This window comes from Crotalus tigris, unplaced genomic scaffold, assembly GCF_016545835.1.
Source record: "Crotalus tigris isolate CLP2741 ecotype Arizona unplaced genomic scaffold, ASM1654583v1 scf7180000017863.408763, whole genome shotgun sequence".
Lineage (NCBI taxonomy): Eukaryota > Metazoa > Chordata > Lepidosauria > Squamata > Viperidae > Crotalus > Crotalus tigris.
Window position 1 is genome coordinate 268,729 of NW_024096684.1, and position 140,035 is coordinate 408,763.

A 140,035-nucleotide genomic window follows, 5' to 3' on the forward strand; every position below is an offset into this window, starting at 1 on the left:
TCCAGCCCCCTGCCTATACCAGGGTTAGGCAACCTTGGCTCTTTTATGACTCGTGGACTTCAACTCCCAGAATTCCTGAGCCAGCCATGCTGGCACAGGAATTCTGGGAGTTGAAGTCCACGAGTCATAAAAGAGCCAAGGTTGCCTACCCCTGACCTATACCATCTCATTCAAATAACTGTCTTAGCCTCTTCTTAAAAATCTCCAACGATGGAACGCCCACGATTTCTGGAGGCAAGCTGTTCCACTGGTTAATTGTCCTCACTGTCAGGAAGTTTCTCCTTAATTCCAGGTTGCTTCTCTCTTTGATCAGTTTCCAACCATTGTTTCTTGTCCTGCCCTCTGGTGCTTTGGTGAATAACATGACCCCCTCGTGTTTGTGACAGCCCCTCAAATACTGGAATACTGCCATCGTGTCTATTTCTGCTTTTCTTTAGACTATTAGCCAAACCCAAGCCCTGCAGCCGTTCTTCATATGTTTTAGTCTCCAGGCCTTTGATCACCTTAGTTGCTCTTCTCTGAAATTTTTTCCAAACTCTTAACATAATTTTTGTAATATGGTGATCAAAATTGGCTGCAGAATTCCAGATGTGGTCTTACTAGGGTTTTATAAAATGGTTACTAATACTTCCCGTGATCTTGATTCTATGCCTCTGTTTATATAACCCAGGATTGTATTGGCTTTTTTGCCTGCTGGTGCTGCACACTGCTGGCTCATGGTTAAGTGATGGAAGCTTTGGGTCCTCATTCCCAGCCTGCCAGAGATCTGCAGCACTGGTGGATTATGGAAGTTGTGTTTGAACGCATCCAGAGGAACCTGGATGGAACCTCAGTGAAAAGCAAATTACTTTCTTCCAAGGAGTTGCACGGGTGGGCAACCTTTGCACCCCACCCAGATTGGAGTGGCAGTGTACAAACTAGTTGAGAACCATCTGAGCTTCGCCCATTTGCTGTGATAAAGGCATGACTGAAAACTGATTTCAGCCATGACTAATTAGCCACTCATGTGCCGTGAACACAACCAAATAAAACCAGATTAAGTGGGCTAAAGTGACTATCATATGCTTCTTCAGAGATTCTATGTCTGGATTCTTACACCACCTAAAGCTATGCTTTACAAACCATTTGGGCTGGATTCGCGAAACAGGCTGTGAATCCAAATGGGGTTTCGCTTAAGCTGTTGCTGAGTTTCTCCCCTGAATTCCGGGGAACTTTGAGCTAAGACAATGAGGAACCAGTCTGTTGGGGGTTATTTAAGAAGATTGTTAAGTCTCTCCTCAAAACTGTTGAGGAATTACCCACCTCCCACTCTTTCATCCTACGTGAAAAGAATTCTTGGGAAAAGACTGTGATGGGGGAGGAGGACACCGGAAGAAGGGAGATGGCTAACCATGCCTAGGGCTGTTACAGTGTGAAACCCCCCTCTCCGGGATTTTTTTTTTAGTTTTAATCTGGTTCATATTGATCCTACCAGTCACTAACTACGATTTGCCTTTGCTAGAAAAATTTTGGACGGTCCCAGTTTGTCCTGTGGGGGAGATTGAGAGCGTGCCAACTTTGAGGCCCTGCAAGAGAAATGCAGAAGTGCTGCCGTATCAAGCGTGAAGTGCAGCTTACAGTGGCATCTGGCAAAACAATCGCCAAGTCTTTTTGAAGATAAATTTGGGTGGGAATCATTTACCTATCTTCTTTAGGAACAGGTCCCTCCTGAAATCTAACAGAGTTTACGTCAGAGTAGACCCGTCTAGACTTCTGTTGTTCGCCGGGATGGGGGCTAGATAAGAAACTCCTTAGCGCTCCCCTTGGCATAAACATCGTGACGCGCATCTCTACGGTATTTTAAACAAGAGCAACAAACACGCAGCTGGTCTGAAACGAGGTTGGCGGGACGTCCGAAGCCAGGGCTCGCGGACTCTGGGTTTATTCAAGCCAGTCGTTTGACACACGGACTGTTTCGCCCTCGTCTTTTAGCCCCCACGAGCGAGGCTAAAAGGTGAACGTGGGAACAGGGTGGGCTGATGTTGTGCATCGCGCGAGCTCGGGTTTACAACCGAAAAGCAACCCCTTGGGCTTATTTCTCAAAATAATAATAATAATAATAATAATAATAATAATAATAATAATAGGAACTGCGACAATATCTGTAATACCATCAAACATCCACATCTGTCTATCCCAGGTCCCGGGTAAGGACTCGATAGGTAGACAAAATGCCAAATCCAGTCTGAACATCTGGCTGACTGTGCGATGATCCATAATAATAATAATAATAATAATAATAATAATAATAATAATAATAATAATAATAATAATAATAAAAAGGCCAGCTGCTAGAGATTGGGCGCTCCCCGAAGCCGAGGCTTCGTTTCAGCTGTGCAGCAGCCCCAAAAGAGGAATCCGGGTGGAACTGTCGGATCGCCGCCGCCGCCGCCGCCGTTTCGGTTCTTAGCAGGGGCGACTTTATTACCTTGCGGTGGGAACCTCTGACCAGAAGGAGGATGAGGCCGAGCGGGGGGGGGGAGTTGGGAGCGAGAGGTGACAATGGGCAGGAAATGGTTTGCTTGGGCTTCTGGAAGAACAATAAAGATCTCGTTAAACGGGAGCAGCGTCGGATCAAAACAGAAGCGACTCCCAGTTCAGCCGCTGCGCAATATTGGTCGGCCTTCTCAGCATCTTCGGAAATGATTATCCCGAGGACCATGGATCGCTCTTACTATGCGACCAGCCTTCTGGCACAGAGTCCGCTTCATTCCAGAGAGGCGACCTGCTTAGGACTGCAACCTTGCTATTTCTCCCATCTACGTTCGTTCCGAAGTTAAGTTCCACGGAGGACAGGATTTTCCCAGTAAATACATATGCCCAGGACCCTATCCTGGGCATATATATATCCTCCTATCCTATACAGCTCATTCTTCTTTCGACCGTTTGAACTCTTAAACAAAAAAAGTGATGTACAAAAGCTCAATTCTTTCTTTCTGGGATGATCGGTTTTACCGAAAAGATCTTTATGACATTGTTTTGAGGGTTGTTTTTTTTTTCAAAATAACTAGCAATGGGTAATAAGGAATATCAAGGTATAATACATACAGCCAATGGAAAAACCAGACTATTTAAAATTCTGATCACTTAGAGAACCACATAAAAGATACCATCATTTACATAAGCCTAAGAGTTAAAAACATTCTGAAACTAAACAAAATAAAAATAAAATAACACCTAATCAAATGTGGAAAGAAGCATTTATGAAACTGCAGCACTATCAGCAATGTCTAGACATAACTCTCAGTTCCAAATAGTGGCCCATCTCTAATAAATTCCTTTTTCACACCCCACCAGCTTGAATATACCTACTGATCAGTCCCATGAAAGCTTAAATGTGTGTGAGCAATTATGAGATTTTAAATTGTCATTCCTTTAAAAAGACAAAAAAACAGGCATGGAACAAATATGTAGGTTGCACAATTGATATAATACCAGCGTGACACATCTTGATGCTTAGCACCCATAAGCATTTGGGAAACCACACTTAGCACTAGCCGAAGTTTCTGAATCATCTTCAAAGGGACCCATTCCGATCACTCCATTTTCACACCTGGGCATCTCCATTTTACTTGGATGAAACTGCAACTTGTTTGCTCTCATCCATCCCAATTTGCTTCTGGACATCTGTTCAGAAAGCCCACGGCCTCCCTGGGATTACGCAAAGCATAGATGACCCGTGGAATTTGCTGTCATCAGATGTACTGATGGCCACCAATTAGGAGAGTTTTAAAAAGGAACTGGACAACTGCAAAGGAAGCATTGATGTCTGTTTCCTAGCCCTTGGATTCACAGGCAGACAACCTTGAACACCAGCTGCTAGGGAGCAAAAGTGGAGAAGAAATATCAATCTTCCCCCACCCCAAGTCTTTCTGTTTCCTTAATGCATCTTGTTTACAACAGTAGGACATAGAAAGTTGGCTAGATTACCAATTTGTTTCTTATGTTCTTAAGTAGATTGGAATTAAAAGTTTCTAGCTACCTTTTTCTATGGCAGTAGTTAAAAGCATATGAAATGAGATGGAAACATATGATACCTCAAAAGAGACTTCCCAAACCCTACTGATTCTATTTTCCTTGAAAAGGACTGGAATTACCATAACATTATATTCCCCCAGGCAATTAGAGTAAAGTCATCTATTAAGATCTGTAAGACTGTCCCTATCTTTTATCTTAGTTAGCTGATGAAATGTCTCTATCTAAACAGCTTGGATTTCAGCTTCACTGACTTCAGATTTATGCTGGGTTCCTTACCTTTTCCAGCATAGGTTAAATTATATGCAGTAAGAGCACATTTACAAGCTATTTTTTGAAATAATTAAAAAAATATTGAAATATTTCTTTGATCCCAGGCCTCTGTCAACTTTCTTGCCCTGTTGCCTGTCATACAGACTTGAAGTTCAGAGCACACTTCAAAGTTATTCAACTTACAGCAATTATTTATTCCAGTTGTGGAGGGCACACATATCTTAGTTGTTTCCCAATCTGTTTCAGAGTATAAAATAACAGAATGTTGGAGGAAGTAACTTTAATCTTGATTAAGTTCCCCATAAAAACTAGAAAGTGCTGAGATGTAGGGCCTATCCAATATCCACATCCATAAAGCTGCAAAACTGTGCTTCACTGGAACGTATCACTTAACTATATATTTACAGAGATTGATACCTAGTTTTTCTTTCAGAATTGGATCCTGCTGTATCATCTCTCTCTCTTATATATTTGTACTTGGTTTTGAAAACCAAGTTTTAATTGGTTTTTATTTATAATTATAGCTCTTTGGAAGAGAGAGGGTTTTTTTTTATTATGGAAAGAGAATATTTACCCTTTTAGTTAGTTTTAATTCCATTAGGGTTTTAGCACTAAAGAGACCAAAAAACCTTCACTCTTTCACATTTAAAATATGTGAGAATTCCTGCTAATGTATCATTACAAGGCTCTCTAAAACTGGGCACAAATATAAAGTATCCATGATTCCGTCTCCTTTGGTAAATGGACAGCAAGTTTAAAATGGATTCTTGACAGTAAATAACCATTTTTCCTCATGCCACAGTTGTGGCTCATTTTACATCAAAGTCCCACTGATCTGAACAACCTTGATATGCAAATAGGTGTGCTTATAAGATCCGGTCACTGGAGACCAAAGCTTGGGGTGATGGACCCATCGCTATTCACATTCTCATGGTATACTCCTACCCACAAGGATTTCATCCAGACCGTCCTGCTCTTTGCAGGAGTAGTAAGACACATCTTTGGATGGGTAAATGGTGCTACTGGAATAAGCAATGTGAATGTAGAGTCTCTACTGACCTGGGCCATTTCCTCCTTTGGCTGTTGAAACTTTAGCCTGGCAGCTTTGATAGAGGTGCAAACATTTGGGGGCAGATTTACATAAAATAGCTGCGTTTAATCCCACTGGCTGCAATTAACATCACAGGCTTTCCCTGGGCTTCGTTCTGATATGGCCGCAGGGAGCCAATCAGGTAGGCGGGACAGATACATCAAAGAGACTGTCCTCCAATCAGGTGAGCCCCCTACTGGCATTGTGATGTCACAAGGATATTTATACCAGGGGCTTAATTGCTCCCCCGTTTAACTAGTTTAGTTTGTTTCAAGTGGCGTGGACCAGAGAGGTCAAGTGGAATTAACCCTTCTGCCCCCAAACTGCAAACCTGTCCCACGCCCACCACCTACTTTTAGGGTGCTTTTAACTTCCCTCACTACAGCTTGTTGTGCGGCTTCCTCTGACAATTTCTCCAAGGCAGAGCGCTCCCGGGTACCAAAAAGCTGGAGAAGGATCTTGGTATTAAAGGGGGTTTGGTGGGTGGCCAGTAAGATGGGTTCTCCAACCACGGACAGCTCAGGAAAGAGTCTGCAGTATCAAGTGGATCATCTGCTAAGCGCCGTGGAGAATGAACTACAAGCTGGCAGAGAAAAGGGGGATCCTACCGAGAGGGAGCTGCGAGTCACTCTGGAGGACAGTGAACTGTGGTTGCGCTTCAAAGAACTCACCAATGAGATGATTGTCACCAAAAATGGCAGGTAGGAGGAAAGAGAAAGACAGAGAAATGTATTGATGTTTTCAGGTTGTTTCCGAGGGCTACTTCCTCCTTTCCCACTTTGCTTTCTCTTATGTTCATTTAATTGTTGCCCCGGATTTCAGAAAATCAGTCACCCAAGCATCTGAAGCCTTCTGCTCCCAATTGCTTTTAGTAGCTAACGAGGAAATTCCCTCAGTTATCTTTCCCAAGTCCTATTCTTTTTTTGGGACATACCCTCTTAATGTCTCTTTTGCCCCTTGACCACTAACACCTCTTCTTGGTCTCTTCCAGTCATCCTGTAGCCTCCCAGTCTTTATTCCCTTCCCCTTCCTCTGCTCTTGCAGTCCTTAACCTAAGCAATCCTGTCCAGTCTATTTGTAAAGGAGGTTTCCACTCAGGATATGAGATCCTCCCTCATGGAAATGCAGAAAGTTATTTTTCAAAGGCAGCCATCTGGCTGCTTGCAGTGATGTTTTTTCAAATTAGATTTTTCATATGCCTTTTGAAGAAACTCCCTGGCAATAAATTGCATATATAAAGATTAGCTTTCCCAGGAGAGGAAAAGAAAAGTTTTCCTAGTGGGGTACAGGATTTTATTGTGATATCAGTAGAATTTCAGTTCTAAATAAACATCTTTCGCATCACTCTTTCCTGAAAATTAACTTCCATTCCATGACTAATTTGAACTGCCATGATGTCTCCATTTAAAAAGGTTTTGTGGGCCTTCTAGCCTGTTTATGAAAGCTTGCAATGACAACAAATGGAAGACTACTTAAAAAAAGGAAGCTGTAACCCAGACTCTCCCTTTTTGTAATCCAAAGCTGTAAGTCTGCGAACCTGTGTCTCTAACATGCAAGTGAATTTCCCCAAAGCAGAGAGAACTCTCCCAAATCAAAGAAATTAAAAAGGGAGGATCAAAGTGCATCCCTCAAAACGACCAAATCAGAAGAATTTACTTCCACAACCTGAGAACAAAGAATGGCTTTGGTTGGCCATACCCTACAGGGGTACCTTTTAAAGCATTTGCATCTGATCTCTAAAATTGCTTATTCCTAAGAGACAAAAAGATAGAATCCACGTAAGATGTCATTTGGCCAGGGAGGAGCCTCCTTCCAAATTATTGCTAGTCACTAGTTATGGCTCACCGATTTCAAAGGCCTCCTTTCGAGGGGGTGAGATGAGAATCCCCTCCCCGGTTTAGAAATACAACTAACCGCCAGGTCCTCCCAGTGCATGTTTATTTGGGAATCCAACCCAAGGAGTTCATCGCCTGCGCTCCAATGAAATGTTAGCGTGAAAGCAGCCGCAAAGCGGGCTGCAAACTGAAGCGGGTTTTCCTTTAGGTTGGGTTCTAGACAGCATCCAGGCATGGCGAGGCTTCCTCGACTCGGGGCGGAGGAGGGTCTGTCTTTTGGGCAGAAAGGGCTTCGACGTCAGCCGCCTAGGCCTGGCCGGAGAGGCCGCGCCGCCCGTGTCTCCTCCCGCCTCTCCTCGCTCCTTGCGTCTCCTCCCTGCAGGCGAATGTTCCCGGTGTTGAAGGCCAGCGTGTCCGGACTCGACCCCAACGCCATGTACTCCTTCTTGCTGGACTTTGTGGCTGCAGACAATCACCGCTGGAAGTACGTCAATGGCGAATGGGTGCCGGGAGGCAAGCCTGAGCCGCAGGCCCCGAGCTGCGTCTACATCCACCCGGATTCGCCCAATTTTGGCGCCCACTGGATGAAGGCGCCCGTGTCCTTCAGTAAGGTCAAGCTCACCAATAAGCTCAACGGGGGAGGCCAGGTGAGGAGGGTGCGCGTGGAGATGGGAAAAAAAGTATTCCTGCAGACAGGAGTGGGCATCCAGAAATAACGGGCTGGGGGCAGAGAAGGAGCAAGGCCGCAGGTACAGTTCACTCCATAGGATTCTGCAGAAAAAATGAAGGTCGAATGTATAGTAAGTAGCCTGTACCGTTGTACGCGCCTTCTGAAAACATCTTTGATGTCAGTGGGTTCCAGAGAGTTGCCTCTTCAATAGGCATTCTTAGGGCTTCAGCCGCTTTTTATTTTTCAGTTTAGGAATCTGGAAAATATTTTACAGAGATGCCATCTCCTTGCCGTTAACCCTTTTGGCTGCTTTTTGAGTATCCTCTTCCCTGCCTTGCACAGGAAAGCAACTTAGGAAACCCAGTTTAGCTGCTTTATTCTGTGTAATGAAATGTGCGGCCTGGAGGAGATTCCAAAAAATGTGTTTTGTTCTTGTGTCCTGGGCTCTGTAGTCTGGATTTTTATAGACACTCTGGTAATTTTTTCATATTTGGGTAGTTGCCTGCAAGGCCAGTTGCTTTGCACACAGTCCTAGGGATCTGAAATTGATTGCAATATTTTCATCTGGAGCTCCAAGATAGATTCATGCTTACAAATATGTACATGCACAATTTGCAAGAAGGTAATAATGTCTTTAAGCAGAAAAAGAAATCCAAAACTAGTATTCCTTGAAGCATTGGACATATTTTAGTGTGGCATAAACATCTGTATGTCCATCAGAGGTATTAAGTATTATTCATCGGCCAGTATAGGACATTGCATTGACTGTTGAAGTGAACTGTCATCTAAGATAGCTTTAAATGTTCTGAAGCTTCTGTCTGTGTTACTTAAACTGTAATCATTAATTTCTGACATAACCTATAATTTTAAGAACATTTAAAACCCAGATTCTGATGTGTTAGGAACTGAAACAGCATGCAGCAACAAATACATAATAAGAATTTGGAGGTGGGTCAAAAGATAATGTACTGGCAATGTGTGTTTGTATCCATCTCTTAGAATGAAACACAGTCTCAGCTATTTGTATATTTGGGACCCAGAGAATTGGCATCTACAAACTCACTTTTGTAGATACACTTGTGTATTAAAAAAACTTATCATTTATCCCAAAACAACAGGAACAGTGATTTGTAAGGTAAATTGGAGTATATCCTGATTTAACCTATTTGGAGGCAGGTACCTAGTTCTAGTCCTATAATTAAGAAGAGTGAAATAGCCTGTCCTCAGCAATTAATTTTATTTAAACGCAATGATTTATAATTATTTTGTTTATTATTTTTCATGGAAATTTAGACTTTTTTTTTCAAGCACCAGATACCTTGTGTCAATCCTGAATGCTGGAACTGTTAATATCTGCTACTAAATTAAATTTTGGATTAGAGTCTTGTGAAGTCTGTGTGGCAGTGTAATGCACAGCAGCTGTAACTCATATAGCACAAATTTTCTTGGGAACTCCATAAGAATAAAAGGCATGGATGTAAAATATTTTAATAAAATTTGTCTTCTGTTCTGGATTGGAGGGATATTCTATTCAAATTGTATTTTTATAGGACAAAATCAGTCACAGAGGAATCCTCTGTAGTTTCCTACAGAGTTTTTTTTTAAAATATTAATGCAGAAAATGGATGCAATGGTTGGGTACAAAATCTAGCACTGCATATTATTGTCAACATTCTGGAACAGTCAACATGCTTAGACCTAGGGTGTTATCTCAAGACAATTTGGAGAAAGTGATGTGTGACATGCACCATTCTTAGCATATTTACAAGCTACATAAAGACTAACCAAAGTAATAATCTAGGGCCAGTTTGCTAAGAGCTTGGGGGTAATATAGTGATATGTAATAATGGCAGCAACAGAATATATGACTGTTGAGCAAATCTTAAATGTTAATTTTATTCATAAATTTCTCTTTGTGCACAGAAAAAAGTGAATTGTAGGACCATCAGCTAGTGAAATTTTGGAAATGTCAAAGTATATTTTCATTGCCCAATTCATATTCATTTATTGTTGTGATGATAGGGCATGTTAATAGCTATTATTCTGTTCATTGCCTTCTCTCGACAGAGATATGCCAGGCATGGAAAGTTATTCATGTGAAACTCTTATGTAAATATTTCAGTGGCTAATAACTGGATTTTTTTAGGAAGAAAAATGACAGGTTAGCATCCAATCTGGCAGCATGAAAGTTTCAATAAATTTGCAGATACATTTTTCAAGTCACTTATTATAATGAATAATGTGATAATCTGTACCACGATTGCTTTAGCTTCTGTAATTTATGTAAACTAGTTATAAAGAAAGTTTTTTATGTAAACCATTCTATATATCTGAAATGGGCACGAAATATAGTTAAATAGCATGCTGATCACTAATTTTAGAAATGTTTATAGCTGTATATTGTAGTACAAATGTATATTTTTTTCAGCATGGTTTTCTATTTTTGATAGCATAATATATATTAGCAAAATTTTTAATCTGACAGTAAAATGAGATACCTAATGGGTAACCTGTATAGTTTGATTGATGTTTGTTCCAGTATTGGGCATAAATATGCCATGTACTGTGCTAGTTAAACAAAGTTAGAAGTTAAAGTTTTAATTACAGAGGAACCATTGTCTTCCCTTTAACCAAGATTACCGATTACTGTTGTTCTCCAATTATTATTATTTTTAGCATCATCTAACAATGCATTTTCAGTATTTTAAGTTTCGTATAAAAGAAAAAAAAATGAAACCTTTAAGTTAACACACTAGGCTATTAACTAGGAGACTGTGAGTTCTAATTCTGCCTGAGGCATGAAAGCCAGCTGGTCTTTCTTATCACTTTCTCTCAGCCCAGCTCTCTTCACAGGGTTGTTATGGGGAAAATAGGAGGAGAAAAGAGTATTAGGTATGTTTGGCACCTTGCGTTACTTATAAAAATAATGTTGGATAAAAAAAATCTTTAAAAAGAATCCTATATGGTGGTATATGTACCAAAAGGGCCTTGGTTGGTTATATTTTGTTGTTATTAACATATCTTTGGTTCTGATGAGATTCCAAAAGCTAATATTTCCTTTATTGAATGAATGTTTTTGCAATTATGATATGACAGTCATTAAGGAACCCAGTAAAAAAGGAGTTTCCCTTATTTTTACTAGGAAAACATGGATCAGTTTTGTGGGTATTTTGTACTCTGGTCAGTTTATAAAATCTTGCAGTGGTAGTTTTTATTGGGTAATATTGATTATGTCTAGATAATAATAACTTGCTTTCTGAGAAATGAATAAAGCTCTGCATGGAACCCTTTCATTCCTCCCTTAATAACGAAAGATGAAAATCAAGTTATAAACATTTAATTAGAGTTTGGCAAAATGTAGTTATCAGTTTTGAAATAATCCAAGCTAATAAATCAATTTTTAATGATTTAATGTCTTAGTTCATTTCAAAGCTAGTAACGTTACTTTCCTACCTTGGATAAAATTGAAAAGTAAGTGTAAATAAAATGCTCCTGCTTTGATTGTTCATCTGGAAAGACAAAAGGTAAAATGGCCACTGAGGTCTGGACTCTTACCTTTGCTTTTTGTTTTAGATTTAAGTTAGCAAATTTCTTCTCTTCTTATTAAAAATTACTGCTATAGTTGGTGTTGCAGTCTCAGAATAGGGTTTATCACTCTTTCAGTGCTTGTTTCTATTGTTCTTACACCAACAGATCATGTTGAACTCCTTGCACAAGTATGAGCCTAGGATTCACATAGTGAGAGTTGGCGGCCCTCAGCGAATGATCACCAGCCATTCCTTCCCGGAGACACAGTTTATAGCTGTGACAGCTTACCAGAACGAAGAGGTAGGCATAAAGTGTGGAAGAGCCTGCATGGATTGCTCTCCTTCAAAGTAGTAAAGGGACTTGGAGTGAGAAAGGGGGATGTTAAAATTAGGGGTATGCTGTTTACAAGAATTTTAAAAGATGCTACAAAGGAGATGTAGTAATTGTTCACTTCCAGTGAATACTTAAAAAAAGAAAGGAAATGGAATTTCTAGAAAGTAGGAGAAAATGTCTTAAGCATAAAAAGTTCTTAGCAATGAAATAAGGTAGATACAATTCTATGTTAACTGGTTTATTTTGGCCATTTTAAAAAAAAACTACTTTTGTTATACTTTCAGGAGAATATTAAGTGATTTTTTTTTCAACTAGAAGCATCTCGCTCTTTGAGTTAAAAAAAAAAGAAGAGGTTGTCTGATATTTTTGCTTGTGTGGAAAATGTTTCAATTAACGTCAAGACTTTATCAGTAATCACCTCTTTATTTTGTTTATATTACTGAGCACTCTTTAATTGCAACTTAACACCATTGGATTATATGGAGTTGATTTCCAAGAAGATTTATACAGGACCAGGATCTGAGCTTACTCAATGAGTCTGATGAAAAGTTAATGAAGGTGTATTGATTTTTAGTACATGTTGTCATTATTTAATGTAGAAAATAGCTGTATTATGCAAATCATTTTTAAAAAACTACTTTGAATCCAAACAGCCTTGATTATTGACAGCACTAAGCAATTTATCATAATATACAAATTGAAAGATTGTTTAAAATCTACATTTTAAGCATATACTTGAATTGTCCTAATCAGTTGATATATAAATATCAGTGAAGTAATAGGAGTACTGCGTAGATATACCTATCTGAACTTATTCTTTGTCATGTTGTGACTTTCCTATAAAAATAATAACCATTATTTTTTTTGTAAAACTCTTTTTTCTATCTGCTATTTTATGTCTGTGTTAGCTTCTAATGTTTATTACTGCTCACTTTGAGTCTGTCAAAACATGTAAAGGGCTAAGCATTATACCTCATTATGCTTTAATAAATTCTGAATAAATGTTTAGGTCCTCCAGAGAGAGAAATAAATTTCCTTCAACTTTCAAGTTGAAGCCTACATGATGAATTGTAATGAGGTTAAGTGTTTATGCTAAATTAGCTAAGTGCTAATGATTACTAATTAATTTTTAAAAATCATATTAATGTATAGCAAGCTAAAGTCCAGCAAGTAGTTAAGTAGTTTATACATCATTGTTTCAAAGTTTTTAGGATGTCTCTATTTCATTGAACAATGGGTAGAACTATGATATAAATCTTTCGTATTTAAATTCTCCATGCTGAAACAATAGCTCATTTCTTAATAAAATAATCATTTGTTCTTCCAATATATTATCCCCTCTTTTTACCCGGAACCTGACACTTTTTATAACTGTTTTTAGTGTATCCTCCCTCCACCCTACGTCCCTTTTATGTACTTCCTTAATAGGATAATAAAACCAGGCATCTTAGCAAGGCAAAGAGGGGACATTGTAGAGGATTTCAAAGCATGCTCTTGCAGTCTTAGTAGTTTTAATAATTTTATTCTGGGCTTTTCCCCACCAGAATCAATTGCAAAAACCTTAATGGAATTAGCAAGTAATGCTGCTGAATTATCTTTTCAATTAACAACAAAATAATTAAAATTACATTTGAATTTGAAATATTTTCTTCCATTTTTTGTAGATAACAGCATTAAAGATAAAATATAACCCCTTTGCAAAAGCTTTCCTGGATGCAAAAGAAAGGTGAGAGCTGTTGTTTGCTTTTAATTGCATTTAAGATTGCATTTCATTAGGCGGTTTAATATTTTTGCTAATGAATTGTGTTTCTTTGACAGAAGTGATCACAAAGACATGATGGATGAAGTGGGAGACGGTCAGCAATCACAATATTCACAATGTATGTCTAAACTCTCTTCTGAAAGTTATGTTATATTTTTGTTACACCATTGCCATATGAAAAAAAATCTCAAAGCAGTTTTGTTCCACTATCACTTCTATTTTGTTATGTAGTTAAAAACATTATTTGTGAATATAAAATGCATGAATGTATATTTCATAAAATATAATCTTCACCAACAGTTTAGAAGGCTTTCTTTCTTTTTCTTTTTTTTAAAATGTGTACTGCAATATACTGACAACTGGTATTATAATTTTACAGTCCTGATGCCAAAGACTGTAAACACTATTAAAGTTCTTGACCTGTTTCTGTTACTGAACATTGAGAATGAAGAAGAACCTGCATTGAACAAACAGAAGAAAAAAATGATCAGAGGCGAAAGAATGTGCTCTACCTTGGAAGATTCCACATTCCTGGATTTCTAGATATTTTAGGGCAGCGCTTCTCAACCTTGGCAACGTTAAACTGGGTAGACTTCAATTCCCAGAATTCCTCAGTCAGCACCTCACTTAAAATTGCCAAGGTTGAGAAGCACTGTTGTAGGGTATCTGATAATTAAGCAGCGAAATGTACTCTGCTTTTAATGGGCTCAGAGCACAGCAGTTGAATATATATTTTGAGTGCAGCAGGACCCTGGTTCAGTTACGGTCATTTCCAAGTAGAATTCAAAAGATTCCTGCTAACTTGGGGAAAACCACCACTAATCAGGGTTGAAAATACCACGTGATGTGGACTAAAGGTGTGACCTGGAATTGTAGAAACTCACCTTCTACAGTTTTCCTCATGTGCATAGTACAGGTAGTCCTTGACTTACAACCATTCATTTATGGACTGTTTGGCACTAAAAAGTAATTTATGACCGTTTTTCACACTTCATGGCCATTGCAGCAACCCCCCCCCCGTCACATGATCAACATTTGAACTCTTGGCAACTGGTTCATACTTATGATGGCTGCAGTGTCCCGAGGTCATGTGATCTCCTTTTGCGACCTTCTGACAAGCAAAGTCAAAGGGGAAGCCAGGTTCACTTCACAACCGTGTTACTAACTTAGCAACTGTGGCAAGAAAGGTCGTAAAATGGAGCAAAACTTACTGAACAAATGTTTCACTTAGCAACAGAAATTTTGGACTCAATTCTGGTCGTATGTTGAGGACTACCTGTGTCTCATTTCAAAAACAGGATTTCACACTTAAAAATGTAGAAAAGCTATTTGCTTAAAGCACCTAAAATATTAGCCATCTTTTTTTTGTGTGTCTCTAGTATTGAAATTAAGTGGAATAAGAAAAAACCCTGGGTAATTTGGTATTTATAATCTATTTCATTTGTTCAAGTATATCAATCAATTGGTCAAATGTATCAATCCATGCAAAGTCTGGAATATCCCTGCTGAAATCTCACTGTTGTTTTTCAGACAGAGTTCAATAATCTTTGAGACAGGGATTGCTGGAAACAGCACAAAGTTTTGAAGAAGATCAGAAGCTTGATTAGGTTAATTAGAAATATTAGCAGAACCCTTCCCTTTATCTGAGTTTCACAGTTTGAGTATTACTGTGCTGCTGTCTGAATAGCTCCCCTGTAATCACAATGATATAAAAAAATGACAGAAGATAAAGTCTAACCTGACAGGCTCATTTCCCCATCTTTCATACCAATATAGTAAAGTTCAATGCAGAGTATAACTAAGATGGTTTATATCATGACACAGATTTTGTCATTCTCCCACTCTTTTCTCCACAGAGATCTATGACTACCACTTATTCAAATATATGTTTACTTGGATATTTTGCTGTTCTCACATTGCTTCTTCAAAGCTATTAGATGCAAAAGATTACCTCCCAGATTATGATATAGCAAATAAGAGATATGAGGTTATAAAAATCTTATGTTCATGATTTGAGAGTATTCCTGATGGTGCTCCTGTTTTCTTGCTTTAATGTGTAGGAATGTTGTTGTCACAATGTTTCATTTATGGCACACCATTGGTCAGCACTGATGGGTAAATGTGCCATAATTGTGCCAGAACAAAGCTATTTATAGCCATAAGTTACTGGGAGAGACAAGAAGAGCTTGCAATCTATTTTTATTGTTTAAGTGTGAGTTAAAAATAGATTTTACATTCTAGGGTTGATTTGTGCAAACAAGCTGCTGTCATCTTGGACAAATAATCCTGCTGTATATTGCCAAAATGATATTATTCATCTTTTTACAGTAGGTGGTTGGCTAATTCCTGGAACAGGGACTCTTTGTCCTCCTGCCAGTCCTCATTCCCAGTTTGGCACATCTCTTTCACTGTCTCCTGCTCACAGTTGTGAAAGGTATTCGTCGTTAAGAAATCACCGACCTGCCCCTTATCCAAATCCATATACACATAGAACCAATTCTCCAAGTAAGTACTTTATACTGTACTACAGTTGTTTGATATCATACGATACTAATAGATATCAATGTGAATATATAGCAGAAGTGTGGAATCTGTGACAACCCCCCCCCCAAGTCTTAAACTACAAATCTGTCCCCCACTGTAGATTATTATATCTGGAGCCTTAGAAGTTGTAATTCAGCAACATCTGTAGGACCATTAGTTTAGTCCTGGGTGGTAAAGGCTAGATCAAAATCTGATTTAATGTGGTATAGCAGTTAAAATGCTAAATTAGCAGCAGAAGACTTAGGTTCTAATGCTCATGAAAGCTGTCTGGCTACTTTGGGCCAGTCATCCTCTTTTAGCTTTAGATTGAGAGGTTGGAAAACATTTATACAAACTGCTTTTGACCAGCATATAGATTATAGTGCATATGCAATCTTCAATCCTGCAATGGATTAATTCAAGCTGAGGTAGATAGATGAAGCTGAGGTAGATAGATGATGATAATAGATGATGATGATAGATGGATGGATGGATTGATGGATGAATGGATGGACAGACGGATGGATGGATGGATTGGAAGGAGGGAGGGAGGGATAGATTATTTATCTTAATCAACTGTAGGAATTGTAACATCTCTTGAGAATGACAGAAATGAGATTTCATTAACCATCTGACTCATGGCATTTTTACTCAGAAAAGTAAAAGTAAAGTTTTGTTTTTTTAAAATACCTTCTTCAAATAATTGTTAAATGTTTTGAATAGTCTACAAAAGAGTGCACTATTAATAATGGATAGATCATTTTATTGAGAGTCTTTGCAGTAAAAGACTTCAATCTTATTTAAAATCAGATTTTTTTGAGAACCTGGCCTGTTATGATGATTCAGTTGATTTCATCTTTATGGCACTGGGATTTAATAAAAAGAGGCAAACCTCTTGATTTTCACACACAATTCATCATTCCATAAAGACTATATAATGTTTTCAATTACAGTATGCAGTCAGTTTCATTAGCAGTTTTAGAGAGCCTAGCTGCCTAATAAATCTTAAAATTTCCAGCTAGGTGATTGTAAGAAAGGTGAATCTGAGGTAAATCTAAAACTACATACTTGGTTTTGAGCTACTTAGCAATAGCAATAGCACTTAGACTTCATAGTGCTTTACAGTCCTCTCTTAAGTGGTTTGCAGAGTCAGCATATTACCCTGAACAATCTGAGTCAATCTTGAGCCAGTCAGGATCAAACTGCTGGCAGTTGGCAGAGTTAGCCTGCAATACTGCATTCTAACCACTGCACCATCATGGCTCTCTGAAAGAGCTCTAAGAGAGCAATTTCTTCTTATTTCAGATGCCTGCAACAGATCGTTTATTTTTTAAAGACATTTTTATCTTATAATCTATTTCTGTTTATAAAAAGAACTTGGATTTTGGTGGTGTGAAAATGATATTTTGCTCATTTCTTTCAAACCTGATATATAGAGTAATGACTCAAAAAAAGGCTAAGAAGGTTACATGTTTCTTTTGAAAAGTTGATATGTCCCTGCTTCATTGAAACTTTGTAGGCTAAATATACAGAATTTATCCCTGCTATGGGTCTATACTCATATGATTGCAAAATGATTGGATATTTATATAGAACAAAATGCAGTATTTTTAAATATCCTTATATCATTGCTGAAAATGCAAATACATTCTAACAGTTCCTAATGAATTCAGTTATACTGATGAAGGTCATATTTAGGTATTGTACTTGAAAGTATGTAATGTTCTTACACAAAATGCTTGCTTTTGCAGCACCCTATGGAGATAGTTCTTCAGCATGCCTTTCTATGCTCCAAAGCCACGATAATTGGTCCAGCTTAGGAGTTCCAACTCCAACAAGTATGTTGCCTATGAATCACAGTAGCGGTCCACCAACCAGCTCCAGGTAAGCCCTCTTCTATGAACGAGGAAGTCCTCTTGTGAAAAAGTAGATCTATTTCTACACGGGTCCCACGGAGGAGACTCCCTCACCCCCAATATAACTATACTTTGTGCACAAATACTGTTTGTATAGTATGTTTTATGCAGGGGTGGTTCTGTTCTTTATCTGCAAGAATAGGATAACAGCTAGCGTGTGACATACTAGCCACTTTGCTATAAAGGTAAAGGAGTCCTGTGGATTTTACTCTGCTAATCATTGCCAATTATAAAGGGCAGTCCTCATCTCTGTTTCAAGGGCATTGAGCTAGTGCTGACCGAAAACATTTCCGTGGTCATGTGGCCAGCATGATACCACTGAATGCTGTTAGCTTCCCACCAAAGTGGTACCTATTTATCTACTTATATGCTTTCAAACTGCTAGGTTGGCAAGTACTGGGGCAAAGAAGAGAGCTCACCCCATCGCGTGGAGCTTGGGTCTCAAATCTGGGCTGCCGGCTTTCCAGCCAACAAGCCCAGTGTCTTAGCCACTGTGCCGCCCCTCTTTGTTGCTATAGGTGAAAATTATTTTTCACTTCGTCTGTTATTTCCTTTTATATGCGTATTGGAGGAGATCAGTGACTTAACAACATTATTGAAAACCAAAGTTTTGAGTCTCTTAACTCCCTCCCTTTGGAGAGTATGAGCCAACACACTTTCCACTGAAAAATAGTGTAAAATTATATCACTAGTTCCATCTACAGCCATCCCTGACTTAAAGGGGGGGGGGAGAAGAGATTGGTATATATAAAAAAGGCTAGTAAGATGCAAATGTACACCTCCTTAGCATCCATAACAGAGGTCAGTAAAGACAAGATTCTGGATGCCAATTCTACTTCTTGCAAATCCAAGGAAATAGGGTTTGCACTAGGCTTGCTATCTTGCTTTTTTAATTTCTCTGTCTCCTGATGCTGATGGCCATTTTTTTTAAAAAAAAAAATTGCTTAAGAAGCTTGGATGTAATAGGTCTTTTATTATGGAGTTTATGAAATGTTGCCCCGATTCAGTGAGATGGGTGGCCATATAAATTTACTAAATAAATAAATACTAGGATAGTAAAAAAATATTATTAGGGAAAGACTCCACCTAACAGCAGCAGGCATTTGCATGCTATGGCAATTCACAGGATTCTGAAGAAATTTTATGTAAACAAACCTGTCTTATATGGTAACACATCTTTAATCTGCAGGAAATCACCAAGTGCAAAGTTCCCTAAAATACTTTCTTCCTTTTACAAACTAAAGTTTCTGCCATTGTGTAAGAACGTTGCTTCATGCTAGTCATTGAAGTGAGGAATCATTAACAAGTATTTATAATCTGCTAGTTTATGACCACAGTAAAAAAAATGGATTTGATATAATTTTCCAATTCCTATACTGGTGAGGGTTTTTTTTTTTTTTTTAAATCCTGCTGGATTTTGGGCTTAACTTTATAAATAGTTCCATTTTAGTAGCTGGTGAATGGAAGTTAAGTAAATAGGCTGCTTAAGGGCATCTTGTGCATCTGAGATTGGAGAGAGACTCATGAACCTATATTGAGACCAGTCCGACTCAGTATTAAATAACAAATTGCGACATGCCTTCCAAAAACCTTAATACTTCTCCTAATGAGGGATTTGCCATATCTTTTCCTCTGAAGCCAAAAAGGTGATTTGGAGTCAGGTGGCAGCATTTATGTCAGTGTTTCTCAACCTTGACAATTTTAAGGCATGTGGACTTCAACTCCCAGAATTCCACAGCCAGCAATGCTGGCTGTGGAATTCTGGGAGTTGAAGTCCACATGCCTTAAAATTGTCAAGGTTGAGAAACACTGATTTATGTGCATTATAAATTTGCATGTTTGAAGGTTGACACAGTCTTCCATCCTTCTGGGGTCGATAAAATAAGGACCCAGATTGTCGGGGGCAATTTGCTGACCTTGTAAACTGCTATAAAGCACTCTGAAGCGGTATATAAGTTAAGTAATATTGCTATATACTAACTGCATGATCCAGGTAAATACACACTTGAACTAAGGAGGTTTATCTCTCTTGTTTCCATCCTGTCAGTGCCTGACTCGAATGCATATATTACTTCCTCCCCTACTCCCAAATAGGTTGATGTTGATAAATTCTATCTTTAGAATAGTGTGTCTAATGAGGTGAGCCATAGTTTGCAAAAGTATATGATATGTTAAGTTACTTAGCCTTTCGCTAATGAGGCTACCTTTCTACAAATGGAAAACCTGTGGTTTTTTTTTTTCCTCTTGTAGCCAATATCCCAATTTGTGGTCTGTGAGCAACAGCACCATCTCACCCGTTTCACAGTCAGGCGGAATGTCCAGTGGGATAGGACCCCAGTTTTTGCGAGGCTCTACAACGCACTACCCCACACTTCCTCATTCCGTCGCTACGACTTCTTCGGGCTCTCCCCTCTATGACAATGGGACACCCACAGATATTGCTGACAGTCAGTATGATGCCTCAGTGCATGCTAGACTTGCCTCCACGTGGACTCCCGTCACAACTCCTTCTATGTAGACCTTTTCTGATGGCCAAAGACTTTCTAGTTGCTCTAAACTGGGAATCCGCTGAGAAAGTTCCAGGAGTTAGAGGAATAAGTCTTGACGTATATTAACGGTAAAGTATCTGCACTAATCGCTTGATGCTCCTTTCAGTATTAGAATGTATTAGTAAATAGTACAGACACCTTATGAAAGCTCTAGGAATTTGTCTGGTGGTCCAGACCCCAAAGGACATGATTACCACCCTCTTTTCTACCTCTGCAGCCTTGAGGACTAGAATTGTTGCCAAACTTCTGTTAATGAGTGTTCAAAGCATCATGAACAGATTCTTAAGCCATTTTTGACTTTTTTTAAAAAAAAATTAACATCAGATTAGGGATTTGCCAATACCAGATTAGGGACCTCATGATTTCTTTTTTGTTCTGTTCAGTTTTTTAAAGGAAAAAAAACAGTATTAAGGGCTGATTTCTACCAAGCATCATACTTGACAGGTTTTCATAGATGAATGTATAAATTGCTTCTGTTGAAAACAATGATGTGTATATTTCTGTTTTATTTGATTTTTGCTGGCAGTTTCAGAAATATAACTGTGACTTGGATTTTTATTTGTTGAAGGGTGAGATTATGCATACACTTTCCCTAAGTAATACTTTATTATTTACCCAGTTAAAGGAAAGGACAATCAATGGCTCCAGGCCTGGTTTTGTGGCCCCCAAAGTTTGTTTTCATAAGTGTTGCTAAAAATCAGCAGCATTTTCCCAGGATTCTAAATAAGAAACACTCAAATTGAAAATTTAACTGCATAATATGCCTAACCTAGTTTAACAAGGAAATCACCCAATATCTTCCAGCAATTTTCTTTCAGCCACTTGCTTACGGATGTCCCAGTTGGGATAGTTCATTACCTGTTCTTTGATCATTCTATAATGCTTTGAAGATGCATACAATGGATGCAACAGTATAGAAACTTCTAAAACATTTCTAAAAAGAAATGCCAATTCTTTTAAAATACCTCTATATAATTAGCCTTAAAGAATAGTTAAAAATTGTGCACTAATAAAATATGTGCCTTAAACTTTGCAGTTTACAGATTTAGGCACAACTGTGTGCTTATTTCCTTGTGCTAACTTGACCTGACAATCTAAAAAGTTCTTTTCTGTAAAATGAATAAGTTTTCAAAATATTACTCATTTCTTTTTTTTCTTACTATGTGTCTATATAAAGTTTTATATAGTGCAATTGTGCTTTGAGTGAAAATACGTTTGATTGTGTTTTGTGGGACTTACTCCCAGGCAACAATTGTAGCTTTACTACTAATTCAGTGTGATTGTATAGATAACTATTTTACCATATTTACATACTGTAGAAGCCTTTGCCAACAAGCCAGTTTGAAACAATATTATCTTATCTTTCTATAACAGTGGTTCTCAACCTTTTTAATGCCGTGACCCCCAACCAGTCGTAAGTCGAGGACTACTCAACTGGTGCAGCACCGTTTGCAGATGGGACTTTTGGCGGGCTCAGCAGGGCAGAGACAGCCTGAACAATTCCTATTGGCTTTTGAAAGCCAATAGAATTAGACTCTATTCAAGAGAGTCTATTCTATTGGCTTTCAAAAGCCAATAGAATAAAAGGGAGTAGCACAGCTAAGGAAAAGGGGGGGGGGAATGGCAGACTGCGTTGTTTGGTGACCCCCGTGAAATGGTCGTTTGACCCAAATGGGGTCCCGACCCACAGGTTGAGAACCACTGTTCTATAAGCAAATGGCGAAACTATCAAAGATGCATTTATTTCCTTGCTGTTATGCAAGAACCATATGGAGCTTGTAGTTTTCCTGTATGTAGGAAGCTGTCATGTGTGAAGCCTTCTTTAATTAGTAGTTTGTAAATACTGTAATTTTCAGATCACTCAAGTGACTGTTACATAATAAAAAATATTTTTAAAGACATTTGATTTTAATAAGCTTGAAGCCTAGTCATAAGTAGGAAGTGCACATTTCCCCCTCCCCTAATTTATTTTAGTGGTGACTTTTAACAAGTTGTATTTATTTGTTAGCAGATGTCTTTATATGTGTGTATATGCTCTGTTTACTGTAAAATGTAAGACTATCATCTAGGGCAGGGGTATCAAACTGTCAGCCCGCGGGCCGGATGCGTCACATGGAAGCCACACCCACTCCAGCACCAAGGGGAAAAAGTCATGATACGTTGCGACATGTCACGTGATGCGGCGAGTTTGACACCCGTGATCTTGGGCATCTGTTTTTAGGAACAGAATTCTTGAGTGTCAAAATTGTATTTAAAGTTACCATCCTCAGAAGTCTGAGATCAAGCTCCAGATTAGATTGAGATGATCATGATGAAAGAGTTTAGTACTTATAAACCAGTAGTAGCAAAACCATTATCAAAATTATTGCCTTTCCTTGATATGTCCCTTGTCAATATGTAAATAAAGTCTTCTGTTTTATTGTGCAAGTTGAATCTTGTAAATTAAGTATGTGCATTACATTGTGCTTTCTGTTGGGCATTAACAAAAATGTATTTTTGCTTGTGTGTCTCCATTTTAGCTATGCCCAGTTCAGTTGTGAAGTAAAGTGGTACTGTTTCTTTTGTAAATCAACAATTTAGTGGTTATTTGGTAACAATATTTAAATAAGACCACATTGTACTACAGCAGGCATGTCAAATTGCCAGCCCACAGGCCGAATGCGTCATGCCGAAACTGCGCCCACCCTATTGCCGGCAATGGGGGAAAAGTCGCAATACGTCATGCGACGTCATGTGACGTTGCAAGTTTGACATGCCTGCACTACAGCATGGTGACTTTTAAATGGAATAGTCAAATCACACATGTAATGAGTCAAGACAGAGACTTGATAGCTGGTGTTCTTTAACTATAGTTTATCAGAAAAGAAGTTTACAAGCACAGTGTAACTGAGACTCAAAGAATTGTATATTAATCCCAATTTTTCAGGTTAATTTCTGTTGCATAAATCTGTTGATTTGCATACAATAGTCCTCAACTCACAACTATTTGTTTAGTGACTGTTCCAAGTTACAGTGGCATTGAAAAAGGCGACTTATGGCAGGTCCTCACACTTACGACTATTGTAGCATCTCCACAGCCAAATGATTAAAATTCAGATGCTTGGTTATCAGGATGTATTTACAATAATTGCAGCATTCAGGGGTCATGTGATCACCATCTGCGACCTTCCCAGCCAGCTTCTGAGAATCACAGTCAATGGGGCAAGACAGATTTGCTTAACAAGTCAATGAACATGAATCATTAACAACTGCAGTAATTCTCTTAACAACTGGGGCAAAAAGGTTGTAAAATTTGGCTTGAGTCACTTAACAACCAACTTGCTTAGCAACTGAAATTCTGGTCCCGGTTGTGTTTATAAATTGAGAACCACCTGTAATTGAGCTGGAGATGATGTATACAGACTGTTGCAGAGGGAAATCAAAGCAAGACCTTCCACCCGATTGTTTAGTATTTAACGTTGAAGCCAACTGTTTTTTAACTGAAGGAGTTATTTTTCTGATGATAGTCACAGGAATTAATGCAACTCACACAAAGGTGTATTTGTGCAAACTCTCCTCCAGACTACAGTTGCTACCTGCTCCTTGTGTTTCCTGGAGGAGCAGGTGGATGCTTTTTTGAGGTGTTATAAATGCATCTTGTGCACTAGTTGCACCCATGCCTACACCAGGGGGCACTGCTTACAGTCATGTATGCCCTAATCGCCTCTTGTTTGGACCTTTGTAATGTAGTCTACACAGAACTGTCCTTGAAGAATATTCAAAAGTTTTGACAGATCTAGAATTGCAGCAGCACTGCAGTATTGGATGCACTATGATATGCTTATATATCACCATCGCTATATGAACTATAGTAGCTCCCAGTAGGCTTCTAGATACCTTTCAAGGTGTATGCTGTCAATTTTAAAGCCCTTTATGGCATGGGGCCAGGTTACTTGGACTGTCCATCTCCATTGATTTCTGCCTGCCCAGTAGATCTAGCATGGGCATGCTATGGGTCTCCTCAGTGAACAGTAATTTCTGGTGCATCCAAAAAGTGTCTCTACCTGCATAGGGCTCCTGCCTTAGGAAACATCTCTCCCCCCCAAAAAAATTCAGATGGCACCATCCTTTTTGACCTTCCAGAGTGTTATGAAGACCCGTGAAGACCATAACCTCAGACACTGTGGTTGGGATATTAATGGAGCTTAGCATATATGAGGGGTGGTGGGACATTACAGTAAGATGTTTTTTTAAATGATGGCCTCAATTTAATGTTCATTCATCTGATTGTGTGTTACATTTTGCTGTCCAGAGTAGCTATGTAATACATTTAACTAGCTTTTATAAATTTATATAATTGTCCAGAACAACTATATACTTTTGTTAAATGAATAAATGAATGAATGAATTTATATTCGGAATCTTCATTATTTTTCTACCAAACTCATTAGCATTTTGAAATATATAAGAAGGGCTCTATTAAATAAGTACATTTACAATAAAAGAGCATATAGTGAAAAAGAAAATGAAAGCACTTAAAGAAATGAGATGAATTCAAGCAATAAAGTAAAGTTTAATTCTTTCTTTCTAATCTATCAGTAGACAATAACTGGCTCTATTAAAGGTGGTAGACTAATAAACGCAGGAATATTTGTCCAGGAAGAAAAATAAATACAAAGATTGTATATAAAAGAGGTAAATGAGGTCTTGGTATCCCAAATATGAAATCTTATTTTGATGCTAGCCATATGAAAACCTTATTTTGTTTGATAAAATATTAAAAAAATTAACATTATGGATAATGAATAACATATCCTTTATGGATTTATATATATCATTAGCGAACATTAGGGCACTTCTCCAAAAATATTAATAAAATACTGAAACATACTTGAAATCCATTTCTGAATGTGTTCAAAATTTGGGAAAGATGGACCCATAAATTAACTGCAAATCCATCACCCATTCAACCATTTATATTCTTTTTACAATAAAGTAGAAATAAAATGGGGGAAAATGGAAGGATTTTATAAGTTTGCAATATTCCAAAAATAACAGAACAGTTAAATTCTAAAAAAAAAAAGGTTTGTGGTTTCAGATACATCAAAATCTGATTTTATTGTAATCCCAGTTGTTGGAATCCCAACAGTTAGAGCTATGATTAAGTTTGAAATTAATAGGACTTCCAGTTCCGGATTGCGGTGCTCGCAGCTGTGCGAGGAGACTGCTCTCCCCTCGCTAGCTGATTCTCTGCTGCTGGTAGACCCTTAATTGGGTCGAAAAGCCGCCTGGGAGGGGCGGCTACCGGTGAGGAGGTCCTCGTCCTTGGGAGAGCGGCAGCTTCTTCCAAGGACCGAGATTGCTCCTTTGGGCCGACGGTGGAAAGAGCGGCTGGTAAAATGGCTGCTCACCTAGCCGCTGAAACCAGAAGTCAGAAGAACATCTAAGCACAGGAACCACTGTGGCTGAGGCGGGTGAGACTTTTTTTTCTTTCTCTCTTGGTTCTCCTTTTTTTCGTGTGTGTGTGTGTGCCTGTAAAAAGCACTTTTGAAATCATTTCCCTGCTCTGAGAAGGCGGCGTTGGTGAGTGTGGGAAAAAGAAGCTTATGGATTGAATTAATTTAAAGTGACTTTTTTTCTCTCTTTTTTACTTTATTTTTTATTCACTTTGGGGTCTTGGAAAATCTTTTTAATATTGAATATTATTTACTATTGGACTGTCTACATCTGAAGAACTTTATTTTTTTCTACGTTTTCTGATCTTGTTAATGATATTTCTGGTGTCTGGGAGGAGATTTTATGTTCTACTGAGGACACCTTGTGGATAAAGTTAAAGTTGCACTATTTCTTTTTCTGTTGGTGAGATTGGCTTTGACCTTCAGACTACCATAAAAAGGAAAAGACAAAGAAATTCAACAGCTGTATTTGTGGGGGTGGATACTGATTAAATGTTCTTTGAACATAGCCTCTACTAAAGATACAGATTGTTTCTAACTTTCCTTGAAATAGAGAAATCTAATGTTCAACTTGACTATAAACTTATACTGGAAAAACTTTATGAAGCTACTGACCAAATACGTTTCCAAATAAAAGTGTGTACTATGGCAATAAAAAACAGACATTTTGCTTTGAACTCACAAACTGACCCCCAGACTACATCTGAGTATTTTATAGATCAAAAAACAACAGAAGCGGAAGCAACTAAGATTAAAGAAGATTCTACCTTATTTTATATGCATCCTGATGAGATTTCCGAGGAACCAAAAAGAACTGTAACTGAACCACTTACAACTTTAAAATTAACAGAAATGAACAGACAAGCTCAACTAACTGAAAACTATGGCAGCTTGGATAAGCATCTATTAACTACAAAATTGGACATAATTGAGCCTGTTATTCAACAGTTTCAGATGTGGAGACTTGACTCTTTAAAACAACAAGGGATTACTTACAAACGAGCTAGGTCTTTAAAACAGAAAAGGAGATGCTCTTGTTTGACTCAAAGGATATTACAAGGCATAAAAAGTGATTTATTCATTGATATAGAGGCAGTGTTATGGAAACCTGTTTGGCATAAAAGGAAACCTAGAATAAGATTTGAGAGTTTTGATCTAAGGCTCTATATATTGGATTTTAAGGCTTACTAGATAGGGATTGATTTATGGCTTAAGACGGTTAAATAAGATATTAGATTGAATAAAAATTAATTTAAGATTTGAATTTAATAAGACATTTGTCTATATATTAATAGGTTTGTTGTGGTAATAGTAATTTTGGGAGGAGGTTAAAGGAGTTTGACACAGATATTGAGGGAGTGAACAAATGTTTATTGATTATGTTATGGAAAAAGGGAATGGGGCGACACCCGAAGTGTTAATTATGTATTTATGTTACCAATATGGAATATATAGTCCTCAACTTACGACCGGTTGGGTAGTCCTCGACTTACGACCAGTTGAGGGTCGCAGCATTAAAAAGGTTGAGAACCACTGCTCTAAATCATCCATCAATGGGAACACATACTATTATTTTGGAGAAGAGAGTTCCTCCCTCCTTTTTTTTTACAACCACAGTGTCTATAATGTCATTCAATTTTCTCCAATATTTTAGCCCGAATAATTGAAGAGCACAGCCTTAATAAACCCCAGGTAGCACAGTCTTAAAGAATTATAGTCCAAGATCTAGAACATACCAATTTCTGATCATTAAAACAGTATAAATAAATGGGAACTTGACACTACAACACTATTGATCCAGGGAGAGCATCAGAAGTTAGTGTGGATCTGTTATCTCTTCCTGGCGCTCACACTTTGGAGGTAATACTTTGACCTTAAAGGGGAAATCCTATATTAGTTGCCTCTTTTGCCTTCTGGCCTAAGACTGGTGCTTTCCCCAAACCAATGTAGCATCATAAGAAGAGCATAGTGTTTTTATAATTGTTTTCTTTGATATTTGGGGAATTCTCTACATAATCCTACTATTACTTGCATCTGGATGGAATATAAGTTTATAATATCCCAAGAAGTGCCAGAGAGATATATTCTCTTTTTTTGAACCTGCAAGTCTATAAATGGCAAGAATTTGAGGCTTCTCATACTACCACAGAATTGCTTTGCCTGCAGTATTTTCAATGTCGTGACCATATTCTTGAAAAGTATCTACAGCCTTTCACTGCAATAGCAGAATTATTTTCCCAAATTGTCTCTTCAGTTACACCTGTGTTCACATATCAGCTTGATTAAAAAAAGGTTATATACCGTACTGTATTTTTAGCATTTGCAAATGTTCCTTCAGGCTATTCCTGGATTTGTAAACATATATGATCAGGGTTAGAAACTAAGAACACACAATGAAAGCAATATGAAATTCTCTCTGGTGAGAAATCCTTGTGAAATTTGCTTGTCACCTTTCCAGAGTTATTACTTTTATCTTGGATCACTTGTGAAACGGTCAAGGATGATAGGTGAGGTTAGATTCTGTTGGTAGAATGAAAAATGCAGCAACAAGTGAAGTAAAACAATTAGAATTACAATATTTATTTACAGTCACAAAAAATATCTTATTAGTACCACTTTCTAAAACCCTAGTAAGACCACACCTAGAATACAGTCAATTTTAGTCACCATGTCACAAAAAAGATGTTGAGAGTTTGGAAAAAATTCAGAGAAGAGCAACTAAGATGATCAAAGGTCTGGAGACTAAAACATACAAAGATCAAGTGCAGGACTTGGGTTTGGCTAGTCTAAAGAAAAGAAGAAATAGTGGAGACATGATAGCAGTATTCCAGTATCTGAGGGGCTGCCACAAGGAAGAGGGGGTCACATTATTCACCAAGAGGGCAGGACAAGAAACAATGGATGGAAACTGACCAAAGAGAGAAGCAACCTGGAATTAAGGAGAAACTTCCTGACAGTGAGGACAATTAACAGTGAAATAGTTTGCCCCCAGAAATCGTGGGTGCTCCATCAGATTTTTAAAAAGAGGCTAGACAGTCACTTGTCTGAGATGGTGTAGGTTCTCCTGCTTGAGCAGGGGGCTGGACTAGAAGATCTCCAAGATCCCTTCCAGCTCTATTCTATTCTACCTTCCCTTAAAATCAATATAGTATGTATATTGTTAGCCCTTATTTGCTATCTTGTTTATTGTTTATTTTATCTATTTGTATATTGCTGTTTATTTTTTATGCTATGAGCCTCCCACAATCAATTAGATTTGGGTGCTGTCCAGGTTGAATAAATAAATAAACTAACAAATAAACCATAACATAATTAAGATAAAAACTTGTAAATTGTAGCATCCATATTATTCTGTACAGCAGAAATAGAGAATTGTGCCAAACTGCAATGGTAATTAAACAAAATTCAGCCATTGTTCTGAAGGTGGTCAGTGACTTATTTAATATGAGGAAGATAAAATTCTTCTCTGAATACTCATGGCAGTTATTATGCCAAAAGTGAAACAAAATATTACAATCCTCACCAGAAGTTTTAGGCCAGTTTGTTCAGAGGTAAAAACAAAAAAGGTGGATTTTGGAGAAATGATACAATGGATCCAATACAATCAAGGGTTTTGCTCCACTAGGGATTGAATTTGATATTAGTCCTGGATCTGTTGTAATCAGTCTCATCTCCCCAACAAGGAAGAGCAGTATTTGAAGGGTCTAGGACAGAGGTAGGCAACCTTTTATGACTCGTGGACTTCAACTCCCAGAATTCCTGAGCCAGCATGGCTCAGCTTGGAAATCTCTCCCTTTCCCCTCAGCATAGCTGGCTCAGGAATTCTGGGAGTTGAAGTCCACGAGTCATAAAAGAGCCAAGTTTGCCTACCCCTGGTCTAGGACAACTCGTCATAGCCAACTCACCACAACCAATTCGCTGTGGGACAACTCACTACAGACAACTCGCTATGAAACATTACTCGCCATGGGACAAGAGTTACACTAAAATGGATGAAATGGTAAAATGGAATCCTTAAAGAAAGGATGCAAAAGGAGGGACAAAATGAAATACGAATGACAAATATTAAAATAGTTTTTCAATTAATTTAATTTATTATTGAATTGTCCACAGTGAGTTAATCATGGCGAGTTGGTCACAGCGAGTTGGCTGAGGCGAGTTCTCCCATTCCTCTCTATTATGTGTGAGCCAAAAGCATAACTATTTTGAAACCTGCAACACTTCAGCCCTTTTTTAAAAAAAATAAAATTTTATTGAAATTTTTAATGCAGAATAAAAATGAACAAGAACTAATAATTACAATGACCAAAGAGGAAAATTTTCTTTTACAGCAGCTATATGTATCTATATGTATAAATATAAAAGAACCTCTTGATCTGTGGTTACAGTATTGTTTACATTTTCTCTACAATTTATTTTTATTCTATTCCTCAAAACTATATATCGTATTTTCTCTGTTTTCCTCAAAAAGTCAATAAAGGGTTTCTACCCATCATTAAATTTTGACAATGTCTTCTCTAATTGAAGCAGTCAATTTGGCCATTTCAGCAAATTCCATCATCTTCACTATCCATTCCCTCCATTATGGGAAAAGTCAACATTTCAAAGTACACAGACAGAACATTTTCACCTAAAAGTTAGCCAAGAAGGAAATACTACAAAACATCTGTCTGAGATTAGTATTATTAAACTTAAAAATTTATTCTAAGGCTAATTGCTTATTGGCAAAACTGTGTCCACATCAGAAGTTTCCATGCCCAGCAGTATATGCCAAACCATATACCGCATTTAATAAAAAATCAGGCAAAAAATAGCTGCCCTATTAAATTTAACTGCAGAACTCATAGAACTGTTACCCTAATCTTAATTCTTCCTTAATGCCAATAGATTTTTTTTTTACTTCAAGTGATGTTTTTCAAACTTGATAACTTTTAAAATGTGTGGACTTCAACTCTCTAGTCTTTTAAATTTATTATAGTCTTTTTAATCTAATTTAATTCTGATTTATTTTTAATTAATATAGACCAGCAACTTGCTGCAGTGGACAAAGTCCCAATGGACAAAGTCCCCCAGTCTGAAGCTCAGTGAATAATTTTTTTTCTCCCAGCAAGCTGGTGCTATGCAAATGCAACTATGCTTGCTCCAAATATTGGTCTAAAAGTTGACAAGTAGGCAATCTCAAGAGAACGTATTCACCCCAAACTTAATCAATGACTTTTATCCACAGACTTTTTATTAAGCAGAGAAATACAAATATAAACAATTTAAGAACCTTATAGCACCAACAAAAAATAAAATATATACTGATTGTGCAGTGAAAAAAGAACACATAGATATATTATGGTGATGGAGTAACTGTGACCAAAATAGCCTATTAACGGAAAGAGGGAAAACATGAGTACAGTGGTATTGTATCATTGATTATAGATAATGATTTTAATCTAGACCCTATAAGAGACCCTATAAGAGAGAGAGCCCCAAGGAGTCTACAGCTCAGCCCTGAGCTACATACTGTATATTCTCTACTATTGGAGTATTCAAACTGTTCTCAGTATATTAGCTGTAATTCAAGCTTTGCTGCTGTAAAGGTTTGATATGATTTATATATGGCATTGATGGCGAACCTTTTAGAGACCGAGTGTCCAAACTGCAACCCAAAACCCACTTATTTATCTGTGGGTGCCAGGTGGGCATGGCCCACTGGGTGGGTGTGGCTGTGGTGGTCATGGCCGATTGGGTGGGTGTGGTCAAGGTGGGTGTGATCACCTTGATGTTGCTGGTGGGGACCCCTGTGGGGGCCAAGCAGGGTTGGGGGAGATCCAGGGGGTCTCTGGCAGGTGGGGCAGTGGGCAGGAGGCTCATCCTGCGGGGTGAGACGAGGCAAGGCGGGGGTGCCATTGTCACAGGGTACGGTGAGAGGGGCTGGGGCGGCTGCTGCCTGACACCATTGGCCCCTGCACACAGAGGCCAGCGAGCGCATGGGTGCTGGGATGCATCTGGCCATGTGGGACCTCAGCGATTTAGCAAGCAGCTTGTTGAAGAGGGATGGTTGCCATCTCCGGGGCATGGTGCGTGTGCCCACAGAGAGGGCTCTGAATGCCGCCTCTGGCACATGTGCCATAGGTTCGCCACCACTGATTTATGGAGTTTCTGGCATACAAAAAATATTTAATTACATTTTCAAATTAAATGAAATTAGAATCCCTGAATCTCTTTTTTTGCTGAGACAAAAAGAACAATGTCTGAAACACATCTCAGCAGATTAAAGAATTAGTGAAGTCCTGACTCATTTTTTAAAAAAAGAACAACTTTCCCTCTTAACATATCGAAAGTTTAGAAACTGGTAAATCTGGGAGAGTTATGGCAACTTTAAAATCACGAAAGTTCAGGCTGTCAAATTTGATAAATATTTGTCAGATATGTTTAGAGTGCAGATACTGTTAGATGGACTTGTCATCTCTTTCTTATTCCTTTGTTATGATATTTTATTCTTTTTATGTTCTATTTTATTTGTTTTTTATTGTACGCTGCTCCGAATTAATTTGGAGGGGATGGTATCTGAATAGAATAGAATAAAATATGATTAATTCAAAATTTGTTATTTATTCTTGCCCGGATAGCTTGTTTATTTATTTATTTAAAAATGTATATTGCCATCTATCTTAAGCAATTCTGGCACCCAGTACCTCAGGAAGGCATGAACTTTTCTTTCTTTCCATGATCTGGGATGGAGTTTGTGGCCATCTTCTTCATTTTATGAGAAATATCATTACAGTAATGTTACACCCAAGGTGTTTAGTGCAAGGTAAACCCTTTCTCTTATTTTTATATACTAACACCACTAGAATATAAAACTATAAAAAAAATGAGATCAAATCCTTCTCCCTACTAGGACTGATGATGTTATCTAGTTTCGGTAATGACATGTCTGCAAGAAAACCACGAAACTCAGAGAGCACCAAGGACCTTACAGTTAATCCTAAATTACAAATATTTCTTTTCTATTGAAACCAATAGATGAGGCCACTATATGTTCCACTTTTTTTAATTTGAGGGGAAATGGGTGCATTCATTTTACCACTTACAACCCTGACCTTCTTCCCACAATTGTGGACAATTATTTAAATATGAGCCAGCAGTATGTGGCAGCAGCCAAAAAAGCTAATGCAATCCTTGGTTGCATAAACAGAGGGATAGAGTCAAAATCACATGAAGTATTAGTACTTCTTTATAAAAACCTTAATAAGACTGCATCTGATATACTGCATCCAGTTTTGGTCACCACATTATAAAAAAGATGTTGAGACTTTGCAAAGAGTGCACAGAAGAGCAACTAAGATGATTAAAGGCCTGGAGACTAAAACATGTGAAGATTGGTTAGTGAAATTGGGTATGACTAGTCTAGAGAAAGAAGGACCCGGAATGGCATGATAGCAGTGTTTCAGTATTTGAGGGGCTGGCACAAAGAAGAGGGGTCAACCTATTTTCCCAAGAACCAGAAGGCAAGATGAGAAACAATGGATGGAAACTAATCAAGAGAAGCAACTGGAACTAAGGAGAAACTTCCTAACAGTGAGAACAATTAACCAGTGGAACGGCTTGCCTTCAGAAGTTGTGGGTGCTTCATCACTGGAGGCTTTTAAGAAGAGACTGGACAGAAGAGACTGTTTGAAGTAGTATAAGCAGTGGAGGGATTCAAACATGTGAACAACCAGTTCTCTGTGTGGATGCTGCTTCCGGAAGTCCATTCTGGGCCTCGGCCTTTGGTTCTGCCAAAGTGGTGCGAACTGGCTGAATCCTACCACTGAGTATAAAGGCTCCTACAGTACTTGAGCAGGTTGAACTAGAAGACCTCCAAGTCCCTTCTAATTCTATTATTTGGTATTCTGTATTCCTTTGGAAAGTTGCCCTCAACAAGTCGTAAGCAGTCTGGTCTGGTCATCAGACAGATTTGCGCTCTCCTGCAGTAAAAGAACAATGGAAGTCAAAATAGCCAGCCAGGAAAGATGATTTTAGCATTGAGAGTCAGATTAATTGTATTATTAGAGAAACTGTTAATTACAAAAATAGAATATAAGTCAAGGAAGGTAACCTAAACAGATACTTTGGAGTACCATAGGCACCGGCAATGTGGCCTACACAGCTGAGCAATCTGATTTCTGTAAGCAGTTCTCTATGTATTTTTCCTTATGAGCAAATTCTTCCAACATAGGTGAGGAATGGGAGTCATTTTTTAACTGCCTGTCTCTGAGAACACAAGCTGTCAGAGATTGCCAACAAGTGGCCTCTTCAGTCTTTGGCTGTCAGAAAGAACCTGCAATTAAACGTCCTTAGAAAAATGGCCTGTCAGAAAGTCAGACAGATGTTTGTCTGGTTTCAGGCTGATTTAGAAAAAAAAAAAAATAGAGAGGAAAAATGATGAATTCTTGAAAAGGCTTCAGAAAGCAGATGTGAATACACTATGAAAAGCAAACAGGCATGTCCAAATTAGCTAAAGGAATAATTCATAATGAGTCACTTTTTGAATGTTATTTGGCTTGCTGGAAATCTGAGATATGGAAATTTAAATGGAAATTTCCTGTTTAACCTTTGGTTTCGCTTTACCAATTTGGCAAGTCCTTCAATACAATAAATTAAGGAAATGTAAACAAAAAAAGTAATTTTGCCTAATAATAATGCCTAAAAAAATAAATAAAAAGAAAAACAGCGGTGGGGCATTATTGATGGGGAAATAGTTACCAAGTGTTTCCCACACTGTTCAAATATAGGTCAACACAAATATTCTGAATTTACTAGAAGGAAGGATAAAATGTTTCACATTAGTTATTTATATATTTGACCTTCCAGGATAGTTTTCTTCCTAAACCATAAGCTAAACAGTGGGTCATTTTAAATAGATAATTGTATGTGACAGGATATGAAATGGAGAGAATTTAATTCTGTTGCTGACATGATGGTTTAGTACAGGACAATAAAGGTGGTCCTTGACTTATGACAGTTCATTTAGTTAATGTTCAAAATTACAGAGGCACTGAAAAAAAATGACTTATGACCATTTTTCCCACTTATGACAGTTGCAGCATTCTCATGGTCATGTAATCAAAATTTGGATGCTTAGCAACTGACATGTATTTATGACGGTTGCAGTGTCCTGTGATCAACTTTTGCTACCTTCTGACAAGCAAAGTCAATGGGGAAGCCAGATTCACTTAACAAGCATGTTACTAACTTAACAACTGCAGTGATTCACTTACCAATTGTGGCAAGAAAGGTCATAAAATGGGACAAAATTCATTTAACAAATGTTTCACTTAGTAACAGAAATTTTGAGCTAAACTGTGGTCGTAAGTTGAGGACTACCTGTATAAGAGCACCTAGTTGTACCTTGGTAAATATGACTGCTTCTTATAGTACATGAAAAACCCTGGTATGGGATGCAGAACTGGGGAGACCAAAGATTCTTGCCGAGATCTAATTTGAGCTTACAGATCTGAGCTGAACAAATTCACACAATTTATGATAGCATTGGGTTGCAATCCCCCCATTTGCTGCTATCTATTGGTTACCCAGATTTTTTTCAGCCTAGTTCTGATAAGCCTTCTTAAATTCTTAATTTTTTTGTTAACATCATAATGTCATTTTTGTTGACATTATGGTGGCTGGGAGTAATTTAGGCCTGTAGGTTGAGCCTAGAAAAACTGTCATAGGAAAGAAGGAAAGAAAACCCTGATTTTGTTGAAGTCCGATTACAAAAGGAAGAGTATATTTAAAACAATGATAAAAGAGGGAAAAAAATTATACAGTGTCCATATCCCCACTTTTTCCTATCACAAGTCAACCTGAGGTTTCCAACTTCAGCTGAAACAAATTCTAAAAATATCCAACCCAGGACATGTCTGCATGTAACATACATGTTATATGTATGTATATATGTGTACATATAGGTGATTGTGCACACCTTATGCACACTTATATTCTCTTTCTTCCAGTAAAAACAGCAAATAAAATAAAAGCAATCATCATTATCAACATCAAGGAAAAGTGGATAAGAGGAACTGCTGAGTTTTGATGCTTGGATACCTGGTCTGTGTGCTCCACCTTGTGGATTTCACTTTCCGTTTCATTAAAAGAGGCTTGAATGAAAGGGAGGAGGAGGTTTATGAAGCAAGCCTAAAGCATTTGATGGTTATAATAAGAAACAGTCTGTCATTAATGCTTTGTACTCATGTATGGATTTTGATGAATGTGCAGAGGCTCCTGCTCAGTGGGCTTGTGTAAAAATTACAGCAAGAATGTGGCTGAAGAGCAATACTAGAATAGAGTAGAGTAGAATAGAGTAGAGCAGAGCAGAGCAGAGCTGGACTAGATGACTTCTAAGGTTCCTTCCATCATCATCATCATCATCATCATTATTATTTATTCATTAAACATGAACTTCAGTCAACTGAACATTCAAACTGGTTGGCAGTGATGGTTGATACGGGTTGCTACCAGCATCCTGGGTGTCAACCAGGTATCTCCTTAAAATATATTATTATTATTATTATTATTATTATTATTATTATTATTATTATTATTATTATTATTATTATCGATCATCGCACAGTCAGCCAGATGTTCAGACTGGATTTGGCATTTTGTCTACCTATTGAGTCCTTACTCAGGACCTGGGATAGGCAGATGTGGATGTTTGATGGTATTACAGATATCGTCGCAGGATGGAAGCAGTTCCTAATAAGTCTGCCTTTTGCAATTGACTAATAGCGAATTTGTCAATGCCAATGGTGTTCAAGTGGTGCTCCAGTTGTTTTGGGATTGCACCCAAGGAGCCTATGACTATTGGTACTACCCTTGCTTGCTTTTGCCACAGTCTTTCTATTTCTATTTGTAGGTCTTTGTATTTGTTATCTTCTCCAGTTCTTTCTCTTCTATTCTGCTATCTCCAGGCACTGCCACGTCCACTATCCAGACTTTTTTGTCTTTCTTATCGACAATTGTTAAGTCTGGGGTGTTATGTTGCAGGTGCTTGTCTGTTTGAATTCTGAAGTCCCAGAGCAGTTTAATTTTATCATTTTCTATGACTTTCTCTATTTTATGATCCCACCAGTTTTTGCTTACAGGCAAATGATATTTTTTGCAGATCTTCCAATGCACCATTGTTGCTACTTTGTCATGCCGCTGCTTGTAATCAGTTTGTGCAATCTTCTTGCAACAGCTTACCAAGTGGTCCACTGTTTCTTCAGCTTCTTTGCATAGGCGGCACTTACTGTCTGTTGCTGTCTTCTCAATTTTGACTTTGTATGCATTTGTCCTTAAGGCTTGGTCTTGTGCAGCCAGAATTAGTCCCTCGGTCTCTTTCTTCAATTTTCCTGCTCTTAGCCATTGCCAGGTTTTATTATTATCTGCTTTCCCAGCTATTTTTTTCATGTATTGGCCATGTAGTGCTTTGTCTTCCCATGCCTCTATTCTGTTCTTCATTTGGTCTTTCTTGTAGGCCAGTTTGGTCTCTCCAGTAGTTAGTAAGCCTTCCTGATATACTAATTTCAGTGCATCTTCATCATTGTTCTTCAGATATTCTTCCAAAGCCATTTTTTCTTCTTCAACCATCTGATGTACTTGTAGCATTCCACGCCCACCTATTTGCCTTGGTAGATAAAGTCTATCAATGTCACTGCGTGGATGAAGGGCATGATTCATTGTCATTATTTTTCTGGTCTGCCTATCCATTGCTTTTAGTTCTGCTTGAGTCCAGTCCACTATTCCAGCTGTGTACCTAATGACTGGGATTGCCCAGGTGTTGATTGCCTTTATGGTATTTCCTCCATTGAGTTTGGATTTTAAGATCTTCACTCTCTTGATGTATTCACCTCTAATCTTTTTCTTGACTTCAGTGTGCTTGATGTTGTCAGCTTGAAGGATACCTAAGTATTTGTAGTACTCTTCCTCATCCAGACTCTTAGTGTTATTTTCGTGGGGCATCTTGATTCCTTCAGTTTTCATTATTTTTCCTTGTTTGATAGTAAGTGTGGCACATTTGTCCAAGCCAAACTCCATTACAATATCTTGGCTATATATACGGACAGTGTTGAGCAGCGATTCTATTTCAGATGATGTTTTTCCATACAGCTTCAGATCATCCATATAAAGGAGGTGGGATAGTCTGGCAGATGTTTTTGATGTTTGATAGCCATGTCCTGAGTTATTCAGTATTGTTGACAGAGGAAACAGTGCAATAACAAATAGTAATGGTGATAATGAATCTCCTTGAAATATTCCTCTCTTGATATTAACCTCTCCCAGCCTCTCACCATTGATCTGCAACTGTGTCTTCCATTGTGCCATCGATCTTTGCACAAATTTTCTGATGTTTCTACTGACTCCTGTTATTTCTAGGCACTTTATTATCCAATCATGTGGCAGAGAGTCAAATGCCTTTTTGTAGTCAATCCATGCCACATTCAGGTTGGTCTTCCTTCTCTTGCAGTTTTCCAAGATCATTTTGTCTATTAGGAGTTGATCTTTTGTTCCTCTGCTATTGGGGCGGTTTCCTTTCTGCTCAGGTGGAAAGAGATTGTTTTCAACTAGATGCTGTTGTACTGCATCAGCTACCACACCAGTTAGTAATTTGAAAGTTGTTGGTAAGCAGGTAATTGGCCTGTAGTTACCTGGTGTTGCCCCTTTTGCTGGATTTTTCATTATTAGGTAGGTTTTCCCAGTTGTTAGCCACTTTTCAATTTCTCCTCCTTGTAGTATATTGTTGAACTGCTTGGCAATGAGTGGGTGTATAACAGTTAGATGTTTCAACCAAAACCCATGCAGTTCATCTTCACCTGGTGCTGACCAATTTTTGATTTTCTTGCTCTTTTTTCTACCATTTTTGTTGTTATTACTAGTTCTTTCATTTCAACTTCTGTTTTATTTGCATCCACCTCTTTTAACCAAGCCGCATCCTTGTTGTATTTCTTTGGGTTATCCCATATCTGCTTCCAGAACTGCACTGTTTCTTCCTTGTCAGGTACTGACTGATTCCTTGCAGTTTCTCCATTGATGGATTGGTAGAAACGTTTCTGATTGGATTGAAATTGGAGGTTCTGCCTATAGTTTGCAATTCGAGCTTCATATCTACTGATTTTCCTGGCTATAGCTGTTATTTGTTGCTTTATTATTTCCAGTGCTTCCTTGATCTTTCCTTGTCTCTAAGTGGTATTTCTTGATTAGGTATTCTTTGGTCTTCTTGTTCTTCAGCTTCTTTTCTTTCATCTGTTCTAGCTTGCTTGCATGTGATCTTAACTTGCTGATCTTATTTTCTAGTCTAACCTTCCATTTTTGTGGTGCACTGTTTGTTTGTTTTTCTTCTTTGTTGATTTTGCATCCCAGGTATTCTGTTATAACTGCAGCTGTGCTGTACATTAGTTGGTTTGTTTCTTGCAGTGAATTGGTGCTTATACTTGATATTGCAGTATTTGCATCTTTTAATGCTTGTGCTAGCTGTTTCTTTGGAACAAGCTTCAATGCAGGTAGCCTTATTCTGTTGTTTTTGTGCTGTTCTAGATGCTCAGTTATTCTTTGTTTCAATTCTTTTATTTCTTTAGTTAGAGGGTTTTGTTCTTCCTGAGGTAGAGGTGCCTGGTTTCCGAATGAAAACAGTTGTATATCTCTGCTAGATTCCTTCACTGCCCCCTGGTTTGCCTCTACATTCTGAATTACTTCTGGTAAGGCTTTGATTTCTTTGCCCTGGGTAAACCTTTGCAGTTCGTCCAATTCTGTTTCTGTGAATATTTTATTTCGTGTTATAAATCGGCGTTGATCTGCTAGTCTCTGTTCTGTTATTTCTGATTCTGGATGTTGTTCTTTCCAGAACTGGTGCATTCGTTTTAGATATCCTCTTCTTGTTGGACTTGATCTGTAGTAACAGATCATTATTTCTTTGTTTTCCATCACTGTGTATCTGCGACGGGTAAACACCTTTTCTTCCAGTAGTTCTGCAGCTGCTGGCCCTGGTTGCTCAGCCAACAGTCCTGAGTCCTGTAACCCATTTTTCACCAGATATCCAGGAACTTCAATATCTAGTGCGGACCTTGTTAACCCGGGCGACGTCCGAGCCGGTATGGCATTCTGAAATTTACGTCTCACCATATTTTTTATGGGAGAGACACTCTTTGTCTGACTCCTCTGATGAGACCTGTCCAGTATGGTTGAACCTCTGGCATAGCTCTCATCTTCCTCAGAGTACACAAGCCCCACAACCACGTCAAGTTATTATTATTATTATTATTATTATTATTATTATTATTATTATTATTATTATAGCAGAGCAGAACAGAACAGAATAGAGCTAGAAGGGACCTTGATGGTCTTCTAGTCCAGCCCCTGCTCAAGCAGGAGAACTTATACCATTTCAGACAAGTGACTGTCTAGTCTCTTAAAAAACCTCCATCTATTGCTGTACTATGACAATCTATTCCTCTATATCCTAAGTTTACATTAAAGATATCTTGTGCGATCTGATCTCCAAGTTCCTCTGACAGTGGCTCCTTGGACATTGTGTTGAATTAAAAAAAATGTCTATTGAATTTTTCAATTCTTTAGAATAGAATAGAATAGAATAGAATAGAATAGAATAGAATAGAATAGAATAGAATAGAATAGAATAGAATAGAATAGAATAGAATAGAATAGAGCTGGAAGGGACCTTGGAGGTCTTCTAGTCCAGCCCCCTGCTCAAGCAGGAGAACCTATACCATCTCAGACAAGTGACTGTCTGCCAGCTAGACACTCTATCCTTTACTTAAAAATCTCCAGTGATTTCTGGAGGCAAGCTGTTCCACTGATTAATTGTCCTTATTGTCAGGATTTTTCTCCTTAATTCCAGGTTGCTCCTCTTTTTGATCAGTTTCCAACTATTGTTTCTTGTCCTGCCCTCTGGTGCTTTGGAGAATAACGTGACCCCCTCTACTTTGTGGCAGCCCCTCAAATACTGGAATACAGCTATCACGTCTCCCCTATTTCTTCTTTTCTTTAGACTAGCCAAACCCAAGTCCTGCAGCCATTCTTCGTATGCTTTAGTCTCCAGGCCTTTGATCATCTTAGTTGATCTTCACTGATTTTTTTCCAAACTCTCAACATCTTTTTTGTGGTATGGTGACCAAAATTGTTTGCAGTATTCCAGGTGTGGTCTTGCTAGGGTTTTATGAAGTGGTTCTAATACCTCACATGATCTTGATTCTATGTCTCTGTTTATACAATCCAGGACTGTATTAGCTTTTTTGGCTGCTGCTGGCTCATAGTAGGACTCCACTAGGATTCCAAGGTCCCTCTCACAGTTACTGTTTTTAAGCCAGGTCTTGCCTAATCTGTACTTGTATCTTTGATTTTTCCTGCCAGATGTAAAACTTTGCTTTTCTCCCATTGAAACTCATTTTGTTGGATAGGGCCTGTTGTTCAAGTTTGTCAAGATCTTTTTGGATCCTGAGTTTGTCTTCTGGAGTGTTGGATACTCCTGCCAGTTTAGTGTCGTTTTAGTTTTATTTCAATTTGACTACAGCTTGGGGGGAGCGGTTGATAGCACTGTTTATCACTTATTTATGTTATTATTTATCACTTTTATCACTTCATTTAACACTAAAATGGAATATAAATCATGTGACACCCCCCAATTAATGTACTGTATGCACTGACAGCTACTTGTTCATTAATCTTCTTGCTTGATAAAAACCATTTGAAGATAGGAAGCATAAATATACCATCACAGAAGTTGAAGCAAAAAACATTTTTTTTCCTCAAAAAACTAGTTTGTGAAGTTGATATATGCATTGCTTAACTTCCAATATCCTTCTGGCGCACACATGTCTGCATTTTTGTTTTGTAGGGATGTTATTTCAGTCTGACATGGCATTCCATTAGATTGTTTCCTATTTCATGTAGAGTCCATGAAGCTGACTGTAAACTATTTAGCTCCGTTGCTTTGCCATAATGTCCATCCGTAAGTTATGGATACTTGAAAAGGGAAAGCCTAAAATATAAGCAACTTTGGGAAGTGGAAACATTTGCGAAGTGACCTGTGCATCTCCACATGTATATAGATATCTCATCTCACATAGATGTCAGACAGTGAAGCCAAGGAGTTGAAGAACTTTAGAATTGCTTTAATGCTTTTTTTTCTGTACTGATCCATTGCATCCAATAAATTGGTAAAAACATATAATGGTTGTAGGTCCTATTATACAAAACACACAGTTCTGTATGGAACTCCTCTCTCTGAAGATTTCACTTTATCAAGTCAATTTAAAGATTAAGAGTTTCAAGAATGGAAGTTAGACATTTTAAGTTGAAAAAGAGTATCCGTATAGCAGAATGTTCTAACGCAGAGTCAGCTGCTGGCATGTCAAACCCACTGCGTGAGACATACTGAATTTCTATTTAGCTTACATCCCTTATTTTATAAAATTCAATCAGCATCCACAAATCTGCATTCTATTTTAAAAGAGATACATAGGTGATTTCCCAATTGTCAGTATCACCCAGGAAATTTATAGGGGTCCATAAATCTGAAATGGCACATTGTTTCCTGCATGATTTCTAGAATTAAAAAGACTCCTGATTTTTGTTTATTTGTTTGTGGGGGTATATTTTGATTGGCTATTATAGTTTGAAAATGATCAGAGATACTAAAGCTATCTCGCATATTAGTGGCTATCCAGATAAAATGTTATCGACTTACATAATAAATAGTTTATAATCTGCAGAAGACATTTTATCTTATATGGTGTGATTATATACACACATACATACACATACACTTATTCTTAAGGAAGAAATAAACTCTTTGAAATTAATGCTTCAGAAGCACTTCATTTATTTTGAAGCATATTGGATAATAGCGTACCAATTTTGGAGGATGATTTTACTTTTGACTTTGTTCTCAGATGGGCCTCTAGATGGCCTGGTGAGCTTACTGAAATATTGTAGAAACTGATTATTTTAAATGAATGGCTTCTTAGAATCTTGATGCTCAAAAAAGTGATGATGTATATTGAGGAACCAGCAGGATATCAGGTGGCATTTGCAAATAGTCCCCAGGTTTTTTTTCCCTACAGTCCTTTCAGTAACCATTAATGCAGGTAGTCCTCAACTTATGACCTCAATTGGGACTGGAATTTCCATTGCTAAGTAAGATTGCTAAGCAAATCACTGCAGTTAGTAAGTGAATCCAGCTTCCCTCCTTGCTTTGCTTATTGGAAGCTGGCTGGGAAAGTCACAAATTGCAATCACATAACCCCAGGATGCTGCAACCATGCCAGTTGCCAAGCACACAAATTTGGGTAATGTGATTGTGGGGATGCTGAAAGGACTGGTTGTAAGTTTTTTTTTCCCCATTGCATTGTAACTTTGAATATTTGCTAAATTGGTTGTCAAACTGCCGGCCCGTGGGCTGCTTGCATCATATGGAGGAGGCCAGTCCCAGCAATACAAAAAAAGTCGCGATATGTCGCGACACATCATATGATGAGGTGAGTTTGATACTGTGTCCTAAATGAATGACTGTAAGTTGAGGACTACATGTACCAATAATTGCTTAGCATCAAGGAAGATTCGTCTGGAATATCTAGAATCTAGAATATTCAGACAGACCCAGTCTGTAGTTTCATATGCAAATTCATTATCCGACTATTGCAAAATCGGAGCAATCTTCTGCATGCAATAATCCTGCTTGAACATGCAAGGTTATTGCTGGCTCAAGATACAGTAGCTTAAAAATCTGCAGTTGCATCTCTTTTTTTTCCGAACAATTTTATTGGTTTTTCCATTTTTGTACCAAGAAGCTTAAGAACCAACGTGGAGATAGGGTAATCAGTTGAATACAATAACACCATAAATATACGGCTCAAATAATACTTCTTAAAATTTTCCTCTCTATCAATTAACATAATATAGTCAAATTAATACATTTCTAAATAAAATTCATTCGTTAATACATTCCTAAATAAAAAATCCATTAATCAATAAAAGTTATCAGCAACCCATTACCTATGTAAATCAAAATCCTGTTTTCAGCTATTATTAATTTCCAAATACCATATCCAACCTAGCCTTAAACAGACATATTATTTACCATTTGGATGTCCCAAATTTCTCTTATTTAAACATATTATTTCCATCATTATATTCTTACATTTCTTAACTATATTCTGTTTCTTATTCAGTAATTTTTCATTTATTAATTTCATCTCTTCCATTATTGCAATCTTTTTCTCATTATACTTCCATCAATTAATTATCATGCCTAATAATAAAAAAACATAAGAAAATAGAAAAAATAGTAAAAAAAAAGACAGAAACATACCAAGTGGAAGAAAGAGAAAAGAAGGAAGATCCATTATTCCAAAGAGTGTATTCTTACTATATTTTGATACTAAATTCAAAATCTTATCCTAATAACACTTCTTAAAAATCCAAATCCAAATCAATCCGCATCTCTATGAAGCCTTTGCAACCCATAACTATAATCTTAAATTCCATATTTATATCTTATTCTAGCTTTCTTTCTATTCCAAACAGGTTTCCATAATAAAGACTCTAGATCCTCAACTAAGTCTCTCTTCATCTCTAGCCGGAATACGTAAACCAAAGGAAAGTCTCCCATTGTCCATTTTAATAGGCTATTAACAAAGTGGTAGCGATTCTCGATAGCTCGTAATTGGACCTCAATCCCCATCCTTTTTGAAGTTGCATATAGTTTAATTGCAGTCACTTTTAAATCATCCAAAATCTGAATGGATTGTATATAAGATGATGTATAATCCTCTTTAGTGTTATTTTGTTCTTCTTCTGTTGATTTTTTTATCTGTCAAGAAATCAATTGGATTCTGGACATCACCTTGACCTTCTGGGGTAACATCCTTAGTTTCTGTGCTAAAAATCATTTGTTCATTAGCATCAAAGTTTTTTTCCAATGTAGGTTGATAATCCAGATGTGAATTTAATTCCTCCATCTCAGTGAGTTGTAAGCAAAGTTGAGAACAGGTCTTTTGGGTATACATCCCCTCTACTGTTTCTTGGCCTGCAAAGTGCTCACTTACCCCTTGTGCTTTAATTTGTCACTGAAAAATAATCTCTTTTGTACAGGCAACTATTAGCTCAGTATTTTCAAGAATTTTATCCAATATATACTTGTAATCAAAGTCTAGGCAGGGTTCCTCCATTTCAGTAATGTTTAGAGCCATTATTCTTTTGATGGAGGCTGTATTTAATAACAATCAGTCAATATCCACCTCCATCCAGCTGTACAGCTTCTTTATCTTTTCCCTTTTGTGATAATTTGAAGGTCAAAGTCAAACTCAGAGTCCAAGAAAAGGAAATAATGATTGCAGTTGGTAATTTCACCACAAGATGTCCCCAGAGGGTTATCCAAAGTTATTCAGTCTTTTCAAACCCCCAGTAAAAATATTTTCTTTCCTCTTTTCCCTTTTCCTTCTTTTCTTTAATTAAAAAAATAGTGAAAAGTAAAAGAAAACAATATTCTCCAAATAACTAGCATATTAAGTCTCTATATCAGGGAATTTTGAGACCCCCAGATGTCCAAAAATAAAATCAACCATTAAAAAGTAGAAATTAATTTTTCTTTTGTTCCAAAGCTTTTCTTCCCCCATCAACAATGCCGCTTTAACAAAATAGGGAAATAGTTCCCAAAAAGCTTTTTCACAGGAGTAAATAGGGAAAGTAGAGGCAAGGAAAGGTCTCACCGAATCTTCCATGGTGGTTCTATTTTGCTCAGATGTTCTTGTGGCTTACGGCTGGTGCAGCTAAGTGATTGGCCATTTTACTGACCGATCTTTACTCGTCGGCCCAAAGGAGCTTACTCGGACTGCCGCCCTTCTGCAGTCAAACGAGGGGCCTCCTTAATGGTAGTCGCCCTCCAGGGCAACTTTTTGACCTAATCAAGGTTCTACCAGCGGAGGAAACTCAGCCGGCGAAGAGAGGGGTCTTTCTATACGACCGCAGTGCCGCGACCTGGAACCGGAAACCTGCAGTTGCATTTCTTGAGATCCTCTCCCATCAGCTTCGTATGCCACATGCACATGCATGCCATGCTTTGCCCTATTTTGCTCTCTCCTCAAATGAGCTGTGCTTCAGCATTAATTACTGGCATTTCTCCCCCCCCCCAGGAAGAAGTATACAAACACAGGATAGTTAACAAAACTAAACAATGCACATTCTTTTTATAGCAAGGTGTTTTTGCCTTTTCTTTAAAGGCAACATTGCTGTGCTATCATTTTGCTGAATTTGAAGGGTGTGTGCACTTGCAGGAAAGTAGTGCCTCAGCAGCTTGTGGATCTTAAGCACACTTGCCAACCATTGAGATTTTCAAAATTAGCCCTCTGGAAACAGCTCCATTAGTGTTTGGAATGCCAGTGGATGCTCTACTTCTCCAATTGCTGTCAGAATTAACTCCCTAAAGGCCATCTGCAATGCTGTTTTTATGACTAGCAAAACTTGCAGGTGCAGGAATTAATTGTTAGTTCTTTTTGTTCATGAGCTTGGATGGTGCCCAGATTGAAACATTCCAGTGTTTGTTTTTGAAACTGATAATGGGAGATAGAATGAAATCGGGTACATGGTAAAATGAGGTGAACTCCATTTTCCTAAACTAGAAATGAACAATTCAAAAGTTGAGTATTATATCAGGAAGAAAATCATGATGGCATACCGCAGCATTCCAAAATCCTTCCAGTGATCTCTATTATCTTTTCAAGAAAATGATAATCATTTTCAAAGCTGGTTGTTTGATACCAGCCTCCCATCTAGAGCAGTTCAGATCTCTTGAATGATAGTCTTCATTATCCCAGAATGATTCTACTAGTTGGGAATGTTGGGAGTTATTCTCCAACACATCTAGAGAGCAACAAAGTGAGAGAGCAACAAAGTGAGAAAGTCTGCATTAATGGGATTATATTCTTCTTCTTCTTCTTCTTCTTCTTCTTCTTCTTCTTCTTCTTCTTCTTCTTCTTCTTCTTCTTCTTCTTCTTCTTCTTCTTCTTCTTCTTCCTCTCTTCCTCCTCTTCCTCCTCTCCTCCTCCTCCTCCTCCTCCTCTCCTCTCCTCCTCCTCCTCCTCCTCCTCCTCCTCCTCCTCCTCCTCCTTCTTCTTCTCTTCTTCTTCTTCTTCTTCTTCTTCTTCTCCTCCTCCTCCTCCTCCTCCTCCTCCTCCTCCTCCTCCTCCTCCTCACACATATGTAGCAACATGCATATAGACAAACAAGTCATTGAAGAAAGAGGCGTACTTACAGGTAATATCTTTCAGTACCGCAAGCTTGAAATGCAAAACTTTCCCATTGTCATTAAAAAAAGAAATCCTGCATTCCCATAGACGAATAAGAAAGACTCCTAAATCCAAAGCCAGTGCTTCTAGAAAGTATCAGCAGTGGAAAACTGTGGTACATTTCCTTGTGATGCTACTCATGAAATTGTCCTTTGCTGTGGAATTCAAGATGTTCAATATGGAACGGAATATATGTAAAAACACAGAAGAGCAGGTAAATGTGGTTAGAGTGCTGAACCAGTCCGATGTTTCTCAACTTTGTGGCAATATGAAAGGACAGGATGCTGGCTGGGAAAATGTTGTCAGCTTAATGTTGCCAAGTTAAGAAACACTGGATTAGAAAATTCAATTTCTAGTCCACTCCACAACAAAAGATCTTACTGAGTGACTTTGGGTCCGATGATCCTTCTCTTAGTTCAACCTACCTCATAAGGTTGTTGTTTTGGGGGGAAATATGAGGAGGAAATGCTATATATGCTGTTGTGAGCTCCTGAATGAATGCCAGATTGTCAATCAAATACATGAATAGATAAGTATTTTTTAATACTTGAATTTAGGGCAATAGCAACAAGCAACATAAATAATTGCTTGTATTTTTCTTGTATTATGGCAATTCGCAGTGCTACCATAATATGAGTAGAATAAATATTTCTGCATTTATAATAGCCAACTATTCTTCTAGCCAAACCTCTGAATCATCTTTTGCTGTATCTAGCAATGAAAAATATCCTTTTTGAAATGAAGCATTGTCATCACTATACAGATGGCAATCTGCCATCATTCATGACAAGGTGCTGGAGGAAGTGATAGTTGTTCCAAAATTTATCACTGCTACAAAGGATGTGTTATCACTGCTGCCATATTGCATGGTATTCATGCTCTACTAACTAACTGGCAAATTCATAATGGGATCTTCTACCTCTAACTGTGCAAAGGCAATAACACAGAGAGGGTACAAAGCAAATGCTGTTAATACAATTGCTTTTGTTCTGCAGGCATTTTAAACCCTGGGGTTATATATCTCAATAATGTGAGCCAATAACAATGGAAATCCAAGGCTACATTATTTATCCTTCTAAATGTTCATGTCAGGCACAGCATGATCATATCATTAATCATGAATTCATATCAATAAATTCCAAGCTTAAAATCAACATGTTTCCAGGTGAGATGCTTATTCTAGAACTGGCATGTCTTGTTTATTGATTAATTCCTTTATTTTGGAAAGCAGTTTTGAAAAAGACATTACCTATCTCTTTTTGCTTTCTCTGGTGATTCTCCCATCTGATTTTAGAGAGCTGCTTTAAAAGGAAGAGAACAAATGGTAACATTTGCATGCATAGATTCCCTTTTGGTATTCTCCCCAAAAGAGGCATGAGGTCTCTCTGTGAGTTTGCACAGACTTTGCAAAGCAGGAGTGCTTTATGATTCTTTGACTTTCCATTTAACGTCATTTTATGAGCACATGTTTTCAAAGTGACTGTTTACAATAAAAAAATCATTTAAATAAAACTTGAACAAAATGGAAGTTTTAGGAATACTATATATGAATTTAAGTGTACTGGAATGGGTTGTTTTAAGTTAAAACGTTTCATGATGTACCATTGAGACAATACTGAAGAATGGTGTGGAAAAGATACACAAAAGGGACATTATGTCTCAATGTAAGTCAATAAATGATAGGGTAGCATCTATTAGAATTAGCATATATCTGGTGAATATCAGTGTAATACAAATATATAATAGATACAATGGTTAGAAAAAACTGAGAAATTCTCAAAATATCATTACATGTTAAATACAATATTAAGAAAAAAGAAATGACTGAAATGCAAAATTAGAGAAATGGAAGATTTGGACTCAATAAACTCCATAATCCAGGTGATAGTTATTAAGAGTTTACCAAAGTGTTTACTACTATTGCTTCAAGCAATATAAGCACATATTCTATATCTGGGCATCTCTTCATATATAGTATAACATTAACTACAGGTAATCCTTGATTTACAACCACAATTGAGCCCCAAATTTCTGTTGCTAAATGAGACATTTGTTAAGTGAGTTTTGTTCCATTTTACAACCTTTCTTCCACAGTTGATATGTGTATCATTATAGTTGTTAAGTGAGTAACATGGTTAAGCGAATCTGGTTTCCCCATTGACTTTCTTGTTAGAAGGTTACAAAAGGTGATCATATGATCCAGAGACACTGCAACCTTCATGAATATGAGTCAGTTGTCAAGTACATGAATTTTGGTCATGTGACTATGGGTATGCTACAATGATCATAAGTGTGAAAAATGGTCATAAGTGACAACTTTGAACGGTCAGTATATGAAATGTTGTAAGTTGTAAGCTGAGGACTACCTGTACATAATAGGAACCCAAAGATGCTCCAAGGTGCAAGTTGTGGAACTGACCACATAATAAATATTATGGATAGATACTCACTATAAATATACAGATTAAACTTGGAAATTCAAGGGCCAGCAAGATTTAATTTGGTGGCTGTACAATCAAAATATATGATCAATGTAAAGAAGAGATACAGAATATTTCCTTTACAGGAAGAAAAACCTGCAAAGAGATAACGGATTTCCAGAAGACTGAAAAGAAAAATTTCCAAGCATTCCCAAAATTTCAAAGTGAAAAGAACCAAACGGTTTTCAAAACAAGCAATCATGATACCTGAAAAAAAAGAGCATGAACACCTTGAGTAACAAGGACGTAGAACTACTAAGTAAAAACCTCCATTGTCAAGCAAGAAAAGACTACCCACATATGGATTGTTGTAACCTATATATGGTAATTTGATGTGATGACCTGTAGTCCAGAGTCTCAGGAAGGAGGGGACCTTTCCCAGAAAGCAAAGAGAAAGTAAAGCTTGGAATCTTTGATATACAAGAAAAGAGCAAAAGCAGACCCTCCATAACAAATAAGAGAGTATAACTAATACTTAGGCAGATATTTGCTTTAGTGTGGCAAGATTTCTATCAATGGGCAAACACAATAAGGAAGCTACAGGTAGTTCCTGACTTAAAACAGTTAATTTAGTGACCGTTCAAATTTACAATGGCACTGCAAAAAATGACATGACCATTTTTCGTACTTACGACCTTTGCAGCTTCTCCATGGCCTTGTGATCATAATTCAGATGCTTGGACTCATATTTATGACTTTGCAATGTCCCAGGGTCATGCATTCACCTTTGGTGACCTTCTGACAAGCAAACTCAGTTTGGAAGCTAGATTCAATTTAACAACTGTGTCACTAATTTAACAATGGCAGAGATTCACATTAACAAATGTGGTCAGAAAAATCTTAAAATGGGACAAAACTCACTTAACAAATTTTTCATTTAGCAATATAAATTTTGGGCTTAATTGCAGTCGTATGTTGAGGACTACCAATACTCAGAAGTAAGTAATGATATCCAAGTATCATTGCTGGTTCCTTGGGCCTAACATCCTAATATATTCAGGAACTAACTCCAATACAGAGGGAGCTAGAATAAGCAATGGATTTGGTGTCAGACCTGTAAGCAGATTCATAAGAATAGTACAATTAGAAGAGATGACAGCTGGAATTAAAAATGGAGGCCCAAAGACGAACAAATATACAGATGACACTACTTTAGTTGAAAGTAAAGAAGTCTTGGGAGAGTTCATTATGAAAGTAAAAATAGAAGTGAAACATCTGGCTGAATATTAAATATTAACAAGACAGAAGTTACTATCAGCAGTGGCAATTGATAGCACAAAAGTGAAAGTAGTAGAAGGATAGCATATGAAGAAATAAAGAGGAAGTTAATCCTTGAGATGAAGGCAGTGACAAACTTAGACAAGATAATTAAGATAAGAATACTTATATGACAGCAAAGAACAGAAGAATGAAACCATTCCTTCCCCCCCAGGTAATATTTAACTTGTAAAAGCTGCCAGTTGAGAGATATAAAAAGAAGACAGATGTGCATTTGAATAATAGGTGTGGCAATAGTTACTAAGAGTACAGTGGATTGCAGGAAGAACTCATACAGTACATTAATCTTAGATCTAGTAAAGACTGAACTGCTCTTGTGAAGAGAAGATCAGAAGTAGACATTCACATGCTTTGGTTGTGAATAAATAATGGACTAAAAATGCCGACTGTCCTTGGTATGGTTAAACGAAGCAAAAGAGGAAGACAATAGGTAAAGTAAATGAAATGGATTAAATTAAAAAAAAATACGAATGTCTTTGGAATGTCTACAATTTATTGCTAGAAACACAAGCATCCCCCAGCATCAAACATAGCTTGTTGGCATGTAATCAAGTATCTGTAATAGTAACTTGCTGGTAGTTGATCACAGGATCTATCAAGGCCTCCTTGAGAAGCAGGTGTAATACCTTCTCTTGTGAGACATCAGACATCTCCTCCTAAATATTTAGGCACAGTGTATCTTGGACTCATACATTCAGTTTCCTCAGGATAATTCAATGACTCATGAAAAGCAGGATCTGAAAGGTCTTGTAGTTGAATGAATACTTTATCGTTTTCTATTTACATCTTTAGTCCTCAGACCTATCCCATAGACTGTACCATGCCCAAAACCCTAAACCCCTCATTTGGACTTGAATCAGTCATACCACACATAGACATGGAGAAGTAGGATTGTAAAGTGTCTTGTAAAGATGTCACAGCAAATCTCTCTGGAACACAAAATAACAAAATAACATTTGGTGAAAAAAATGTCAGCAATCTCTAAATCAGGGCTTCTCAACCTTTTCACCCATTGTACCACTTTTAGGATATGGCAATATCCAAGTACCACCAGTCACCTAGCAAGGTGTTAAAAACTAGATGACCCCCCCTCCCCAAAAAGGAAAAAAGTGATGAAGTACAGGGAGTACTTGACTTACAATAGTTTGCTTAGTGACTGTTCGAAGTTACAATAGCACTGAAAAAAGTGCCCCCCAGGCCACAGCTGAGCAAGACACCTGCCTGCTCACCCAACAGTGCTCTACCTCCTGTCTGAGGTTTTCATTGTTGTGAGCATTTCTGTTGAGGATTGGCAGCAGGGATGGGGTGGGCGGTGTTTGGTTTTTATTCTCCCTGTCTGCTGGGTGGTTGCAGCAGGTTTTGGTCACTTCACATGACCCTGGGACACTGTGACCATCATAAATATGAATCAGTTGCCAAGCATCTGAATGTAAATCACAAGACCCTGGAGAGGCTGCAACATTCCAGCTGATCGGCGCTTCTTCTGGGCTCAGCAGAAGCGCCAGGATCAGCGCCGAACTCCAGCTGGAGCTTGGTGCTGATCCTGATGCTTCTACTGAGCCCTGACAGCCCTGAAGAACCACTGATCCTGGCGCTTCTGCTGAGCCTTGACAGCCCTGCAGCTCCAGCCATCTCTCGCTCAGGCTTGTCTGGTGCTGCCACCGGTTCAGCTCATTCCCCTCCCCGACTACCACTTTTCTGGGATGGTCGCGTACCACCTGCCAGGTACCAATGTACCACAGGTGGTACCCGTACCACTGGTTGAAAAGCCCTGCTCTAAATCACAAGAACAGATACTTAAGGATAAATGAAGAAAGTCTTCCTTGTCACAGGATGGGTATGATAATGTATCTTAATTCTAGTTCTAGTCCTTCCCCTTCCTCTTCCCCTTCCTGTAAATCTTTTGAAAATTATGGATCTGAGTTCCAGAATGGGGGAAAGATATATGAGATCAGTATCATGAAGAAGGGTCAGACCATTACAATGGGTAAAAATAAATCTATCCACTTATTGGGATCATGACCAGCGTAGTTGCTTTTGCTGTTCTGGAGCTGAAGGGTGTCCACTTCCCTGAAACCTTGTTACTTCAATAGCACACTTTTATCACACATCTGGAATACCATTGTGTGATACTGCTATCCATATAATTATACCATGCAGTGATTAGTTGTCTTCCTTGGTTGATGCTACTATTAGAATCCAGGCATTCTGTCCAATCATTTTTTCCTTCACCCCCCCCCCCCGTCTTTTGAGAACAATGAAATCTCTGAAGTTAATTTAAAAATAATTGGAAACACAGGAAAAAATTGTATTTAGGTTATTCGCATCTTGCCTATCTTATATGGACTAATGAATAGACAATTGATGGAAAAGCTGCTTTCCTAAATGTGAAAAACCAAAACGTATAGAATGATGTTTGCTAGTGCTAGAACTGCCAATCTCTAAGAACCAGTGAAGAACAACATGGTCAGAGCCCTGGCAATTTAAATCTATGGCTGCAGTCAGACTAAATCATTTCATAAGACGTGATGGAGATCTTCTATGTGTAAAGCATGTCCTCCTGGGATAAACAACATCTCTTCTCAGCTTCCACTGAAGTGTCCTATCGAGTCCCAAAATTATGGGCAATGATTTGTCCTCGTGTGAACCCTGCTTCTGAATGACGTCAAGAAAAGTGTTTGTAAGCTACACAGTATAACTTGGATAGATATTGCAAAAGGTTCCTGGAAGGGCAAGATGACCTAAAAAGAGAACACAGACGCAAGGAATGGATTGCATATGCTGCTTTGTTTCTGCTTCATAACATCCTTCTGAGTGGGTAATGCAGGAAGCTAAATAAGTGTATTCCCTTGCAGTGGTTGGATGCTCTAAAGTAAGGGTATTCAACTTTGGCAACATTAAGATCGGTAGACTTCAACTCCCAGAAGTCCCTAGTCAGCCATGCTGACTGGGGAATTCTGGGAATTGACGACCACTACTTGTCAAGGTTGGACACTGCTCTAAAATGGAGGAAACATTGTTGTCTGACCCAGTGGAGGATTACATTCAGTCTTGATATTGAGTAAATTGCAGCATGCCCCAGCAACAAGGTCTCAGCACAATTATTTTGTTTAAATATGTATTTCTTAAAAATCTTTAATAAAAGATGTATAAGAGGGACAATCTTTTATTGTCTCTGAGGACAGCAAGCTAATTTGCTAATTTGCTCTGTACAGGACTATACAGAACTGTGACATCTACAGTTCTGTCTTCAGGAATGGTCAGTCTTCCTGGGTAACCCAGGCCGGAAACAAGAGTAGAAGAGCTAATTCTACTTCATTGTAAGGCTACATTAATAGATTCTTGCAAATCAGAAGCTATAAAATTTCCCACTGTCACTTTTAACTGCTTGATCCATAAGGGTGTTTTTTTTTTTTTATTTCTCCGGCTGTTAAGCCACTGGGGGTCTCTGCCTCTTATTGTTTCCTAGGCATCATCTCTTCCCTGCTTTCCCCAAGATCATCCCCACGTGCTATTACAAAGCCAGTGTGAGGTAATGGTTAAGGTGCTAGCTTAGAAACCAGGAGACGATGTGTTCTAGTCCTGCCTTAGGCATGAAAGCTGGCTTGGTGACTTTGGGCCAGTCAATCTCTCTCAGCCCAACCTGCTCAACAGGGTTGTTGTTGTTGTGGGGAAAATAGGATGAGGAAGGAGCATTAGGAATGTTCGCTGCCTCGAGTCACTTACAAAGTAATGGAGGTGGGATAAAAGTCAAATAAATAAATGAAAATAACATAAACTCGTCACCAGTCCACTTGAAGTAGTTTCCGTCCAAAGAAACACAGGAATCTGCCCAATTCAGAATCACACCGTCTCGAGCATTGGATCTGATTCATAGCTGCTCCAGCACTTCAGGACATTTTTCCAGAGGTTGACTCATGGTTCGTGGCATGAAAAATATTGCCTTTGTCACTGAGTTGCAGTCCTCTAAAGCAGGGGTCCCCAACCCCCGGTCTGTGGACCAGTACCAGGCTGCGGCATGCCAGCAACTGGTCCGCACAAACAAGCAAAGCCAGACACATAAACTTTACTTGTGATAAAAACCTTTATCCGTGGAACTGGTCCCTGGTGTCCAAAAGGTTGGGGACCTCTGCTCTAAAGGAGCTCTATACTTGAACATGTGTAAATACTCCTATAGCAAATAGCAAATATTTTGCTGTTACAAGAGTATGCAACACCAGACACTATGTTTACAGATCCTAGAAAATAAAACATAGAAGTACAAATGCAGGGATAACAACAACAACAACAATAGTAATAATGTTGGAAGGGACCTTGGAGGTCTTCTAGTCCAACCCCCTGCTCAAGCAGGAGAACCTATACCATTTCAGACAAATGGCTGTCCAATCTCTTCTTAAAAACTTCCAGTGTTGGAGCATTCACCGCTTCTGGAGGCAGGTTGTTCCACTGATTAATTGTTCTGTCAGGAAGTTTCTCCTTTGTTCTAGGTTGCTTCTCTCCTTGATTAGTTTCCACCCATTGCTTCTTGTCCTGCCTTCAGGTGCTTTGGAGAATAGCTTGACTCCCTCTTCTTTATAGCAGCCCCTGAGGTATTGGAACACTGCTATCATGTCCCCCCCTCATCCTTTTTTTTCATTAAACTAGAAGGGATGGGAATGGGCATCTCATAGTGTTGACACTGAATACAATTCACATGTGTTTGGATGGTATCCTTTATACCACACAATCATTACTGAAAGTTGAAACACTTATCATACTTGTTAACATTGCATTGAAAAAATGAAAAATAGCAACAAGGTATGTATTTGTAGAGTATGCCAACAAACTTTATAGGAAGACCAAAATCCTTTCCATTTCAATATACAGTATATGTATACACAAAATAAGTGTGATTGATTCTATCTTTAGTATTACTGTTAGCATTTATGTTTGAATCACAGTAGGTTGAGAATTGACACTTAAGTCACAGTAGGATTTATTTGGTTTTACTCCAGTCATTGTAGTTTGTAAACCATGGTTTAAGGATGAATCTAGGTTTTCATTTTTCCTTATTTTAATAGGGCCTCTAATAATTATTTATTTTTAGAGTTAGAGGGGTGGGTGGGGGCTGAAAAACTTTGGCCCCATCCCCTATAGGTTTTGCTCTGGGATCTTGGAAGAATTGTTGTTGTTGTTAATTGCGAAGTCGTGTCTGACCCATCGCGACCCCATGGACAACGTCCCTCCAGGTCTTCCTGTCCTCTACCATCTTCTGGAGTCCATTTAAATTCACACCTACTGCTTCAGTGACTCCATCCAGCCATCTCATTCTCTGTCGTCCCCTTCTTCTATTGCCCTCAATCTTTCCCAGCATTAGGCTCTTCTCCAGTGAATCCTTCTTTCTCATTAGGTGGCCAAGTACTTGAGTTTCAACTTCAGGATCTGGCCTTCTAAAGAGCAGTCGGGGTTGATCTCTTCTAGGACTGACCGGTTTGAACGCCTTGCAGTCCAAGGGACTCGCAGGAGTCTTCTCCAGCACCATAGTTCAAAGGCCTCAATTCTTTGGCCCTCAGCCTTTCTTATGGTCCAACTTTCACAGCCATACATTGCAACTGGGAAAACCATGGCCTGGACTATTCGCACTTTTGTTGGCAGGGTGATGTCTCTGCTTTTTAGTATGCTGTCTAGATTTGCCATAGCTTTCCTCCCCAGGAGCAAGCGTCTTTTAATTTCTTGGCTGCAGTCCCCATCTGAGGTGATTTTGGAGCCCAGAAAAATAAAATCTGTCACTACCTCCATTTCTTCCCCATCTATTTGCCAGGAATTGAGAGGGCCGGATGCCATGATTTTGGTTTTCTTAATGTTGAGTTTCAAGCCAACTTTTGCACTCTCCTTCTTCACCCGCATCAAGAGGCTCTTTAGTTCCTCTTCACTTTCTGCCATTAGAGTGGTATCATCTGCATATCTTACGTTGTTGATATTTCTCCCGGCAATCTTAATTCCAACTTTTGATTCATCTAGCCCTGCCTTTCTCATGATGTGCTCTGCATATAAGTTAAATAGGTAGGGCGACAGTATACAGCCTTGCCGGACTCCTTTTCCAATTTTGAACCAATCAGTGGTTCCGTGTTCGGTTCTCACTGTTGCTTCTTGACCCGCATATAGGTTTCTCAAGAGACAAATGAGATGGTCTGGTACTCCCATCTCTTGGAAGAATACTGGGGGTTAAAAAAAAACAAATATTGCATGTCAGATTTGGGATATTCATATGTAGTTTAATGTGTAAAAGAATGTGTAAACCCTGTGACTTACATTTTGATTTTTTTTAAATATAACTTGATTAAAATTTTCAGGATGAAAGATACAAACTAAGAAGAAGTAATATTTAGAAGAAAAAAGGAAGAAAAAAAGGAAAGAAATAAGACAAGAACAGAAACAAAAGTATAGTGGTACCTCGGGACTAATGTTAATTGGTTCCAGGAGTCACAATGAGTACCAAAAACAATAAGTACCAAACAAAATTTTCCCACAAGGAATAATGTAATGAGTAACAAGGCAGCCAAGATCAACAAGTTCTTGTGCATTGAGTACCAAACTAATGATGGGCACTGGGATAAAGTTTTCATGTCAAAATGCACTGAGTACCGAATTTGGTGAGTTTCAAAGCATTTGAGTACTAAGGTACTACTGTACGGTGAAGAAAGAAAAGGAATATAAAGAAATGCTTTCTGATTTTCCTTTACAGCAGTTGAAAATATAAATGTAAAGATTACAATATGTTTTTTTCTACAATCTATTTTTTTAATTCATGAAATATATCATAATTTATTTTTTTTAGTTTTACACTATTTTGTCTTTTTAAAAATCCTGCAAGAGTAAATTCTGCACCTAAATTTTTAATGAAATAAATATTTTGCGTCTTTCTTCCAAAGATGAGTAAGCACATTATATCTTATTTCATTTTTTTAAAATAATAATATTTTTTTTCTCTTTTGGGATGTGTTTGGTCTATTTATATTCCACACAATCCATGATCAAGCATAGGTGTTTTTAGAAAAGTCAGTACCCACAGCACCCAATGTAGTATCATCATTTTGGGAATCCCTTTGCATCTTTTGTAATTGGTGGTGAATTAAAACCTTTAAAAGAGGCTTATATGACTGTCCCTCTCATGAGACATAACTCTGGTTGGCTCATTGCAAAAGTGACAAGAACATTAAAAATAGTAAAACAGAAACATTAACAAAAACAACCCCCACTGCCCTAAAGAAACAAACCCCCAAATATACAAAACCACAATCACTGGGCTCAGTCTTACCATATTCCAATATCTGGGGAAAAACTGAAGCGTTTTCTGCAAGGCCTTAAAAGACTAGAAGAACAGAAGCAGAGGAAGACTTCAAAGGGTAGAAGACTGAGGGCCTGCCAGATCACAGGGAGAAGGGTGTTCTCCAGGGCAGGGTGTCACTATGAGAAGAACCTCTATTTAGGTGCTTTGAGATGACAATTTGAGAGAAGGAACCTGGAAGGTGTTTACCTGATCTGGTCTGGCCTGGCAGAACAGGCAGACAACATCAGGTTTAATGGCTTAACAAACTATGGTTTAGTGAATACAGCCCTAATAATATGCCACATAGAGAGGACAAGGAAAAGATAAACACCCTTTTGCAATAACTTGTAATTCACTGCAAATAATCTGTTCTTTCAGGAAAATAAGAGTTAACTGAGAGCACCCGCTGACTCTGGCTGATCTGGAAAGCTAGAGAGTTGGACCTCATTAGAACTTGGACAGGAAATAATCTGAAATCCCAAAGCTATAAATTAGACAAGGAAGCTGAAAAAAAAATCCCAGAGACAGGCGATAGCTAGACATTTGTACTGTATAACTACTGCCAAAAAAATAACACACACACACACACACACACACACACTGACACAGTCTCGAGGGATCAAGCTCAACTCAAAAACTAAGGTATTTTTCATAGCGTTATTTATCCCCCGCCCCGAAAACTAACATAGGGGGGAAAAAAATCAATTATCTCCCTACCGAATTCTAATCTAAACAATGCATCTTTGCCTTTTCTCTCCTTGTTTATTATTTGCTTGCTGGTACTATAGCAGGAATATCTTAGTAAAATGATTTAAATGGGAACATCTGCTTGGTTCTTGATGTCTTTTCTGACTGAAAGCACATCTGTAGTTCAACAAATATAGTGTTTGGACTGTGGTCATTTGATTTATGCCAGAAGGAATAAAGCACCAGAGTACAGACGTCAATGGTGCTACTGCTGGCAACAGAGACTTCTTAATGTACAAATGGTGTCTTTTATCACACAGTTTGCTCTCTTCACTAAATCAGAGCAGGAACACCTTGATTGCTGAGTGCAAAGTGCATTGTGTGTACACAAGGGACAGAGCATAGGATATATCCTGGATTGGCTATAGAATAACTAAGAAAGATAACCAGATATCTGTGCAGACATTTTAAAGTTTATTTTAAGTTTCTATATTGTGTCATGAAAGCAGAGGTGAGGAAGAAATAGGGCAGCCAAGAAGTTTGTAAGTTCCATGTACTGTGAATTGCTATTCATGCTGTGAATTGCTATTGCATTCTATCTCAAAGCCAAGAGATCATAACTGTGTCAATTCTGTTCCTTCTAATGATTGCTACCAGGTTGCCAAGCTGTGGGGAAGCCATTGTCTGCCCACAATAGAATGAAAGAAATATGTTCCAGTCTCCAGGGATATGATGCAAGCTTCTGTGATGTTTTCTGTCTCCTGGGAGAAGACGTGCACTGTGAATTCCTGGAGCCCACCAGAACTGTTTGCAAACAATTTTCTTCATCTTTATTCTAGTTTCCTTACAAATGCTTGAGTTACTTAGCAGAAAAATAGAGTTGGGAGGGACCTCAGAGGTGTTCTAGTCCAGCCCCCTGTTCAAGCAGGAGATTCTATACCAGTGATGGCGAACCTTTTAGAGACCGAGTGCCCAAACCGCAACCCAAAACCCACTTATTTATCACAAAGTGCCAGGGGCCCATCAGCATTGTGGTGCCCTCGGTAGGGGGCAGGGAGGCACCTCTGAGTGCTGCTTCTGGCATGCAAAATCGAGGGGCGCAAAAATGGGCCACTGTGCTGCAAGGCGTAAAAACGACTGCCACTACACCGCGGGTTGCAGATACAAGGTGCTGCACTATGCAAGAATGGGGCAGGGCTAGTGAGTATCATGCACTAGCCACGGCTCATTTGCAGTATGTGCATGCTTGTAGTCCTGTGCGCGCACGCACACATGTAAAATACTTCTCCCATTCTTTTCTTCCAGTCTGCCAATCGACAATGGTTGGTGACCTCTGCTCTACCACAATCACCACGATGTAAAAAAGATGTTGAGACTCTAGAAAGAGTACAGAGAAGAGCAACAAAGATGATTAGGGGACTGGAGGCTAAAACATATAAGGAACGGTTGCTAGAATTGGGTATGTCTAGTTTAACGAAGAGAAGGATGAGGGGGGACATGATAGCAGTGTTCCAAGATCTCAGGGGCTGCCACAAAGAAGAGGGAGTCAAGCTATTTTCCAAAGCGCCTGAAGGCAGGACAAGAAGCAACGGATGGAAACTAATCAAGGAGAGAAGCAACCTAGAACTAAGGAGAAACTTCCTGACACTGAGAACAATTAATCAGTGGAACAGCCTGCCTCCAGAAGCAGTAAATGCTTCAACACTGGAAGTTTTTAAGAAGAGACTGGACAGCCATTTGTCCGAAATGGTGTAGGGTTTCCTGCCTGAGCAGGGGGTTGGACTAGATGACCTCCAAGGTCCCTTCCAACTTTACTACTATTACTATTACCTCTACTCGAGCTTGCTAGTCAGCCGCTTCACCTCCTTTGTGCTGGGTGGGGCTCCTGTTCTGGGCGGTGGTGGTGGTCTGATGGACCTGCTGCTGGTGGCGGCAGTGCGCGTGCCAACAGAGAGGGCTCTGAGTGCTGCCTCTGGCATGCATGCCAGAGGTTCATCACCACTGTTCTATACCATTCCAAACAAATGACTGTCTGATCTCTTTTTTAACTTAACCTTCAGAAGGTGAGTGCACCCACAACCTAAAGGCAATCTGTTTCACTGATTAATTTTTCTCACTGTCAGGACATTGTTTCTTAGTTCTAGATTGGATTTCTCTTTGATAAGCTTCCATCCATTATTTGTTGTCTTGCCCTCAGATGCTTTGGAGAATAGATTGTTCCCCTCTTCTTTGTGACAGCCCCTCAAATATTGGAACACTGATATCATGTTACCCCTAGTCCTTCTTTTCATTAAACTAGACATACCCAATTCCTGCAACTGTTCTTCATATGTTTTAGCTTCCAGTCCTCTAATCATCTTTGCTGCTCTTCCCTGCACTCTTTCTAGATGTCCCAGTATCTTTTTTGTATCACCCTGACCAAAACTGGATCCAGTATTGCAAGTGGGGTGTTACTACTTCCTTCCTTAATCCTCACACTAAAGTTTTATGATGAAATCAATGCAAACAATGTAAACCAATATAAGAGTGGCTTGAATCACTGCAGTTGTTTAAGTGAATCATTTGGTAATTAAGCAAATCTAACTTTCCCTATTGTATTTGTTGGAAGTTGAATGGGAAGGCTGCAAATGGTGATTCCATGATCCTAGGGCAGCGGTTCTCAACCTGTGGGTCGGGACCCCATTTGGGGTCGAACAACCATTTCATGGGGGTTGCCAAACAACGCAGTCCACCATTTTTTCCCCCTTTTCCTTCGCGGTGCTACTCCCTTTTATTCTATTGGCTTTTGAAAGCCAATAGAATAGACTCTCTTGAATAGAGTCTAATTCTATTGGCTTTCAAAAGCCAAAAGGAATTGTCCAGGCTGTCTCTGCCCTGCTGAGCCCGCCAAAAGTCCCATTCTGCAAACGGTGCTGCAAGTTGTCTGCAGCGAAGGCGAGCTGTCTGGAAGTTTCCACCCCTCCCTGCTGAGCAACTACTAAAAATGTAAGTAAAAGAGGACCAGGGGTGGGAGGTGGGAGGCCGGCGGACGCAGGGAGGGTTGCTGGCTCGCGTGGGGCCCGGCAGGTGCCTTACCTCCCTTGGCCTGGGCCAGCTGGTGGCCCAGCCGGTGGTTGGCCTGCGCCGTCTCTACCGCTTGCCAGCTATGCCTCGGCCGGCGCAGGGGGTGGCACCATGCATGCGCGGCGCTCCCGGGCAGGGAAAGTCCTCGACTTACGACCGGTTGGGTAGTCCTCGACTTACGACTGGTTGGGGGTCGCAGCATTAAAAAGGTTGAGAACCACTGCCCTAGGGCACCATTGTAAATACTTGCCAATTGCCAAAGTGCCTACATTTTGATCCCATGACCATGGGGATGCTGTGCCAGTCATAAGTGCAAGGACAGGTCTTAATTCACTTTTTTTTAGTGCTGTTGTAACTTGAAATGATGACTGAAATGAATGGTTATAAGAGGAGGACTACCTGTAATGAAAGCAGAGAGAGTCCTTCATATTCACATTGGTGTTGTCAGAATGCAATTATCATCATCATCATCATCATCATCATCATCATCATCATCATCATCATCATCTCTCTATCTCCAGTTTAGAAGCAATATGGCTAGATGGGGACTGGGAAGAGACAGATCCATAGTGTCAAATACATATCAGTATAGATTCCAACTACATACGGGCATGGCATGAAGATCCACCAGTTCCGACTTCATTGTACATTATGGACTTTTCCTCCTAGCTTAATAAACATATCCACCTCCTTTGAGCTGGAAGAAAATATATCATATAAAATTTGCTGTTCTGTTGATCCCTATCTTGTCTCTATGGTGCACTCTCCTCTAGGTTATCACTAAGTAGGGCTTGATGATTTTGGATATGCACGCTATGCTAAATGAGGCCAATCATTAAATCAAGTGGCTTTGCTGGGCTTCTCTTTTCTGGATGTCATCTGTGACCATTGGATAGCTGTGACACCTGTGTTTCCCCTGTGCCAACACAATTGGGCAGGTCAGGAGTGAAGTTTTGATAGATGGCTAAAGCTGCCTAGGCCACAATCTCAGCAAAGCGGGAGGGGGGGGAGTATCAGATGTCACATGACTTCAAAACTCTGCATCTGTACAAAATCACTAAAGAGCTGACTAGTTGACTTGTGGTCAGAGCTGTCTGACTCAGCAGGCCAGTTATCAAAGATCACTAAACTCCTGTTTAAAATCAATGACTTCTTTCAAAGGAGCAAAACCCGAGCCCGTGTAACAGCTGATGAACACTGTGAAAATATCAGTCAAGCATTATGCAGACAGCTGCCACTGAGGAAGATGGTTATGAAGTCACTTCTGAAGCCTCAGCCAAATTTATCACAGGGAGTAGTTCCCACTAAGAGAGGGGAGGAAGCACCCCTGCAGCAGCCTAAAAAAAGCTAGGGAGTGTTAGTCTGCTCCCACTTGCAGCCAGTATCAGCAACCTGAACTAGAAGCTTGAAGTTTGTCATAGCTGAGGTTGTGTTGGGGGGGGGGGAAGGGAGGGAAGGGAAAAGGCTGTAAAACTGGAACAGCTAAAGGTGACCCAAACTGTTTCTGCTGGGAATCAGGACATGGCTTTTAAAAATGTGGAGCATCTTTGTACCCTGTTATTAGTGGGAGATGAGGATGCCGTTCCCAGAATAGGCTGTCAAGATCACACCTGGTTTCAGCTGGCCATTGAGCCAGACTTTTAGAGTCACAGCCCAGCAACCACCTTGTTTGTACAGTGCTGTTCGGAGAAGGTACCTCTAGCTCAGAGGAAACGTAAAAAGTTGGCAGGTCCAAGGAAGCCCTATGGGAGAACTCTTTAAAAAGCCACAGGAAGAGAGAGCATTTGTTCAATTAGCATGCCCCTAGGGCAGGGGTAGGCAACCTTGGCTCTTTTATTACTCGTGGACTTCAACTCCCAGAATTCCTGAGCCAGCTGGCTCAGGAATTCTGGGAGTTGAAGTCCACGAGTCATAAAAGAGCCAAGGTTGCCTACCCCTGCTCTAGGGCTTTGTTCCTGAGTGGGGAGGAGAAATCAACATCAAACCCTTCCTGAAAGGGTATGTCTTATTTTGAGGAGCGCACATATGTGTGCCTGGGGGTGGGTGGGGGTGGGCTGGGGCCTTGCTGGTTTGTAGTTCTCTTGGCATGTATTTTTATCTTGCATAAATATAGACCCCAAGATGCTGTATAATATGGCAGCCAGGCCCCAGAGGATTCAGTATAAGTGAACATTCTCTCCTGATACTTGAAATAGAAATTGGAAAGGTCACAGAGAGAGGAAAAAAGAAGAAGACAGGAGAGTAAAAAAGAGATCATCTTTAATTCTAAAAATGCCAGCAGCACCTTGATGGGTTGATTTATAAAACAAAATAAGATAAAGAGGAGGGGGAAGAGGAGGAGGAGGAGGAGGAGGAGGAGGAGGAGGAGAAGAAGAAGAAGAAGAAGAAGAAGAAGAAGAAGAAGAAGAAGAAGAAGAAAGAGAGAGAGAGAGAGAGAGAAAGAAACAGAAGAAGGTGGGAGAGAGAAAGCCCGCACGTGTGTTATTGAGGCAAGCATTGACGCAGGCATCTCTGACGTCAGCAGCCTCAGCAGCAGGGACCAGACTGGGTAAATGGTGAATGGAACATAAGAGGGAGGAGGGAGAACGGAGAGTGAACGCGAGCAGCCGCCTCTCCATTCACTCCTGCAGCCAACGCACATTCACCTCGCCTCTCCCCCACCTTTCCTGGCTGCAATAGCTTCCCAGCTTGTGAATGCTGCAGTGTTCATCAGTGTGCCAAGCATGGAGGAAAGTGCAAATCCAGCCATTCCTGGCTTGTCCCAGGAGTGGGTACGTGGGTGTTGATAGGAGAAAGTGTCCACAGAAGAAAAAAAGAAAGGAAGGGTGGGAATCTGGGTTCCTTAGATAAGGAAAGTTCAGATTAAACCAACTGAAATTAAAAACAATTTGGAGCGGTAATGGTAATCATGATGATGTTGATGATAATCAGGATGGTAACGATGAGGATGATGATAACACATATATAATATCGAAGATGAAAAATTTGGAATAATTACAGTACATCAAGGTAAGCAAAGAGAAAATGCACATTGGATTTTGAAAAAAAACACCATAAAGTAATAAAAGCAAAAACTATAAAAGTGAATTGTTGGGAAACCATTTGAAAGTTAAAGAAGAAAATAATTACATGGCCAATAAATAAAATGTCCATAAAGTGGGGAAAGCCAGGATTGACAATGGTTACAGTATCAAGAAGAAAACAGAAGGAATCATTTTTCAGAAGCAAATTTACTTCTAAAGAAAAAGAGGACAGTGGATCACTTAATTAATGGAGGCAATAAATTTGCTCAGTCCTTGACTTACAAACTATAATTGAGCCCCAATTTTCTCTTGCTAAATGAGACATTTGTTAAGTGAGTTTTGTCCCATTTTACCACTTTTCTTGCCACAGTTGTTAAGTGAATCACTGCAGTTGTTAAGTTAGTAACACGGTTGTTAAGTGAAAATGGCTTCCCCATTGACTTTGCTTGTCAGGAGGTCACAAAAAGTGATCACATGACCCCCAGGACACTGCAACCGTCATAAATATGAGTCAGTTGCCAAGCATCTGAATTTTGATCACGTGACCAGGGGGACACTGCAAAGGTTGTGTGAAAAATGGTCATAACTCACTTTTTTCAGTGCTGTTGTAACTTTGAATGGTCACTAAATGAACTGTTGTAAGTCAAGGCCTACTGGTATAAACAGTGTCATGATGGAGTGGAATCTGTGCAAAAGTTACAATTTCCAAGTTTCCTGAATGTGGTGTAATAACAGCATTGAAAAAATTCTTGAAATTGACATTTGCTTTTCATGAGACTATTGCATAGAAATGGATTGCCATCTACAACATAGCATATCCAATACAACAATAATTGAGAACCAAAGAGAATATTTTACAATAATTAAATATTTTTGCTATGTGAATTTTGGATTTATTTAAAAATATTTATTTGAAAATATTTATATGACATGAATAATTCCTAAATGTTGGCTGAAATTTGAATTTCCATGAAATCAACAAAGATGGGATTATTTTTGACTGTTGTATTATTTCTTGGTAAATTAAAACATAAAAACAATTCAACAACTGCAGCATTGCAATCTCAACCTCTGAATATAGATTCTTTTCCATAGCAGAACCTATCCTTACAGTTTCGGTCTACATAGTAGGATATTGTCACATGTGGCAGTAAAATCTTTTAGAATGGGGTGGTCTGTAAATTAAACAAATAAACATAACCCAAACCTTTTATCTTTCCAAATTCTGTGATATAGAAGGTGAAAGAAAATCTACATTACAGGTAATCCTCCACTTATAATTGGTTGCTTAGCAACCATTCATAGTTATGACAAGCTCTAAAAAAGCCACTTACACCTCAAATTCATAATTCTGACTGTCAAATTCCCCCTTCACAGTCATGTGACTGCATTTTAGCCATTCAGCAACTTCCCCACAATTACAGCCATTTGCAGTGTCCTGTAGTCACATGACATTTACAATGGTGTTTTTTTTTTCTGGAACCAGTGTTTACATCTGGTTTCTGGCAAAAGAAATAAAAACCCTTTTGTAAACAATAGGTTCACTTCACAACCACCGTGCTTGATTAATGACTGTGGCATTTGCTTCATGACTGCTGTGTTCATTTTACGACTACTGTCTTTGCTTAACAACTGCCATAAAAAACATTGTAAAATCTGGCAGTTACTTGGCGACCTACTTAACGGCTATGACTAATGACTGTAGTTCTGGGCTCAATTACAGTCATAAGTCGAGGACTATGTGTAGTCAGAAAAATATACTGTACAGTCAAATAAGAATACTTCTCTTTCCCCCAATTTCCTTCCCCATGGCCTAGGCCAAGGGTAGGCAACCTTGGCTCTTTTATGACGCGTGGACTTCAACTCCCAGAATTCCTGAGCCAGCATGGTTGCCTTGCCCTGGCATAAGTGCTCTCCCCACTGCCAAGGAGCTAACATGCCTACATATCTCTTTTTTGTGTTTCATGCCCATGAATATTTCCATCTAGTCCCTGAACCATGAGGTTTAAATTATCCTTAGCGGACCTACTTTAAAAGAAAAAAATTCTCTCTAATTTAGATACTGGACAAAGGCTTCCTTATGGCATATAAAAATATGGCTTTGTTACTGTTACCTTGGAGGTAGATTAGATTCTGGGCTGTAAGACTCTAAAGTGGCAAACTGTTAACTCTTGTCAAATTCCCATCATCTTCTTGATAACTATTTGCATGTCTGGAGTAATAAAAGTTCTGCAAATCCTTCCTTGCAAACCCACATTGATGCAGTTGTACACGTGATTGCGTTAAGATTATTTTTTGTGTGATGTTCTCCTAATGCACACAAAGATATTTGCCTCTGGTAAAACACCACACTGAAGTAATCTTGTTACATTTACAATCATGTCTAGACAAATTTGAAATTAAATGAGCAAAAGCCAATTGCATGTTACAGAGAGACTGTGCATAATACAAAACTTTGAAATGCAATCATGGAAAATAGAGAATTTAGGAGGGAAAACCCCACCAACTTCACGTCCATAAACAAGTGCAATGGAACTCCGAAATCTGGCATTTACATTATTTGGAAGAACCTATAAAAACAAAACATGTGTTTTCATATCTCCCTGAAATAACTTAACAAAATAAACTTATCTATTGTTTTTAAATATGAAGTTAATGAGAAAGTAAGTAAGTAAGCTGTTAAAGAAAACATAAGCTTTATCAAAAAGGGCCAAACTACACAACCCTCAGCAACACAACTATTGCGACCTATTCTCAGAAACAACCAACAGACTGTTACAACCACATGGCATTACTATAGCACACAAACCAACAAAATCACTCGAAAGCATCTTAAGCAATCCAGTAACTAAAGGAGAAAAAACAGAAGTCATCTACAACATGCAGTGTAGAACAGACAGGTGGAAGACTGCCAGACCTCATCCATGAAGACCAACTTTCAAATCACAATATATGACAAAAATCCTTTAATCTTACAACACATGAACAGATTCAATCCGTTTCAACTGGGGAACTGTTAACATATTAGATCAAGCCAAATTCTAAAAATGCTAGTGAATTCCCAGAAGTCTGGTATTCAGATAAATCAGCCATCACTTAGATACATTGTTGGGGGCAATATGCTGACTCTGTAAACTGTTTAGAGAGGGCTCTAAAGCAGGGGTCCCCAACCTCCAGTCCGTGGACCGCCACCGGTCCACAGCATGTCAGCAACTGGGCTGCGCAAACAAGCAAAGCCCCATCTGCAGTCAGCATGCAAAACAACGCCCCCTCCAGTCCATGGAAAAACCTTTCTTCATGGAACCAGTCCCTGGGGCCCAAAAAGTTGGGGGCTGCTGCTCTAAAGCACTGTGAAGCGGTATATAAATCTAAGTGCTATTGCTATGGCTACATTGAAAAAAAACCCTATCTACAAACTTTTGAAAATTTATTTATTTATTTATTTATTTAATACATCACATTTCAAAACTGCCCATTCATAGAATCATAGAGCTGGAAAAAACAGAGGTCTTCTATTCCAGCCCCCTATTCAAAGCAGGAGTCCTTACATCATCCGAGACCAATGGCTGTCCATTCTTTTCTTGAAAACCTCCAGTGATGGAGCACTCACAACTCAGGGAGGCAAACTGTTCCATTGATTAAATTGTTTTCACAGTCAGGAAATTCCTTCTTATTTCTAGGTTGGATCTCCTTCTGATGAGCTTCCACCCATTGCTTCTTGTCCTGCTCCCAGGTGCTATGGAGAATAAGTAAACCCTTTCACCCCTGTGATAGTCCTTCACAGTGACTGATATCAGGTCTCCCCTAAACCTTCTCTTTGTTAGGCTACATATATCTAGTTCCCTTAGCTGTTCATCACATGATTTGGCCCCCTTATCATCTTTGATGCTCTTCTCTGAACTCTTTCTAAGGCTTCAGCATCTTTTTTGTATCATGGTGACCAGAATTGGATGCAATATACCAAATGCGACCTCACTAGTGCAGTATAGAGCAGTATTATCACTTTCTGTGATCTTGATGCTATCCCTCTGCTGATGCAGCCTAGGACTGCACTGGTTTGTCTGACAGCTGTGGCACGCTGCTGACTCATACTTAAGTGGTGATCCACCAGGACATCTAGATCCCTCTCACAGGCATTACCTAGCATATACATGTGTGTTTTTTCCTACCTAAGTGCAGGGCCTTACTTTTCTTACTACTGAACTGCATCTTTTTGGATAAGGCCCAATGCTCAAATCTGTCAAGAACCTTCTGAATCTAGAGTCTATCTTCCAAAATGTTGGCAATTCTCTCTAGCTTTGTGTCATCCACAAATTTGATGAGTAGCCCTTCAATCCCTTCATCTAGATCAGGGATGTCCAGCTGCTGCCGTGTGGGCAAGTTACATCATGTGGAGGCCGCATCCATCCCAGCTCCAGCAATGTGAAAAAAGTCGCAATATGTTGTGACATATCATATGATGCAGCGAGTTTGACACCCGTGATCTAGATCATTTATGGATATGTTGAAGAGCACTGGCCCCAATACAGAGCCTTGAGGTACCAACAGATGTAGAAGTAGTTCCATTGAGGACTACATGCTGAATGTGGTTGGTCAACCAACTGCAAATCCATCTTGTGTTGGCACTGTCTATCCCACATTGTCCTATCTTACCCAGACATAGGCTGTAGTCTACTTTATCAAATGTTTTACTGAAGTCTAAGTATAATGTACCCATAGCTTGGTTCACTAATTTAGTCACTTTATCAAAGAAGACCATAAGGTTTGCTTGGCATGATCTGTTCTGAACTAACCCATGATGGCTTCTCATACTGTCATCCAATGCATTATTGATTAGGAATTCTGAGAACTGTAGGCCTCACATAATCGATGGGAGTCAAATTCATAAAGTTGGCTTAAGATTGTTAAACCTCCCATGGTTTTGGAAAACATACGTCCCAACCTGTTATCTTCTAGCTGTCTTGGATTCTGATTGGAAAGTGTAGGATTAAAAGTTGCATATACTGAAATTCAGCATGTATGGAGTATTGCCAGGTTGAAGATGGATGGTATGCCCTTTTTGATAAGAAGCAGTTCACTATGAAGACTTAATATGCGATAAAAAGTGAATTTCATTTACCCGTAAATGCCGGCGTATAAGACGACTTCCGCGAGTGCTGAAATTGGCGCCAAAGACGGGGGTCGTCTTATACGCCGAGTTGTCTTATACGCCGGAAATACTGGTATAAGACGACGTTCTAGGAATGCGGCCCGGCTATAAAGACGGGGGTCGTCTTATATGCCGGGTCGCCTTGTACGCTGGCATTTACGGTATGTGAGAGGCATGGCATGAAATTTATCCATATCTCTAAACATCAGATGTGGTGGTGCTCTGTTTAATCTTGTAGTATGCTATTTCAGTAATATCCACTTAGTAATTTACAGCATTACCAATCATGGTGTTATAAATCATGTCCAAATGAATGTTATATGACTTTTGTGAGGGGCGGGTGATGCTATAAATTGCGGATATAGATTGTCTTTAAATCTGGGGATGCCAGAAGTAGTTTTTTAAATGTAGAGATGAAGCAATGTCGTTGTACTAGAAGCCTTGAACTTCCCCAATGTGAATTTTCCCAATTTCCATTCATGCTGGTCTCATCTCCAATTATCACCAAGCACATGGCTTGGAGATGTTGTGACTTGTGGTTCAAGGCTGGCAGCAGCTTGAGAAAAATACATTGCAAAACTATATTATGTCTTAGTACTTCAAGATATACAGGTACTCCTTACCTAACAACCATTCATTTAGCAACTATTCAAAGTTATGGCAGTGCTGAAAAAGGTTATTTACACTTATGGTCCTCATACTTATGATTTCAATCAATCAGAATAGATCTAGAAGGGACCTTGGAGGTCTTCTAGTCCAGCCCCCTGCTCAAGCAGGAGAACCTATACCATTTCAGACAAGTGACTGTCCAGTTTCTTCTTAAAAACCTCCAGTGATGGACTGCCCATGATTTCTGAAGGCAAGCTGTTCCACTGGTTAATTGTCCTCACTATTAGGAAGGTTCTCCTTAATTCTAGGTTGCTTCTCTTCTTGATTAGTTTCCAACCATTGTTGCTTGTCCTGCCTTCTGGTGTTTTGGAAAATAAGTTGACCCTCTCCTCTTTGTGGCAACCTCTCAAATACTGGAATATTGCTATCGTGTCCCCCCCTAGTTCTTCTTTTCTCAAGACTAGCCAAACTCAAATCCTGCAACCATTCTTCATATGTTTTAGTCTCCAGGCCTTTGATCATCTTAGTTGCTCTTCTTTGCACTTTTCCCAAAGTCTCAACATCTTTTTTGTAATGTGGATGCAGTGTTCCAGATGTGGCCTTATTTTTTAAAACTTTTTTTAAAAAAGCTTTCAGCTAAAAATTGCAAATAGTCTTTTTTCAAGTGTCAGCCTCCTTCCCTTGTCTGTAATCTGATATTTTGTTGCTAAATGTGGTAGATAAGTGAGTTCTTCAAAGCAGAACAACAACAACAACAACAAAAAAAAAGACAAAGGAACGGAATATATCTTCTGGCTATTTCGGTCCAAAATTAAAAGAAAGATTACAAAAAATAAACTCCCAAGTTTTTGCAATTTGACATAGACATGCAATAATAAATAAATAAATAAATAAGTATATCCTTAGATGACTTACCCTTTTTATATAAGTAAACCATCTTGAGTGTGGTTTGCCCTTAAAAATGATTTATATATACATAGTCATATGTACATATACTATATATCGAGTGCTAATTTGGTCTAGTGGTTAAGACATCAAACTAGAAACTGTGAGAATAGATATAAGATACCAAAAAGCTTCCTAATTCTGCAAGTTAGAGAGCTAGCTGGGTATAGTGGTTAATGCCCTGGGTTATAAACCTGGAGACATGAATTCTGGTCCTTAGGCATGAAAGCTGACTGGGTGATTTTGAGCCAGTCACTTTCTCTCAGCCCACAATGTCATACTCAAATGATAACCCAACTGGTCAGTTCCTATGGCTGTGGTGGCGAACCTATGGCATGGGTGCCAGAGGCGGCACTCAGAGCCCTCTCTGTGGGTACGTGCGCCATTGCCTCAGTCCTAAGCCTTCAGGTGGGTTTTATAAAACCTTTTTGCTTTCAGCCTTCCCCACCATGTGCAAAAAAAAAAAGGTTCAATCAGTCAATTTCAACTTCTCGCGGAAAAAAAAAGATCTTGCAAAGTTGGAATTGATTGAACTTTTTAGTCCCACCCAGCCTGCCGTTATCACCACAGCCACACCCACCCAATGGGCCATGCCCACCCAATGGGCCACACCCACCCGGCACTCGATGATGCATAAGTGGGTTTTGGGTTGCAGTTTGGGCACTCAGTCTCTAAAAGGTTCGCCATCACTGTCCTATGGCAACCAATGGATCAACACTTGGTTGACTGAAAAGAAGTAGACTTTGCACTTGTAGGAAAATAGTAGGAAGAAAAAAAAATCATATACAGAACTTTAAAATGAGTCTAGGCTGTTTTAGTTTCACTGACTCTAATGACACAGTTAAGCAAGAGGCTAAATCCTCTTATTGAGCTCTATTTATGCATTGCTGCACCACTCTTCAATTTTTTTTTCTTTGAGTTATTGTTGATTCCTGGAAATCTGCAGTTTTCTTGGCAACATTTAAGGGCTTTGCCATTGTCTTCTTCCTAGTGCTGAGAGAATGCGAGAGGCCCACGGTTATCCAGTGGGTTTCATGCTAAAGTGGGACTAGAACTCACAGTCTTCCAGTTTCTTGCCCAGTGCCTTAACTACTATATGCACTTAGCTCTTTAACTTGCAGTTTCTGCGCACAAATTATGAAATTTTCTGGGATCTTCTGTCTACAATGCCTTTAAAGATACTGAGGACTGGACTGCAGTCTTTCGCATGCAAAACATTTTTGCTATGGCCTTTCCTTTGATGTTTGCTTTCTGATGTGTGGGTGAGACAAATAGGTGTCTAGTTTGTGTGAATGTCCTATAACGCCCAGCTGGTGTTCTTACTATACGTATGTGACAATTTCAGATTTTATCGTATCCTTGCAATAAAGAAAAAGTCGAATGGAATGAACCACTTTTGGTCACAATTATTTTTCACACTGCTCCCTTTCTCTATCTGTCAAAATCACCAACCTTAGAAAAATCTGCTCTGTAGGTTCCCAGCAGAGCATCTAAAATTTGCACTCTTTTGCATTTGAGTTCAGTCGTGCACAAAGCAAACTGGTGTCATTTTTCTATTTACAATGGAAATAATGATTGTTATATAATTATGGCTAGCTATTGTGATGAGTGATTTACTAGGTAATAATAAGAAAACAGTTGGCTACATTTGAAAGCTACCTCTGTCTCCTTTTCCCTTTTAAGAGAAAAGGGGGAAATATAGGTAGCTGTCGACTTACGACCATAATTGAGCCCAAAATATCTCCTTGCAAAGTGAAACATTTATTAATCGAGTTTTGTACCATTTTATTATCTTTCTCACCACGGTAGTTAAGTTAGTAATAGTGCGGTTGTTAAGTTAATAATACAGTGATTAAGTGAGCCTCACTTTCTCATTGACTTTGCTTGTCAGAAAGTCACAAAAGGTGATCACAGGATCCCAGGGCACTGCAATGGTCATAAACATGAGTCAGTTGCCAAGTATCTGAATTTTGATCATGTGACCATGCAGATGCTGCAACAGTTGTAAGTGCGGAAAAACTGTCACAGGTCACTTTTTTCAGTGCTGCTGTAACACTGAACGCTCACTAAATGAACTGTTATGAGTTGAGGATTACCTGTATGGTGCACCAAATTCCCAATCTCTTTAGCTAATTTAAAAAAGATGTTGTGGCTACGGTTATTGAAAGCTATTGATATATCAAGAAACACGAGGATGGATGCACCAGCCCAATCCTGACTCCACCACAGGTGATCAACAAGCATGACTAAAATTGTCTCCTTGCTGAATTCCAGCCTGAACCCTGACTGAGATATCAAGGGACATGGGGATGGATGCACCACTCCTATCCAGGGCCCACCTCCTGTCATCCAGAAGCATGACTAAGGTTGCCTCTGTACTCAATCCCAGCCCAAACCCTGACTGAAATGGATCTCATCTTTTTCTTCCAAGACCCTTTGGAGCAGCAGCCCGACCACCTTCTCAACAACCTTATCTAAAAAGGAAAGATTGGAGACAGAAGGGTAGCTGACTAAGATAGTTGGTCCAAGGATGGTTTCTTGAGGAGGGGTCATTCCACCTCCTCATATAAAGCAGAAGATACTATCCGCTTCTCACAGAGCCTGATACCACTTCTTGGGCCCAAGTACAAGTCACCCTCCTTCACTACCTTTGTAACCCAAGGGGTTCAATAAACAGATGGCCAAACTTAGAGTGCAAAGACCCCTGTCTGCTATGGATGTGGGCGACTATTGCTCTCCTCCTGGGGTGGGAGGAGGTGAGGCAGTACTGGGCTCAAGCTACCTGTACATTCCAGGTGGAGACAACTTTTGTCAGCTTCTCCCACCATAGTAAATGTGCCCTCCCCTTCTGTACAGTTTTCATAGAATTACCTTGCTGATGGACCTATGGAGAGACAAAATTCCAGCCCACTTCACACATCTTTTTCCAGTACTCTGTCGGGGGTGAGAAAAAAATTGAAAAGGGAACAGATCACAAAGAAAGAGTACAGGTAGGTATCCTGGACCTATAGGGATGTGGTCAGAAAAGTAAAGCCAGTTTGATATAGTGGTTAAGGAACCACACTAGGAACCAGGAAATTGTGAGTTGTAGTTCTGCCTTAGGCATGAAAGCCAGCTGGGTAACTTTGGGCCAGCAATTCTCTGTCAGCCAGCTAACCTCACAGGGTTGGTGTTGTGGGGAAAATAGGATATGGAAGGAATGGAAGGTACATTCGCTGCCTTGCGTTATTTATAAAAATAATAAAGGCAGGATAATTTTTTTTAAAAAAAGCTGAGAATAAGTTTAGGCTAAGATGCTAGGAATCAGAACAGCACTTTGAGGTACTCTGCATAAAAAGAGGGGAGAGGAAGAATCAGTATATCAGCTGTTCTGTGAAGACAAAACAACAACAACGAAAAACCTGTTAGCAGATAACAAGAAAGGACAGAGTTATTCAACTCTTATTTTGATTCAGTCTTCTCTCTAAAAAGGTATATATTAACCAGTAATTGTGGAGAGCAGAATGAAAAGGCAGGATGGTAGCTTGAGAAACAGGATTAAGAAGTACCTCTGTACTTTGCCTGTTTAGCCCTGTCCAAGGTACCTCCCCACCAGTCAGAGATTAGTGAATCTATGGCTTGCCACATCTGGGAAATCAGAAGACAACCCTCCCCCCCCCCAAACTTCACACCAACCTTCCCAGTATGGTGCCCTCCAGGTGGTTGGTGCACACAACTCCAGACTTCTCAGCTAGGAGAATGGTCCAGCACCTGCAGTCTTCTACCCAGAGACCCATTTCTATTGGTTTGCCTCGCACTCCGAATCAATGTTAAGAGGTAACAATGTTCAGGGCAAGAGCAGCAAATTCCTCCTGCACCTTCTACACCAGTGGTTCTCAACCTGTGGGTCGGGACCCCATGTGGGGTCGAACAACCATTTCACGGGGGTCGCCAAACAATGCAGTCTGCCATTTTTTCCCCCTTTTCCTTAGCTGTGCTACTCCCTTTTATTCTATTGGCTTTTGAAAGCCAATAGAATAGACTCCCTTCAATAGAGTCTAATTCTATTGGCTTTCAAAAGCCAATAGGAATTGTCCAGGCTGTCTCTGCCCTGCTGAGCCTGCCAAAAGTCCCATTCTGCAAACGGTGCTGCACCAGTTGAGTAGTCCTAGACTTACGACCGGTTGAGTAGTCCTCGACTTACGACCGGTTGGGGGTCGTGGCATTAAAAAGGTTGAGAACCACTGTTCTACACCCAACCTTTTGGGTATCAGGAACCGGTTCCGTGGAGAGAGGTCCCCCCACCCCGATCGGAGGGGGCGTGGTTTTGTGTGCTGCCTGCATCCCGCGGATGGGGCTTTGCTGATTTGTGCGGACCGGTTGTTGGCATGCCGCGGCCCCGGTACTGGTCCCCGGCTGGGGGATTGGAGACCCCTGCTCTACACACATTGCCCCGTCCAAACTGGAACGTGGTCTCCCAGCTGAGCTCCCGTGTAAGTCAGGGAGGCTTTGCAAGACCGGTGTCTTTCCGTCTCTCTCGGCTGAGCCAAGGCAGCACAGCTACCCTTAAAGGCATTCCTCACCACGAAACCCCTTGACGATCCCGGATTCTGAACTGGAAGCGGAGGAACGATTCACCCGCGCTGGCTCTTTTGAGACAGAGGTCTTACCTCGCGGTTGAGGAGGCGTGTTTGCTTGCGTGCATTTCGCAACCTACAGTGGGAACGCTGGGCAGACCTGATGCGTCCGAGCTAGATCTCCTATTCCCGGAGCAGCGTCCCAAAACCCTGTTTTCTACTTTAACCGGGCTACTGATGGCCTTTGGTGGGAATAGGAGGGCGGGAGTTTGACCCTTAGGGATCGCTTCCCGTTTGGGGTTGAACTCTGCCTGCAAGGAGTCCAAAGATGTGGCTTTAGGGGCAGGGGGTAGGCAACCTTGGCTCTTTTATGACTCGTGGACTTCAACTCCCAGAATTCCTGAGCCAGCTTGGCTGGCTCAGGAATTCTGGGAGTTGAAGTCCACGAGTCATAAAAGAGCCAAAGTTGACCTACCCCTGCTTTAGGGTGTCCTGATCTTTTTTTAGGCGTTCCTCTTTTGTTCTTGTCAGGCGCGCTCGGTCACGGCGCAAAGGAAAACGCCGCCCTTCGCGATCGCGAGGGATCTCTCCTGCTTTCTTGTTCCCGGTGGAGCGGCGCCGTTTGTGTGGCCGGAGCGCTTTCTACCGGGACCATCCGGGAATGGGTCCCAATTCCCTCTTGGGCTGGCCCTAAGGGCTTTTGTGTAGCGGCCAACTCGGTCCTTGCTCTTCATTTCCAGGCGTGTTGCCTTCCCGTTATGTCCCTCCAGATGGTTTGGAATACAGTTCTCACCACCACACACGCCGGAGGAGAATGGTGGGGCTTCTAACTTCTGGTAGGGCAGTGTTTCCCAAACTTGACAATTTTAAGGCATGTGGACTTCAACTCCCAGAATTCCACAGCCAGCAATGCTGGCTGTGGAATTCTGGGAGTTGAAGTCCACATGCCTTAAAATTGTCAAGTTTGGGAAACACTGTTAGGGGAAGATTGCGGGAGGAGCTGCTTTGAAGATTGGAAAACAAAACAAAGCAGCTGTTGAAGCCTGGTTCGTGCTGGACCATTCAAAGGCTCGGAATGCCGGATAGAAAGAGACAATTTCTTGCGGTCGGGAAGATTTCTCCAGAATCCCCTTTCCAGAAAGAGAATGAGCCAGAGTGAGGAAACTTATAAATTTCAGCAGCCTGAAACCCACATAAATCTCTTTCCAGATAAACGAGGCGCTAATCTTATTTTTTTTCCCCTCTCTTTCTCGCTCTCCCTTCCCTCCACCCCCGCCTTTTCAAATGTCCTCTGCCATTATTTTGGGAAAGGCGAAGTGCATGTTTGTGTTGCACATCGTCTTCCAAGTCTCTTGCTGAAAGGTCCAGACTGCTTACGTCTGAGCGGCCCTTATCATTTCAATGAATGCCAATTGCAGCCTTGGCGCTGTTATAGCAATGAGGCTACACACGTCATTGCCTCCTGTTGGACGTGAGAGGCGGCCAACCCCTCAGCCCCCTTTTCGCCGAAGGAAAACTCTGTAACTTCCCAGCAGCCGCTCTCTCTTTCGCTCCCTTTCTCCAATTGGTCCTCGGCGCCACCAGCTCGATCTTATCGAATTGATTTTCTGACCAGCTGCCTCAGTGCTAGAAGAAGGAAGAAAGGAAGAAGAAGAAGAAGAAGAAGAAGAAGAAGAAGAAGAAGAAGAAGAAGAAGAAGAAGAAGAAGAGGAGGAGGAGGAGGAGGAGGAGGAGGAGGAGGAGGAGGAGGAGGAGGAGGAGGAGGAGGAGGAGGAGGACCACCTAATAATGAAGGGTCCGACTGTGGGCACCCACAAGGGAGCTAACTTGCGCTCGCCTTACAGACTGTTTCTTCTGAAATCAAAGGAAGACCGAGCGCGGGGCATCTTCGGCAGGAACGGGATGGAGGGGGGGGGAGGGAGGAAATATTTTCGGCGGTGGCGCTTGTTACTCTTATGGGTGGCACCAGCAAAGACTGGAATTGGGACTCCTGAGAGCGCCCTGAACTCCAGCCACTTCGTGGGGGCGTTTGTCTCCCTCCGTCCCCGATCTCGTTCTTCTAAGTCTTCAGGACCGGACAGCCCAGCACCTCCTGTCTTTCCGAGTTTCCTTGGAAGGCGAAAGAGCGGGATCCAGATTGCTGCATAGCTTTGGGGGTAAGTTGCCAAGAGGCGGTAAAGAAGCATCAAGCATCAGCCTAGGAGGATCGAAAAGTAAAATCAGCCGGAAGGAAGGAAGGAAGGAAGGAAGGAAGGCAGAGGGTGAGAAAAAGCGGATTAGCCTGGAAAAACTAGCGAGAGTGCCGCGTCCTGGTATATAGGCTGGCACGCAAAAGGTTACAGGGATAGTGGGCGTGCGAGTGTGTGTGTGTGTGTGCGTGCGTGGCGTGTAAAACCGGGACCTCATTTTGAGTTCCGCGCGAACCGGCTCCTCGCTGATTCAGAAAAAAAAAATCCCTGGATCCGGGAGCTGCCGCAGAGCCTTCCGCAAGCGCCCCGCTTCGGATCACAGCTCAGCCAGCAGCGCCCCCCCCCCCGGTCAGAGGAGCTGAGCACGCCACCCTTCTCGAGCCTGCCTCGCCCCCCCCCCGGCGTCAAAAAAAGCGCGCGGGGATCCGGCCTGGTGTTGACCAGGGGACAGAGTTGTCAGAAGTTCCACCCCTCCCCTCCTCCCCGCAGCCTTTCCGTGAACTCCACCTGCTGGGCTTCCAGCTCTGGGGGCGCTCTCTGAAGCGCAAATCCCCCACCGCCGCTCCTGCTTCGGGGGAGGGGGGGCAGCCGAAAGGGGGTTGCTCAGGATCGCATTTGGCGTTTACGTAGAACACAGAATAAGAAGAGTTGGAAGGGAACTCGGAGGTCATCTAGTCCAACCCCCGCCCCCTCCCGCTCGAGCAGGAGACCGATGGCTGTCCCGTCGCTTTTTTTTTTTGAAAGCTTCCAATTCTCCCCCACCTCCACTGTGTGTGTGTGTGTGTGTGTGTGTAAATCCGACCTTCCCCGTCGTCGGAAAACCCCGCGATTTAAGGGGCCCCTCCCACCTCCCCACCCCCGCTGCAAAGGGTCCCGCGCTCTTCGTTCCGCACGTCCACCTCCGAGTCGGCTGAGAAGCGGGAGGTGGGGGCCGCGCCAATAGCCGGGCAACCCCCCTCAGATGCCGGGCTGCCCGGATGGGGTTGTGGTTTGTAGGATTTCGCCACTTAGTCCCTGCCTCCTCCTTGCTCTCCAGCCACTCCAAAGTCTCTTCCCCTCTTTTTAAGCCGCGGCTCTGTTCAGTCCGCGGTGGTGCGTGCACCTCTCTCTCTCTCTCTCTCTCTCTCTCTCTCTCTCTCTCTCTTCCTTCCGTCGCTTCCTTGAAGGGGGGTTGGGGAAGCAAATTCCACCCCCCCACACCGTCCAGATGTCGAAGAAACGCAAAACTCCCGAGGGGGGAGGATCCGGCCTCCCTGAGGAGGAACCCAAAGCCCAATTGGGGGGCAGCGAGCAGGAGCAAGGTAGGGAGGAAACTGATTTGTCTGCAACCGCCTGGGGTGGGGTGAAGAGGCAGGTGAATTAGGCGAGGGAGTGCCTGCTGAAGCTGGTTGGGTCATCCCTGGAGTGGGGCAGGTGACTTGTCATAGCTAGGCCAGGTTATCTCCAGACGGATGCTTTTTCCGATGACTGCCGGTGCTGTTGGACTTTTTGGAAAGGAAGCATTTAAAGGGTGGGCGGTGGGCAGAAGAAAATCTTGAGGTGTGTGTGTGTGTGTGTGTGTGTGTGAAAATGCACACTGGTAATTGTGCCCTGGTGGTTTCTCCAAATTTATTTCAGTGGTCAATGGGATCTGTTCTCTCCACTGCATTCTATCCCAGCCATTGCCATAAATGGGTTGACCATATGGGGAGGCTGGAGGTATTCCAGGGCTTGGGGAAACGGGGTCCCTACGTCTGGAAGATATGGCAAGAAGCCCCGTCTTTTCTTATTTCCATTTTATCCTTCTTAACCAGTGTCATTTGCTTTAATGGTAAGGTTTCAAATGCTGTGTACTTGTATTGTCGGGCCTTTTGGCTATAAATGTAATTGATTGATTGATTGTATTCTTGTATTGTACTTGGGGAAAGTTGGCTTGTTCCTTTGCTATATTTTTCCCCTTTATGTGCAGGTGTAGGTGGGAAATATGAGTTTCTGTGCATGTTAATACCTATGTAGAAGCTGGTCCTTTTCACTTCAAGCTTGTAGGGCGTTCTGCGGTTGGGTATTTTTGCTCTTTTATGTCACAGTGCTAGTTTTGATCTCTTGGGTGGTGATTCTGTGTAGCTGGGCCTAAAATGAACTCAAAGCTTATCCCCAATATTTCAGACTGGGTACAAAAAAATGGAGGAGGATGTCTATGGATAAGAAGAAAATAGTGGCCCAGGCATGGGTAGGAATGGTGGAGAACAAATAGAAAATTCAGGGTTGAGGGTTGATATTGCGCACCTGTGAATGTGTTGCTTTGTTCCCATGGCAGAACTGAGATGGAGGTTTTTTTCTTGGTAGTTTGGATCCTGGTTTTCGATCTGACAGGGAAGGCAATGCTTGCCATCCAATATGGAGTCCTTCATCTTAAGATGTTGTGGAATGAAATACTGCCGATGCTGTTCAGGTTTGTGAAAATTTCAGCTACTGCCATAAAGCACTTGAGAGGGAAGGTGGAATGAAGGTTGTCTCTTACCTGGGGTGCATCCAGTCCAGTTCCTGGCTTTCCCTGCAACCATCCCCACAATGACGCAGTCATGGTGTTCATAGCTTTTGCTTAGAAATGGCTCCTAATGCCAGCTGTATTTAAGATTCTTTCTACCACAGTCAAACAATTGTGACATCCATCCTTGTCCCACCTTAACTTTACCAACCACCTTCATGCAAGTCCTCACTGTATGAATATTGTTCTATGCAGTTTTTTTTGAAAAAATATCTAAGAAATGTTTGGTAGTGAATAATTTTTTGCCTGATTCCAACCCTTGAGATCTTATGTCTTCTACTGGTACAGACCTGAAAATTAGAAATTTTCACTAGCACCAGCAATAAAAATTAAGGGCCATTTATATGGGTTCCTAGCAGTGTCTGTGGACGCTGGCTGATAATGTGATGCAGAATTTAAGAACAACTGTCAACAACCTTTGGTTATTTAACAGGGAGCCATATTGTATTACGTTTGCCTTCCTCATTCTGGATATACATTAATGTGAAAGTGTGGTTGATATTTACCCATGATTAATTACAGGGAGCTCACTTATTCTTTTTTCTTTTCAGTCTTTTTACTCTTCTCTCTTTCATGGCTGCCAAGAATACAGATTTGTGATCCTGATTTGTCTCTTTCACAGCTTACTACACATATATGTTGCTATTGCAATATCATAGAATTAAAATTATAATATTACTCTGGCTTGATTCCTTACATTTATTTCTTTTAAATGCATTTTGTTCTTTTTCTGAGGTATGAAAAAATACAAATTGAAATTTTTCAGATATTGTAGCATACCCTATTGTCAGAAACAACTTTTACATGTGAGTATAAGAGGTGAGCATTGTGGTTCTTATGTCTCCCTTTGAGACCTTATTTATAATACCTTTATGGATTAATGTGACATTAATCCAACTCTGTTGTAGTTTTCTTCCTGCTTTAAGCATGCACTCATGACATACGACTTTTCCCACAGGTATCAAGGTATGATGGCCATGTGTACTCATTGGACATTCTGAACCAAGGAAATTTTTATAAATGAACTGCGACTTTGACATACAGTCAATCTTTCTGGCAAATCTGTGTACAGAACTAGCAACTGGATAAGAACAACACACAACCCCAACCTAAATGAAATGAATCAGTATAGGCTCTAAAGGCAACCGGATAATATTTTTAAATGATTTCATTTGGAATACCAAATTAAAAATAACCAAATAAATAACATCTGAACTTGCTGGCAATAAGGATAGGGAAAAGTATGTGATGGGAAAAAACTACATGAATATATGTAGCCTATACTATAGCCTGAAAATATTTATCTCTTTAAAATGTACTATTTTTATTAGAGTAACATATAATTGTTATATTTTGAAAGATTTATGTACTGTCCTTCTACAATCAAACCAATGCTCAGAGTAGCATATACCACAGATAACTATATTCAATAAGGTAACAGTAACAACAGCTGAGAAAACAGCAGCCAATAAAACCAATTAAATTCTCAGACAAGCAAAAAGCTGTTTTAGATAAAACCTAAATAATCAAGAAGTAGAATCTAGGCACAGAAGAGACCAAACAGATCTTTTGATTGAAGAAGAGGTAGAATGGAAATGAAATAAAGTCTTCCTGGATAAAGTCATGTAGGGTTTTACAGTGGATCACCAATTCCTTTAAGTTACCTCCAGAAATGATTTGTAATCAAGTCGGTTGCTGAATAATGGCTGTAAATATGTTTTTTGACAACTGAGCTCCATTAACATCCTGGCTCATTTATTTTTCTATAAGCCTTGCTTATACTGATTGAAGGTTACACGGTTTATTGCCCAACTCATTTGAAGAACATCAATTTAAGGAACATGATTTTAGATGAACTAAAGCTTATAGAGACTTTGTAAGGAAGTTTCATGAGTTGTTCTTTAATTTATAGTAATTTCAGCTAGAAATTTATGCAACTTTCTGGATATCTTTGTACTCTATATTTTTTGTCACAGTTTATATTAGTAGCAGCAGCATGGGGGAAAGACTAAGAGGTGTGTATTTGCTGTATATCAGGTTTGACTTCTGATGATTCCATGGATGTGCCTATGTGCATCCATCGAGACACGGTTTGCCACTGCTTTTTGCAGGAACTATTTTCAATCTTCCTGTCTAGCCCACAGAGCCAGGATTCCTGGAGGCCTCTCCCATCCAAGTACTAAGCAAGCTTGACGCCTGAAGAATAGCTGGTCCTTTAACATCCACTGTTTCAGCTGTAGAATAGAATAGAATACAGCTGGAAGGAACCTTGGAGATCTTCTAGTTCAGCCCCCTTCGAGCAGAAGGACCTATACCATTTCAGACAAGTGACTGTCTAGTCTCTTCTTAAAAATCTTCAGTGATGGAGCACCCACAATTTCTTAATTGTTAATTGTTAATTGCTATTCCACTGGTTAACCAGTCCTCACTGGTTAATTGTCCTAAGTTTCTTCTTAATTCCAGGTTGCTTCTAGCGCAGTGGTTCTCAACCTTCCTAATGACGCGACCCTTTAATACAGTTCCTCATGTTGTGGTGACCCCCAACCCCCAATCCAGCTGGCCAGGGGGGTATCAAAAACTTGACCCAAAAATATATGAAAAAATGGGAAAGTATATGTAGTCCTCGACTTACAACAATTCGCTTAGTGACTGTTTGAAGTTACAACAGCACTGAAAAAGCAAATTATGATCATTTTTCACACTTATGATTGTTGCAGCATCCCCAGGGTCATGTGATTTACATTCAGATGCTTGATAACTGATTCATACTTATGACGTTCAGTGTCCCAGGGTCATGTGATCAATGGCCAGGGGGTGTGGCCAGCTGATCACTCAGGTTGCAGAGTGCCTGTGGGGGGGGGGAAATCTGTGGGTCTCTGGAATGGGACTGGGGTGGGTGCCTTCCTTCCTCCCTCTCTCCCATTGTCCCTTCCTTCCTTCTTTCCTTCCTTTCCTTCACCTCTCTTAGTCTCTTCCTCTTTCCCTCCCTCTTTCCCATTGTCCCTTCCTTCTTTCCTTCCTTTCCTTCACCTCCTTCTTAGTCTCTTCCTCTTTCTCTCCCTCTTTCTCATTGTCCCTTCCTTCTTTCCTTCCTTTCTTTCACCTTCTTAGTCTCTTCCTCCTTCCCTCCCTCTCTCCCATTGTCTCTTCCTTCTTTCCTTCCTTTCCTTCACCTCCTTCTTAGTCTCTTCCTCCTTCCCTCCCTCTCTCCCATTGTCCCTGCCTTTCTTCTTTCCTTCCTTTCCTTCACCTCCCTTAGTCTCTTCCTCCTTCCCTCCCTCTCTCCCATTGTCCCTTCCTTCCTTCTTTCCTTCCTTTCCTTCACCTTAGTCTCTTCCTCCTTCCCTCCCTCTCTCCCTTGTCCCTTCCTTCTTTCTTTCCTTCCTTTCCTTCACCTTAGTCTCTTCCTCCTTCCCTCCCTCTCTCCCTTGTCCCTTCCTTCTTTCCTTCCTTTCCTTCACCTCCCTTAGTCTCTTCCTCCTTCCCTTCCTCTTTCCCATTGTCCCTTCTTTCCTTCCTTTCCTTCACCTCCCTTAGCCCCTTCCTTCCTTCCTTCCCTCTCTCATTGTCCCTTATTTCCCTCCCTCTTCATCCCTTCCTTCCTCCCCCCCTCCGTGCCTAGGAAGAGACAAGGGGAGGGGGACAGACTGCCAGAGGCAGAGGAGAGCTCTACCCAGCTCACTTGCTCAGCTTCACCAGAAAACATGCGGCTTGCTAAGTTAGCAGAAGCCCCAGGATCAGCACTGGGCTACAGCTGATTCGCGCTTCTGCTAAATTAGCAAGTGGCATGTTTTCTAGCAAAGCTCGAGCAAGTTTGCTGGGCAGAAGCCAAGGAGAGCAGCTACAGCTGACTTGCTTCTTGGCTGCTCTGCAGAATCACGGATCAGCTGTAGAGGTTCACCCGATCCTGGACAAGAAGGAAGGAAGGAAGGACGGAAGGGATAAGGGGAAAGAGGGAGGGAAGAAGAGACAAAGAGGGAGGCGAAGGAAAGGAAGGAAGGAAGGGACAAGGGGAGAGAGGGAGGGAAGGAGGGACAAAGAGGGAGGCGAAGGAAAGGAAGGAAGGAAGGAAGGAAGGAAGGAAGGAAGGGACAATGGGAGAGGGAGGGAAGGAGGAAGAGACCAAGAGGGAGGGAAGGAAAGGAAGTTCCAGCCAGGAGAGGCTTGGCAGCCCAGCTGCCGAGGAACAGAAGAGCGCAAAGCCAAGGAGAAGAAGGTGGCAGTTTCCTCCCAAAGGGGGCTCCTTTTCTCCACCCTTTCCCTGGATTTGTGGAGAATTTCTCATCACCAATGCTAACAGGTGCTCCTTCGAGCCCACCGCGAGCTTTCTCTCCCCCTTTGCTTCTCTCCCCCCTGCTTTCGTGAGGATTGTGGTGCCCTTGGGAAGCCGATCGTGCTTTGAAGCTTTGGAGAGGAGGAGGAGTCCCTTCCTCCTTGCCTCCCTCTCTCCCTGTCAAGCCTGGGCGGGATCGACATGAACGGGTGGAGGAGGAGTTGAGGACGGGCGGGGTGGCAAAGGAGACCGGCAGCCATCACCAGACCTCCCAGCTGACAAGTGCAAGTTCGGGGGTCACCAGCTGATGGGTGCAGGAGTTGGGTGCTGCGGTGGCCTCCCCTTCGCTGACCTGCATGCACGAGAAGAAGTCAATCCGGTTATTGCACAATGTCTCTGGGGAGGGCGGGGCCTTGCTCTGTGCCTGCACTCTTCATGTGCCCCCTGCAGGGCACATTTGGTTGAGTTCGTGCAGACTGCCGCCAAGCAGCATATTTTCCACAAACAAGTGAGGTGGAGCAGAGGGGGGGGGAGGGAGAGAAGGCGGTTGACAAGCCCTGCCTAAGACCATCGGAAATATTTGTTTTCCGATGGTCCTAGGCGACCCCTGTGAAAGGGTCGTGTGACCCCCAAAAGGGTCGCGACCCACAGGTTGAGAACCGCTGTTCTAGCCAAACCCAAATCCTGCAGCCATTCTTCGTATGTTTTAGTCTCCAGGCCTTTGATCATCTTAGTTGCTCTTCTCTGAATTTTTTCCAAACTCTCAACATCTTTTTTGTGGTATGTTCACCAAAACTGGCTTCAGTATTCCAGGTGTGGTCTTACTAGGGTTTTATAAAGCGGTACTAATACTTCGCGTGATCTTGATTCTATGCCTCTATACAATTCTTGATGGCTTAAGGACGACCTATGTAAATTCTTTTTTTAATCACATTAACTTTGTTCCATGCAATTTATGATGGGAAAGAATTGAATAAACACGGAAAGCCCGTGATAAACACCATCACTAAAGCAATAGGTATGCTTTTACAGCAAAATTAGACAAAGTCTTAAATATATTTGTATTTAATGTACAAGGAGATATACGTATATGGGAATGTTTGCGTTGTGCATGCTATGAAAACTGCTGGATGGAGTGTTATCAAGATAATACTATAGTATATTAAAGGGAAGTAAAGGGAATATTGCCTTTTTCTTTGGTCCTAAAAAGTCTTAAAAAATTCATTCACATTTCTGTCTTATTTGAGAGGAAAATCTCTATCAGCATTTGTGAGAATTTTTTTCTTAGTGCAAGATAACAGCTTCAAAGATTTTTTTTTTTAAAGTCAAGACCACCGGTGGAGAAAAAAATCAGCTTTATTTTTGAGTTAGCTGCTGGTATACAGAAAAAGTACATGTACGCTAGATACAATGAGTTATTTTATGCTGTGTTCAGATGGCTCTAACATTGCTCAGTAACTGGATAAGCCAGCCCACAGCATTACAACCAAAGTCCCAAATCTGTTCTAGAAAACAAAATTTGTTTTTCAGGTACCTGAAATTATGTTATTGGCAACAACAGAACTGTTTATCTCCTACTCCACTAATAATGTTTAGCTTGAAAGCTGCATCATATGATAACCATTGCCAATTTCCAGACATGGTGATTATCTACTTATTGGAAATGTGGGCAGCAAACTGCAAACTTTCATATCATCATTTAAAGCCCGTGATTTTTTTTTTAAAAAATATTTGAGCTTTGATCTGCAGATAAACCAAACCCTATGTTGGGAGTGTAGTTTCGAACCATACATTTTCAGTTTAAACATAAGTATGATTGTAGTCCTCAATTTATGACCACAACTGAGGCCAAAATTTCTGTTGCTAAACAAGACAGTTGTTAAGTGAGTTTAGTCCCATTTTACGACCTTTCTTGCCATAATAATATGGTTGTTAAGTGAATCCGGCTTCCCCATTGACTTTGCTTGTCAGAAGGTTGCAGAAGGGGATCATATGATCCCAGGATACTGCAATCATCATAAATACATGCCAGTTGCCAAACATCCAAATTTTGATCACTTGACCATAGGGTACTGCAATGGTGGTTAAGTGTGAAAAATGGTCATAAGTCACTTTTTTCATAAATTTGGTCACTAAACAAATGGTTATAAGTTAAGGACTACTTGTATATGGTAACCTCCATTCTTTTTTTTTTTTTTTGCCATAATTTCTGAATCATTAGAAGCTATCCAATGATTGGGGAAAAGAGAAACAAAAAGCAATATACCACAAGGGGCTAATATGAAGAAGGGGAATCCAATAAGTCCCAATAGTAAACAATCTTGGAGATGAGATGGAAATAAACTCCCTGCAACAATTACGATTATAGTGGAGCACAGTTTCTTCAATATTTCTTCATGTTTCTTTCAGCAGAGCAAGATACATGTTTAAATGTACAGAATCATAGAACCTAAGGATTAGAATAGACGGTGGAGATCATCTACTCTGAAATAAAGGAGACAATAAAGGAGAATCTCTCTCTCTCTCTCTCTCTCTCTCTCTCTCTCTCTCTCTCTCTCTCTCTCTCTCTCTCTCTCCAACCTAGCACTGTGTTGGCTTTTTTGGCAGCTGCAGCACACTGCTGGCCCATATTTAAGTGATTGTCCACTAGGACTCCAAGACTCTCACAGTTACTACTATTGAGCAAGGTACCCCCTATACTATACCTGTACATTTTGTTTTTCTTGCCTAAATGTAGAACCTTACTTTTTTCACCAGTGAATTTCATTTTGTTAGATAGCGCCCAGTGTTCAGGTCTGTCCAGATCCTCCTGTATCTTACGCCTGTATCTTCTGGAGTGTTGGCTATTCCTGCCAGCTTGGTGTCGTCTGCAAATTTGATGAGTTCCCCATCTATCCCCTCGTCCAAATTGTTGATGAAGATGTTGAAGAGCACTGGGTCCAGAACAGAGCCCTGGGGCACCTCACTACACACTTCCTCCATGTAGATGCGGTTCCATTGAGGACCACATGCTGAGTACCGCCGGTCAGCCAGCTACAAATCCATCTGGTGGTGATGCTCTCTAACCCACATTTTTCTATCTTGTCAAGTAGTAGATTGTGATCTACTTTATCAAATGCCTTAAATTATATCCACAGCATTCCTCTGGTCCATTAATTTTGTCACTTGGTCAAAGAATGCAATAAGATTTGTCTGGCATGATCTATTTTTGACAAACCCATGTTGGCTTTTAGTAATGACTTCGTTTGCCTCTAGGTGTTCTCTGATTCGTTGTTTGATTATCTTTTCCAGAATCTTCCCAGGTATTGAGGTCAGGCTGATAGGTCTGTAAAGTTTTCTGGATCTATTCCCCCCCCCCCTTTTGAAGATATATATATCAAAAGGTTAATACAGCTGCCTAACATGCAAACTGCCCAGGTTCAAATCCCAGAGGGGTATGACTAGCTGATGAGAGCTAAAGAGCTTGAAATAGCTATACTAGTCTCCCTGAAACATCTGCAAGAAAACAACCAAGCTCAGAGACCACCAAAGACTCCTCAGATAAATGATCCAGAAAAATCAAGTGCTGAAAAACCAATCAGAGGCCTGGCTTTCACCACTTATGTGATTTTTTTATAACAGGGAAGCCTTCCTTCTTGTCTGTCTTTTGAAGAAGTTTATTTTTCTTTGGTAAGACTTGCTGGAGGTGAAGTAAAGGGAAAAATTTTACTTGTCCTTGGATCTAATCCTTGTGCTGTTGGTGAATAAATGCAGTCTTTTTGGAAAGCAGTTATTAATTCTTATATAAGTCTAAATGCTATTGCTATTCTTCCCTTTTTTATTTTTTTATTTAAAAACCCCATAACTTTCTTCAGGTCTTTGACCTGATTATATAAAATAAATATTTAAATTCTTAATGAACTGGTAATACTTATTCTAGGAACAAGTCTGGCCTTTAGCACGTATCTCCTCATCAGACCAGACTTTACTACTTCTCTGGAAAATTAGTGGCAAATTGGGATTTTCTGGAGTAAAGTGGCTAGTGGCAGAATACCTGGTCAGTGATCCCCCCACTGTTGTGGGGTAGGTGCAGCAAGGTGGAGGAATGTGGACATCGCTTTTGGGAAGCAGCAAAATCCAAGCCACCACATGCTGTGCAAATGTAGATATCCCTTATTTAAAGGCTCTTTGCAGAAATCAAGAACATTTTTTTTTCTAAAAATTTTTGCAGCACTATAGTTTGTTGCATGCTGACATTTGATATGTTGGAAGTCCAGTGTCACTTTTTTCCCATTGTTCTTCCTTCTGTGGCATATTGCCCCACAGATTTCCCTTTTATCAATGCTATGGATCAGCAATAATAATAATAAAAAACCCTTCAATTTAGACAATTTGGGTCTCGTTGTTTCTAGGAAGTCCGGATGAGTAGCATATACCTATTAAGATGATTATTTTTCTCATCTGAGGAAAACGTTGACTTGTTAGAACCATAATAATAATAATAATAATAATAATAATAATAATAATAATAATAATAAAAAGTTGGAGTCCAACCCCCTGCTCAGGCAGGAAACTCTACACCATTTCGGACAAATGGCTGTCTAGTCTCTTCTTAAAAACCTCCAGTGTTGGAGCATTCACCACTTCTGGAGGCAGATTGTTCCACTGGTTAATTGTTCTAACTGTCAGGAAGTTTCTCCTTAGTTCTAGGTTGCTTCTCTCCTTGATTAGTTTCCATCCGTTGCTTCTTGTCCTGCCTTCAGGCGCCTTGGAAAATAGCTTGACTCCCTCTTCTTTGTGGCAGCCCCTGAGATATTGGAACACTGCTATCATGTCCCCCCTTGTCCTTCTCTTCGTTAAACTAGACATATCCAATTCCAGCAGCCGTTCCTTATATGCTTTAGCCTCCAGTCCCCTAATGATAAGCTTTATTGCATGCTGTATGTAGGAGATGGCAGTATTGGCAAGCTGCCTGCTGATTCACTCCCATCTGTCCTTCACTTGCAAAACAGTAGGTGAAGCACAGGATGGAATATAATACAATATCTTTGCTTAAAGTGGAATTGGAAGAGAATATAGGCAAACATATTCTCAGTTACAAGTCGGTAAAGGCTTCTGGTTTTCGCAGGGCTGGAAAGAGTGACGGCTTTAACCACTTTCCTACCTCAAGTGTAGATATGCGGCTACAGAATTGGAATAAATAAATAAACAAATTCTCACAAAATAGGTGTTCCAGGACAATGTTGCAAGATCCAATCTGGGTCAGTCCCCAAGACCAGAGGTTTAGTCTTCTGAGCTTTCAGATTCATGCTGGAGCCCATCTTCAGGGAACTTCTCTCTGCCATATGCTTAACCAGGTTCAGGGTAAAAAGACTTTCTGTCCCATTCGGGGTCTTGTCACCCTCTTTTCAAAAAAACTGCTGATTTTAAGAGCGGTGAACCAAGTTCCTCTTTCCCTCAGGAAAAAACAAACAAACAAAAAAAACAACAACAAGCAAACAAAAAAAAAGACTGTGTTCTATTTTACATTCTAGTCCAAACCTCTCCTCAGGTTCCCTCAGTCCAGATTCACACAACCCCATTATTTACCTCTTACCCAAAATGAAATGCTGAATTACAGTCAGTCAAAGCAGACTTCACCAACTTTGAGAGCGTACAGCTTGGCGCAAAATAATTTCTCAGATCTGATGCATTTTGCACTTTACAGATCTGTTCCTCGGGGAATTCTGTAACTACAGGGAAAGTGTAATGATTCGCATTATTTACTTACATTGATTTTGCTTCATTTATACTCCACTGTTTCCTTTCGAGGAATTTAAGATAATTTATCAATGAAGGAGAATATTTGTAGCTTAGGATTGTATATTTGTAGTTAGGGTAATGAAACGTCTGCAAGAAAACAAGCAAGCTCAGAGAGCACCAAGGACCCCTCAAGGTAATTTATATATAGCTTCTCTCTCTTCATTTTTATAGGACGTCACAATCTAGGGAAATAGAACGACTACAGGTGGTCCTTGACTTGTGACTCTTCTTTAATGACCATTCACCTAAAAAAGTGATTCATAATTGTTCCTTGCGCTTATGAACATTACAGCATCCCCACAGCTATGTGATCAAAATCCAGGCATTTGGCAAGGAACATGTATTTGTGGAGGTTGCAGCATCCCAAGGTTGGGTGTTTGCCATTTGCAATCTTCTCAGGGGGCTTCCAGCAAGCAAAGTCAACTGGGGAAGCTGATTTGCTTAATGACAATAGGAAAATGGATTGTAAAATCAAGTACGACTCACTTAATGACCATACTGCTGGGTGATAGAAGATCCGATTCCAATTAAGTTCATAGATTGAGGAATACCTGCATTCAAAATCATCTGGTTTACTTCCTGGATGAATTAGAGTTAGAATGCGGGCAATAGAGAAGATGAACCAACTTTCTAATTTTCTGTGAATTATCATTTTCAGGATGCCTTGGGGTATTTTTATTTTATTTTATTTATTAAACTTATATGTTGCCCAACTTGCCAAAAGAGACTCTAGGCTACCACCTGTTCATTGAGCAGGAGCCACAAGTGTAAGAGCAGTGGTGGGATTCAGCCGATTCGCACCACTTCGGCAGAACCGGTAGCTAATTTTTCGTTGCCCAGGCCCAGAATGGACTTCCGGAAATGGCATCCACACAGAGAACTGGTTGTTCACATATTTGAATCCCACCACTGTGTAGGAGGACCCCCCCCAGATTGTGCTGTCTGGGGTAGTGCAACCCCATCCAGAACTAAAGATGTTAAAGTCCCAGAACCTGAAGCTCCATGTATCCATTTTACTTAGTTGTATTATGGATTTATTTAATTGGGACACAAAACTTGAAGTGACAAAATTTAACTCCATTGTTTATGGCAGAAATAGGCAACTTTGTGCCTTTCAAATATTTTAGATTTCAACCCCTATCATTATAAACAGCATAAAATGATGAGAACTGAAGTTTAAAATATTTGGATGAAAGGAAAAGAGGTAATCATTTATTACAATTTATGCTTATTTATATACATACATGTATATTAGATATGGATATAAATTTTATATATGTATTTTATATTTCACCTGTAGTCAGTGCCCAAGGATCCTTACTACCCAAGGATTCTGTTCTAGAAATCCTTGTATAAACTAATTTTTGTATTCTTGTGTAAAATAGTAACCATCACATTTGCACCCTTTGTGTAATATTGAAATTACATAAGTCAAAGTTTACATAACCCAGAAACTGTATGCAAACTGAATACATACGCAGGATTTAATATTATTTGATACATAATCATATCGGATCATACTTAAGCACAATCTGGTACCAAAAGATCACAAAAAAGCTATTAAATAATTATTTGTTTATTAAAGATAACGTAAAGCAAGATTAACACACGCATTGAGAAATAAGTATTAATCATTAAACCGAATTTGTTAATGGATATGGAATTTAGTAATTTGGAATTTAGAATACTGTAATACATAAAATACGATAAATATAAAAAAATGCAGTATGGGTAGACCAGTTGCTTAATGGCTGTTCTAAGTTACAATGGGCCCTCTAAAACAGGGGTGTCAAACTGCCGGCCAGCAGGCCGGATGCATCATCCAGAAGCTGTGCCCACCCCATTGCCGGCAATGGCAAAACTCTCCTGATACATCTCGCGACGTCACGTGATGTCACGAGTTTGACATGTCTGTTCTAAAAGCTACTTAAGACCCGGTTCCAACATTCTGACATCCAAGTGATCATGTGACTGCATTTTGGATGCTGAGCAACTGGTCTGCCTGAGCTTATAGCTGGCAGTGTGATCATAATTTATGTGGCCATGATTTTCATTTTCATTCAGTTTCTCCAGAAACCAGCATTTAGTTCAGGTATCCAGGAAAAAAACTCCCCATAACGAACAATAGGTTCACTTAATGACCGCTGGGTTTGCTTAAAGACTGTCATGTTCACTTAATAACCACTATGTTCCTTTAATGCAGTGGTTCTCAACCTTTCTAATGCCGCGACCCCATAATACAGTTCCCCATGTTGTGGTGACCCCCAACCACTTATACATCACCGGGTGCCAGGGGGGTGGCCAAAGAAAAGTGGGAAAAAATGGCGGACAGCCTTGTTTGGCGACCCCCGTGAAATGGTCATTCGACCCCAAATGGGGTCCCGACCCACAGGTTGAGAACCACTGCTTTAATGACTGCTGAAAAAATAGTTGTAAAATCGGGTTTAATCATATGATGACCCACTTTATTTTTTTTGTTGTATATGTTTTATTAATTTTTGTAGGGTTAGGGTTAGGGTTAAGGTTAGGGTTAGAATTAGGGTTGAGTTTTTTTTTTTTTTTTAATAACATTCTTAATATTTAGCAAACAGCATATTGCCTGGGTTCATGTATTTAAAAACAATAAGTAAGAGTTAATTTCTATATTATCATAATCAATATATTAGTTAATCGCTCAATAGTCTTTTTCTTATCATCATGTGATGACCTGCTTTATGACTGTCATGATTTATAACAATAATTTTGGGGGGGGAAATTACAGTTGTAACTAGAGGATTATCTGTGTGTGATTCAGTAAGAGCTGATGAAAATGAAGTTGTCAGAGAGCTTGACTAGTACACTATATCTATAACACTTTTGATAAAGTTCAATTCATTACCCTTGGAAAGCAACAATTAAGGATTATCTAGCTTTTGAAAACAGTGGAGAAATGAAAAACAAGAAGTGACCTTAAAGTTCATTTACAAATAGCTCTTAAAGGAAAGAATTGAGCAAGCTGGATGCAAATTCCAGGAGAGTTTGTAGTTATTGGGTTCAAGGTGAAAATTTACAAAAAGAGACACAAAGAAGAATGTAAATATGGTATGGGCTAGTTCAAAGAAAGAGAAAATAATGTATAGTTATACCAGCAGTGATTTGCAGCCTTGAGTCTGAAGAAAGCTGACTTACGTACTTCTGAAGACAGGAGGAGAGAAAAGATTGTGGTGGTGAAATTGGATAGCAAGAATCCTCCTCCAAATCCTACTGAGATCTTTTGAATCTGATCATTGGGAGTTCTAGTACATGGGTCTGTACTAGAACATCTGTTTTCTTTCAATGCTTCCACACATGGACATCCATACTTTTGCTTCAGAGAAACTTGCCTGAGTTTCAAGAGAAGAATTCCATCTCTGGGGACTTTACCAAGCTTAGATGGATTTTCTCTTTTCAACTCGAGGCTGTCTTTAACAAAGTAATGTTGAATAACATTAAATCTAATACTCTGTTATGATAAATCGCAAATCTAATCCATATGTTAAACTGTTGCTACATTTGTTTTTCATGCCAATAGATTCCCAAGATCCTAGTAGACAAGTAAAAATATATCAAGAGATGACCCTCAACAATGGCACAAAATAAAAATGGGAAATTCTGATCAGTTGTGCTAAAGAAATTTAAAAGGGGTAGTCAACCCAAACAACATTTTTGATATTCTTTTGTGTGATTAGATATAATTATAATATTAAATCTTTAACAAGTTTTCAATATGGTTATTATTGCCCTCTACTGGTCCATTGAAGAACTAATTATCAGCACATAAAAGGTTTGTTTTGTTTAGAGCAGGGGTAGGCAACCTTGGCTCTTTTATGACTCGTGGACTTAACTCCCAAATTCTGGGAGTTGAAGTCCACGAGTCATAAAAGAGCCAAGGTTGCCTACCCCTGGTTTAGAGTAAACTAAGATGACTTCTGAAAGATGTAAATTCAGGAAAAGCAGATTCTCCAATCTTTTAAACCAGGGATAGGTAATTGTTCTTAAGAAACTAGAATGATTTTTGAATAATTAATGAATGTGAGCTCAAACTATACTTTCCTCTTCATTTAAATGTTAAAATAGAGTTTTCCTACAGGTGGGATTCTATATTTTACAAGGTTCTTAATTGTACTGAGAGAACAGTCTTGTTCACCAGATCTTTGCATGAACTTCAGGAGGCTAGGAGCAAGACTAACAGATAGGTTTCCAGTTTGTGTCTCTCAAACTCTTCTTTACTAAGCATCTGCTGCTACTCTTCTAAATAAGTTTTTTCCCCGTGAAAACTTTTTCTAGGTAACCATGGTAGAATTTGGAAAGCATGAGCAACTTTTTTCAGCTTAAAGAACTGCATCCAGACTTTTTTTTTGTATTACTAGTAGATCAAAGGAATAAACCAAGCAGGATCATATAACAAAACAATATTCCCTAAATTGAATATACTCATACATTAAATATTTGGCTTCTTCCGTGACTATTAGGAAGCTTCCAAAAGATCCAGACAAAGAATATGAAAACCTTAGGGATGTGTCAATCTGGGATGGCCCAATGTCAATATATTGTTGTTCATATCAATATCTATCATGAACTACAAAAAACAGGGAAGTATAAGTAGCAAAGAGATCAAACAGAAGTTTGAGTTTGGAGACGATCAATTGTTTGGGGCTGGCCAATGATTGCAATTTACATGTTTATTTTTACAAGATAGAATATTCATATTATGCATCATGGAAAAACCTAATGTATAATCAAGATGATTTCACATTATATATTATGGCCTTCCCAGTGTTCCTAGATCGCAATTTTCAAGAACCCTAGCCAGCATATGGGAGGCTGAGGGATATAATTCAGCATCATTGGAGATTTATATGTTGTGCACCCATAATCTAGAGCAGGGGTATTAATCTGCTGGTCTGTGGGCCAGACGCGTCATCCAGAAGCCGCGCCCACCCCATTGCCGGCAATGGCAAAACCGTCCCAATACATTGCGCGACATCATGTGATGTTGCGAGTTTGACATGTCTGATCTAGAGGTTGCCTAGAACAATTATGCAGCATGTAACAGACATTCTTAACCATTTTGTAAAGTTTTGCCAAAGATTATCCTGCTAGGAATGATGAGAATTATAATAAAATACATCTGCAGTATTTTGAGGAAAGTTAGATTCCCTAGATTTCCTGCACTGGAATCTACAAAGCATTCAATGCTCCAATACAGATTTTTTTCTTCTGTTCATTGCTCTGCCCTCTGCATAGTACTACATTGTTGGCATATGTTGAGGTCTGCCCTTATCAGCCTGTGGGATAATAAACCAGATGTTCAACAGTTATGAGAAAAAGTAATGGGAGTCAACAAGGGCCCTCCTTTTCCCTTTTTTCAAATGAGATTATGATGCTATTCTTTGACTCTTAGATAATTGGATAATTAGAGTTGCGTTATGGAAGGTGTATTTGGTCCAATTGTTATTATTATTTATGTATGTGTAATAGACCTGCTATGACTAGAAAAGGAATATTTCACAGTCTAAAAGAACCATAAAAATGACACTAATAATGCAGATCTATAATAGTGATGACAGTTTTGGGAGGATAGCTCTCTTAAAATTCTCACAGACAAACTTTTTAAGGATTGTATTCTATAATAACAATCCCATTTGGTTTTCTTCTCAGATAAGAGTAGACAACCTATTATATGCAGTTTCTGAGTTTTCCTAATATGACAGGGAAATGGCTGGCCTCCTCCTCATTCCATCAAGGAAAGATTTGAATGCTGTCAGTTTTAGACTTTCAAAAGCCTTCCTTGTAAAAGGATAGAAAAAAAGTAGATCTCTCTTTCTTAGTTTTTCCTCTCTCTCTTGTGCTTGTGTATCGAAGAAACAAGGCGTTGAATGTTGCAAAAGAGCGCAGTGAACATCAGTGTGTGTAATGTATTAATAAAGAGCCCAGCTTTCTGCCAAGTTACTTTATGTATACATTATTTTTATTAGGCCACTATTTCATGCTCATTCATTACTCTACAACACTTCACAACAGAATTGTCCAAGGCTGTGAAATATAACATCAAAATACAATTTTATTAAACGATAAGTGTTGTTTGAACTAAAAACATTGGGAAAAGACAATGTTAAACTAGACGCAGGGGTTCTCAACCTTGGCAATTTTAAGACTTGTGGACTTCAACTCCCAGAATTCCTCAGCCAGCTTTGCTGGCTGAGGAATTCTGGGAGTTGAAGTCCACAAGTCTTAAAGTTGCCAAGGTTGAGAACCCCTGAACTAGAGAGACCAGTCCTGGGTGGAAAGTTGCTACAATCTGAGTTGCATGTGATGAAATGAGAAAATGAGGTTAGAGCTCCCAAGGAGTGGCCTTAGATGTTTCATGGATACATTAATGGGGATTAATAATTTATAATAATAATAATAATGATGATGATGATATTTTAATTATTAATTAAACTGCTCTGGGACTTCAGAATTCAAACAGACAAGCACCTGCAACATAACACCCCAGACTTAACAATTGTCGATAAGAAAGACAAAAAAGTCTGGATAGTGGACATGGCAGTGCCTGGAGACAGCAGAATAGAAGAGAAAGAGCTGGAGAAGATACAAAGACCTACAAATAGAAATAGAAAGACTGTGGCAAAAGCAAGCAAGGGTAGTACCAATAGTTAGGTGCCTTGGGTGAAATCCCAAAACAACTGGAGCACCACTTGAACACCATTGGCATTGACAAATTCGCTATTAGTCAATTGCAAAAGGTGGCCTTACTAGGAACTGCTTCCATCCTGCGATGATATCTGTAATACCATCAAATATCCACATCTGCCTACCCCAGGTCCTGAGTAAGGACTTGATAGGTAGACAAAATGCCAAATCCAGTCTGAACATCTGGCTGACTGTGCAATGATCAATAATAATAATAATAATAATAATAATAATAATAATAATAATAATAATAATAATAATGTTGGAAGGGACCTTGGAGATCATCGAGTCCACCCCCCTGCTATTTGATACTGCTACTTGATACTGCTGCTTAAAGTGGTCACCATGATATAGAAAGAGTGCAGAAAAGAGGAACAAAGATGATTAGGGGACTGATGGCTAAAACATGAAGAACTATTGGAGGAATTGGGTATGTCTAGTTTAATGAAAAGAAGGACTAAAGGTGACATGATAGCAGTATTTCATTATATAAGGGGCTGTCACAAAGAAGACCCATTTATGGATTACTGCCTCCCCTTTATGGATTTATTTATTCTCCATAGGAACCTGGAATGTAAGATCCATGAATCAAGGCAAGCTAGATGTAGTCAAAAAAGAGATGACAAGACTGAACATCGACATCTTAGGAATCAGCGAACTAAAATGGACAGGAAGGGTGAATTTAACTCAGATGACCATCAGGTATACTACTGTGGGCAAGAATCCCTCAGAAGAAATGGAGTAGCCTTCATAGTCAATAAAAGAATAGGAAAAGCACTACTGGGATACAATCCTCAAAATGACAGAATGATCTCTATTCGAATCCAAGGCAAACCATTCAATATCACAGTAGTCCAAATCTATGCCCCAACCACTGGTGCTGAAGAGGATGAAATTGACCGGTTCTATGAAGCCCTACAGCACCTTATAGAATTAACACCAAAAAATGATGTCCTTATCATCATGGGGGATTGGAATGCTAAGGTAGGAAGCCAAAAGATAACCGGAATAACAGGCAAGTTTGGCCTTGGAGTACAAAATGAAGCAGGGCACAGGCTAATAGAATTTTGTCAAGAGAATACGATGGTCATAACAAACACTCTTTTCCAACAACCCAAGAGACGGCTCTACACATGGACATCACCAGACGGTCAACATAGAAATCAGATTGACTATGTGCTCTGCAGCCAAAGATGGAGAAGCTCTATACAGTCAGTAAAAACAAGACCAGGAGCTGACTGTGGCTCAGATCATGAGCTTCTCGTTGCAAAATTTAGGCTTAAATTGAAAAAAGTAGGGAAAAGCACTAGGCCACTCAGGTATGAACTAAATCATATTCCTGATGAATATACAGTAGAGGTGACAAATAGATTTAAGGAATTAGATCTGATAGACAGAGTGCCTGAAGAACTATGGATGGAAGTTCGCAACATTGTACAAGAGGTAGCAACTAAAACCATCCCAAAGAAAAAGAAATGCAAGAAAGCAAAATGGCTGTCTGAGGAAGCTTTGCAAATAGCTGAGGAAAGAAGGGAAGCGAAAGGCAAAGGAGAAAGAGAAAGATACACCCAATTGAATGCAGAATTCCAGAGAGTAGCTAGAAGAGATAAGAATGCCTTCTTAAATGAACAGTGCAAAGAAATAGAAGAAAACAACAGAATAGGGAGGACCAGAGATCTCTTCAAGAAAATTGGAGATATGAAGGGAACGTTTCATGCAAAGATGGGCATGATAAAGGACCAAAATGGCAGAGACCTAACAGAGGCAGAAGAGATTAAGAAGAGATGGCAAAACTACACAGAAGAACTATACAAGAATGAGCTTAACATCCCAGATAACCACAATGAGATGGTCATTGACCTCGAACCAGACATCCTAGAATGTGAAGTGAAATGGGCCTTAGAAAATCTGAGCAACAACAAAGCTAGTGGAGGTGACAGTATTCCAGCTGAGCTATTCAAAATCTTAAAAGACGATGCAGTAAAAGTGCTACACTCAATTTGCCAGCAAATTTGGAAAACTCAACAGTGGCCACAGGATTGGAAAAGGTCAGTTTACATTCCAATTCCAAAGAAAGGCAATGCCAAAGAATGTTCAAACTATCGCACCATTGCACTCATTTCACATGCTAGTAAAGTTATGCTTAAAATCCTACAAGCTAGACTCCAGCAGTATGTGGATCGAGAACTACCAGAAGTACAGGCAGGATTTCGAAGAGGCAGAGGAACTAGAGATCAAATTGCCAACATACGCTGGATCATGGAGAAAGCTAGGGAGTTCCAGAAAAACATCTACTTCTGCTTCATTGACTATGCAAAAGCCTTTGATTGTGTGGATCACAACAAATTGTGGCAAGTCCTTAAAGAGATGGGAGTACCAGACCATCTCATTTGTCTCTTTAGAAACCTATATGTGGGTCAAGAAGCAACAGTGAGAACCGAACACGGAACCACTGATTGGTTCAAAATTGGAAAAGGAGTCCGGCAAGGCTGTATACTGTCGCCCTGCCTATTTAACTTATATGCAGAGCACATCATGAGAAAGGCAGGGCTAGATGAATCAAAAGTTGGAATTAAGATTGCCGGGAGAAATATCAACAACCTAAGATATGCAGATGATACCACTCTGATGGCAGAAAGTGAAGAGGAACTAAAGAGCCTCTTGATGCGGGTGAAGAAGGAGAGTGCAAAAGTTGGCTTGAAACTCAACATTAAGAAAACCAAAATCATGGCATCCGGCCCTCTCAATTCCTGGCAAATAGATGGGGAAGAAATGGAGGTAGTGACAGATTTTATTTTTCTGGGCTCCAAGATCACCTCAGATGGGGACTGCAGCCAAGAAATTAAAAGACGCTTGCTCCTGGGGAGGAAAGCTATGGCAAATCTAGACAGCATTCTAAAAAGCAGAGACATCACCCTGCCAACAAAAGTGCGTATAGTCCAGGCCATGGTTTTCCCAGTTGCAATGTATGGCTGTGAAAGTTGGACCATAAGAAAGGCTGAGCGCAAAAGAATTGAGGCCTTTGAACTATGGTGCTGGAGAAGACTCCTGCGAGTCCCTTGGACTGCAAGGCGTTCAAACCGGTCAGTCCTAGAAGAGATCAACCCCGACTGCTCTTTAGAAGGCCAGATCCTGAAGTTGAAACTCAAGTACTTTGGCCACCTAATGAGAAGAAGGATTCACTGGAGAAGAGCCTAATGCTGGGAAAGATTGAGGGCAATAGAAGAAGGGGACGACAGAGAATGAGATGGCTGGATGGAGTCACTGAAGCAGTAGGTGTGAATTTAAATGGACTCCAGAAGATGGTAGAGGACAGGAAGACCTGGAGGAACGTTGTCCATGGGGTCGCGATGGGTCGGACACGACTTCGCAATTAACAACAACAACACAAAGAAGAATTGGTCAACTTATTCTCCAAAGCACCTGAAGGCAGAACAAGAAACAATGGATGGAAACTAATGAAGGAGAGAACCAGCCCAGAAATTTCCTAACAGTGAGAACAATTGATCAGTGGAACAGCTTGCCTTCAGAAGTTGAGGGTGCTCCATCAATGAGGTTTTTAAGAAGAGATTGGACAGCCACTTGTCTGAAATGGTACAGGGTCTCCTGCTTGAGCAGAAGGTTGGATAAAAGACCTCCCAGGTCCCTTCCAACTCTATTATTATGTTAAAGCAGGAGTCTTCAAATTTGGCTCTTTTATGATTTGTGGACTTCAACTCCTAGAATTCCTCAGCCAGACACGCTGTGTTAAAGCATCTGTCCAAATAGAAAGAGAACCACTATCAAACGATCCTTCTTTTGGAAAAGAATGCATAGCTAGCTTATAGCTTTAACCAACCCATTTCAGAAAAATCTAACTTAATTTTGTGTGTTTGTCCATGTATTACTGTTTATTCAGAATTTTCATAGCATTCTAATTTCACTGGGCCATGGATGTGATATGAAAAGCCCCCAGTAACTGATTACCTTAAACCTTTCTCAACTGTTTTCATACAAAGGATATGTTTTTTTTAGCTTTCCGTAAGCAAGTTCTATCTTACAAAAATTACTTGGATCAATGAAAGGGGAGGGTGTCATAATGTGTGAACCATGTGGTTAAGTGATTTGTTTGTCTGTTTAGTCTACTGTTCAGGCACTTTGCTGAAGCTATAGGATGAATGGGAAAGCCATATGAGTTTGTAAATGTAAGGTTGGATTCTCTTGGAAATAAAAGGGGTGATGGTAAAGGAAGAACACTGTTTATACTGTGTCTAAGTTGCCCGTGTCAAGCAATTTAGAACAATGAAATGATAACTGAATATTTGTTATCAAATGTAATAAAAACAAATGCCAATAGCAAATCTGCACCCTGTTGAACTAAAACATCAGCATATATAAACACTATATAGGCCTCTTTTTCTTCTTGAGAAAGTTTTGTTTACTGATATTGCTAGAGACTTCCAGAAAGATTGTGTGAGCATAACCAGGATTACCAAGGTACCATATCTGATATATTTTATCCAGTTTTTGCATTTTACCAGGTTTCAGATTTCACACTTATGGATCAGCAGATTGCAAATTGAGTGCAGACTTTTCCAGCACAATCTGCAAAGATTATTTTTCTCTTGTGATTTAATTATATATTCTAAAGTTAATGTTCCCATAGCAATGGTTAACACTGCCACAATGCACATACGTAGTCCTATCAAGAAGCATTAACTATTGTGCCACTTTTAAGGCTGGGATTTACTGATGTCTAAAAATGCTTACAGGTTACTTGTTGACAATGGAAGACATGCATAAATGAGCCACTGTAGGATTGGCTTGCTTCACACATGATGTGAAGCCAGAATTATGAGTTGTTCATTTTGTTTTTAGTTGGATTCATAAAACTGTTCATTGTGATTTGTAAATCATAATTTTGTAAGGTAGAGTCACAATTCTCACTAAATCAAACTAATATCCTATAGCTCAATTTCCATATGAATACCAGATCTACAAAATTCCTAATGTGTGTCCCCAAAAATAAGACTCAGTCTTTCATTTTTTGAGCCTCCAAAATAGGCATTAAGTCTTATTTTTTTTGGGGGGGGCTGTCTTATTTTTTTCACGTACAGGAGGTGGCGAGTGCGGGAACTGAAAGGAGCGGGAGCTTCCTCTCCTGCCCTGTCTGCTGGCCCTGTTGTGGCTAGGACACTTTTTGGCCACAGCGGGCACCGTGCTGGCCACCGAGCAGCTGCCTGTGCTGCTGCTGGCCTTGCAGGGACTCTTTGCCCTCCTGGCCGCTCTGCTCTCAGCTGCCCTGCCTGTATGTGGTGAGGGGGTGTAACTGTGGGGTAGGCAATGTAGGTAAAGCGACACCCTGAGCTTGGCCTGGACCCGCCTCTTGTTCCATCTCTCTGGGCGCCTGGAGGTGTTTCCGTCACATTCTTGTCAGCCCCCACCATGCTTGTGGCACCAGGCAACTTTGCCACTGAGGGCCCCACTCTTCTGCAGCTCACCTTCTGACTCTAGAGCAGGCAGCAACCACGGTTTGTGCTTTCTCTTCAGTTGCAGCAGGGCTGCCCCTGGGCCTGCCTGTCCTGACTACTGGCTGTGTGAGGCAGGCGTGGGGCTGCTCCTGGCTGCCTTCAGCCTCTACCTCACCTTCTGCTCTTCTGCCGCCTCCTCAGCTCAACTTGGCCTAGTCAGTTGGATTCTCTCAGTGCAAAATGTATCATTTCTCCATAATTAAAATGATTTTATCTGCAATATTTTTTAAAATAAGAAACTGTTTTGTATCAGGTTAAATGTTTTTTAGGTCTTCTGTGTCTATCAGAGATCTGTATCTAAATAACAGCAATGGCTTACTGATATTACTCTGCAGCCAAGGGTCATCTGGAATTCTGCAACCCAATATGCAGCTCTACTTTAGTCTGCCTTAAATCTTTACTGTTTACTTTTTGTGGCAGTAGTTCATGATATGAATGTTGGCCAAAGTGGACTTTTTCATCAGCTCCTTTACCTTCATTTTCCACTCAGATGTAAAGAGATTTTAAAATTAGCCAGTGGTACCACGTAAAAAGAATAGGGCATGATCATCCTAAATACTTTCAGTTAGAATAACAGAATAACAGAGTTGGAAGGGATGCTGGAGGTCTTCTACTCCAATCTCCTGCTCAAGCAGGAGACCTTATAGAACCATTCCAGACAAGTGGCTGTCCAATCTTTTGTTAAAAACAGCGATGGAGCACCCACAACCTCTAAAGGTAACCCATTCCATTGGTTAATTGTTTTCACTGTTAGGAACTTTCTCGTTAGTTCTAGGTTGCTTCTCTCCATGCAGCAATTTCTCTTGAATAACCATACCTCTGACCAGTTCCCTAAAGGAAGATACAAAGTTAAGTATATTATTATCTGTTACTTTTAGCAGAGAGAATTATATGTCTTATTGACTTAGAAAGCCCCAAATCTTAATTTTCCACAAAACTGATAAATCTAAGCCTTTGAGTATTTTTAATCTTATTCTTTATTAATCTGGGGAGTAAAAAAGTGTTACTATGAAGGCAACAAGGAAGTGATCATTGAACTAATGTAGCAACTAGTACTCAAGCTCCATATTGGAGACATTCTGCAACAGTCATGCAACAAATATCTGCTGAGAACTCTGCATAGACATCTGGAAGGGCATTTGGCCAGTAAATGCTCAGCTCCATTCAGTCACCTTGACTCCACCCCAAAGCAAGGGATTACAGGGTCATAAAAAGAAAAAAAAACCTGCACTATACATTGGACAGTTGGGTTACTGAACAATGTCGGACACTAGGAAGATGCAAGTTTACAAACTTTTTAGATTAAAAATCTTCCAGACTCACTTTGGCTTACTGGGTAGCCTTAACCTATAACATAGTTTTCTGGTAAGGATAAAATGGGAGAGGTAAAATTATTTTCATTCAAAATTACACATTCCTTAGGAAGGGCATCACATGTATTCAGGCATCCAATACAAGTCAGGATGATATTACGTGCATTGCGATGTCATTGCCCTCACTGGATTCCCCTTCTGCAGATGCCTTGCCTGTGTTCAGTTATTTTGAGGAGTGTGGAAAAGTTGCAATCAGAGTTCCTCACCATAGAAGATTAAATAGCCAAACAATTACATGTGGAATTCAAGCCAGAAATTATTTGAGTTCCACTACATCATTTTTTCAGGAGCTCAAAATAGGGTGTATAATACCTTCACTCTTGCACTTCAACTAACATTGTTTGAGATAAGTTGGAGGGGAAGAGAGAGAGAGTTAATAGCTAATCATCAGTAACCCTCTGTAATTGGGGGTCTCAATTTGCCAGATGTATACTGTATCGGCTCTCATCTTCACTGGTAATTCACCTCCAGCATCACCGCAAATCCCAAGCATTTTTCAAGTGTATCTACAGAGGCACTGACTAGCACACAGCACTCCCTAATCAGCGTGGGAATATACTGTAGGTAAAGAGTGAGAGAAGCATATTCAGCTGAATGCTTTTACAGTTTCCCCATGATTGAAAATCCTGAATAATCAAAATTGCGTGATTGCAGAAAATAATTCAATTGCTGTAATAGAATATACTTAGTCTTCCATGAAAGGAAAATCACAAAACTTGGACATTTGAAATATACTAATCTCTCATTGGTGTACTTACTCCTAGTTCTGTTTTCCTCAGTGGATTTTTTAAAACTTAAATAAGTGAGAAATACAGACAGGGGTCACTTACTATTTTGTCTACTCTGGCCCTGAATTTGTAGGCACAGATGGAATTTATCCATAAAGTCTGTCACGGTTGCTAGCCAAAATTATGATACTGAACTGGAATCTCTTTAGTTGCCTTGCTGCCTAGAAGAAAACAAAACTTAAAATGGCAATAAATATATTGGTCCCCTCTAAACTGCAATGTAATCCATGTAGGAAGGCTGTTGTAAATAGTTTGGAAACATGAGCTTGTACTGATGCTGGCAAGCTGGATTGCCTTGATTAACCTGAAAAAACTGAATCATGCCCATAGTAAAATAAATACATTGGCTATCAAGGGATTTCTTTTCTTTTGAGTAAAATACAAAGTGTTGGTCATTTATATAAAAACCCTCAATTATTTATGTTCTTTTTTCCTATTAGAGTGTATATAAAACAACAAAACCCCCTTCCAACTGAACCCAATTGCTGAAAATCAGTTTTCAAAATTTTATAACATTGAAAATATCTTAAAACAATATAAAGACAAAGAAATTCCTAGCACTTTTCCCTTTCTTGGAAAAATGACATCCATTGTATATCATTTGCTATGACTATTGGAGCCCAGACCACCTCCCAAATGATAAGGGAACACGTTTGCCACTAAAAAGTTTTTGTGCGGTCATCACAACTTTATGACATCAACATATCAGAGAGCACTGCAGATTTACCTGGGGGTAATTGGGGTTTTGATTTCATAACCATCTTTGATCTCTGGAATAAACTCTTCCAGAATACTGCAGAGGCAATAAAACATTTCAAGAGACATGACATTTTTATTTTACTTTATTATTTATTTTACTTTATTTTATTTTATTATTTTGTTTGCACGATTTGTGAACTACTTTGAAACTGTTGGTAGCTCATCATCTATATGTTTTTAAATATAATAACAAAGATGACATTTTATTGAGCTTTTTCTCCCCCTTCTGTTCAATCGTGTCTGATTCTTAGAGGCTGCCTCAACAAACCCCTGCAGTTTTCTTGGGCAAGATTTTGTAGAAGTTGTTTGCCATTGTATCCTTTCTAGGCTTGAGAAAAAGTAACTGGCCTAAGGTCACCCAACTGTCTTTGTATCCAAGATGGACTTGAACTCCCAATCTCCTGGCTTCTAGCTTGATGTTTTAACTAATAAACCACACGTTGTCTTATGTAAAAACATAGTGTTATGTATTATTTTTTAATCCAACCCTTAAATGTTGAGTACATGGGATATAATACCAAATGTAACTTTCAAAACTTCAATTAAGTTATAACGGCTAATTGGGTTAAGGTGGTTATTTCAGGACAACGATGCTGGAAAGAATTTCAGTGTGTTTCTGTTGGAGATAGTTTAGTTCAATGGTGACGACATACTATCCCTGTCACCTAGGAAATGAAACATGTTGCTATGGGAACCTCAAGGCTGCATTATTACATATCCTCAAAATGTTGACACTTTGAAAAAAAGAGGCCTGTGTACGTAATTGTACGCACAATACATAATTGTCATTATTTTTTCTTGTAACTGTTACAAAAATCTCATTTTTGTTGGTTTGTGTAATACAGTATATGAAAAAGTTGTGAGGGGATGGGCCATTAGGAAAAATATATTTATTATGCATTCCTTGAAGAGCCCTTAAATTCCCCAAACATTTTCCACATTTGGAAAGGTTATGCTGATGAAATATAAGTTTAATTATGTAGAAGGGAAGATATTACTGTTTGGATATTCTAACTTAATTTTTTCCCCATTCATAATTCTTATAAATCCTTAGTCATGAAAATTTTAGTTTATATTTATAAACAATATATTTATAAATATATTTATATTTATAAAGTTATAAACAAATAAAATCCCCAATATAACATCATTTTATAGATGTTATATTGGGGATTTTATTTGTTTATAACTTGAAACATTGTTATTATAGCATGTATAGAATGACAAGATGAATGTGCAACCAGATTAAATGCAAAGTCTGCAAATATGGAATGAATCTTGCATAAGTATTTAATTTTTTATTTATAAATGGTCATATATTAGAGATGCAACATATAAACATTCAAACATACACAAGAAAGAGACATATCTTCTAAGAGATCACTGTGGTGAGACAAATATTATATACAGAGTTTACTAAAAAAAGATAAAGAGAACACAATTAAATTTGATAAAGTGACTACATAATGGGATTGAACCTTGTTCATTGTATATGCACTCGGCTTCTTCTAAAACAATAGCTAGGAATTTCACAACCTTCTTGGAGATTTCAAGACATTGTTCCCACAATACTTGCTCTACAATTGCTGATTGAGGCTAACCTAAGAATTTGTTGACAAGCAGTCCAATATACCGAACTTGAAATGCCAAGTGGGATGTAAAGGACACGTTAGTAGCAAGTGAATCACAAATACAAATATTTATGATAAAGAATATTATTATAATCTTCTGTCAATGCTTGCAAAGATAAGGCTCTGTTTTGTGATAATGGAGATGCCCTTCTATGTGGGGTAAGGAGAATATTATAGAAATATTTAGGTTTAACAAGGTAGGACTACCTACAAATTTTCCCTAGCAAAGATGTGAAGATTTAGATGTCTCTTCCTGAGTCCAAATATCTGTCAGTCTCTTTTGCTGGGCTGATTTGAAATTAGAATATATATATTTCCGTGGTCATGCGACCAACATGGCTTTATGCCAAAGGCATATGGAACGCTGTTCCCTTCCCACCGAAGTGATACTTATTACTCTAATTGTATTTGCATGCTAGGTGGGCAGGAACTGGGGCAATTGAATGGGTTAATTGAATACGTACCAATAAATTCATGTCCTGTTTGGGAATAATCTTCTGCAATATTCAGGTTTAGCAGCCACTTTTAACTTCAGTGACTTCAAAATGAGTTCCTATACACCTTTATGTTTTATATTAATTGATCTATACTGAAATACTGAATGATAAACAGTACTTCATCGTCTAATACTTGGTCTTACACATTAGATATATTTTCCGCCCTCTATTGCACTTGAATTTAGCTAAGTATTAACACAGAATAACATGGACTAATCTGTAGTTTTATATAGCTTTCCACTGTGTGGATCAATTTGTTATGTATTATGGGGTGGTCTGAAGAATCCTCTCCTTTCCCCACTTAGGCAGCTAGAAAGAATAAGCTCCTGTTGTGCATCTTGAAATGCTTCTATATTTGATGCAATAGAAAGGATGACTCATAGATACATTTTCTTCTCCTTTTTTCTCTCTCTTTGTTTATCCCTGTTATTTGTTGCTTAGAGTTTGCTGAAACATTGTTCTAGGTGATGTGGTTAGCCTTTGAAGGGCATGTTCATTCCCTTCATACTCATGTCTAAGAGAACTGATGAATTGCCGGATAACTAGAAGTGTTGATATTGTTCAAAAAGGAGAAAAAGGGGATAATATGTGGGCCGGTTGTAAAGGGATCATAAAGAAATCAATTTTTAAGTGCCTTACAAACGATGAAACTTTGTTCATCAATTAAGAAAATACTGTGTCAGTGGAAGGATTAGATTTAAATCGTGACTGAAAGGGATCATGGAGATTATGACAAGTAAGATAGGCTTCTATATATCTAGTTTGTTTCCCTGGGTCCTAATATATCAATACAGTTATGTAAAGAGATGGGGTTTTTAATTTCTATTCAATATGTTATATATTTGGGACTGTGTATACCCAAAGATACTTCTAAAAATGTTAAAATAGATGTTAATAGATGACTTTAAATTCCTTTATGTCAGTAGGGTAAAGTTAATATTATTACTTTGAACATAACCTCTCATTTGATTTATGGTTTTAAGGGTTTTCTTAGATTAATATTGAACACATATTTACTTTTGATTGCTAAATTATTTAAGAAATTTATTTGGCAAAGTGTGCTACCAAGGTTTTCTTTAGATAAATTGAGATTACCGGTTGAGGAAGGTGGTTTTAATTTATCTGATCTTCAAAAATACCATTAGACCAATATTTTATCAGCTACCTGCTAGTGGAATGAAAATATAAGGGAATATTATCCCTTATAAGCTAAGTTGGAAAATTATTAGCTGTTTCTTTTGTTATCAGGGTAAGTGCTTAGAGGAATACATAGCAGAAAGGATGTTTTATTTCTAGGGGTATGAGTGGTAAGAAATCTTTGGGCCATATTGAGGCTTCCAGTGAAAAAATGGCCAACGGACGAGATGCCCAGGGAAGGATCTCTGAAGGGTTTTTTCCTAGAATGTAGCTTCTTCAACTTAGCAACAGAAGGAACTGGCATTCCTTTAGTTTATATGACTCTTCTGGGTTAGGGAAAGTCCTAGAATCATCCCACAAGATCCTCTGATACAACAATGGGTCTGCAAGTAGCTTCAGGAGCTGTGCTTCAAAGTAGCCTGCATGCCAGCAGCTGGGGGGGGGCAGGGATGCAATTAGTTTGTTGTTGAGGAAGCAGTCATTTTGGAATTTATTTTTCAAGTAAATTGTGTTTTATTTCTTAATCATTTTTTAAGGACTATTAATCTTTATTAAGCTAAAAGTGCCTCTCTTTAGCCACAGCCTGTTATTCCTTTAGAATATCTGTGCCATTTTGGGGATTTCTTCTTGTTAAACAACAAAGAAGAAGGTGGCTAAGGCAAGCTAAAATAAGGAAGTGTGGACTATCTTTAAAAAAAAATGATGGAGAAATATAAGACCAGAAAGTTGTGGTTCTAGTTTATTATTTTTAGTAATTTGTTGCTTATTCCCAACACAACTGAAAGAAGAGCTCCAAGAAAAACTGCAATTTTTAAAAGGACAAGTCTGGAACTTTTTCCTCATGGACATTAACAAGGTTGAGAAATCCTTGAGAAAAAGAGAAGCTTACAACTACTTGACAAACATTCCAGAGAAGAAAAAGACTTTATTCCATGAAGACAAGCTGGAAGGAGTAACTTAAACTTAATGAGTCAATTGGAATTAGGATGAATTTTCATTGGTTTGATATTTATATTTGAAAGAAAGTCTTAATCTAAAATTTGAAAATGTATTTTTTCTTTATATATATGTAATGTTTAAGTAATTCCTAAAGTTTGTAAAATATTATTGAAAATATCTATGTTAAGAGAAAATTAAAGCAAAATATGTATTAGCTTAAAGAAAAATTTAGAGTTTTAAAAAGGATGTGTACCAGAAGAAAAACAATTATTCTATGAAAGTAACTTGGAGGGAGTGATCTAAATTTAATGAGTTAATTGAAATTAGTTTGAATTTTATTGGTCTGAAAGTGAACTTTAAAGTATGTAAAGAGAAAGTTAAATAAGATGCATTAGAATGTTTTGAATTTAGAAATGTTTTTAAAGAAAAACTTAGTGTTTTAAAGTGGATGAAGAAAAGAGTATTTTTCCCTTTAAGGTTAAAGAATTTGAAAGAATATGGTGAATTTTGTTAATAGTGATACTTTATAAAGATTATTAAGTGCAAATAGAAATGCATATTATTTCAACAGCAAGGAAGATAAAGCAAAAATCATTAAATTGAGCTATTCAAAGAGGAGAATATATTTATACTTTTTATTTGGATATTGCTTCTGGATTTTGTGCTTGTGATGAAAAAAAAATGGAACTTTGACTTTGGTTTCACCGATTAGATAGATTTGTTGTTATAGAAATGGTTAGTTATATACCTGTCAACGCTGCTAATATTGAATATTCTTGCTTTGACAAAATATGCAGAACTGTCTGGTATTTTTAGAGTTAATTCAGATGACAGAGAAAAGGGAGGGGAAATAACAAAAGCCAGGGGAAAGGAACGGAAGTGAATATCTGCCCTCTGGGCTAATTGGAAGATGTGACTTGTGACTGCAAGATAAGGGAGGGGTTTAGCAAGAAAAGTTAGATGCCAGCAAGAGGAATTCAGATTCTGGCATAAACCTCCATGATGTGCCGTCAACTTGTAACACTGGTAATAAAGGCTTTAGGATAAACATTCCTGGAAGTTCTTTGAAGTGTTTCAATAGTCGGAACCATGACAGCACCAATATGTAAAAGTAAAAAGTTGAGACTATAATATTTTTTTTATTATAATTTTTTACAATTTTACAATGGAAACTCCTTTCCCAATCCCTCCCAACCCTCCCCCAAACCCTCCCCCATTCTTCCCAGAGCTAGATACAGAGTTAACTAAAACTTAGTAGAAAAAGCTTATAAACTCAAATAAACCACAAACAAATATGATTATATCCAATGAGCAAATTGTTAAATACATTAACTCTATTATGTATAAAAAAAAAACAGAAAGAGAAAAAGAAGAAAAGAAAGAAAATAAGAAAAATAATAAAAGGAAAAAAGAGAGAAAAACTAAACTATTCTACACTTCTAAATAATATCTTAAACTTTAAATATAAATTATTCAAAAGCTAAATGATATTTTCTAATATCATACCTATATTGTATAAAATTTATCCAATATAAAGATAAAGAGCGGAGGTGGCGCAGCAGTTAGAGTGCAGTACTGCAGGCAACTTTAGCTGACTGTGTTCAGCAGGTCAGTGGTTCAAATCTCACCGGCTCAAGGTTGACTCAGCCTTCCATCCTTCCGGGGTAGGTAAAATGAGGACCCAGATTGTTGGGGGCAATGTAAATATATATATACATTGCTTACTGGTGTACACCGCTTAGAGAGTGCTTGCACTTAAAGCGGTATATAAGTCTCATAAATAAATAAATAAATCTTTTCCACACCAAGAGATACTTCTCTTGCAATTGATCTTTCAAAAAAGCCAAAATTTTTGCCATTTCAGATAGGTAAGAAACTTTAAGAAACCATTCCTGCAAAGTAGGCAAAAATTCCTTCTTCCAATACTGTCCTATTAACAACCTTGCCACTGTGAATAAGTTTAACATTAAAATAACTTCTTTGTTGTCACAATCAGAGATAATACCCAACAAAAACAATTGTGGAGTAAATTTTATCCTTCTTTTGAAAATTCTTTGTATATTCCACCATATCTTAATCCAAAAAGCTTTTATGCTTTTACATGACCACCAGATATGATAATAAGTAGCATCCAAGCAACCACATCTCCAACATTTAGGCTGCAAGTTTGAATACATATGAGACATTTTTTGTGGATCAAGGTGCCATCTATAAAACATTTTATAGAAATTTTACCGTAAATTTTGGGCTTGTGTAAATTTAACATTCCTCACCCAAATAGTCTCCCATATATCTAATGAAATTGGTTCATCAAAATTTTGAGCCCATTTAACCATACAATCTTTAACTAATTCTGCTTCTGAATCCAATTCCACTAACACACCATAACTTCTTTTAATATGGGTTCGGCTTTGATAAGTTGAGACTATAATATTGTTATCTTGTACTGTGCTAAAAAGAGTCGGAAGTCAATGCCTTTTTCTTTCTTCCCTTGTACCTCATATTTTCTTTTTCCTTTTCTTTTTTCTTCCCTTAATTTCCTATTTTTCTTTTTCTTTCTATTTTATACATTGATAAAACAATAAAAATCACTTTAAAAAAAGAGATATAAACTGACTCATGAAAATCTAACCCCTTGGTAAAATTCTGTTTTGAAAATTGATGGTAAATCATCAACTGGAAAATTTGAGCGGAAGATGGGATTATGACTTTAAATCAATGATTATGTAATTATTGTTTTAAAGATTTTTCCTGACTTCAGTTGAATAGGTCTTCGCAGTTCACAACAGCGCAGTATCTTCATCTTATGCATGTTCTAACAAATCAACACAACCAGATGTTTTAGCTTCCTCAAATGCATCTGAGTTGCTTTCATGCCTGAAGGAATCTATTACAGAAATAAAACCTATAACATCTCTATCAAAAGCTCAAGAATAAACATCTGGTTCTGTTGATTTGTTAGAACATGCTTAAGATGAAGAAACTCCACTTGATTTAAAGTAAAAAAAGATATTAAATAAAAAATAGAATAAATAAATAAAACTAGGCTTGTTTACATCATAAAGCTCAACGCAGGATATCAGTTGCAATCAGGTCCTACTATAAATTCTTAATTTGGTCTTTCAGGTACTTTGATACAGTATTCCTTCCTACTTACTTCATTACTGAGCAGGTACCTCCCCACAAAATCTACTTATTCAGCATTTTTAATTGTTTTAGCTACTCCAACTGCAAATTCAAGGTTGAGGCTCTGTCAGGAGCTAATTTCATAGGTTTGGAATGCAACTGATGACATCAGATAATTCATTTGGTTTGTCAGACATTTTTCCAAAGTCCTGTCCTTTTTTGTACAATGTATGAATCTCTGCATTCACTGAAGTATCAACTGAGATGAGAAAGCATGTTTAGAAGATCAGCAGATCTCTTTTTGGAAACGACCTGCTTTGCTTTTGTTCCCTTTTCAGGGAGGAAATGCAAGTTTTAAATTGGAAAGCATACTATGAATTTTAAATTTCATGAATACTTGGCATAATTTCCACAAATTTGAAAAACGAAGTATGTAGACTTGCTGAAAAATGAGGAATTAGCATGTAATTAATTCATTACATTTTTATATCTGCCTATCTCAGAAAAAGTGACTCTGGGTCACTACAATCAACAACAATCAATAAAACAACAAATACAAAGACAGTAAATATAAAGAGGTAAGATTAAAAGATAAATATCATAAAAACAAATAGCAATAACAATAGCACTTACACTTATATACCGCTTCATAGTGCTTTATAGCCTTCTCTAAGTGATTTAAATAGTCAGCATATTGCCTTCAAGAATCTGGGGTATTCATTTTACTGTGGCCCAAATACACAAATCCTAGAGTCCAGGGATAGGCAACCTTGGCTCTTTTATGACTCGTGGACTTCAACTCCCAGAATTCCTGAGCCAGCTGTGCTCAGGAATTCTGGAGTTGAAATCCACGAGTCATAAAAGAGCCCAAGTTGCCTACCCCATCCTAGACAAAGAGAGGAGAAGAATGGGCACCTCAATAATGGAGCCATTAAAGCATGTCTCCAGTTTCCTGGGAATCCCAGGCCTAATAACCTAACCAGGTCTTGAGGGACTTCCAGATTATCAGAGCGGATGGAACAAGTCTAATATCCGTGTGTGTGTGTGTGTGTGTGTGTGTGTGTGTGTTTGTGTGTGTGTGTGTAAAGTGGGAAGAATGTTCCATGAGGACATGTTATGATTGTATATCCTTGCCAGGCCAGACTCTGACATTCACAAATGCTCAACTATGCCCAGGACACATTTGAAGAGAAAGACGTTTCCACCCTGTAAATGATACCACTAGCTTCCCTCTGCAGAAAATTGAGGAAAACTTTTGGCCGTTTAAAATCTTTGGCCGTTTAGAATCTTTGATGCAGAATTTGAGGAGGAGAGAAGGCCAAAAGAATTGTGGATAGAGGCTGAGAAATAAAGGGACAGACATTGTTCCCAGAGTGTCAGATTAAGGTTGGATAAAGTCCAGGAAGAAAAAAGTAGGGGTTCTTTGCTTCAAGAAACAAACAAACAAACAAAAAAAACAACTAGCTAATTCTGTAGAAAGAAATAAGTGTTCTAGGTAGGATTTGTACTAGATTCTTTCTTTTCCTGTGTATTATTCATTCAAGTGTAACGTGAGGAATTTCAAACTTGCATTCCATTTTTCAGTGTGGGCAGAAAAATTTCTTCTTTAATTTCTATAATAGTCTTCTGGTAACCTGTATATTAAAAGGCATCATTTCTCACCTGTCAGGCAGAAAGCATTCCTGTGTAGCAGGTTAGCACCATCTTGTGGACTGCCTGAAACACTGCATTTCTTGAGTCATTTTCAGGACTTTTAATTTGCAAATGTGGACCGTAAGAAAGGCTGAGCGCCAAAGAATTGAGCCCTTTGAACTATGGTGCTGGAAAAGACTCCTGTGAATCCCCTGGACTGCAAGGCAATCAAACCGGTCAGTCCTAGAGGAGATCAACCTTGACTGCTCTTTAGAAGGCCAGATCCTGAAGTTGAAACTCAAGTACTTTGGCCACCTAATGAGAAGGAAGGACTCACTGGAGAAGAATCTAATGCTGGGAAAGATTGAGGGCAATAGAAGAATGGGACAACAGAGAATGAGGTGGCTGGACGGAGTCACTGAAGCAGTAGGCGTGAGCTTAAATGGATTCCAGAAGATGGTAGAGGACAAGAAGGCCTGGAGGAACGTTGTCCATGGGGTTGTGATGGGTCGGACATGACTTCACAACTAATAACAATAACTATTTGCAAATGAGGTTTGATTTTGATTTCTGGTTAATTGATTTGTCTTCCAAATATGGGTCAGAAAGGCTGTAACTTTTAGTCAAACTCATTATATGGATAGGAGGAGGTAACCTTACTGAAATTATTTCCAGTCCATTTCCACATTATTACTTTTTGACCTTTTGATTGTCAGAAAGGCAGCACAGATTATGGGAGTCATGCAAGGTGAGACACCCCCTGGAAGACAGGTGAATGAATGAAGCCAGAATACGAAAACGCCAGGGGAGGTTTGATATCTCCAGCCTTCCAATTTAATGGCTGCTTCAGTGTAATGCCAGTTTGATTCTTGGTGATGTTATGGACATAGTCAGATAACTTTCCTCAGAACAATAGAGAAATGTTTGGTCGTTGCTTTCTGCTTTTCAATTTCTTAGTCTAGTCCAGGATAGTCACCCATTCAAGTACTAACCATAATCTACAAAGTTTGACTGGGGCTGTCAAACCCTAAGATTAGACATTAATGCTTCTCTCAATCAAGTATGTATATGATAAATACATATATATGCTGGAAAATTACTGGAAGCCAATCCGCCAGTAATAGGCACATAGACATAAACAAAAGCTACATACCATTATGAGACAATAAAGAGACAATCAAAAAGACCAAAACATCTTTTCACCACAATCAACAACCAGATGAGCAGAGATTAACACTAAGATTAACATTAGACTAACAATCAAGAAGCAAACAATGCCCCAAACAAGGAATTGCCAAACAAACTAATTGTAAACAACATCTCAATCAAGGAACTACTGAATCTACACTGACAGGCAAGTCAATAGTATGTAAATTGAGAGCAAACCCCACTTCCTACAAGCATTGATGATGCTACCTAATTTGGTATTGAAATGTCTGCAAGAAAACAACGAAGCTTAGAGAATAAAGATTCCACAGTTTAACTCTGACCTACAAATACTGTATTCTTTTCTATTGATATGTGATAAAATCAAGTACTTGGTTACTCATTAAAAAGCCAATGGAAATATGGTTTTTTAACAAACAGGCTGCCAATTTGTGGCACATAGTATATTTTGTGGACATAGTATACTTAGAATTCAGTAAGACACTTGACAAAGTAGATCACAACCTGCTGCTTAGTAAATTAGAAAAAGGTGGGATAGACAACATCACCACCAGATGGATTTGTAGCTGACTGACAAATTGTATTCAACGAGTAGTACTCAATGGTACTACATCCACATGGAGACAAGTAAGCACTGGGGTACCACAAGGTTCCGTCCTAGGCCCAGTACTCTTCAATATCTTCATAAATGACCTAGATGAGGGAATAGAAGGGGAACTCATCAAATTTGCAGATGACACTAAACTGGCAGGAATAGCCAACAACCCAGAAGACAAGCTCAGGATCCAAAAAGATCTTGACAAACTTGAACAATGGGCCTGTCCAACAAAATGACTTTTAATGTGGAGAAAAGCAAAGTGTTACATTTCAGCAAGAAAAACCAAAGGTTTAAGTACAGATTAGGCAAGACCTGGCTCAAAAACAGTAACTGTGAGAGGGACCTTGGAGTCCTAGTGGACGATCACTTGACTATGAGCCAGTAATGTGCATCAGCAGCCAAAAAAGCTAATACAATCCTGGGCTGTATAAACAAAGGCATAGAATCAAGATCATGTGAAGTATTAGTACCATTTGATAAAATCCTAGTAAGACCACGCCTGGAATTCTGCAACCAATTTTGGTCACCATATCACAAAAAAGATGTTGAGACTTTGGAAAAAGTTCAGAGAAGAGCAGCTTGGAGACTAAAACATATGAAGAACAGCTGCAGGACTTGTGTTTCTAGTCTAAAGAAAAGAAGGAACAGTAGTATTCCAGTATTTGAGCAGCTGCCACAAAGAAGAGGGCATCACACTATTTCCCAAAGCACCAGAGGGCAGGACAAGAAACAATGGTTGGAAATTGACCAAAGAGAGAAGCAACCTGGAATTAAGGAGAAACTTTCTAACAGTGAGGACAATTAACCAGTAGAACAGCTTGCCTTCAGAAATCGTGGGCGCTCCATCACTGGAGGTTTTTAAGAAGAGACTAGACAGTCACCTGTCTGAGATGGTATAGGTTCTCCTGCTTGAGCAGGGGACTGGACTAGAAGTCCTCCAAGGTTCCTTCCAGCTTCTATTCTATTCTATTCTATTCTATTCTATTCTATTCTATTCTATTCTATTCTATTCTATTCTATTCTACTCTACTCTACTCTACTCTCTATTCTATTCTACTCTACTCTACTCTACTCTACTCTATTCTACTCTACTCTACTCTACTCTAATTTGAAGAATACTAGAAAGGATTAAAGGAAAGGAGAAGATTACAGGTAACCATCACTTACTGATTGCTTGTTAAGCAATGGTGTGAAGTTACAATGATGCTGAAAAAGCGGACTTACAACTGTCCTCAAAGTTGAGGCTGGTGCAGCGTTTGCACAATCATATGAACATAATTTGGAACTTGGCAACCATCACATATTTATGACAATTGCAGTGTCTCATGGTCATTTGAATTCCGTTTGCAACCTTCACAGCTGGCTTCTGGCATGCAAAGTCAACGGAGAAGTTGGTAGGAGCTCTTAAGTCATGGCCATGTGATGCTGTGCTTAATGACCATGGGTGATTTGCTTAATGACTGCAGCCAGAACTGGCTTCATAAATCAGCATGATAACACTATCTGTAGTTCTGTATAAATCAATTAGCACTACTAAAAGAAATCTACTCAGTAAAGGTAGTGACTTGTTGCCCCTTTCTTTCAGGCTTCTGTAGAAGTATGAAAAAAATGGATTGCTTTAATGAACAGAAGCCTGAAGTTCTTCCAAATCATGTTTGAAGTGTGCATTATCCTAGTAAATATGCACGGAAATACACTCTTTGTGCCTTTTCTAGAATTTTTCTTTTGTTAATTATAGACATATGATTGTTCTCTGTGCTCAGCAGATAGCTTTCATTACAATTGATAAAGATTGTGTAGACATTTTCAAGTTTGTTGTATTGCTCCTGAAGTCTAAAAACATATTAATTCATGTACTGTTCCAGCAGCTCCCAATCTTTTCTATACCCTGCACCCTTAGAATGGTTCTGATATATTCTCGCACCCCTTACAAAAGATCAAAATAATGGCAACGAATTATGCATATACACTATAATATTGAAAACCCAAGTTTTCGCACCTCCTGGAATACCGTCTTGCACCCCCGGTTGGGAACCCCTGTCCTATTCTATTAGGCTACAGCAGAGGAAAAGAATAAAGAAGGTTTGTTGAGAGACTGACAACCTCTGTCTACTCCTCTCCTTGACAGCTGTCATTCTAGTTGGTTTTCAAAATCTTTGCAATGCAAGTTATATGAGTATGTTTGGTCTTAGGCACTCCTCATTCTTTTTCATTTTGCATCATGTCTTTTAAATTACAGACCCAAAGAGTTACTTATTCATTCGATATTTATGTTCTAAAACCCATTTGGGGGGTTTCTTTAAAGTAGCGTAAAAAGGCTTTACATTAATTGGCTGAAAGTCAGACCGGAAAACATAATTTTTAAAATGGCAAACAAATTAATTTTTAAAATTCTCTTATGGGTATGATGCATAAAGAGTCTTTAGTCAATGTTCGTAAGTTATAAATTTCACTAATGCTTTAATTCAAAATGTATTGACACAGAAGCAAGTCTTTCTGATTTTAATAGAATTTGCTTCTGTAAAATATATTTGCAAGAAATTGTTGCCTAAAATATTATTAATGTGTAGGTTGATTATCTGCTTAGAAATGAGTTATGCAAACAGATTTTAGGACCATCTGGGACATAAATGGCAAAAGCTATAACTTACCTCTTACATTATTCTATTAGGTCATTTGAAAGAGATGATTGTTCTATAGATATCAAAAATGCAGTGCAACAGTTTTTAGTTCACTTTTTAAAGCTGTAAACTTGTTGGACATAAACTGCTTAACTTCTTTGAAACTGGTAGGATGTCAGAGGCCTATTCTCATAAATGCTATGTCCCAGTGGCGGGATTCAAATAGGTGAAGAACCAGTTCTCTGTGTGGATGCTGCTTTCGGAAGTCCATTCTGGGCCTGGGCAACAAAAAATTAGCTACCAGTTTTGTCGAACTGGTGCGAACTGGCTGAATCCCACCCCTGCTGTGTCCTAACAGGATTTTTGGCATCAAAAACTCTCTCCCATTATAGAATAGCAATACATTAATGATGCAGTTCAGCTATGCAGCTCTTTTCCTGTACATGTGTTCTTCCATATGCAGGTGTGTTTTTTGTTTTGTAGTTAGGACCAGTGGTGGGATTCAGCCAGTTCACACCACTTCGGCAGAACTGGTACAGTAGCTAATTTTTTGTTGCCCAGGTCCAGAATGGACTTTTGAAAGTGGTATCCATACAGAGAACCGGTTGTTCACATATTTGAATCCCACCACTGGCTAGGACTAATATTAAATTTGGAATTACAGTCAGCAAAGTCCCTACCTGAAATAGCACAGTCTTTTTAAAAAAGTTTTTCTATTAATAAAACAGTTAAAACAAAAAAGGACATAACGTGTCGTTCCAGTATATATAATCCTAACAATTTGTTCCTTGTCATACATATAATTCCTAATCTCTATATATACATATTTTCCTATATAATACAGTCTCAGATTTGTTTCTCTATATACTAGCATACAGTTTTATATACCACAATCTTAACACTAACTTAAAGCCCGAGCAGTTCTCCTTGACTTATACCAGCAATAAAATTTGTCCCAGATTTCAAAATAGTCCGATTTTGTCTTGTCTTTTAATTCCATAGTAAGCCTATCCATATCAGCACACGATAAGATTTATATAGAATCTCTTCTTCTGTTGGAATTTCTTTGTTTCTCCAGTTTTGTGCGTAGGCCAATCTAGCAGCCGTGAAAATATGTAACATTAAATAAAGTTCCCCTTTATCATATTTCTGCGTGGTAATACCGAGTAAGAGGAGTTCTGGTTTTAGCTCTACCTCTGTCATTAGTATTTCTTCTAGCCATTTTTTAACCTTGTTCCACAAGTCATGGGCTTTCGGGCACTCCCACCACATGTGATAATATGTCCCTCTAGCCAAATTACATTTCCAGCACATAGGGGAAATGTTTGGGCCCATTTTAGCTAGTCTTGCAGGTGGGAAATGCCATCTATAAAACATTTTGTAAAGGTTTTCTTTGTAGGATGTGGCCAAGGTGAGCTTCCTATTTCGTGCCCATAGTTCTTGCCAAATATGCAAATCAAAATTGAGATCAAAGTCCCTGCTCCACGTTAACATGGTTTCTTTTACCTGTTCTTCGTACATTGCCTGATCTAACAGATAATGATATAACTTTTTAATCATTTTATCCTTAGTACCTAATAGTATTTTATCCAACCCTATCAATTCTATTTTTATGCCTAATTCTTTTTTGTCTTTCCAATATCTTGCCTGTAATTGAAGCTATGCCCACCATTCTAATTCTATCCCTTCATTTTGAAGAGTTTTCCTGGATTTCAATTCTCCTTTCTCATCTAGTACATTTTCATATGTTATAATCTTTCCTAATTGAATAAACTTTGGATGTACATATATTTCTAATGGTGAGATCCAACCAGGGACTTGAGTATAGTTTGGTTGCCAGGTTTTGACCCATACATCAATTAAAGCCCGTCTAATATACTGCCTGCGAAAATATTTAAGTGACCTATATTTCTGGTCCCATAGCATAGCATGCCATCCTATTTGTAAGTCATGACCTTCCAAACATAGTAATCTCCTGTTCTTCAAAAGTATCCAATCCTGCACCCACAGTAAAACTATGGCCTGATAGTATTTTTCCATGTCAGGGAGGCCAAGTCCCCCCCTCTCCTTCGAATCCCTGAAATAGCACAATCTTAACCGCATTTATGAGAGGTAGACCAGACCTAAGATTCAGAATCCATTAATGAGATTGTATTTTATGATTCTTTCTCTGTTCAGCTCAACATGCAGTTGGGTGTGTGATCCAAATCCCAGAATTTGAGGGATCAGCCAAGTAGAAGATATCTGTTCTAAGGGAGAATCTGCATCTACACCCACAATTTAAGTACCGTAAATGCCGGCGTATAAGACGACTTCCGCGAGCGCTGAAATCGGCGCCAAAGACGGGGGTCGTCTTATACGCCAAGTCGTCTTATACGCCGGAAATACTGGTAGTTTCCGGCGTATAAGACGACGTTCTAGGAATGCGGCCCGCTATAAAGACGGGGGTCGTCTTATACGTCGGGTCGCCTAATACGCCGGCATATACGGTACTTCTAAAAGATTTTTATATAATTATATACTGAAAATCTTGAATATTCTTTTGTTATATTTGTTGGGGAGTATGTCAATGGAAGATCAACACATCTGGAAATTCCTTATTGAGGAACACCAGGTTAATTTCTTTTTCTTTCTTGCTTAATGGAGCCTTTGTTTTAATTTTGGTTGAGACTCACATAATATCCTCTGGGTTAATTCTTCATGAAAGTGATCATTCCCCTCTTCTCTTTTCATAGCACTTCTCTTGCTATTCTTCTATATTTTAAAAACCTTTTGAGATGAACAATTTGACACAGTACACTAGTCCAGATGAAGGTACCCTGAAAACAGATGGTCACTTGGCCATCATTTGATCTATTAACCTTGGGATTAGTTAGGCTTGAATAACTAATAATTTGTTTAATAAAACAAATACATTTTTTGCTAGTAATAATTGATTTCTATCAATATATTTTGAGTTTGAATCAAAACTGAGGTTGTCGACTAAATACAGATTGTTTACGTGGAAAATATTGTTTTCCATATAAAAATTCTATGCTGGCGCCACAAATAATGAGCATTATCGTTTCCACTTGCCTGAAAGATGATAGCTGCTACTCAAGAGGGTAGTTGTCTTCATAGCAAATAGATGGCAGATATTCTGGACTTCAGCCTACCCCAGGCCTTTGCCATTTCTCATGCAGCGTTGAAGTCCAAAACCTCTGGAATCACCAGCTTGTCTACATCTTTGATGGAATATCAGGCATAAGAATGAGAGAGAATGAAGTTCGTTGAAAGACTGGGATTGGAGAGGTAATACAGTGGTTGAAACTGTTGAACAATGGCAGTATTTTTCTCTCAAACAAATCTTTTTTTTTTGCTAACCACTAGACTGCATTGCATTTTATTTTTGCCGAGATCCTGCCTACCTGACCTCTGATGTACATTCCTCCCTTCAGATACCTGTGAAGACATCAAATAAGTTCTTGTACTCTAATATGAGTAGACTATCATTTGGGACAAGGGTAGGCAACCTTGGCTCTTTTATGACTCGTGGACTTCAACTCCCAGAATTCCTGAGCCAGCATGGAGTTGAAGTCCACGAGTCATAAAAGAGCCAAGGTTGCCTACCCTTGATTTGGGAGAATGTTTCCCATATTGTGAGCTAAATGAAATAGGGTTCGAACAAACGTTATCTTCACAGTTTATTAATTTCTGCAGGAAATTTACTTCTATGAGTAAGAGCAGGTGTGGAAACGTAGCTTTTCCTAATCTAGTCTCTTCCAAGAGTGCTAGATTTCATTTCCTCTAATTTTAACATAGTTGACATCAGAGATATCTCAGGGTCCAAGGGGCTGAAAATCAGCTTGAAAAGAAACAGATGATATTCTCTAGCCGGTGTTCTTCTGAAGACTTTTCTCCAAGTTTCATGCTTGCCATACTCTCATGAAGAGTTACCTGTAAGTGGATGCACCTGCAAGGTTGAATAGGCAGTACTGCATTTGCAGACAGATTGTTGCAAAGACCAATGAGAAATAAGAGAACAAGAATTTTTTTTTAAAATCCCACCTAGCATGGTTGCTGAGCAACAACATGACATCAGCTTGGTCTATTTTTACAGCGCAAAGGTTGAGGAACATTGTAGAATCATTCATATCTTTGACTTAAAGCAACGGCTGGGCCATTGGGTTAGGGAAGATAGTTATATGGATGCAGTTTCTTTTCAAATAAATCTAATTTTTCCTTGCATCAGGCACTGAATGCTTTTTGTATTTAAGCAGTTTAGACTATGTTTTTCCCTTACAATAACCAGGGAGGTTATTATGACTTCTGTCTTTTTTGTATAGTAACAGTAAATCCTCTATTAAGTACATCTTGCCTCCTAATAACAATTTTCTTGGCAACAGTATATAAGTAATTTGCTATTGCTGTCATTGGGATTTTTTTTCTTCAACTTTCAGTTTGCCTATAAATTGGGATTTTCTGATGGACTCCCTTTTAAGTTCTAAGCAGGCTTGATTCTGCTGAGCTTCTTTGAAATTAACCAAGGTTATCTTATTCAGATGAACATCTATATAAATCATTGTACGCTGTAAGATATAAAACATATAGCCAATAATCATGGTTTGGGCTCATCCAATAGCTGGAACCTTAGCTGGGAAATCAGTCACACCTGAGCTTTAATCACTTTCATTAGGGTTTTTTTTTGTACAAATAATTCTTGTTTTTTTAAATGTTCTATATCGGGTCCACAACCTTTGGTCTATGACTAGTACTGGGCCACGGCATGCGAGCAACTGGTCCGCACAAACAAGCAAAGCCCCATCCATGGGGTACAGGCAGCACACAAAACCACATATCCTCCAGTCCGTGGAAAAATCTCTCTCCACAGAACCGGTCCCTGGTGCCTAAAAGGTTGGAGACCTCTGTTCTATATGATAGATAGCTCTAGATAAACTCTAGATCAGTCTGGATGGATGTATTATACGGTATGGCCCCTTATCTCAAATATTGTTCCATACTTTCTCCACGTTATGAAACCATCTTTGCATTCAAAGTTTGAGCTTCAGCTTTTTGAATTCATCCTTTTTCCCCTCCTCCTTCCTCAGGATAATAGCTTTAGCTACCTTTATTAAATGTCCCTAGTTAAGTGGCTCCTAGATGTAAAATTTAGAATACGTTTGCAGCTAACTTCACTCTAGAATTTCAGGGTGGTCAAAATGCAGAATTTGTAACCAACCTTAGAATTTTTCTTCTGTGTAGTGAAATATATTTATCCTAATATGCATTTCAAATTATACCTTAAAACAATGGAAAAAAACAAGAATGAGAATACCTGGATGATTGTAACACCTTTAGATCTATCTGGCTTCTAAAGATTCTCAGCTTCAGAATTGGTGTTTTCTTTGTCATGATAACAGTACTAGAGCAGTGGTTCTCAACCTTTTTAATGCCACGACCCCCAACCGGTCGTAAGTCGAGGACTACTCAACCGGTCGTAAGTCGAGGACTACTCAAGATTGCAGAATGGGACTTTTGGCGGGCTCAGCAGGGCAGAGACAGCCTGGACAATTCCTATTGGCTTTTGAAAGCCAATAGAATTAGACTCTATTCAAGAGAGTCTATTCTATTGGCTTTCAAAAGCCAATAGAATAAAAGGGAGTAGCACAGCTAAGGAAAAGGGGGAAAAATGGCGGACTGCATTGTTTGGCGACCCCCGTGAAATGGTCGTTCGACCCCAAATGGGGTCCCGATCCACAGGTTGAGAACCACTGTACTAGAGGATCTAATGGAGCCACGCAAATCCTTCGAATTAGGTACTTTGTATCATATAGGAATATGAATCAATTCTACAACTTTAATGATGCAGAGAGAGATGCTTCCTACATGTTCTCATGTGTGTAACTCCTCTTTCAAAGGATTTGCCAAGCCATGGTACCTAATGCAAACAGGTTCTATATATCTACATAAATAAGAAGGTTACAACCAAAAATCAGTGTCCTGTCTCCCAACTTCCTAAATGGGAATGCTGCTAAATTCTCTGTTATGCCTTTTACAGTGATTATGTCTAGGGCAGTGTTTCTCAACCTTGACAATTTTAAGGCATGTGGATTTCAACTCCTAGAATTCCACAGCCAGCATTGGAATTCTGGGAGTTGAAGTCCACATGCCTTAAAATTGTCAAGGTTGAGAAACACTGGTCTAGGGCAATGTCTTACATTGCTGCTTATCTCTTGTTCTGTTAGTCCTTTTCTTAATGGACCTGTTACGTTCAATTCACATATTCAGCCACTTGGTCTACTTCTATAATTACCACCTTTGCTTTATAAATTTAGATTTATCTACTCTATCATATTATATAATACATTGTTACAGTAATCCTTTCTGCAATTTGGGTGGAGGTGAGGGGGAATAGGAATATAATTTTAAGTTTTTGAGAAAAATATGTTGCCGTGTTTTCAAATTCTGTACAGCAGATGAAATGATGCCTTTGATGCCACATTATGCATTTGGCAACAGTAAATGAGCAGATCTGTATGCAAGCATTTGTGATACAACAGTGTTCTTTCCTTCTTTGATTGAGCGTTGAGTGGATGCACAGTGTGTCTTCACAGGGTTAACAGAAAAGAAACAAAGGAGCCCAATCAAACATTTGAACACATAGTTGCAAGAAAATAGACATGACAGGTAATAAATCTGCAGAAATTCAAAACAAAACAGTAAGAGGGTAACTGTCAGAAATAGTTGTCAAAAACTTCACTTAGCTGTTATTTTTTTTCCTTTTTGATTATGCTTTTCTATTCTTGGATATTGTCTGCCATCCTGTGGCAGACAGAGTGACAAACATCCGGTCATGCTTGTATTATGGCCATTTCTCCACTAGTGGTTTTAATGTGCTATTCATCTTCCTCGATGGATCAGCTTAAACTGTGATTATAAAACTGGCTGTCTGTCTGCCTTGCCAAACCTTATTCTACTTCAGTTGTGATTCTTTATGAAATTGCCCAATCCACTTTTGCAAATGAACAAAAAGTCTAGAGACATGATGATTGATTTCTTCCTCAAGGTTGTGGACCTCTCTCCCTTTAATTAGTATATCATCTACCAGGGGAGAAGCATCTATCGGTTGAGATGCTGCAATATGAATGGAATAGATACAATGTCACTGGGCATATTCTACTATATCACACTTGGTCTTCTCACATTAAAGGAAATAATAAAAGGAAGAAACATAGGATAAGATTACTCCCAATCTGAAATTTGTTCCACAAAAATGTTTAGAAACTCTGCCTCCAGTAGGCACACCGAGTACTGGTGGCAACAAGTTGCATTCCAACAACAATTGCATAGGTTTATTGACTTAAGGGTCCAACACAATTGTCCCTTTAATACACTTCTAAATTCTAGTACAACTTACTTAGAGATACAGTACCTAAGGTCAATTACATTTCTTTCTCCAAGGAATTAATGGAGGGGGTAAGACTTTATACTAAATGGGGATGTAATAGGAATGCATTTTCTTGCCTTTCCATTCTGGGGAGGCTGTGGGCTTAGGCTAATCTAGATTAATGCAGGAAAGGATGAGCTCAGAAAGTAAACTCAGAGTGACATATTATTTAACTTCACTCATCAGTCTTATCATACACACAGTATTCCTGCCTCTGTGGTGCTTGAGTGAATGTAATTTGCTATTGGATGATTGGGCCACAAGATTATTCTTGCCATTCTCATTACACTGCAGGTTCAGGGGAGGTAGGCCATCACTAATATTTGAGCAGAACTACATTACATCCTGTGTCAGAAAGGATATTCTTCCCCAGTTGACCTCAAGTTATTATATCTTGAGTTGTATATCTTATATAACAGGGGTCTTCAAACTCGGCCCTTTTATGACTCATGGACTTCAACTCCCAGAATTTCTCAGCAAGGCACGCGTTGGGAGTTGAAGTCCATGAGTCATAAAAGGGCCGAGTTTGAACACCCCTGTTATATAACCATATTATACATAGTTTACTTATATCTCTGGCTCGATCACCTTTATGTGAATAATAATTTGCTCTCCTTTGCCCAGCTCTCATTCATGCATCACTTTATTCATATCAGCAAGATACAACATATTTTTTTGTTTTTATTTAACTGTAGGTTGCACATACAAAAAGCAGATTTATAATCATGGGTAATGTAACACAATCTTGAACGTCTACCAAAGTAATTCTCAGATTATATGTAATGTAATTAAAGTAGAGTTACTCTCAACCTTTTTCTCATGTTTTTCCCCTTGCCTGGACTTAAAAAAAATCTCTTTTGTAATGGCAGTTTCCTTTCCTAATTGTTTTGTGGCTTTGTCTGTGCTCCCATGGTGAATGAAGCATTTTATTACACACAGAATGGTAGGGACAGTCAGGTGGGAGCAATGCATGTTTTTTGTTTTTTTTTACTAAAAATAAAACAGGGCAACTGTTCTTCCAAAACTTTTCATCCAGCACTGGGCTTCGGAAAATTAAAGCTAAATATGGAGTTTTGGAATGAATTGTACTCACAAGAATCTGAACTTAGTCTGTCATATCTTTGTTTTTGAAAGTCAGTTGCTGGCTGGGGAATTGTGGAAGCTGAAATCCTCACATCTTAAAGCCACTGAGGTTGAGAAACACTGCTATAGATTCTGGAATATCTGGAATGCAGGATAACCTGTAGTTATCTATTGACATATTTGCAGGACTGCTTTAAATTTGTCTCTTTAACAAGAGACTCTTTGGCTTGGACAGCAATTTATCAAGCTGCCCTTTCTGGTTCAAGCTGCAGAGCCTGACTCATTCCCCAGATATTACTAAATATAGGGTTTTGGGGGTTTGAAGCATTAAGAATATTTAACTGTCAGACAAAATCCATCTTTTAAAAATAAAAACTGATGTGTTTATACAATATTTTACTTGCAGGGTTAAGTTTACAGCCTGAGCAAGTAAAACCTCTGCTGAAATGTAAGCAGTGCATGAGTTATGACCAACCACAATAGCTACCGCATTGTTCTTGGTAATGACAAGGCAACTATACACTTATTGTTTAATTTATCCTGAGGGGATATTATGCATTTCATCTTGCCCTTGCCCCCCCTTTAATTTGTTCATAAACACATTTTGCAGATTTGTCTACTAGACAGAGCAAACTCTGCTTGTTCTTCTCTTCTTCCTCTGGGTGGGCTGCCTTAGAATCCTTCTCAACAGTTTTCCTGTTCTATGAAACATTTTGGTTTATAGTGTATCATCAATTGCCTAAATGAGGAGAAAATATGCTAGCTTTTTGATGTAAAACAAATTAAGCTGTGAAATAAAACATGCTTTTATATTCTGCAATTAGCATGGTTGTCCGTTGTTTTATGTTTTATGGATTTTATTTTTGGTTTTATTTATTTTATTGGGCTTATCTGGGCACTATTTTTATGACAGAACAAACTGACTATTCTCCTGATGCTGTTCTTCCCCTTTAGTCCATCCTCACTAACTGTTGGATTATGGGGGTTTCAATAATTGTGAGTTTCCCTACATTATTGAATAATATAATTCCAAACTAACAATATTGTGACTCCTATCAGTGGAATTGGTAAGAAGTAAAGAGAATGTGGAATCTATTTTGCAATATTATTTCATCATATAATTTAATTAGGATTTGCAGATAGAGAGACCATGATTTCTTTTTATAAAACCTTTTCATGGTGCACCTGCGTAACTGTGAATAATCACATAATGTTTATTTTTCATCTAGCATTTATACACAGTGACAAAAGATAGTTACTGGATTTAAAGAAAAAAAAACCTCAAGAGAGCAACATGAACGAATAGAAGACTAATATTGAACTCATTGGGTGCTAGGCTACACCTAACAGCAAAATTGTTAGGCTAAACCTAACACTAGAATTGCTAGGCTAGACCTAATATAATTCACAGTGACTTCAAATGGAAGTCCTCTGATATATCTGGAGTATACAGTATGTGTGGCTCAAAATTTGTAATATGGTGAATATGACAAGACTGACGGAAGTAATTCTGGAGTTAAGTCCTTTTGCTAAGTGTTGACATAGGTGTCTTTCAAACCTCAGGGCTAGGTAATTTTCTGAAGCTAAATTTTGTTGTGTATTGATCCAAACATTCAAAGTGTATGTCCAAGCTAAAGTATCAATTGCAGGGAGATCCATTTTGAGTCTTAGTCCAGTGTTCTTAGCACATCTGGATAAACTCAAAATAGTCCTCAGAAACTTAGACTGAATTTTTTCTGTACTTTTATTCAATCCTGAGTACAGAAGTTGAATGTCACATAGTAGATTAAAAATTACCTTAGCTTTATATACTAGTGTCTATGGAAATTCTCAACCATCCAGGTCATGGTTATTGCAAAGGTGTTTTTTTCCAAAAAGGAACTGGACTTACTTGGTTTTTTTTCCTCTGAAAATGTTTTGCTTCAATGTTTTGTGAAAAAAGAGCATCTTTGGGGTTTACACTACTACTACTTTAGTAGTGCTAAAGTGATATCTCTCCCTCTTTTTGTGAGGAAAATCTGTATGATCACTGTTGATAGACTAGCTGTACTCAGTGAGGCATTATGTCTCACTCAGTTAAGATATGTTCAAAATAGAATTTCTCAAGATTGGAAATGTTTGATTGGTTCAGTGAGGCACTCATTCAATAGTTCATTTAAATCCCTTGTGCCCTCCTGAAAAGACTAAAACCTTTATTGAAAGAGCTCCACATATACAGTACATGGAAATATATAGCACCGGTCTATGTCAGGATTAGGCAACCTTGGCACTTTTATGACTTGTGGATTTCAACTCCCAGAATTCCTGAGCCAGCCATGCTGGTTCAGGAATTCTTGGAGTTGGTCCACAAGTCATAAAAGAGCCAAGGTTGCCTACCCTGTTCTATGTTATCCAACTGTAGTTCATGATATTGATGCTACATTATCAGTATCTAATGGGACATCCTTCCCAACTAATTTTGGAAGATGGTGATTTGGGGAGTATGTGATGCATGTACTATGGAGCAGGACTTGAGATGTAAGACACACTCACCATCTTGTAGACAAATATTTCCACACATACCACTGGAGATACTCATTTGAAACCACCTTTGTCTTGCAATCTTTGCACGTTGTGAATGTCTGAAATGGTAACATATATGTCATGGTTCCAACAGATGAAACTCTTCAAAAGAACTTTGAGGCATTGTTTACCTTAAATAATCTTTATTTTGAGTAGCATAAAATCGTCAATGCATAATTGAAGCCAAAAACTGAATTCCCCTTCCCTGAGCACATAGTATCAAAGCACAATTCCCTCCTCCAATTAACAGTCATAAATCACATTCCCCAATTAGCTTGAAGTGCGGGCCTCCTCTCCAGTTCTCCAACCCACCAATTCCTTATCAGCTCTGGTTAAAATAACCTTATTTCTCACACTAGGTTTAGTGTTGTTATGTCTAGCTGGACTCTTGTTCACATCCCCCCTCCCAGCATCATCTAACTCTAAAAGCAAAAGGTAAAAGATGGTTACATTTCCCTCTGTTGTCAATGCAAAAACATCCGATGTTAGTAGCGTTGACAATATATGTGACTGTTCTCAAGTCACAGTCAGCTAAACTTTGTGAGGGTTGCTGCAATTGAACAACAAACTCTTAAACTTAGAGGTACCAGTCCAGTGTCCATCCAGAGGAAAGAATGATTTTTGCCATTAATTAATTACTTAATTATATCTGGGCAGCTTCCAGGTTATAAAACAAGTAGAAAAATAATTACAATATTAAAACATTACAACTAAAAGGCCTAAAAGGATATCATGGTTGATAATATTAAAAGTCATTGAGAGGTCAAGAAGAGCAAGGATGAATGCATTACTCCTATCCTGCTCTCACCAGAGATCATCTATAAGCATGACCAATGCCATTTCTGTCTTGTAACCTGGCCTAAAACTCAACTGAAAGGAGTCCAGATAACCCATTTCATCCAGGACTCTCTGGAGCTGGAGGGAACTCTGGCAGCACTCCAATGCTAACTCTCAGTGCTAGCCAGAACCCTTGTTCTCTCTACCCCCATATTCATATAATAAACCGCTCTGGGCTCTCCCAGTGGCCAAGTCCCCTAAAAGTTCACCCTCCGCTTTTCTGCAGCTAATGCAAATTCCAACAATACCTGTAGTAGATTCTCAGGTGCAAAGCTCAAAGCACAGAGTGAAATGCATTGATGTCTGAGTAGCACTGAACTAGAACAGAAGCCTGCCGCTTTTGTTATAGACAGACCAGCATTCACGTATTACCTGTGCTTATAGAATTGAACTTATGAGAAAACAAGTAGGAATCTAAAAAAAATCCTGCTTTACTTATTGCACTTCACAAAAGGTACTTTAGATGGCTTTTTGTTTGAAAAGATTAAAGAAACAAAGTGAGGAATGGAATGCTGTTTGTTTAAACAACTGCTGTATTAATGCATTTTTTTGCACTGAAAACAGATTCGTGGCCTCACAGAAGAACAGGACTCTATGAAATGTTAGACTTGTGTTCACTATAATGTGCTAAAAGGTCTGTGGTTTCTGCTTCCTTCACTTCACTATACTCTATGCTATTACTATTTTATATCAACATTTCTTTCTTAATCCTGTTCTGTTTTAAGTCCCTTCTCCCTGAGATTTCTTCTTTTTCTTTTAACAGCCAACATGTAGAGCTTTTGCACCTTTTTTACATTGTGCTTTGTCTTACCTTGCTGTTATTTTTCCTCTCTTTTGGACTATCTACTCCTTCTGAAAGAAAAATGCCTTCTATTGTTCAGCTGCTGTCCTCTGTTTGCTAGTGGCTGCAGATCTCCTCTCTTTTCCTCCCACACCTGTATATGATTGCAGCTTTATTAGCAAATCTGCCTGATGCTGGGGAAAAAGTTCAAATAATAGGGAAAGAAGGTGCCTGCAATTTGGCTCCCATAACTTAGTAGAGAATATTTTGAAGAGCTGGACAATTCCAGCTAACTAGCAAAAAGGCAACAAATCTGCTAATTTCAGTTTTTCTCAGTTTACTAATATAATAACATCAGGTTTGCTTAAGGATTTTGATTTTTGAAAAATTTGTTCCCCATAACAATGGCTGTATTATTGAAGCACAATTCTCTCTCCCTCTCTCTCCCCCCCTCTCTCTTGTTTGAATCCCATAAAGGGTGTAGTTAGCTAATGAGGACAAATGAGTCCGAAATAGCTATACTAAATCTTTAACTCTTGTCCGCAAAAAGAAATCTGAATATATATAAGTGTGTATGTGTATGTATGTGTGTGTGTGTGTGTATATGTATGTATGTATGTGTTGAGTCCGTGGCGGGAAAACAGACACGAGAAGCAGCTGGAGTTCTCAGTTTCATTTATTCAGCGTTCAGCTTACAGGAAGATGGCTTCAGCCTCGCCCAAACGCCTCGCAGCCTCTTATATAGGCAACTCCCGGGTAAATGGGTTACTTTTCCCGCGCCAGCACCCGCGCATGCGCACGGCGCTGGCGACAGCCTGTCTGGTCCCGGGCAGCTTTGCACCTGCCCGGGACTGCCTGCAAACGCCCGAGCCGTTTGCAAGGCTCGGGACATAACACCCCTTTCCCCCGGGCTAAAACTACTACCAACATACAACATTTATTTTATATGACATTTTGCTCCCCAGTGCTCCCACTGATTACTGGCTTTTGCCTTGCCAGCAATGTTATGTAATCTTCTAGATACTTAGGAGATTTCTTTGCTCTCTGTGACCTTCTTAGCTCTGGGTTACTGGCAAAAGTCCCCTGACTGGAGGGAGGCGTGAGCCTGTTCTCTTATTGTGCCCTGGTGTCTTCCAAGGACTGTGCCCCGATGCCTGGCCTGCTTGCTTGCCCACCGGGCTCGTCAGGCCAGGGCTTCTGTTACTTTGTGACCTGGTTGACCTACCTAGCTGTAGACCCTCAGGCCCCTTGAAGTGATAGCCGCTGCTGGGCGTCTCTGTAGAACCTCCTAGGTCAGTCCAAGACCTGTCAGGAGGCTGTCCATTCCCTGAACCCCATTCTGTGTTCGGGCTCGTGTGGGTTTCTGTACTTTCCCAAAACTCAGGTGTTCCCTGATTTGTGCTAGGGTTGTTGTAGTCGGGACTTGGTTCCTCGACTAGCTCTGTGTATGTTTGACCCCCTGTAGGATTTGGGGTAAGGTCAGGCCAACCTTGGGAATTGTGTGCCAGCTCTCTTGCGGGGAATGATTTGTTGGGATGCCCCCGGGTATCCTCCGTTGCTGGAGTGCTGTGTGATGTGTGTGGAAAGTGAGTATGCCCCGGGGTGACTCCCTGGCTGGAGTAGGCGTGAGTGCCTGTTGTGTGGGTAAGCTCCATGACTTCTTTTCGGAGCAATTGCAGAACCCTGGGATGGGCCGTTTGTGGCTCCCTCAGTGGAGATGGGCAGTAGCTCTTGCCCTTCCCTTTGCTCCAAAGGGTCCCCCTCCCCCCCTGGAAAAGACCCAGGAGTCTCAGCAGAAAAGTCTCGCCTGGAGCGAAGTTGGTCGATGTGCCGACGCAGGACACGACCGTTGTCCAGGGCAACCTCGTAGGAGAGAGGACCTGTGATCCTGGACACAGAAGCGGGGACCCATGTATGACCAGGCCCGTAATTGCGAGCCCAAACCGGGGCACCCACAAGTAGTTGTCTAGGTGCCCTAGGATGTGAGGTAGATGAAGGCAGTCTGTCCGGATGCAACCGGTCAAGTCTAGTAGTAAGTTGGCGCCCCCAACGAAGTTCAGCTGGACTTCTCCCTGTAGAAGTGGACGGTGTGGTGCGATAAGAAAGGAGAAAGTCAGCCAACCTGTGATGCCAGTCCCCGTAGGTGAGTCTCTTCAAGGCGTCCTTTGCGATGCGCACCATGCGTTCAGCCATACCGTTGGTGGATGGGTGAAAAGGCGCAGACGTGGCATGACGAATCAGGTTTGCCTGTAAGAAAGCTTGGAATTCGGAGGAGGTGAATTGAGGGCCGTTGTCGGACACAATGACATCTGGCAGCCCGTGTGCAGCAAAAATCCCCCTCAGTACCTGAATAGTCTTTGCAGTGGTGGTGGATGAGACAGGCACAACCTCAAGCCATTTTGAATGGCTGTCAACAAGGACCAAGAAGAACTGGCCCTGAAAGGGCCCAGCGTAGTCAATGTGCACCCTAGACCATGGGGACTGTGTTTCCTCCCATCTATGCACAGGAGCTTGGGGCATCTCTGGGCGAGATCGTTGGCACAGGTGGCATGCGTGTACCTTAGCCTCAATATCTTTATCTAAACCAGGCCACCACAAGTGGCTGCGTGCAAGAGCCTTCATACGAACAATGCCAGGATGACCCTCGTGGAGGGATTCTAAGACCCTAGTCCTCATTGAGGTGGGAATGACAACTCTGTTTCCCCAAAGCAGACAACCCTGAGAAAGGGACAGTTCGTTTCTTTTGGACCAGAAACTCTGAAACTCAGGACTAGGGCAGTGCTCAGGCCACCCGGACAGGACCCAGGAGCGGACACGTGAAAGTGTGTGATCTGTACCTGTTTCAGCGGTAACATCCCTGGCACTAAGAGGGAGCTCGGGCAAGGCTTGGATTGATAGAATGTTGACAGCTGGCGCGGGGTCAGCTTCTACTACTGGCAGAGGCAATCTACTGAGGCCATCAGCATGGCCCATTTCTTTCCCAGGCTTGTGGAGTAATGAAAAATCATATGCAGACAAGAAAATAGACCACCTAAGCATTCTAGGGGAAATGATGTGGGGAGTCTGCTTACGTGTGGTAAACAGTCCCAGCAGAGGCTTATGGTCAGTGAAGACCGTGAAATGCCTGCCATATAGAAAATCGTGGAATTTTTTAATTCCAGCAACAACAGCCAGAGCCTCCCTGTCTATCTGAGCGTAGTTGCGCTCGGCAGAAGACAGTGTTCTGGAGTAGTATGCAATAGGAACCTGAGTTCCATCAGACCTGAGGTGACTCAGGACAGCTCCAACCCCGTAGGGGGACGCATCACAAGCGATGCACACAGGGAGAGACTCGTTGAAATGTGCAAGAACACTGTTAGAAGTGAGCAAGGCCTTGACTTCTTTAAAGCAAGCCTCATGCGCTTGTGACCACAGCCACACAGCCTGTTTGTCTAGTAGCCTGTGAAGAGGCTCAGCTACACTAGCTTTATGTGGAAGAAAAGAATTGTAGAAATTCAGGAGGCCTAGAAAGGCCTGAAGTTCGGCCTTAGACTTTGGCCTGGGTGCATCTAAAATAGCAGTTAGTTTGGATTCAGCAGGATGAATCCCAGCAGCATCAATTTTGAATCCCAGAAATTCAGTAGAAGGCACCCCAATCTGGCATTTGTCTTTTCTGAGCTTGAGGCCTGATTTCCTGAATCTTAACAGGACAGCCCTAAGCCTTTCAGCTAGAATGTGTGTGGAGTCTCCTGCAATCAAGACATCGTCAAAGTAGGGGCAGACCCCTGGTATACCTCGTAGTGTGTTTTCCATAACGCTTTGGAAAATCCCAGGAGCGACATTCACTCCAAACTGTAGCCTTTTTACTTTAAAGGCACCCCTGTGGGTCACAATGGTCTGAGCTATGGCAGCATCATCATCAACAGGCAGCTGTTGATATGCTTGAGCTAGGTCAAGCTTTGCAAAAACACGCCCCCCCTTGAGAGAGGCCAGGATGTGACTGACCACAGGAACAGGATAGGCATGTTGCTGCAATGCCTTATTGAGTGTGCATTTGTAATCAGCACAAATGCGAATGTCCCCATTTGCCTTTAGAGGCGTGACAATGGGGGTCTCCCATGGGCTGGAATCAACAGGTTCTAGGATTCCTTGTTGGATTAGTTTGTCTAATTCAGTGTCAATCTTACTTTTTAAAGCAAAAGGGACCCTTCTTGCTTTAATCCTAATGGGAGTGACAGTGGGGTCTAGCTTTAAGGACACAGGTGGTCCTTTGAATGTGCCCAGCTGGGGGCTGAAAACATCTGCAAATTCTTTGCAGACTTCTGTAGGTCGAGTGTTTGTAAGCTATTGAGTCCTGTGACGTGTATCCCCAGGGCCTCAAACCAATCGAGTCCTATGAGACTCGTTCGTTCACCCCCTACTACTAATAAGTCTAGTGGACCTTCAAAACTCTTGTATTGCACGTTAAGGGTGGCCTCCCCCTTAACACACACTCTTGAGTTCTGAAAATCTGTTAATACAATATCAGAAGGCCTTAACTTGGCCTTAGACCCACTTCTGGAACAAATCTTCCTAAATGTATGCAATGAAATGATGGACAGGGCAGACCCTGTGTCTAGTTCCATAGATAATGGAACCCCTTGTAGCTTCACGTTGAGTGACAGCTTTTTCTTCATGGGCTTGTGTGTGCCTTTTGTCGGCCCAGGCACACAGCTGCAATGTGCCCTTGTTTACCGCATGCCCGGCAGGTAGCGGAGCGGACCTTGCAGTCGGTTCTCCTGTGGCGACCTCCACAGCCGATGCACTTGAGCGGAGCCGAAGAGCTTCCCTTCTGGTTCTCTTCCTTCGCGGGGTGTAGACGGTCGACTTCCTCGTCCGGATCCTCCTCAGAGTTTCGTCGGACGTCTTCCTGGTGCACGGACGCACCCTCTGCACTGTTTCTGATCGGCCGCATGTTTTTGACGGCGCTGCCTGCTGCTTCTTCTGCGGTGACTTCCCTTAAGGCGTCTTGGAAGGATAATTCTTCCTTTGCGAAAAGTCTCTGTTGTAGCTCGCGATGCCTTAACCCACACACGAATCGGTCCCTCAGTCGTTCCTCGAGGTCCTTGAACTCGCAGGGCTTGGCGGCCTTCCGTAACTCGGCGATGTATTCCTTGGCTGACTCACCGGACCGTTGATCCCTTTGTTCGAAGGTGTGGCGCCATGAGATAACGGACACCTTGGGATTGAAATGCTCCTTCAGCAGCTTCTTCAGGTCTGCGTAGCTTACAGACTCTACTGGGACAGGTGCTGCAAGGTTTTCTGCGATTTCGAAGGCGTCTTGGCCGCAAACGCAAAGCAGGGTGGCCGCCTTCAAGCTATCTTCCCTCACTTGGTTTGCCTTGAAGTAGTTCTCCATTCTGGATACGTAGGACTCCCACCGCTCTGGATGTGAGACGTCGAATTCCGAAAGCCTTCCGATTTTCGCAATCTTCGGATCTTCAGGAGACGGGTCTATCAGCCAGCCTACCCCCGAATGCGCACCGGACTGGCGGGCAGCTGCCGAGTCGACGCCGTTCCTCTTTCGCCACTCAGGACTCCTTGGGTAAGCTTACACTTCTTCCTTTCCAGGTAGTGCAAGGCATCCCATCCTCGTCGCCAGTGTTGAGTCCGTGGCGGGAAAACAGACACGAGAAGCAGCTGGAGTTCTCAGTTTCATTTATTCAGCGTTCAGCTTACAGGAAGATGGCTTCAGCCTCGCCCAAACGCCTCGCAGCCTCTTCTATAGGCAACTCCCGGGTAAATGGGTTACTTTTCCCGCGCCAGCACCCGCGCATGCGCACGGCGCTGGCGACAGCCTGTCTGGTCCCGGGCAGCTTTGCACCTGCCCGGGACTGCCTGCAAACGCCCGAGCCGTTTGCAAGGCTCGGGACATAACAGTATGTATATATGTTTTCTTTTTGTTCTTGAATATAAAGTTTAAAAACTTGACAAATAATTTGCAATATCATGCTCTTTTGTACAAGATTTCTTTTGAGTACAGGTAGTTTTGTGCAAGGCTTTCATTAATATATACATTTAAAAACATTGGTCTATGTCACTGAAAAATTGGAGAGCTGTGAATTTCAAATAACATTTTTTTTTGTTCATGAACCAAATTCACATTCAAAGGAACACTAAACCAGTTTTTTCCCATTTCTAACTACCAAAGTCTTTCCTCAAATAAAATTGACTTTTGACAATGAATACAGTTTTATGAACTGTGCTTGAATAATGAACAGGTTTGTTGTTTGGAAGTTTTACCGGCTTTGCTGGTATTTGCAATTCTCTTTATATCATTTTAGATGGTTATATGTATAATGGAAAGGAGATTTCTTGCATTCTATCCCCTGAAAAGTTGTTTGTTGTTGCTATTATTCTTCTAGCTACTTGCTACCTGTTTTGTGTGTTGTTTTTGTTTATTTTTAATCACTTGAAGTGATTAAAATGGATATATATTTATAGGAAGGAAGGAAGGAAGGAAAGATTTTGTTTTGCTGCCTTTAGAAATATGCTCCTCCAAAAAATTGTGTAACATTCTTTTACTATTGTTTCTACACCAAATATTTTCCCTATTTGGAATTCTTCTATTTTAGTCACATTATTTAGTGGAATGTAATAAGAAAGTAGATAGGTTTAGTCAGTGGTGTAATGTTTAGAAACTAGATAAAATGTTTATTATTCAAATACTTCAAGTGAAGTTAGCATTTCTGTGTATTAAATAAAGCAACACACAAAACAAAGTTTGTTTTTTCCAGATTTGATACTTTTCTCCCCTCCCCCCAAATTATTTTTTACCAAATAGTCTTCTAGAACTGGGGTGTCAAACTGCTGGCCTGTGGGCCGGATGCATCACGACAAAACCGCGCCCACCCCATTGCTGGCAATGGAAAAAAAGTCCTGATACGTCGCAACACATCACGTGACATTGCGAGTTTGACACCGCTATTCTAGAAGGTACTCATGCTTGTTAAAATCAAATCTATTTAGGAGTACATCTGCAGTTTTTAGAGATTCTTCTCTCAATTGAACTAGCTACTTCACTTGTAACTTAGCCGTTCCATGTTATTCCCCTGTTATTAGCGCTAGCCTTTTATAGCCAGGTACTCTTATTTATACCAGCCACTCTGATTGCTGGAAGATATATTTGGAGAAAGACACAGAGCTTTGCTGTTACATCCTTCCACCTAACCTTCTCAATGCCTTCTCCTCTGGTTGACAGTTGGACACTGTGGAAACTTCAGTTCGCTCTATTCTGTACCCATTCCTTCAGGAATAAAGCTGAGTGGTGGACTGTTTCAGATTTTTTTGTGTGATGGTTCCATTTACTTAATCATCATACTGACACTATATTCCAAACATTTGGGCAGACAATATAATCATGTCTATAGATGTATGAGAAGGAGTGGCAGAACCTGGAGGTGGAGTTGAAAGAGGGATTAGCTTAGAATATCTTTGTAGCCACAAGGGAACTATATCCAGCCCTCCTCCCTGAATTCTGTTGATCCTTATCTAACTTCAATCAGGTGCTAACTATTAGTTGAGAATATTAATGACAGTTGAGAAAGATCAAGTCCACACCTGAAAGTTCAGTTAAACAGAGTTATTACTAAATATGCCTTATGCACAGGGATCTTCTCAATTAACTGTGATCACCTGTTTGGGGTTAGATAAGGGTCAACAGAATTCATGGGAGATAGGACTTAATTCACGTGTGGCTACCTAGAGATTGTAGCTGATCCC

At 39.6% G+C, this 140,035-nt stretch overlaps 1 protein-coding gene across 2 annotated transcripts; it reads left to right on the forward strand.

Moving 5' to 3' along the window:
- The first annotated feature begins 5,811 nt into the window (after nucleotides 1-5,811).
- TBXT (T-box transcription factor T) lies at nucleotides 5,812-59,814 on the forward strand. 2 transcript variants are annotated; one of them, XR_005556736.1, is made up of 9 exons: nucleotides 5,812-6,078; nucleotides 7,595-7,859; nucleotides 11,576-11,710; nucleotides 13,408-13,469; nucleotides 13,562-13,623; nucleotides 15,834-16,010; nucleotides 17,780-17,912; nucleotides 20,195-20,561; nucleotides 59,657-59,814. XR_005556736.1 is itself a non-coding variant. In XM_039343547.1 (8 exons), exons 1-8 carry the CDS (start codon nucleotides 5,873-5,875, stop codon nucleotides 20,460-20,462), a joined length of 1,308 nt encoding a protein of 435 aa, XP_039199481.1. In that variant the 5' UTR covers nucleotides 5,812-5,872; the 3' UTR covers nucleotides 20,463-21,519. The 2 variants fall into 2 exon arrangements, 1 of the variants encoding a protein (XP_039199481.1); XM_039343547.1 differs by lacking the exon at nucleotides 59,657-59,814 and having other exon boundaries at nucleotides 20,195-21,519.
- Nucleotides 59,815-140,035: the final 80,221 nt, after the last annotated feature.

Coding starts and splice junctions, on each gene's coding strand:
- TBXT (XM_039343547.1), top strand. CDS start 5,873: ATGGGTTCTCCAACCACGGACAGCTCAGGAAAGAGTCTGCAGTATCAA. Junction 6,079..7,594: donor ATTGTCACCAAAAATGGCAG/GTAGGAGGAAAG, acceptor TCCTCCCTGCAG/GCGAATGTTCCCGGTGTTGA. Junction 13,470..13,561: donor TTCCTGGATGCAAAAGAAAG/GTGAGAGCTGTT, acceptor TTTCTTTGACAG/AAGTGATCACAAAGACATGA.